Below are 136,096 nucleotides of genomic sequence, written 5' to 3'. Positions count from 1 at the left end.
ACACACACACCACACACACACACCACACACACACACACACACACACACACACACACACACACACACACACACACACACACACACACACACACTATTTAGATCGATCTTATGAGGAACATTGTGAGCACCAACACAGTTTCTGGGTATTTAAGCAGAACTTGGCCCAGAATGAACCTGGCCAGTGACTGAAGGAAGACAAATCCAAACCCATTGTTGCTGGAGCAGTGATTTGCATACGCTGTCCCGGTTGAGTCACACCAGGGGAGGTTCTCTCCAGTAAAGGCCACATACCTAGCAGCCTTAACATGCGGTTTTTGAAACCTCCTAACTAACTAGCGGAGTAATTATTAGCCTTCCTCAAAACCAGAGCTGTGCTGGAACATCCAAGGTGAAGTCAGGCTTGTCCGAGAGACAACTCGGTGGTGTTAAGAGCTGCGTCTGGCCTTCTCCTCCTCCACAAATAGACCGGACATACCGACTGATAAGCACCCCCAAAACGGGCCAAATGTCCCGGGAAAACACCGCACTGACTCCGAGCCGTCACCTGTTTCAGACGCTGAGGTCAGGGAGGAACGCGACCCAGATATCTGCTGAGGGATCGAGGGACACGGTGACACTCCAAACACAGCTGCTCTGATCCAACGGTGGGAAATGGAAAAAGGTACGAAAATGTTTCCACATCAGGGCCAAACACACGCAGGAAACACTAGAGTATCTGTACCGGCGAGTACGCAAGTCTATGCGCCGATCCCATGCCATCGGATCAACAGTAGGTGAACCGACTGTACATTGCTGTCATCTTAAGAGAACCCTTCAATAAGAACAAGTGGTATTAGTAGTTACAATGCTAGATTCTCTAACGGTATATACACTCGGTATCGGCCGATACTCAAGTTCAGGAATCGGGAAGGGAGAGATTGCATCGGAACATCTCCACCCCACACCCCCCTTAGGAACGACCAGAGATCCAAAGGGTTGTACAAAGGCCAATACTGTCTGGGTGTGCGTTTAGGAGAGTGGATGCCTGGGTATAGTGTTGTTTGGTTATTTTGGAGGGGGGGGGGGGGCGCCGTTGGTAGTGGAAGGAAGCTGTTTGTATTCACTGCTATGTTTAGACCAGAGTCCAACCTGCGACTGAGCAGCTGCTGCGAGCTGAGAAGTGACAAATTAACCTTCAGCCAACTGTCCCCTCACTGGCGGTCAGGTCATCATTACCCCCGTACTCCTTGCCCCCAGTACGCACCACATGAAACAACAATATTCAAACCTATTCACAAAATGGCGCCGCCCCCCAAAGCATCAAACACAACAACATCTACAGTTTAGGGGGTCTGACACAAACCCAACCCCCTGCTCTACAAGTTGGTGTGGCTCGCTGCGTATCAACTCTTAGCAGACCAAAACAGATCCATTTACAGACACACACACACACCAACGTACAAGCTTGGAGTGCATACCCAGAACCACCACACACGGAGAAGAACCACAGACACACACAGACATGCCAACGTACAAGCTTGAGCACACACCCAGAAGAACCGTGGACCGAACACACACACACACACACTATCCGATCTGATGCTGCTCTCTTTGCCAGAGCTGTGCAGCTACAGCTGCTTCAACGGGGAGGGGGGTCAGGTTACTGAACCCACCCACCCAGACCCTCACCAAGGGAACCAGTCCACGACCCACATACAACCCCACCTGCGGTCAAACAGGAAACCTGCCGGGCATAGCACAGGCATCAGGTGTGGGGGACTCCAGGTAGGGGTCTCTCTCTCTGTGAAGGGTCAACCGGTAGTTCTCACGTTCACAGGAGAAAGGGCCTTCACACTATACCCATACTAGAGTGCACGCCGCACAGGAAGCGAGGAGGAGGTGCTTCCTGCGCACTGTGTGGCGTAAACAGAGACGAATTGCGTTACAGCATAAGGGGCGTCTCATAAACCAGGAACACGGCATGAATGGTTTCATCCGACGTGAATGGTTGAATGAATCCTGCATGAATGGTTGCATACTGCGTGTGCGCGTCACTGCGTACTCCACCCATTACTCACACACCTGGGTGAGACACGCAGAAAACGCACTACTCACATATGGTTCAGACAGGTTGAGTTACAAAACTATGAACCGAAAAGGCTTTTAACGGAGAAACCAGACGTTTGTGTTGAGACTGTGGGGTTTAAAGAGTTCGGATATTCGGGGGAAAAGGAAGTCCTAATGGTACGGAACCAGTATTTTAGTACGTAGTCGCTAGTTATGGTCTGTATTGCATATTTCGTCCCTGGACATGAGAATCGCCACGACACATACAACGACAGACGTTGTATTTTGAACGTCAGAAACATCGCAGTAAGTCCTGTGCCAGCTCGTTGGTTATAAGCTCCCCGGTTCTAATCTGGAAGCATTGTGCTCTGAATGGGACGACCAGCCCCAGTAGCACACAGTATCACGTTACCAGCGCTACCACTGCGCTGGGAAGTCAACATTGCCACATTGTAAATCGTAAACGGACTGCGTTTATACAGCGCTTTTCTAACCAGTGCCACTCAAAGCGCTTTACAACACTGCCTCACATTCACCCATTCATGCACATATTCACACACCGACGGCGGAGTCAACCATGCAAGGCGGCAGACAGCCCGATAGGAGCAGGGATCGAACTAGCAACCTTCCGGATACCAGCCAACTCATTCTACCTCCTGAGCCGCATGCCTCCCGGAGCTCCACGGTTCTAATCTGAGATCGTTGGGCTCTGAATGGGACAACGGCACATTGCAAAATCCCAGTATCACGTTACCAGCCATCCGCTGCATTGGGAAGTCAACATCACCACATTGTTACCCAATTGTGTGGCAACACGGACACGCAACACGGCGGCTCTGGAGCCCAGCGCTGGTCCCTGGCTCCCCCCTCCCACCGTCGACCCTGTACCCGGGGAAGGAGCTCTTAGAGCGGGGCTCGTACCAGAAGCGGTGCGCCGCGGTGCTCCGGCCGGAGTCCCCGACCTCCGAGCCTCTCTTCACGCCGGACGCCGTCTTTCCAACGACCGTGAAACAAACTAGGAATGCTTTGTTGTGTCGGAGGAGGTTCGCAGTAGTCCGCGGCTCGGTTACATCCGCGGGGATGTGGCGCCCAGCTCCATGGCGGTCGGGCCGTCCACGTTATCCGGGTAAAAAACCAACAAGCTGCTACACGACCGGAAGGCGCGTCAGTAGGGAGACCGGTTTGGAGACGGGGGGTCGGGTCCGGAGACCGGGGGTTCGGCCCGGTGCAGCGGGTCAGGATACAGGGGTTCGGGTCCAGCGGGTCTGGAGACGGGGTCCGGGTCCAACGGGTCTGGAAACGGTGGTTCGTGTCCGGGCACCGTGTGCGTCTGTCGCTCGCCACCACAGTTGTGTCACCGGAGAATGTTGAGAGTTTTGCAAACAGAAGCGAACGACGGGTATTTGCGCCACCCAACGCGTCGTCGACGGCGAGGGTCGGCGGCGCCCCACAGCGACACCTGCTGGCGGCTATGCTTCGGTTCAACCTGTACGCTACTGAATGGATAAACCCAAATGCAAGTTTAGCGCCCGAATAAATATAATAAATACACAATGATATGATAACAAAACAATTTCACCTCTCATTTTAAAAGTAACAATATTTTCATATTTTTCAAATATTCAATCATAAATATATTTATATATATTTTATATTACGTGTATGTAAATACCCAAATACCACAGAGTTAGTGCTATTTTAACCTCCATTTTTTTATTTATTAAATTGCATAATGATCCAAGAAGGCTCTGTCAACAGATTACACATGCAGTCCTATAGGGGCAAGGATTCAGGTGGGAAAACTGAAGCAAACATAAGGCTGCATGGTAGAGAGAGAGAGAGAGAGAGAGAGAGAGAGAGAGAGAGAGAGAGAGAGAGAAGAGAGAGAGAGAGAGAAGAGAGGAAGAGAGAGAGAAGAGAGAGAGCGTTAGGGAGAGAGAGAGAGAGAGAGAGAGAGAGAGAGAGAGAGAGAGAGAGAGAGAGAGAGAGAGAGTTAAGAGGCCCAGTAGTATTGTATCTGAAAGGTAACATCTGGCGGGGGTTTGTGTGTGTCGGCTGAGTTGTGATTGGCGTCACCGTCGGTTACCAGGAGCTGCGGTGTCATCAGAACGGTGTGATTCACGACCCATCCAGAAGTTTTGAAGGCTAAAGGTCACGACCCCAGTCCTACCTACCTGATGAGGAGGCTAGGGAAGGGTTTAACCTTTCAGAGAAACAATGTTAGTGCTTGGCCCTTGGTACTATGAACATACTTACTGTACCTTGTTTAGACCCATCAGGGCTTAGACCCTCGCTGGAACTCATGGTACCTCTTTCCTACCAGTAACACCTTAGGCCAACCCCCCCCCCCCCCCCCCCTCTCTCTCTCTCTCTCTCTCTCTCTCTCTCTCTCTCTCTCTCTCTCTCTCTCTCTCCCTCTCTCCCTCCGCCCTCTCTCCTCTCTCTCCCTCCGCCCTCTTTCCTCTCTCTCCCTCTCCCTCTCTCTTAATTCTTGTCCCCTCTCAGCAGCTCAGCGACCCTTTCTATGTCCTGGACACATGCGTCCCTTTGCGTCCTGGCCTGTGATCCTCGCCCTGACCTGTGAGTCTGATCCGGCCGGGGACGGTACGCGGGGACGTACGTGGACACGGGATGGTGACGGTACTGGTACCGGATGGGACGGGGACGGGTAATTTTCCTGTTTACCTCAGCATCATGTGGGGAGGGGAATTAGCTTCCTATTGTTGCTTTGTTTGGAAGACCGAGCAGGATTGCGCGGATTGATTTGCTCACGAGCGTTTAATTTCTGCGTGCTTTGTATTTATTGCGTTATATATATGTGTCAGTTTAAGATGATAATGATTGCCTGTTTGCTCCGTGTGGCAATAAACGAGGCTGCAGCCGTGTCCGGAACCTCGAGACAGCGCAGCCCCCGGAGACCGGCCGGTGAGACAGCCTTCTCGCCTCCTCCTGCCTCGTTGCTGCCAACATCTACTTATACTGATGTTGATCCTTCTCCTGTGGTGTGTGTGTGTGTGTGTGGTGTGTGTGTGGTGTGTTGTGTGTGTGTGTGTGTGTGTGGTGCGAGTGTGGTGTGGTTGTGTGTGGGTGTTTGTGTGTGTGTGTGTGTTGGTGTGGGTGTGTGTAGTGTGTGGGTGTGTGGTGTCTGGTGCGTGTCGGGTCTGTGTGTGTGTGTGTGTGTGTGTGTGTGTGTGTGTGTGTGTGTGTGTTGTTGCCTGCGTGCATGTCGATGTGTGTGTGTGTGTGTGTGTGTGTGTCTGTGTGTGTCTGTGTTGTGTGTGTGTGTGTGTGTGTGTGCACGTTTCTTCGTATGTGTGTTTGCGTGGTGTGTCGTGTCCTGCATGTTTGTGTGGTTGCTGTGTGCACGGGCATGCGCCTGTGCATGAGTGCATGTGTGTGTAGTGGTCTGCATGTCGTGTGTCTCTGCATGTGTGCGTGTGCGTGTGCATATTGTGTAGTGTGTTGTGTGTGTGTGCATATGTGTGTGTCTGCATGTTTGTGTTGTGTGTGTATGTGCCTGCATGTTTGTGTTTGTCCTGCATGCATGCGTGTGCTTTGTGTGTGCATATGTCTGGCGTGGTGTGGTGTATGTGTGTGTGTGTGGTTGAGCTGTGTCGGCATGTTTTTGTGTCGTGCTTGTATGTGTGTGTGCGTGTGTTGTGTGTGTGTGTGTGTGTGTGTGTGCTGCTGTGGGGTTTGTGTGTGTGGTGTGTGTTGCCTGCAATCTGTGTGTGCGTGTGTGTGTGTGTCTGTGTTGTGTCTGTGTGTGTGTGTGTGTGCACGTTTCTTTGTATGTGTGTTTAGCGTGTGGTGTGTGTCTGCATGTTTTGTGTGGTGTGCAATGTGTGTCCGGTGACTATGCGCCTGTGCATGAGTGCATGTGTGTGTATGTGTCTGCAATGTTCGTGTGGTGGTCTGCATGGTGCGTGTGCGTGGGTGCATATGTGTGTGTGTGATGTGTGTGTGCATATGTGTGTAGGTCTGCACTGTTTGTGTTGTGTGGTATGTGCCGGGCATGTTTGTTTTGTCTGCATGCATGCGTGGTGCTTTTTTTGTGTGCATATGTCCTGATGCGTGTGTGTGTGTGATGGTGTGTGTGTGTGTGTGTGTGTCTGCTATAGCACTTTGTGTGTGGCTAGTAATATAGATGTGTGTGTGTGTGTGTGTGTGTGTGTGTGTAGGTGTGTGTTGTGGTGTGTGTGCGCGGCGTGTGTGTATGTGTGTGTGTCGTCTGCGTCTGTCCTATGTGTGTGTGTGTGTGTGGTGTTGCCCTGCATCTGTGTGTGTATGTGTGTCTGTTGTAGTGTGTGTGTGTGTGTGTGGGTGCACTTTCTTCGTATGTGTTTTGCATGTTGTGTGTGTCTGTATGTTTGTGTGTCCCTAGGGTGTGCATGTCGGTGCACGGGCATGCGCCTGTGCATGAGTGCATGTGTGTGCATGTGTCTGCATGTTCGTGTGTGTCTGCATGTGTGCGTTTGATGTGTGTGCCATATGTGTGTGTCTGCATGTTTTGTGTTGTGTGTGTATATGTCTGCATGTGTGTGCTGTGCTGCATGCATGCATGTGCGTTTGTGTGTGCATATGTCTATGTCTATGTGTGTGTGTGTGTGTCTGCATGTTTTTGTGTGTTTGTGTGTATGTATGTGTTTGTGTGTGTGTGTGTTCGTGTGGGGTGTGTGTGTGTGGTTGTGATGTGTGTGTTGTGTGTGTGTGTGTGTGTGTATGTGGTGTGTGTTGTCGTGTGTGTGGTGGTGTGTGTGTGTGTGTGTGTTGTGTGTGTCTGTGTGTGTGGTGTGTGTGGTGTGTGTGGTGTTTGTGTGTGTGTCCACCACCCACATGCAGCTGCTCTGAGGAGGGTTCTTCATGCAGGGCGCAGACGCCTCTCATTTCTTCCGCCGGCGGCAGCAGGCGGGCGGTGAAACTGGTCCCAGGTGAGACAGATACGTGGAGGGACTCTGGACCGAGGGGGGACTGTGGTGGTTTGGACCGTTCCACTGGGCCGACCTGGGCACAGAGGTCCTGTTAGAGGGCCAGTGGGATGAAGACCGTTAGGGGTGGGAACCCAAGGTACCATGGGGGTACCTCACGATAACATATGCGATACATGGCCTGCGATAATGATAATATCACCATACAGCGAATCCGCGTTAATCCATAATATTTTACAATCCTACAACGATACATTACAATATACTGTATGTCTAACGAATACGAAATGGCTTGATTTCGGTCTTAATTACTAGGTCCAAACAGACTTGGGCTGGTTAACTTCCTTTCAGGAGTCCTTCATTCATGTTTTGAGTGCCACCTCGAAGAGCAGGGAAGTCTGTTTAGAGCGCCCTTATAGATTAATATGTATGATATTATATTGATATTTTGCGGCCAGTAATAGTCGATTCTCGTATCGCACGAAGAGGGCGACGATGATTCGCCCTCTCACTGTTTTGTCCCACCCCTCCGTGCAGTGGTTCTCTCAGTCCACCAGAGGACGAGACAAGAGAAACCACCCAACATTGTGTTTATGCAACGTTTGGGGGATGTAGGGTTGGGAAGCCTAACAGCTACAAACACGATCTACAAACATATTAAATTACACACATATTCACATGCAAAATACATACAAACACATCGTGTGCAAAGATATACAAACGATCACATGCAAAGACGGACAGACAGAAGGTTTTTCCCGTGGATAGCTTGTGTGTGTTTGTCTACCAACTGCCTGTTTTGTTTCCTGTGTCTGAGGGGGGCAATACAGGCATCAGTGGAAGCACAGTGTGGACCTTTTCCCAGTCCAACCCAACCCCGAGGAGGAGTCAGTCTGGACATCAGAACAACATATATAGATAGTGATTACCAGATTACCAGGATCCAAGTCAAACCAAGCCTCACTGAAAGAACACACGATTTGTGTCAGATTAAAAAATTAGGCATGTGGACATTGGGATTGAACCCATAACCTTGAGTCAGTGGGAGTGGATTACCCCTAGGCCGCCACATATATATGTGGCTTCTAAAGGCCTCTGTGTACAGAGCCCCTAAGATATCGTCTCAGTCTGTGAGTTTCCTCTCAACCTTTATTAAGGAGCTAATGGTCACAAATGCATTTCTTGGCACAACAATTCATTTTTCCTATTCGACTTAGGAAGATGTTGCCTGGTCTGCTGGTGTCCTGTGTCTACATCTCTGGTCCTGTTATGGTTCTTCATGCTGCGTATGGAACTACAGCACAGGACCTGAATTAATCCTCCTGAATTCCAAATTGCAGTTTTGGTTGGGCCGTGACCCCTCGGAGACATGACAGCAGTGACAGACCTCACTGGCTTGGGGGGAGGTGGTGATCTGACCAGGGAGGACAGCCGATGTCAGGGGCCCACCTCGGGGCCTCAGGTGGTCGGGTCTAGTCAGAACCCCAACCCCCACTACCCCCCCTTACCCCAAGGACAAGACCAGCACTAGTCGGAAGGATGTGAGGCTATAGCAACAGGCCCGACAGGCGCAGGCTAGCAGGAGGCATGATAGCACACAGGCCTACACACTGCAGCCCTGTGTGTACAGAAGTAGTCGTATATATGTATGAGTCCCGCCGTACTGAATGTGGAATGTCAAATACCCTCCGAAAACTAGTACTCCATTAAAAGTATCTATAGAGGTTGATTAGTCTTCGTATCATAGTATAATTTAGTGGTATTACGCAATGATTTTAACTGTAGAATTAAAGTGCAGTTCAAGGCCTTCTTAGAAAATATAACAATCAAACTATGAATCTTATAGACTATACAACTGATGAGTGATGGGGTTCGAACCACTCTATTTGAATGTACTTACAGAGTAAAACAATGCGAGTTAGATGATAGAACTGCTGAAGAACAACACCTTTAAAACCCTTCCCATCCCTGTTCCTACACAGTCTCCCTATATTCTGCCACTAAATCACCCCAAGAGAATGAGAGAATGTTTGCCCACTGGGAGACGGGTGAATTCCCAGACAGGTGTCATGTAGCGGTAGCGGAGAGGAGACGGTTCTGCTGGCAGGGAGGTGAGAGCGGGCCATGAGGAGGTCATGTGACTGGAGTTAATGCGTCAATAGTGTGGATAGAACACCACGAGAAGACTAACGCAAAGCTAGTGGAGACCAAGAGTCAAAAGGTGAAGAAACCACCGAGAGAGACCAGTGGAGACCAGAGCAGAAAGGAGAGGACACCACCGAGGAGAGCCCCGTGGAGACCAGAGTCACAAGGTGGAAGGAACCACCGAGGAGAGACCACGTGGAGGACCAGGAGCAGAAGGAGAGGAACCGACCGGAGAGAGCACCAGTGGGAGATCCAGAGTACAAAAGGTGAAGAACCACACGAGCACGACAGACCAGTGGAGACCCAGAGCAGAAGGATGAGGACACCACATGGTATGAGACGCAGTGGAAACCAGCAGCAGGAAAGGAGATGCAACCCACCGGAGAGCCGAGAGCCAGTGGAGACCACAGCAGAAAGGAGAGGAAACCCCACCTAGAGCGAATGGGAGAAGATCTACAGTGGAGGAAACCATAGAGCAGGATTTAGAAGGGAGCAGGCACACCACCCGAGAGGGACCAGTGGGAGACCACAGCAGAAAGGTGAGAACCACAGAGAGAGACCAGTGGAAACCACTGAGCAGAAAGGAGAGGACCCCTGGAATGATGAGACCAGTGGATGAGCCAGAGTGCGGAGGTTGAAGCTATACTGGGAAATGTGCTCATTCCCAGTATACTGAGAATGTGCTCATTCCCAGTATAGGCTGGGAATGAGCCTAAGAAAGAATAAAGATGAGGTTGGAAAACGAAAAGTGGAGACTTTAATTTGACGAAGGAAACCAACATGATTCTGATGTCCACAAAACTGAATCTAAGCACGCCGTTGTTTCAGTTTGATGGCATGTCATTTGAAGGATGAAGAATGAAGATATTTGTAGTTGGGACTGAATTTCAGGACCATAAGCAGAGAGACTAAATCCCAAAGAATGTTTCAGACGTTGCAGGCTAAGACCTGAGTGAAAGGATTCTACAAAAGGTCAAATTCATGACCTGACCTGCAAACATTTCAAACCCAGTCTAATTGGTTTGCGATCATTCATGTGTAGATTGGCATGTGTTTAACGAGCACCCAACATTAAGACGTATGAATTCAGCTATCTAGATCAGGGGTGCCCAACCAGTCGATTCGCGGTCTACCAGTAGACCGCCGGACAGATCCAAGTCGACCGCGAGGGTGTGAAGAAGAAAAAACAAACAAAAACAATTTGAAGGTTGGTTTGCAATGTTGACACTAGGCTGGTAGATCTCGGCGAGGTTGGCTTACTTGAAAGTAGATCTTTGGCTCAAAAAAGGTTGGGCAGCCCCTGATCTAGATTAATGTTTATCACTTACACACAGTGATGCTCAAATGGGGCAAACGCCTACCCCCTAGGGTACTTTGGAGCCTGCAGGGGTCTTCCTGAAATTTTCTAAATAAATAAAGAATGTTTTAAATTCTGAAAGCTAGACAAAAGAAAATCGCAAAAATGGTACAAGTGGTAGAATCCGTGAAAAAAGAAAGCTCATTCAGAAACACCAAAACGTCGTAGGTGTCGGCCTGTTGCCAGATGATCCTGAACCTTCCCTGGGCGTGGCGCTTCGTCTTTTGTGGGGAGAAATTAGCCAACAGTTTGCATGAATGCAGCGGCCCATGTTTCTCACATAAATTGTGAGCCTGTGCAGCCTTTTGCTGTTCATGTTTTACACAGATTTGTTTTCTCCCCAAAAGTTTTTGCGTCAGTGAAGAAGAGGTACTCAGCTGAGAAATATCTAGAGGGGGCTACACGTTATAGAAAAGTTTAGAACCACTGACTTAATACAGGCTATGTGGTTACGACCCACACCTGTATCACAAATATCCCCTGTAACAAACTCGGTCCCTCCCGGATCAATGAAGTTGAGTTCCCCCTCTCCCCGGGTCTCCTCTCGTCCATCCAGCCGAGCAGAGGCAGGTCCTGGCCCGCGGACGGAGAGAGGAGAGGCAGTTCCACGAGGCCAAGCGGGCCGAGGCTGGAGAGCTCACGGCCCGAGGAGGAGGAGAACGGTGAGTTGCTGAAATACTGACTTTCAGAATCTTACAACTTAACAGTACTGCGTTATCATAAACAAACAGCTAAACAACACAAAGCTCCTTCTGGTTGTGGGTTTATGTTTATTGTATATATTAATTCAGAACCAGATGGCAAAATCAACAATAATAATATATTAATATTATATTGGGGGGGGGGGGGGGAAATTATTTATTTAAAAATAAACAATTCTACATGCACGGAAACAGAATTGTCCACAAAAATGGAAAATTTTATTTATAGTAATTGCAAGACATGCAATAATACAAGATTAATATCATATTACGCCTAGTAGGCTATATGCTACACGTGAAACCTCCTAAATGAGCGCATGTTTGATTGGTTCGCTATCATCGGGATATTGGGCAATATCCCATGAATTGAGGTCTCAAATTTGGATATTGTTTCAATCCGGGGCAAACGGTCGTTCTCGTCACGCTAAAAATAACATAACCAAACCTCTAATAAAACAAATAAAGCCCGTGCAAAAAGTGTTCAATTGTTTATTGATGGAGTGTTCACGTGTATAACCTAAAAAACAATTATTCAACTATCAGGCTCTCCTGAACAGTAGGGAATATGCCCCCTCAGACCAATGTCCCCACTATCACTTTCACCTTCCGGCAAATAATTTGTTAAATATAAAATCTTATGATAAAATAGACGATTCTCCATGTGCGGGAAACTGCATTGTCCACAACAACAACCAAAACACCATGTTACCTGATTATCTGTTACTTGTAAGTCCTTAGCGAGGTGTGTGAGGGCCCTCCCTAAGTCCTCCAGTGAACGCGGTTCGGGTCCCTGATCCCTAATGGATGTTCATCTGCTCTCTAATCCTACAGAGCAGGACGAGAAGAGCCGGGGAGTCCACGGAGCAGTGGAGGGAGTTCCCACTACGATGGCATGTACCCCTCCCACCAGTACAACCCACAGGCACCCTAGCCGGCCCTGGGACCAGGGGGTCAGGCCTACTTGGGACCAGGGGGAGTTCTCCTGAGACCAGCGTCTCTAGCCCATAAGAGCCCAGGGGGCCAGTCCACCTGGGACCAGCCCTGACCTCAGCAGTGTGGATTCTGAACAACAGTCCGCAACACTGGATATGTAAAGGTCTCTGCCTGTGCAATGACACCCTTTGGCCGGTTACACACCTCGTGATTTCCCAAGCAAAGGGGAAGGATTGTGTAGAGAATAAAAAGTAACAAAAATAATGTTTGTATTTTTTTTGGTGTAGAACAGCCTCATATGTATCCCTATTGAATCACAATTTTTTAATTTGCGTTCACATTGTCAGTAATACATGACAACACACTACACACCACACACGCACCACCACACACACACACTTGAGTAAGAACAGCTTTGTAGCGTTGCGGTCTAATCTATGACATCATTTAGAACGTTTCTTAACCATTAAAGACGCAATAAAGTGAACTAAAGACAACAAGAGTGTCAGCGACGTCCAAGTAAAACAAGATGAAGAAAACCCATCCAAGTTGAATACATATTTATTTATTTTTTTTGCCTCACTTGGGCATTCTTTCAGAGAAAGTGCAAGGAACACTATAACACCCAAAACCAAATAAACCAAGCAAAACATGGGGAAGGTTCTATTTACAGGGGTCATAGTGGTTCCTCTCTGGCCAGTGTCCACAGGGCCGACAGGAAGTGAGGTCATCAGGGAGGTGGAGCCCCTGCCTGTTCCAGGAGAACCGGTCATGCACACACACTTCCTGTTCACCCAACAGCAAGTCCTCCCCTTCTCTGGTGACCAGCTAGAGGGACAGAGATTAGAGATGGAGGAAGAGAGAGGAAGAGAGAGAAAGAGGGATAGGAGGAAGAGAGAGAGAAGGAGGGAGGAAGAGAGAGAAAGAGGGATAGGAGGGAGAAAGAGAGAGAAGGAGGGAGGAAGAGAGAGAAAGTGGGATATGAGGGAGAAAGAGGGAGAAAGAAAGCTGGAGCAAAAGGGAGAAGGAGGGAGAAAAAAGGCAGCATGGGGCTGCTAAATTCAGAGCGTCTGTATCGAAAGCACAGTGTCTAAAGACGTTTATGAGGAGGTCACTAATCACTGGTACCTCCCCCCCCTCACTCCCCAACCCATAGTCTCAGCAATACTGCAGCAACTGGACACGACTTCTAATGCAGACTATATATATTGTATATGTATATCTAAAGCGAGCCGGCAGAATTTTCCTTTTCCTTCTGCAACATGTCAAATATTGCAGCTGGACTTGTGGGAAATATTCAGACGAGTGTAAAATTACTCTCAACTGCTAATAATAATAATGATCTTTTTGAAAAAGATAATTCAGCAAAAATATTCCAGTGGCACGTTAGAACTAATAGAAGACTAGAAAGAGGGTTTCACCCACACCAACCACGACCCAGATCAGGCCGTTAGGATGTGGTCTGATTAGTTTGAAACGCTGTTTAAACAGTTCCCTGAAGAGTCACGAAGCTAGTGTGCACGGTCGCCCTCTTGTGGTCAACAGAAGGAACCACACGGCAACTCTTACCAGTCAAACAAAATCCTCCAATAAAACACATAATAGTTAAGTAACGTCGATTACATACATTATCATTGCCATTTCTTGAAACATCTTTAAGTCGGAGTAATTCTACAACACATATCTGTTTGTTATATATTCTTACAAAAGTCCTAATACATTGTAAGAAAATAATAAGGAAATGTCATCTTTTGCTAAATCAACATTGCAAGTAATACCATCAACACACACACACACACACACACACACACACACACACACACACACACACACACACACCACACACCACACACACACACACACACACACAACACACACACACACACACACACACACACACACACACACATTTAGCGAAGAGGGAATAAACAACACACCATACTGTCGGTAATCACAAGCCCAGAAACCAAGCAGCTCTGACCACGGCGAATAAATACAAACGCTTGAGACTCAGGAGAAACACACAACAACAGAGTCACGTTCCATCAGAGCGCCCGGCTCCTTCTAGCGTCACATGACGTCACTCCACAAGTGCAGGCATGATGAGAATCACAACAGGCGGAGTCACACAAGGGCGGGGCTCTGCGCTGCCACTCAGAGCAGTCTGGTTAAACCCCGCCCCCACCCTGCGGCCTGGACCACGCCCAGTCCACGGGGATGGGGGGGGGTCTTCAACACTGCCACCCCTCCCTCTGGTTGAGTGGACCGTCCCTCCTCTGTAATATCCTCGCCCCTCGCCTTCACTAACGCTTTCTCAAACCTCCAGTGTTCCAGCGGTGGATGCGCCGGGTGGGAGGAAATGCTGTTGCCGTGACAACAGTAGCCGAGCCAACGCCGTCTCTCGACCTCTTCCTTCCCCCCCCCCCCCCCCCCGACGTCGTGCAGCAGCGTCAGGTGGCGGCGGCGGCGGTATGGGTGGTGTTGTAGGTGGTGTTGTAGGTGGTGTGCGGCGACAGCGACAAGTGGTGGAGGATGGGAGGCTGCGGGAGATCAGGGTAACCACGGCGACGGCTGGGGACCCTCTCCGTCCCCCTCTCCTCCTCTCCGTCTCAGAGCTCGGTGGTCTCCCAGCTAACCTCCCGCGGCACCTGGCGTCATTTAGTCCCGGTGCTGATGACGGTGACGGAGGAGGGGCCGCGCCCGCACCCCCCCCGCCGCCTCCGTCACCTCGCCCTCCTCCGCCACACCGCCGGGCTCCTCCCGCACCGTGGGGGGCACCTTGGGCTCCGGCCGCCGGCCGGGGGGCCAGGGGGGCCGTGGGGGGGCCTGGACAGGAAGCAGGAAGTCAGACACACCGTGGGAATATAGAGCATCGCGTTTAAAACCCTGCTCTGGTTTTAAGACCGTAGCGATTTAAAACCCTGCTCTAGTTTTAAGGCTGTAGCGATTTAAAACCATGCTCTGGTTTAAGGTCGCTGATTTATAAACCGATTTAAAACCCTAATCTGGTTTTAAGGCCGTAGCGATTTAAAACCCTGCTCTGGTTTTAATATCACAGCAATTTAAAACCCTGCTTTGGTTTTGAGACTGCAGCGATTTAAAACCCTGCTTTGGGTTAGACCACAGAATTGGAAAAACTGGTTTTGTTTTCCAACAAAAAGGGAATTATAGTATATAATAATACTATTTTTTTGTGGACAGATTACAATAACCCGACAATAAAAGGCATTCGCCAATATAATGTTGACTAACCGCCAAGTCTTAACATTTGGCAACCTCTACTCCATCTCCGTAATTTTTGTAATATTATATGATAAACAGATACGTGTAAATGTGTTGGAGAATTACTCCGACTTAAAGATGTTTCAAGAAATGACAATGATACTGTATGTATTCGACGTTACTTAACTATTACGTGTTTTATTGGAGGATTTTGATTGACTGGTAAGAGTTGCCGTGTGGTTTCTTCTGTTGACCACAAGAGGGCAACCGTGCACACTAGCTTCGTGTCTCTCAGGGAACTGTTTAAACCGCGTTTCAAACTAATCAGACCACATCCTAACGGCCTGATCTGCGTCTGGCGTGGGTGAAACACTCTTTCTAGTCTTCTATTATTCTATCGTGCCACTGGAATATTTTTGCTGAATTATCTTTTTAAAAACCTCATTATTATTATTATTATTAGCAGTTGAGTTATTTTACTCTATGGAATATTTCCCAAAAGGTCCAGCTGAACATTTTCGAGATGCAGGAGAGGAGATGGATAATTCTGCCGGCTCGCTTTATATATCCATCTATTTATATATATAGTCTGCATTAGAAGGGGGGGGGGGGGGGGGATTAGTGACCTCCTGGGGTCTTTAGACACTGTGGTTTATTACAGATACATACGTCTGGGAGAACCTGACCCAGACCCCTCTCTAAGGGGGGGGCTGGGTGGGAGGCTTAGAGAGTGGGGGTGGGGGGGGGGGGACTCACATGGGTCGCAGTCCACGGACTGGCTCTTGGTGGGGGGGCGGTTGTGCCCGCCGGGGGCGTGGCCGGCGTCCATGCTGCTGTTGAAGCTGCTGCCGAGCTGGAGGCGGCGCATGTGACGGATCACCAGCCGTGGCGTTGAAGGCTTGCTGGGGGGGGGAGAAAGAGGAAGAGAGAAAGGGAAAGAGAGGATACAGAATGGCAACATGAGTATGAGGGGAAGTGAGGGGTAGTCTAGTGGGTGTTTGCCAGAAAGGTCGTGTAAATACCCAAGTTCCACAATCTAGCACAATCTAACCCATCCAAGTCCCTTTGGATCATTGAAGTACTATATATAATTAGAATACTGACTCTCCCTCATATCCCTGTAGCTCAGAGCTGAAGCATGGCTCATCTTTAAGCTGAGGGACAAATGCCTTTCTTCATACTGTAAGTCATGACGTTGATGGCTGCCAAATTTGGGGGACATTTAGTCGCCACCCTATGTATAAAATGATCTCAGACTATCCTTGTGTGCAGGTTAAGTCTGCCTGTCCCTTATCCCCAACCCTGTGTGTGTTTTGGTAAAAAGCACTTCCACTCACCCTCCATTTGCTTTTGGCAAAGTTCTTGCGCATCTGTCGGCTGACAGACTCGTGGATGTTCTTGCAGAGCGCAGTGTCTCCGGCGATCCTGGAATAAGAAGGCAAGGCAAATTTATTTATGTAGCACTTTTCATACACGTGGCAGACTCAAAGCGCCTCACATAGAAACATTGTCATACAATAAAATGAAATAAAATAGATAAGTACGAGAAAACAGCAAAGTTCAAAAGAATGCAATGTATTTAAGATTTTGCTGAAAATTAAATAGATACTTAAAAGAAAACAGAGGGAATAATGCATGAACAAGTCTTTAAAGGGGACATATTATGCCACCAAGTGTGAGTGTGATTAGCCTTATAAACGTTACGAAAATCGGCCCCATATGACATCACTAGTGGGCGTGTCCACCTAGATCTGTGCTGGATAGATGAGCAACGTTTATCTCAGTCCACTGGGTAGGCTTGTAGGCTGGTAAACTGATCTATCAAGCACAGATCTAGGTGGACACGCCCACTAGTGATGTCATATGGAGCAGATTTTAGAAACGCTTGTAAGGCTAATCACAGTCACACCTGGTGGCAAAATACGTCCCCTTTAAGATGTTGCGCCCCTTTAAGATGTTGCGCCGTCACCCATCACACAAGGCTTCATCTGCGTCATCAAAGATATGTACGCGCCGCAGTATGAACAATAGGGGTGGGACTAAATATCGATACAGCGATACGTCGTCGCCCTTCTTTGTGCGATGTGAGAATCGATACGCTGGCGGCAAATATCGCTACATTCATTAATAAATAAAAAGGCGCTTCAAAGCGATCTCCCTGCTCCCAGCGTCGCTACTTCATTGGTCCTCCAGGTGGCGCTCAACACATGAACCAGGGAAACTAGAACGGAAGTCAACTTGCCAAAGACGAGTAACTGATGAACTCAACCCTTTCATGGCCCTTTTGTATTCATTGTTAGACATATATCGGGATGGATCATCTTGGACTGTCTAACAATATATTGATCATTGCAAATCACTGAATGGCGATATCATCGGCATCATGGGCCGTTTGTGGTGAATCGCGTCGTGACGTGAGGCACCCTGTGATTCCCACCCCTAATAGAAGATGTAGAGGCCCTGGTTTGAACACGGTACAGCGCTACAACCAGGTGAAAGCTAGCACTTAATGTAAGCACTTATAGCATGTTAGCACCTCCCGGCATTTATAACAGTGAAATAGTAGCATCGTACAGCATCTTATCCTAGCTATCTTTGCTGTGTACGGGGAATGGGTTAACCTAACAATTGTTAGTGCTTGGCTCTTGGGCCTTGGTTCTCTGAACATCCTTACTGTACCGACGGCGATATAGTGTTGTTTCTGCAAATGTAAATGAATCAGAGCCATGATTATGTGTTTGGTTTATCTGGAATGAAGAGTCAACAGCACTGGGACACCGGTGTGTTCCTCGCCAGGGAGATAAGACCTTATCTTACCTGCTTCCTTCCAGCTCAGCCAACATCCATTTACATTCAGGGCGGTTAGCCGACGCTTTTATCCAAAGCGTCTTACAATAAGTACATGTGTCAGAAGAAAGACAAACAACAGTATGTCGCTGTCGGTACAGTATGTATGTTCATAGAACCAAGTGCCAAGCACTAACAATCACTATGGTAACCTATTGCCCATCTACAAAAAAGCCGAGCTAAGTACTATTTTTAAGTGCATGACCCCCCTGCAGCCGGACCCCCCTGCTGGGCCCGTGGTCAGGGCTGGTGGCCGGCCGTTCCTTAACGTTCGTCAGGCATTCTTCAAGGGCCCTTCATGACACCAGCCCCTAATTGGCGGCCAGTTAATCAGAGATCCCTCTTCTCCTCTCAGGGTTGGCGGCTCAGGGTTTTGGCTTGGCGCCATGGTGACAGAGGGAGGAGACGGGCTCCTTGAAAAGTGCGTCAGCCCCGTGTTGAACTGCGTCACACACGTGTGTGTGTGTGTGTGTGTGTGTGTGTGTGTGTGTGTGTGTGTGTGTGTGTGTGTGTGTGTGTGTGTGTGTGTGTGTGTGTGTGTGTGTGTGTGTGTGTGTGTGTGTGTGTGTGTGTGTGTGTGTGTGTGTGTGTGTGTGTGTGTGTGTACCAGGGGTGCTCGAGCGACTGGTCACACGTAAAGCGTTTCTCTGGGTCCTTCTCCATCAGGTTGCTGATGAAGTCTTTAGCTGGAGAGGGAGAGGGGAGGGGGGAGGGGCCAAATGTCAAAGAGATCAATGCAGGGATTTGGTCTGGTCATGTAAATACACCCAGCAGACACGTGGCCTCAGCGCCCAGAGACAGACACACAGGCAAGGACAGACAGACACAGACAGATAGCACAGAAACCTGGCCTCACAGCAGTCAGAGAAAGACCGACAGAGAGAGAGACACACAGACAGAAAGCTAAAGAGAAAGACAGAGACAAGGACAGACACAGAAACAAAGAGACAGACACAGAAACAGAGAGACAAACACACACACACACACACACACACTCACCCGAGTCTGATATGTCGTCCCAATACGGGGCATCAAACTCGTAGTCTGCTTTGAGGATCTGCTCAAAGAGCTTAGAGTCATTTTCATCGTAGAAGGGGGGGTAGCCACACAGCCTGCAGACGGAGGATTACACGACCACACTGTGAGCACGGACGTCCCACTGGGGCATGGCCCAATCTCATCCCCCCCCCCCCCCAACATCGCCCATATTGCACGTAGAAGCGGTCAGGTCAGAGGGATTAGGACGGCAAGGACAGAATCAGAGGAACGCGGCCGACAGGGGGAATAAAGGGAAAAAACGGGTCTGATTCTTCATATTGCGATCAAGCTCTGAATGAGGATATCTGTCATTTAAATTATATAACAATTACTTGCCTCCATTCTCTTATTAAAATACCAAAATTTCAGTTTATTACCACACAATTCACAACAGATGATAATAATAATAATTATTATAATAATAATAATAATAATCTTAGTATTAATAATAATGTTGATAACCATAACAATATTAACATTAATATTCATAATCATTAATAATACTGTGGCTGGTAGAGAACTGAGCAGCTGTCTGTAGATGATCTACAGCAGAGACCCCAGCGCTAGAGGCACTGAAACCTGTTTACTGAGGACTCACAGGATGTAGGCGATGACTCCGATGGACCAGCAGTCCACCGCCTTGCTGTAGGGCTTCTGAGCCAACACCTCAGGGGCTGTTGAGGGAATCAAACAGTCACCCACTGGGAGAATCGGCTAATGCAGTGAGACCCCCTCTGATCTGAGACCCGCCACACCTAAAGCATCCAGGCTCAGAGACGAGGGCCTTTTGATCTGTGAGAATACGGCGCTGACTGTTTAGGCTAAACCCCCTCGAGAACCGGGTTCCATTCCCAACGTTGTCTAAGCTACAAGTCTCTCTTCTCCAACCAACTGTCTTGTCTCTCTTCTCCAAGCCACTGTCTTGTCTCTCTTCTCCAAGCCACTGTCTTGTCTCTCTTCTCCAAGCCACTGTCTTGTCACTCTTCTCCAAGCCACTGTCTTGCCTCTCTTCTCCAACCAACTGTCTTGTCCCTCTTCTCCAAGCCACTGTCTTGCCTCTCTCCAACCCACTGGCCTGTCTCTTCCCTGTCCCGTTCCTCTTCTCCAACAAACTGTCCTGCCTCCCTTCACTGTCCTGTCCCTCTACTCCAACCCACTGGCCTCTTCCTCTTTCCTGTCCTGTCCATAAAGATACAAAACTACATGTAAAACTAGTAACTAAAGTGCTTCTGAAACGCTTTCTTTAGTGGCGGCTGATCACTAGCCCATCTGGATGTCATCAGCTGAGCGCCGGGGGGGGGGGGGGGGGGGGGGGCTCACCGACGTATCCAGGGGTCCCGCAGGCCGTGGCCATCACGTCCCCTGTGCCCTCCATCTTGGACAGGCCGAAGTCGCTGATCATGATCTTGGAGTCGTCCAGAGGGTTGAAGTACAGCAGGTTCTCCGGCTGAGAGGGAGACAGAGGGTCACGGCCGGGAGAGTCCGGGTGAGTCAGGGTCTGGGATGACTCACCCACACCAGGTGCATTCTGGGGCCGTTTACACAGTAACGCATGCACGCACACACACGCACAAAAACATACACATATATTAAAAAAAAAACGACAACGATTTCTCTAAACGCAGCGATGGAAGGCGCACACACACACACACACACACACACACACACACACACACACACACACACACACACACACACACACACACACACACACACACACACACACACACACACACACACACACACACACACACACACACACACACACACACCCTCCCTTGTAAGTCGTGATCATAACTTTTTCAGATGTGAAAGAGATGTTAGTTTTATCCTTATTCTGTACTTTAAGGTTAGGGAACCAGGCTTCCAATGTTCAGGAAGCCTGGTTCCAGATCAGGTCCTCCCCAGTGCGTCAGGGAGAGGCTGGCTGCTAGGGGGTCTTGGCTGCTAGGGGGGCTGACACCTTGAGGACTGGGTGCTAGGGGGGCTGGTACCTTGAGGACTGGGTGCTAGGGGGCTGGTACCTTGAGGACTGGGTGCTAGGGGGGCTGACACCTTGAGGTCGCGGTGCTACGGGGGCTGACACCTTGAGGACTGGGTGCTAGGGGGGCTGACACCTTGAGGTCGCGGTGCTACGGGGGCTGACACCTTGAGGACTGGGTGCTAGGGGGGCTGACACCTTGAGGTCGCGGTGCTATGGGGGCTGACACCTTGAGGACTGGGTGCTAGGGGGGCTGGTACCTTGAGGACTGGGTGCTAGGGGGGCTGGTACCTTGAGGACTGGGTGCTAGGGGGGCTGGTACCTTGAGGACTGGGTGCTAGGGGGGCTGGTACCTTGAGGACTGGGTGCTAGGGGGGCTGGTACCTTGAGGACTGGGTGCTAGGTGGGGCTGACACCTTGAGGAGTGGCTGCTAGGGGGGCTGGTACCTTGAGGTCGCGGTGCTACGGGGGCTGGTACCTTGAGGTCGCGGTGCTACGGGGGCTGGTACCTTGAGGTCGCGGTGCACGATGCCCATGGAGTGGAGGTAGTTGACGGCGTCGAGGACCTGGCGGATCAGCCGGCTAGCGTCCATCTCCGTGTAGAAGCCCTTCTCCACGATGCGGTCGAACAGCTCGCCGCCAGACACCCTGGAGGTCAGCACACAGGGGCGAGGAGGAGAGTTAGCTAACACAGAGGGGAGAGGAGGCTAGTGACGCTAGCAGGATGCTAGTGAAGCTAGCTGACCACCCGACACCCTGGGGGTCAGCACACAGGGGCGAGGAGGAGAGTTAGCTCACATAGAGGGGAGAGGATGCTAGTGACGCTAACAGGATGCTAGTGAAGCTAGCTGACCACCAGACCCCCTGGTGGTCAGCACACAGGGGCGAGGAGGATAGTGAAGCTAGCTAACTCATGTGTGAAAGCTGTCTGTGTCTTGTCAGTGGCCTGTCAGTGTGACTCCCTGACGCGGAGAGCAGGGAGGCGTTTCATCAGCAGGCAACTGAACCCAGCCTGACGTGGGGAGGGGGACGGGGGACTCACAGCTGCATGATGAGGTACAGGTGGTTGTGGCTCTCGTAGATGTCCTCCAGGGCAACGATGTTCTCATGCTTGATCCTGGAAGAGGCGGGAAACGGAAAGGTCAGTGAGGCCCCCCCCCGTGTGTGTGTGTGTGTGTGTGTGTGTGTGTGTGTGTGTGTGTGTGTGTGTGTGTGTGTGTGTGTGTGTGTGTGTGTGTGTGTGTGTGTGTGTGTGTGTGTGTGTGTGTGTGTGTGTGTGTGTGTGTGTGTGTGTGTGTGTGTCGGTAAAACTAGTCACGTCGCTTCAAACACATTTTGACAAGGTGAAGAAACCTTGGTGTGTGTAGGAGGAGGAAGAGGAGGAAGAGGAGGAGGTGGAGGGGGAGGCAGAGTGTGTGGAGGAGTGTGTGGATGAGTAGGAGGCTTCACACCAGGATAATCAGAGTGTGAGGGAGCAGCGACCGGTGTCACGATGCAACAAAGGGACTCGAACAGAATAGAAACTCAGTCAAAAGGTGATGGGGAGCCGGTGGGAGTGAACACAGCAAGGGACACACACACACACACACACACAAACAGAAAGACACACACACAAACACTCTTACAAACAGAAAGATACATAAACTTGCAAACAGAAAGACAACCACACTTGCAAACAAAAAGACACACACACTTGCAAACAGAAAGAAAGAAAGAAAGAAAGAAAGAAAGAAAGAAAGAAAGAAAGAAAGAAAGAAAGAAAGAAAGAAAGAAAGAAAGAAACACACACACACGCACGCGCACGCACACGCACACGCGTGAAGATTAGAGAGAAATAAACCCAGTAACAGCAGTCAACGGGTAGCAACTGTAACCAGGCAACTATACCCAACAACCAGCCTCCGCCGGTGTCAGGGGCGACTGATAACCGGAGGAATTACCCATCAGGCCCTGGGAGTGAACCGCCTCACCTGGAGTCACGCAGCATGCGTGTGTGTGCGTGTGCTTGTGTGTAACAAGGGAGACGCTTCTGTTGCCAATGATGCTAGATAAAGTGTGGAGGCATTCCGAACCCAGATCCATTCTTTACAGGACACAGTACAGTACTCAGTATAGTTCAGTGATGTAATTAATACAGTACTCAGTACAGTATACATTACTCAGTACAGTACTCAATTTTCAATACAGTATTCAATATTCATTACAGTACCCATTACTCAATACGGTACTCCATACAGTACTCATAAAGGACGCAATACTCAGTACAGTACACATTACTCAATACAATACAGTAATTAATACAGTACTCAGTACAGTAATGAATACAATACTCTATACTCAGATCCCAATCATGCCTTACTTCCTGAGCACGGCGATCTCGTTCTCGATGCTGGTCTCCTTCCCCTTCAGCGCCTTCTTGGGGATGCACTTGATGGCCACCATCTTGGACGTGGCCCTCTCCCTCGCCATCACCACCTCGGAGAAGGCCCCCCTGGGAGGGAAGGGAGAGGGGATCAGCGGGACCCCATCGGGGGGGGGGGGGGGGGTTTGACAGAGAGGAGCCGTGCCAAGTGGCCAGGCAGGGCACACAACCAGCATAATGGGAGCATACTGGGAGCATACTAGGATTGTTTATTGAGATCCGACTAGGTCCCGCTGGTAGGAGCTACCGTCCCCCCCCCCCCCCCCCCTGTCGGGTTGGCTGAAAGCCGGAGCGTGTGTGCACTTGCGTGTGTGTGCACTTGCGTGTGTGTGCACTTGCGTGTGTGTGCACTTGCGTGCGGCCGGCAAACACTCTTAAAGCTCCAGGAACACCCTTCAGGAGGGATGGCGTGCGGCCCACTGCCCTCCGCCTCTCCTCTCCCATGAAGCCCCAAAGGCAAATATGGAATTAAGGGAGTAGTGGCGAGAGGCAATTTGCATCTGTTTTCATCCGCTACACATACCACTTCCTCTCATTCACCTTCCATCGCTACATCTGGAGAAAGAGTGAGTGTGAGTGTGAGTGTGAGTGTGTGTGTGTGTGTCTCTGTTAGTGATTGTGTGTGTTCGTGTCTGTGTGTCTGTCTGTAAGTGTGTGTCTCTGTCTCCGTGTGTGTGTGTGTGTGCGACCAATCTTTGTTGTTGGGTTTTAGATATACGATTCCCCTTCTGGGGTATTCTTCCTAGGATCCGTTTTGTTTCATTCTTTTGGGTTTTAGTTCTGCTGTAATCATACACCTGATGTTTTTCACAGAGAGAACGACAGAGATGGTAAGAAGGATGATAAGAGAAGAAAAGACTGAATCCATTCATCTCTTAAGCCGTTCCCCCGTCGCAGCCGAGCGTTCATTGATTTGTGGATCGCAGGTAATCAACACCTTTTGATCAGAAACAATGATACCGGGTTAATCCAGATCACTAACAATGATACCGGTTTAATCCAGATCACCAACAATCTGACGCCAGTTCCACGATTGTTGACCGTTTCCATGGTTTCCATGGTCCTTTTGTTCAGTGAAATATTTATCCCCTCTCTCTCTAGCAGTCACTTGAATCAGGGGATTGTTGAATACAACATATCTCACCCCGTTGTGATGCGACGACTCCTAGTTTGCTCTCACCTCCGATTAATCATGATAAAAGGAAAACGAAACCATGACCGGTTGGTTGTCACCCCTATAGTTCCCCTGCTCCGACTGCTGTAAATGGTAAATGTCCTGCATTTTTACAGCGCTTTTCTAACCAATGGCCACTCAAAGTGCTTTACAATACTACCCAACATCCAGCCATTCATACACACGTTCATACACTGACGGGGGAGTCGACCACGCAAGGCGACAGCCAGCTTGTCAGGAGCAGTCAGGGTGAGGTGTCTCGCTCAGGGACACGGCGACACGGCGACACTCCGATACGGCGACACTCCGATAGGAGGAGCGGGGGATCGAACCAGCAACCTTCCGGTTACCAGCCGACCCTCTCTACCTCGTGAGCCACATGCTGCCCTGCCGCCAGCCTCACCTGGTCACCAGGGACACCAGCCTCTGCTCTATGTGAACGGAGGGTGAGTCATCCTCCTCCGCGCTGCAAACTTCTGTAAGGTTCCAAGGCTCACCTGGCGGCGGGCAGCCTTGGTGTTTCTATAAACACCTCCCTGGTTATCACACGCTCCCAGCATGCATTGCGCTCCGCATCCCCCCCGCCCCTTAAATCCATCAAGGTCATCAGACCTACGATAAGCTCTCGTCTCTCTTTATGAGAAGGCGGAGGGGAGGGGGGCTCATTGTAAACAACACCACAAAACAATAGGCCAAGGGCGCAATAACAACATCGAGGGGTAAAACCCCCGGCCCGGGTGTGGGAGTAAAACCAAACCAAACACCAACGATCCGCTGAAGAGAAGAGGTCGGGGCTCGGAGCATCGATCAGTGACCTCTCTCTGAGCGCTGCAGCGAGGAGCCGAGCGGCTCGGCGAGGAGAAGCTCGCTCTCTTCTGCTCTCGCTGCACGCGGAGGGAAAGAGGAGCAGGATTTCCATTCAGTGCACGTCGCGCTTCGACAGCTGTGCGCAGACTTCCTCTGCCTCGGCGTCTCCAGCATGTGCAACGCGAGCAGCGCCGAGGGTAGGCACGGTGGTGAGAATAGGAGGAGAGACAAAAGCAACGCGATAATCAGAACCACAGGAAGGCTGAAGCCTTCTCTGAAAGAGGAGCCCCCTCTCAGAGCCCTCTTGACGGGGTGAAACCTAGCAACATCATTTCCTGTGTGTGTGCGTGTGACTCATAACTGAATCCACAATGACTTTCCTCCCTGCCCTCCGTGCCGGTGTGAAGCCATGACGAACTCTGAGGCCGTTTTGCAGCATCTGCCGTATGAATGGGAAATTACAAGGGCGTAGGAGGAGGCTGTGTGTGTGTGTGCGTGCGTGCGTGCGTGTGTGAGAGATGCAGTCACTAATACCCAAGCAACCTTTTATGTATTTCTGTGGGTATGCGTTTCTGGAAGGGGCCAACAAACGCTTACTGACAATCACAGCGTCTTGGTGTGTTGTGTTGTATTGGTGTGTTGTTGTGTTGGTGTGTTGTTGTATTGGTGTATCGCGGAGTCGATGTATTGATGTGTAGTTGGGTCGGTTGGGTTGATTTCTTAGTGTATTGATGTGTTGGTGTCTTGTGTGGGTGTATTGGTGTGTTGATGTGTTGTTCTGTTGTTCTGTTGTGTTGTCGTGTTGATTTCTTGGTGTGTTGTTGTGTTGATGTCTTGTGTTGATTTGGTGCTGTGTCGTTGTGCAGTCATGTTGATTTCTCGGCGTTGTCTTGATTTGTTGCCGTGTCGTTGTGCAGGGAGCCATCCTGCTGTATCATCCGGTGTCAGAGCACGCGGCTCAGCCCATTACATAACAGACGACAGAAACATCAGTTCTGGATTACCCAGGTGGGAGGCGTCTCTCCTTTAATCCGGCCCGGTTAAAACCGACCAATGGACACGCATTTACTGCAACTGACCCAGGAGGCTTCGGTGACGTCCAAACGACCACAAGACGACCGTCTCCAACTCCGTCAGCCGGTCGGTCCTCTGACTGATGTCCAGACCAGCTCCCCTGGTTGTGCCGACGAATGAAACGTGACAACTCCCTTTCGCTTCTGCCACGCATACTCGGGTGCATTCCTACACGACGAAATGCGGAATAAATTCAGCGCAGCAAACCGGTGCCTTAGCAACAAGGCCAACATTCACCTCAAAGCAACTCCCATGTTTTCCCCGAGTTCCAGCCAGCTGAATGCACATCAGAAGCACAGATGCACGTCTGATACAGGAGGAGGCAGACCTGAACGAGGGCGGACTGCCCGACGCAGGGCTAAATAAGGCGAGGCCGGGATCGAACGGGATAGGACGAGGTTTAACACCGCTTCACCCTACTGCATCACACGCAACCCAGTCATATATAGACATGAGGTGCAGCCTTCCCATGGGGAGTAGGGCTCTCCATCATCGCAGTCCTCTGCTGTACATGCCAAAGAATATCCTTAAAGACATTAACCCTTGCGGTGTGTGTGTGTGTGTGTGTGTGTGTGTGTGTGTGTGTGTGTGTGTGTGTGTGTGTGTGTGTGTGTGTGTGTGTGTGTGTGTGTGTGTGTGTGTGTGTGTGTGTGTGTGTGTAGCAGCCTCACCTGGCCCGAGTCAGATGATTAGACACTGGGGCTGGGTGGGGGCTGCACACCTGTTGTGCATTGAATACTCAATGTCGCCAGGTTCAACCAGTCATCACCACACACGCTCAGGGAGATCTCCTACATGGCAGCATGGAAAACAAACTGGCTTCAACGCCAAACACCCTGCGTCCATTAAATGGACTGCATTGCATTTATGCAGCGCTTTTGTAACCAGCGGCCACTCAAAGCGCTTCACAATATCGCCTAGCAATCACCCCTTCGTGCACACATTCACACAGCGACGGCGGTGTCAACCACGCACGGCGACAGCCATCGCGTCGTGAGCAGGTTAGGGTGAGGCGCCTTGCTCAGGGACACCTCGACACTCGGGGGAGCCGGGGTTCGAACCAGCAACCTTCTGGTTACCAGCGAAACCACTCTACCTCCTCAGCCCCTGTAGCGTGAGCCTTGCTGCAGCCCCGGGTGTGCAGGAGCGGAGGTGGACGGTCGTTCACCGCCAGCAGCCTGCGTCCGGCCACCCCCCCCCCCCCCCCCCCCCCCCCCCCAGGCCTGTTGCCTAGCTGCCACCTCTCGCACACGCTGCTGGCTGACGAGGACGCAAGGAGCCTCTCCACCAAAGGGGAGGGGGGGGGGGGGATCGATGCAGCTGCAGAGCAGACACACTCTGAGGGATCTCCCCCGCCACACAGGGCAGGGTGGGGGGTGAGGGGGCTCTCCCCCCCCCCACCACTCAGGCCTGGGGGGAGGGGGCTTCAAGGAGGCGTGGCCTGGGTGAGCTTCCCGCCAGATGGAAGCCGCTGCCTGCTCATCGACAAAATATGAAGTCAGATTAACTCCCTCTACCGCTCTCTCCCTCTTCCCCCCCCCCCCAGGGGGAAGGGAAGTCCCCCTACTTAGCTCACACCCACCCTCAACCCACAGGAAACCCCTCCTCACACCTCCCCCTCCCCCACGGATAACAGGAGCTGATCACAGCCACTGGTCCGTGAGCGCTGGAGGCTGTGGTCCCAGTGGAGCCCCACTGGGTTTCTGTGTCGGCGTGTGGCAGTGAGCCGCCCTGGTTCTGCTCGATGGAAGCGACTGTCAGTGACTCCTCATCCACGGACCGCCACTGAGGGAGGTGGGAGGGAGTCGATAGGGTTCAGAGCAGAGCTCTTCAAACACTTCAAAACACCCAGCGCCCGCTCTACGACTCCATACGAGATGCGGTGTGTCGTGTTAGAATCCTCCTCACTGGGTTTAACAGAGTTAACGTCCAGTGGCTCACTGGGAAGCCGTTTCATACGCAGCACGGATTCATAACACGGCTTCTCCCTCTCCTCATGTGTTCTACATGCTGGGCCCTGTGCGCTCCGTCACAGCGTGTTTATCTCCTCGTGTTGCCGAGTGTTCCCGACGCAGGGCCGGGGTGGGCGGCGCCGTGTCGACATGTGTTCCAAACATATTCACAATGTTCCCTCACATAAACATGGGCTGTGCGTGTTCCCGCCCCCTCAGTCGTTAGAGCCGAGACATCACCACGCCGAGTCCTGGTGTTCTAACCACTACACGGCCCACGGCAGCGCTCAGGGAAACACGACGCAGCACTAATGCCTCCAGCCGCAGCGCGCAGCACGGACGGGGGCTTTCTGAACTCTTTCACCGCTGCATGACGGGGGAACACACGCACGCATGCACGCACGTTTTCTATCCCTCCTGTTCCATGAGATGGTATTTCATGGAAGTTTGAGTTATTTTTGGTATTAAAGTTGAAACATCCCAGCATGCTTTGGTCGTCTTTGTTGGAACATCTCTGTTGGTGTTGGGGGCTCAGGATCGCCGCTGTAGACGAATCACCACCCAAGGGTCATCTTAGTTCTGAACACGAACTAGGTGGGGCATACTACATTTAGTCCCCCCCCGCCCCCAACCCCAAGCTATGGTTTAAAACTAAGATGGAAAGAAGAGGGCCACCAGGTGAATAAGGTCCATTACGGTAGACTAGCTTAGCTAGCACAAATCTCATAAGCTTCCAAACATCTTCCACATCAAGGTGACTGTACCTTACTGTACCGACAGCGATATATTGTTGCACTTCTTATGACAAATGTAGATGTAAATGTAAAGATGATCGGACTGAGGCCAGCTGGGTGAGCTCCGCCAGGGAGACCATTAACCCGAGGGTGCCACCAGGTGAGTGTAACAGCAGGCGAGCTACAGCCAGGTGAGCTTAACACCAGGTGAGCTTAACACCAGATGAGCTACAGCCAGGTGAGCTCAACACCAGGTGAGCTACACGCCAGGTGAGCTAAACGCCAAGTGATCTAAACGCCACTTGAGCTTAAATACCAGGTGGACTTTAGACCAGGTGAGCTAAACACCCAAGAACAGAGGTACTCTAGCACGACCAGCCTCCCTCCAACATGAAGAACACCCACAGCTGACCCTAGAACAGTGGAACCTAGCACGTGGGGTAGCTGCTTTCAGGCGTGTCTCTCGCCAACATAAAGACCAAGTGTGCCGAGACCATTACAGTGCTGCAGGGCTTCTGCTCCAAAAGTATTGATCTGTGAAAGACAATCAGACTTTTCACAGCAGACCATTACCACCGACAAGCCAAAAACTACAAGAAATCGATTGAGTTCTAATGTGTGAAACCTTTTTGTGCCCTCAATGCAAGGCCGGCCCTGTGCGTACATTGCACGGGTATCACTGTGTTTTGCATGCAGTGAGTATGCAGAGGATCCGAGCGGGAAATATAACCGCATACATTTAGTGTTTCCAGCCGTTAAAAACCACTCCGGGGTAAATGCCTGGTAAAACGATGCTAGCTGTCAGCAGCCCGCTGTGGAGGGGAGGGCGGCTGCCTCAGGAGGTTCTGCTCAAGGCTCCTTTGGCACGGTGGGGCTAGGCCTCTGGCAAAGGTGTCAGCGAATTCCACAGGCAGTTACATTACAGCTCTACCTCATGAAACAAGCAGGAACCAATCCTACTGAATACTGTTCTGCCTCTGACAACACAGACTCCAACAACGTGTACTCCCACTGCAGGGAACTGGGGGAAAACCAGTGTTCACTGGAGTGAAGAAAAAGACCAGTAGGGAGACCAGTGTTCATTGGAATGAAGAGTAAGACCAGTAGATAAGACCAGTGATCTCTGGATTGAAGGGGAATACCAGTAGGAAGGGGCCGACCAGCAGCCCCCGTGTGTGGCCCAGGGGGCTTTGGGATCCATAGGGGATGGGGCTTCTGTACCGGTGAGGACCGGGCTGGGGTACAGAGGGTCTGTGCCCCCGCGCAGGCGGAGCACAAAGGGGGTGTACCCCCCGTAATCAGATGAGCGATGGGCGAGCGGTGAGCGGAGCGTTTCTGTTGCCATAACGACCACCCGGGGCACGGGGTGGGGGAGGATGTCCCCGGTGTGTTCATCTTCAACGTCCGTTTCATAAACACGCAGGCCTGATTAAATCTCCCCAAACTCTTAAGACTGAAGAGAACGGGGCGGGCCGAAGCCAAAGTCCTGACACCGCTCCAGACGAGTCCCTCCCCCCCACCGGACGCCAAGAGACACATGGTGACGGGACCCGGGGCCAAGGACAACCAGGCTGTGAGCGGATGATCCTGTTGGCGACCAGGAGGGAATCCTGGGGAGGAGGGGGAGGGAAGAGGAGCAGGAGGAGGAGGAGGAGGAGCAGGCCACTCCAGAGGGGGCAGGAAGACTAAGATAATCTACGGTCTCCTCTAGTGCACTCTAATCCCCCGGGCAAAGCTTCGAAGGGGAGGTGTCCTGTAGTGTTTTGGCCAGGTCTCCCCCACCTTGACCTGGTCCAACCAACAGGCCACGCCTTGATCCAGGCAGGGGGAGGGGCCTACAGCAAGGTCAGGTTAACCAGGACAGTGGAATACACAGAATACAGTGGGAGATATACACAACACAGGCTGGTGAGCAATATAGGCCAGGAAGGGGGGGGGGGTGTGTGTGTGTGTGTGTGTGTGTGTGTGTGTGTGTGTGTGTGTGTTGTTTAGACAGCAAGGCCGGTGATTCACAGGTCATCCAGAGGTCCTTCCTAGACAGTCAGGCATGCAGTCTGCGTTTGAATACCTGCTGGCTGTCTGCTGCAGAGGAACCGCTATGAATCCAAATCAGGAGAACATTGTGAGGCAGCACCAGGGGGAACCGACGGCTCTGAAGACGAACGGTGTGGGGGCGGGAAACCGCAGACAACACCAGACCACCGTAGTTATCAGAAAATGTAGCTGTTGTGAAGATGACTGCATCCACAGACACTAAAACAATCGCTCTATGAATCGTATAAATATGAATGTGTATATATTACTGACCTAGTAAAATATACATATGCATGGATACGAGTTCCAACTTATGAGGTGACAGCAAGCGGACTCATCATGGAAGAATGAATGACTGGGTTTTGTGAATGAGGCTTCAGGTTATCAAACACACAGCTTGCCTTTTAGCCCTGTTCAATAGACTCCTATCGGATGTTTTCATTGGACAGACATTATCTATTACTGTCATCGTTAGATCACAGCCAGGCCGATGACCACAGCTCTCTTCAATTGCATCACTCAGACATTTTTATAGTGGTTGAGAGTTATCCTCCGCTGAATACAAATGTAATCAAGCGACCACGGAAAGTCCTGCTGTTTGGACTATAGGAGACCACCCGCAAAGAAACCAGGTCTGCGTGGTTAATCAGATAATTCATGATGATATGATATGAAGCACGATTAAATTAAATAACTCCCGTTCGCAATACGTCTGATTATTAATTATAAAGGGGAGGGGGGGGGGGTATGGTATAAAAGTGTCTCTGGTTGCCCACACAAATGTTTGAGGCTATTCTCCTACTTGAAGATCTCTTTACAACCAGGACCCTGATCCCGGCTGGATCTCACAAGAGTCCTTTTCCCACGACAGTTTGCACGGTCCTCCAGTGGAAATCTGTTAATGTTTACGGCGACACACATTCCCTTATTTAGTGAGATATTCAACAGCTGTCATCAGGCCCTCGTCCCCCCCACGACTCCCCCGACGAGCCACGGCCACGTCTCCGGACCCACTAACTTTGAGGATGAGGTAGTGGTGCGGGGGGATGAACGTTACTCACGTCCCGAGGACTTCCTTGAAGTCGAAGATATTCTTGATGTCGTCAACGTGCTTCTTCCACGACCCGTCGCCCCCTGGCTCTCCGTTCTCCCTCGCCATGTCCATGCGCCGGGTGGGAAGACGCGGAGGGAAGGCGCTGCTGGTTCACTACCTCGGCCCCCCGGGGTGTCGCTAGGGTCCTTATGAGACCGCGTCGCAGGGATCCCTGCCTCACAGGTCGCTGTCGTGCTTTCCTCAGCCCCCTTCGTAGGACAGTCGAGCAGATCAGCGACACTAATCTCCTGGGCGGTTGGATCCTGATGATGCTGCTGCTGCTGCTCCTCGACCGTACACTTCTCTTCTTTGCCGCTTTAGCGGTGAAACAACGAACAACCGAATCGTGAGGACTCGCGTTCTGTTCCGACCTGAGAAGCACCGAGCAGCGACTACTTGTTGAAGGAGCGTGACGCGTCAGGCGCCGCCCCCCCGTGGTTGTTATAGTGATGGAGTGGGAGGCTCACCGCACAGCACTGGAGACATCACCACGCCGTGCAGCCTCCAGCCTGCAGCCTGTGTGTCTGACGGCGGCGTCATGTCTCCAGTGTGAGTGAACCGCTTCCAAGTGTTCGCATTGCACCAAAACAAACGGCCCGGTGGAGTGGATGTAGTGGACCGGAGAATGTGGCCGTGAGATACCTGGTTCAACTCGTCCATCAGGACCGGCTGAGTGTAGTGGGAGGGTGATGGGAGCAAACCAATAAAAACCATGGTGAGCGTTTTGGTTGACACCTTGTAATGTCGTCATTGAGCCCCTTTATATACAGAGATAAGAGTATGTAAGGCTGGTCATACAAATATGTTTTATGTTCTATTGTTGACCCTATAGTGTATGACCACCAATGAGATTATAAAGTTATTCTACTGTCAGCAAGAGTTCATTTAGGCCCGTTTTTTTAACACAAATCCATGCAACATAAAATCAAAATAGATTTATTTGAAAATATTACAATTTGATCAACTTGTACAGTATAAGCCCTTGTTTTTCTGATGATTGACATTCTTCCATGAACAATTAAAAATACAGTCTGATTACAGGCATGGGGTCCATTCTGATGTTCGGTTTGCAGTTCAAGAGCAGTTTGCCATCCGTCTGAACCCATGTGGGAGTACGGGAGAACGCCGTCACAGAGACATCGGCCTCAGACCGAGTTCTAAAGAGAGACACTTGTGGGACAAGCAAAGGAGTACTTTGGAGATGACGATCAGAGCACTGATGGATGAGTTGAGCGTGTTCAACTAAACACTGGGGGATTCAAACACCAGACCCCCCCCACCGGCTGAGAGATGAACACAGACACTTTAAATGTCTTCCATGGCAGTAAACAACAAACTGATATAGCCTTTGATGACCTTTGACCTCATGGTGATGCAACATATTAGAAAAACAAAACGGTCAAAAACCACACATGACACAATACTCAACTTCTCCCTCTCACCTCCACCCTAACTCTCCCCCCCCCACCCTATCTCCCTCCTCCCCCCCTTCCTTCCAGTAGTATTTCACAGTCAAGCGGTTGGGTGGTTCCTAGTGCCCTGATTGGCCGTCCTAGGAGAAGGTGGCGGTCAGGATGGCTTCCTGCTGCTGCTGGTGAATCGCCCCGATGCCCACCGCGGGGGCGGGGAGAGCCGGCCGGCTGACCAATCGGAGCTGAGATGAGGGAGTGACGGACAGAAAGGAAGGGAGAGTAAAGATTAGCAGGGATGAGATTACATAAACGACAGAAGTTGAATTTATTCAGTGCGTTTAGAAAGATGAGCGCAACTATTGTAGCATACCGCCCCCTAATGGCAGGCATCTCATGCTACATGCTTCTCTAACTTTAAGTATTCATGCATCATGGTAAATGGTGAACGGACTGCATTTATCTTACGCTTTTCTAACCGGTGGCCACTCAAAGTGCTTTACAATGCTGCCTAACATTCACCCATTCATGCACACATTCACACACCGACGGCGGAGTCAGCCATGCAAGGCGACAGCCAGCTCGTCGGGAGCAGTCAAGGGTGAGGCGTCCTGCTCAGGGACACCTCGACACTCGAACTAGCAACCTTCCGGTCAGCAGCCAACCCGCTCTACCTCCTGAGCCACATGCCGACCTTGTTATGTATTTACGTATACACAGTTTCTAATATTTTTGATACCCTAACGTCTCTCTACACCCTGACACTACTGAATAATGGTGGGTATGTGATACTGAACAGCAGCTCCAGAAAAACTAAGCATTGCGTAGCATCTTATCCTAGCTATCTCTGTTGTATACGGGGAATGGGTTAACCTAGTGATTGTTAGTGATTGCCACTTGTTTCTATGAACATCCTTACTGTACCGACAGCGATATATTGTTGTTTCTCTGTCTTCTGACACATGTACTTATCGTAAGTCTCTCTGGATAAAAGTGTCTGTTGAACGCCCTGAATGTAAGTGTGGATGTAATCTCCTCAGACGTCAGAGATGAGCTCACCTTGCAGGCCAGCTGCCTCTCGAAGCGCGGGGCCACGAAGGGCCAGGGGCCCATGTTCTGAGGCTCCTCCTGGCTCCACACGAACTCTGGGGGAGCATCACAGTTCACGTTAACACCACCCCCTCTGCTGCACCACCCCCGACTCCCACCACCCGTCTGCTGCTACATCCGTCAGGTGTTTCCTGTCGCCGTCTCTCTGAGTGAGGGTGAACATGGCGCTCTGAACATCTGTTCTGCACGTCTGTTTTTTCCCACGGTGCAACAGTGCCGCCGTTAGACTGAACAGGAACAGGAAACCGTAGTGAGAGGGCCTCCTCTTCTGAGACAGCAACTCACTGAACATGGCTACCTAACCCAGGCTAGACTTCTGATTGGTCGGTCCTAACCCAGGCGAGACATCTGATGGGCCTGTCCTACTCACCGTGGAATCTATATTTATCAAATATATCAACTGTCAAATACAATGAAGTATTAAAATATCCGATTTTATTCTCTCTCTCTCTCTCTCTCTCTCTCTCTCTCTCTCTCTCTCTCTCTCTCTGTCCCTCTCTCTCTGTCCCTCTCTCTCTCTCTCTCTCTCTCTCTCTCTCTCTCTCTCTCTCTCTCCCTCTCTCTCTCTCCATTTCACTCCATGTCTCTCTCTGTCTCTTTCTCCCGCTCTCTCTCTCTCTCTGTCTCTCTCTCTCCCCCTCTCCCCCTCTCCCTCTCGCTCTCTCTCTCTCTCTCTTTCTCCCGCTCTCTGTCTCTTTCTCCCGCTCTCTCTCTCTCTCCCCCTCTCTCTCTCTCTCTCTCTCCCCCTCTCCCTCTCTCTCCCTCTCTCACCTGTGGCGTTGGTGTATCTCTGGAGCTCCGTCTGCAGGGCCTCCAGCGGGAAGGGGCACAGCTCCTCCACCCGGACCAGCGCCGTGCTCTGATTGGCTCCGAGCGCCTCCCTCTGCTTCAGCAGGGCGTAGTAGTGCTTCCCTGAGCACAGCACCACCTTGTGGACGCTGACGGGAACACACGCAGCGGGACACGTTACTAAACATGAGTTACCATGACGACGGGACATCGACGACCATGAGACCATCGATATCAGACACAGAGATGTCATGCATCAGACAGATAATAGGGGGTTTGATTTGGACCAGAATTCAATTTTGTTAAGTGGATAAAACGGAGATCAGCACAGAGGACGCATTCCAGTGTGACACTGCTGTAGTTGACTTCAAGCCTTTAAAGCCACACAAGTCGTTCTGGAAATCAGAGGGACACGGTTAGGAAGGTCTGGGGCCCACAGTACGTAGCTGAGCAGGCTGGAGGCCAGGCTCTAAACGCTCTAGTGGCCAAGCTCTAGGGGCCAAGATCTAGGGGCCAGGCTCTAGGGGCCAGGCTCTAGGGGCCAAGCTCTAGGGGCCAAGCTCTAGTGGCAAAGCTCTAGGGGCTGTTGAAGCCAGACTCCTAGGGGCCAGGCTCTAGGGGCCAAGCTCTAGGGGCCAAGCTCTAGGGGCCAGGCTCTAGGGGCCAGGCTCTAGGAGCCTGGCTCTAGGGGCCATGCTGAGGTCTCAGTACCTTTCAGGGGAGGCCGAGTCGTCGCCCAGCACGGGTCTGAAGGACGTCCCGGGACCCAGCTCCGCCAGGCTGGAGGTCGCCCCCTGGGGGAGGGAGGTCAAGGACACACACACACACACACACACACACACACACACACACACACACACACACACACACACACACACACACACACACACACACACACACACACACACACACACACACACACACACACACACACACATTAGCCGTTTTAAATCCTCTTAGCCTTAGCTCCTGTTTCCGAGCCTCTTAGCGGCGGCGCCGTACCGAGAAGCGGAGCAGCATCTTGGGGCCCGCCACGATCAGCGGCTTGCGGAAGTTGCGGACCATCTGGCGGCGCAGCAGGTGGAAGTACTGGGCGGGCGTGGTGGGGTGCACCACCGCCATGTTGACGTCGTCCCCGTCCACACCCTCCTCCGAGCTGTTGCACATCTGACGGAGGAGAAGGCGGGGCCGGTAAGAGAGGCTGGGGCTGGAGGTTGGAGTGGACCACGTTGGGCCTCTCTAACTGAGGGGTGGGTGGAGGGTGGAGGTGGCGCTGTATTTAAAGGTTGTGTTGGGGCTGGAGGTGCTGTATCTCAGGGTGTGTGTGGGGGGGAGGTGCTGCTGTGTCTCAGGGTGTGTTCGGGTGGAGGTGCTGCTGTGTCACAGGGCGTGTTCGGGTGGAGCAGACCTGCAGGAAGCGCTCCATGCGACAGGAGGAGTGCTCGGGGCCGGCCCCGTCGTAGCCGTGGGGCAGCAGGATCACCATCCCGCTCTGCAGCAGCCACTTGGCCTCGCCTGGGGGGGGGGGAAGGGTGGAGCACAGCGGGTCAGCAGGGTGGAGCACAGCAGAGCATCCTCCAGAGCTACGTCCAGAGCTACTTCCAGGGTTACGTCCAGAGCTACGTCCAGAGCTACGTCCAGAGCTACGTCCAGAGCTACTTTCAGAGCTATGTCCAGAGCTACGTCCAGAGCTACGTCCAGAGCTACGTCCAGAGCTACGTCCCACCCTACCCTCACCCTAACGGCTCCTGACGAGCTGGCTGTGGCCCTGCATGGATGACTCTGCCGCTGTGTGTGAATGTGCTTTGGGTGGCCACTGGTTAGAAAAGCGCCTGCTTACCGTTCACCATTTACTTGTGTGGTTTTATTTGTCCCATGCAGACGGTCTGGTTTACCTCCGGAGAGGAACGTGTCGAAGATGATCTGGGCCCCGTTGAAGAAGTCTCCGAACTGGGCCTCCCAGATGGGCAGCAGGCGCGGCTGGGCGATGCTCATACCGTACTCGAAGCCCAGCACCGCCTCCTCCGACAGGGGGCTGTTACACACCTACACACACACACACAAAGGGGGCTGTTACACACCTACACACACACAAAGGGGGCTGTTACACACCTACACACACACAGACAGGGGGCTGTTACACACCTACACTTATACACAACCTGATCTATGTCCTTAATAACAGTCTGTATATACTGGACTTCCAGGAGGAAGAAGTGTCCGTCTCCGTATGCATGTGCGTGCATGCGTGCATTTGTCTGTCTGTCTGTCTCTGTGTACACGTGCCCGTGCGTGTACTGGACCTCCAGGAAGAAGCAGTGTGCGTGCGTGCGTGCGTGTACTCGACCTCCAGGAGGAGGCAGTGTGTGTCTGTCTCTGTGTGCGTGCGTGTGTGACTTTCTCTGTGTGGGTGCGTCTGTCTCTGTCTGTGTGCGTGCATGCGTGTCTTTCCGTGTGTGTGTGTGTCTGTCTCTGTGTGTGTCTGCGTATGTGTGTGGGTACTGGACCTCCAGGAAGCCGGTCTGCTGGGGGCTGATGTGGTTGAGGGGGATGTGCATGTCGCTGGTGTCCTGACACACCATCATGGCGTGCCTCTGGCTGAAGGTCCCTCTGCCCACGTCCTGCCCGCTGATACGGATGTGGAAGCCTGGGGAGGAACGGCAGTACAACCAACCGAACAACAACAACTCATAGGACTCTACCAACAAAACAATCAATCCACTCATTCGTTGATTGACTCCTGAACTAATAAATCAATGTGTGCTGACGTGTGTATGTGGTGTCTGTGTGTGTGCGTGCGCGTGTGTGCTGTCTGTGTGTGTGTGTGTCTGTCTGGTAACGTACCCTGGCAGAGGAGAGAGCCAAAGGCCATGGCCTCCGCGGTGGACCAGTCCAGCTTGGTGCCGTCCTGGATCTTCTGCAGCCGAGCCTAAAACACCACAAAGTGAAAGACGTGCAAGGGGAGGTGGTTTAGATACAGTAACACAATAACCCCCCTGGACCCATGTGACCGACACACACACACACACACACACACACACACACACACACACACACACACACACACACACACACACACACACACACACACACACACACACACACACACACACACACACACACACAGGGGTGAAGGGTGACTGGGGGTACCTGAACGTGGGTCTTCCCCAGGTGCGTGTGCAGTGCGATGTGCTCCGGGACCTCCACCGACTTGGCCCCCACGTACTGCAGCAGGGGGGCGGGGACCCCGGTGTCCCAGGAGGAGACGCGGGCCCCGGGCTCCTCCAGGCCCCCCCAGCGGCCCTGCAGGTTGGAGGGGGCGGGGCTGTACTGCGGCGTGGCGGCCAGCTTGTCGTTGAGCAGGGCGTAGTGCGCCGACTTGATCTCCGCCCGCTCCGCCTCCGTCATCAGGCCCTCAGAGATCAGCTGGTCCGAGTAGGAGTCCGGGACGCTCTGCCTGGAGCTGGGGGGCCGGGATGGGGGGGGGGGGCATCAGCTTTGGGTAGTTTAACTCACTCTCTAAAACACTGTTAACTTACTTACTGCCCCCCAGAGGCCGGCTGTCTACAGGCAGTTCTAAGTCAGTGGTCCGCAGTCTACATTCAGTTCTACATCACCCCCCTGCCCCCCAGCGGACTGACCGGATGATGCGGTACATGGAGGGGTTGGTGAAGGAGGGCTCGTCCAGCTCGTTGTGGCCCCACTGCCGGTAGCAGAGCAGGTCCAGGATCACGTCCCTCCTGAAGTGCCGCTGGTACTCCACGGCGAGCCGCGTAGCGCGCAGCACCTCCTCCGCACAGTCGCCGTTCACGTGGATCACCGCGCAGTCCACCATCTTACCTACCGGGAGATAAACACAGACGTCAGTTACATTAACATTTAGGGCGTTTAGAAGACACTGTCATCCAAAGCGACTTACAATAAGTACATTTGCCAGAAGTTTAGCTGTAGGGGCAGGACGGTTGGGTTATAAAGGTGTTTGACTCCCTTCCAAAAGGTTCTGGGTTCGAGACCCGAATCCAGAGTCTACCAAGACCTTCTCGAGATGCTTAACCATGATCTAAAGAGAAAAATACTTCTTTTAACTACTGTCGCTTTGAAGAAAAGCGTAGACTAAAAGACTACTCATACTACTCATACTACTAAGTAGTAGTAGTTGAAGAATCATTCAAATCTGATCCACCTTGACATGGATGTGTGTATCAAACTAATGTACATCTATCAAATGCATATGGAGGAGACAACAAGCAAAAGAAAGTGGGTTTAGATCCAGTAACATAATAATATAATAATCCCATACCAACATCAGAGCAGTACAGGGAGGACCTCCCCCGCTCAGACGGAGTGGTATAGCCCACTTGGTTGTTCACAATGAGGTGGATGCTCCCACCGACTCTGTAATGGGGGAGGCATGAGATGGTGAAGGTCTCTGGGACGATCCCCTGGCCGGGGAAGGACCCATCGCCATGGACCTGAGGGAAGGAAACGAGGACTTTATGAATTAAAGGGGTTGAGAGGTGGTCTGAAGACACTGACTTGGGTTAATTTGTTGATTTGAGACCAAACTCAAAAATACGCTGCTGGTAAAATGGCTAAAGCCATTTCGTAACTTGCCAAATGATAAACCAATTAAAATAGACTTTATCTCCAGTATCCTGTGGGTGATTTTAATTATAATTTCTTAACTAACGAGGCAAACACCAGACGCTGGGGTATAGATGGGCAACATGTAGTGATTCTTTCCAGTCCGATTGCTGCCGGTGCAATTACTCGGTGCAATCTGTAGGCGTCTAATGGTTCTACAACGCGTTGCCACTAGGCTATCCAATCACACAGCAGCTCAGGGCCTTTTAAACCACGCACATCACTTCTATCTTTCTCCACAAACAGCCGTCTTTCAAATCTTTCTTAAATAGAGACATATTTTTTTCGGCAAACAAACACAAAGAAAAACAGTCTCGAAGGCAATCAGCAGATCATCGTGATAAAATATTTCCCAGCGTGCTATCACGTAGCCGCGGCTAGCCGGGGGGAGGGGGGGGGGCTAGCGGTAGGCCGTACCTGCAGGCAGATGACACGGTCCCCCGGGCGGGCCCCGTCCTCCAGGGAGTAGTCGCCCTCCCCGCGGAGCTGCTGCCGCGCCCGGGCCTTGCCCTGCGTCACGGGGTTGACGGCCTCCAGGTGGGAGGGGTTGGGCAGCATGGTGACGTGCAGCGGCCGGGCCGCACCCAGCTCCAGGTGCACCGACGAGGTCAGGTGGGACAGCACGTCGCCGATGGAGGGCGAGCCCTCGGGGAACTCGCTCAGGCCCCGCATCTTTCGGAACATCAGCTGCCGAGAGAGAGGTTCGATGTTAGCTTTGCCGCGGAAATGTGAGGAAACGTTGGTTTTGGTTAAAGGGGGGGGGAGTGATGCCTGCACCTCTCTTTGTGTTTACATGAATCAGTAACAAATGACTGTGTTACCTAGTATATATTTTATCTATTGTGCTTAGCCGCGCTGTGTTCTTTTTGGAAAAAGTCTGCCGAGTCAGGATCGCTTTAACTCACTTTATCTGGTGAAGGTTTGGACTAGTCTCTATGAAGCAAAAGGAGGGGAATTGTATAGACACGTGTGGAGATACACTTAGTAGGGCATTCTGAAGGATGCGTTACCTGGAGCGTACTGGCCCCCTGGGCTATGTGTTGTGACTTATCTACTGGGCAGGCGTGGACTCAGTTATATGCTCTGATTGGCTAAGCATGGTGCTGAACTCCCGCCTCCTGGATACCCGCGTGTGTCTCTATGCTGCTCTTTTGTGGCCATGTGTTGGCCTTGCAACTTGGTTTGTGGCTATGTGCGGGAATTACACTTGTTTTTGTGGCCTTGAGCGTCTGGGTCTCTCGAACATCTTGACCGCTCGCATCTCTAGAATTGACACATGATGAATGGCCTCCTGTGTGAGCTGGACGCCTCCCTAGGCTCAGGATCCCTCCTTAGAGTGAGAAAGAAGCCTCTTTAATGGGCAAGGGCATATATGTGGCCTGTTGGTATGAATGTGTGATTTATGATACAGCCTATTGTAGCCCTGATGGCTGTTCTTGCACACCTTTACCCCCACTGTGTTGTGCACATTCTGCTGAACTGAAGCTATGTTTTTTGAGATTGTCTTTGTTGTGGATGATGCAGTGAAGTTTGTATTGTCTACTTCTGTGTATATTTTATGTGGTATGATGCAAGTTTGTAATGCAGTGACTGCAGCGCAGGATTAATTTTTTGACATTAAAGTATTCTTTATCTTTATCTTTAATCATACGATCGACACTCCCAAACCCCTCCCACTCACCCTAAACCCCTCCCACTCACCCTAAACCCCTCCCACTCACCCTAAACTCCTCCCACTCACCCTGAACTCCTCCCACTCACCCTGAACTCCTCCCACTTACCCTGAACTGCCTCACTCACCCTGAACTCCTCCCACTCACCCTGAACCCCTCTCACTCACTGCGAGGGAGTGAGTGAGAGAGTGAGTGTATGAACGAGTGGTTGAGAGAGTGAGAGAGCGTGAGTGCCTAAGGAAGAGTGCGAGTGAGAGAGTGAGGGGTCTGACCTCGGGGGGGCACTTCAGCAGTCCGGTGAGCAGGTTCAGACGCCCCCTGTGGGGCATCCCGATGATGACGTCGGTCACCCCGCTGTGGGCGGACTGGTGGAAGAGCTCGTCGAAGAATCCCATCATGCTCTCTGCCCCCTCGCCGCCGTACCGCTTCACCGTGGCGAACTTGGTGGCCAGGAAATGGTCGAACTCCTGCGATTTGGAGACGACGTAATGTTTGTGATATTGCTTTGTAACGTGGAGAAGATATTAGCGCATTGAGATAGTTTTCACAGTCCTGTTCCGTTACATTATCTTCATATCTGTCTTCGTCAGTCACACAGCAGTTCAGGGCCTTTTTAAATCACTTTTATCTTTCTTCACAATCTTTCAAATCATATATATGTTATTTTGTACATAAAGACAGAAATATTTTCGTTAAACGAACACAACACGGTAAACTATCGGAAATCTACCCATCTTGGAAATCTGTGATCACGATGATCTGCTGTCTCAATTGTGAGAGCGCTATGCGGTAAGCTATCCCGTAGCCCGGGCTAGAAGTGTTCAATTCAAACGCTTAACCTGTCACTCAAACCTGAGTGACAGGCCTCACCTGAGACTGTAGCATGATGGTGGCCAGCCGTCTCCTCTCCTCGGGGGAGAAGGTGTGCTGCCGGAGCTCCTCAAAGCGCTCGGCCATCCACTCTCTCTCCTCCAGCGTGCTGAGCTGGCTGGTCTCCACGGAGATGGGGCCGCAGTAGACCCCCTCCAGGTAGGAGACCACCTCCTCCGCCGAGGCCTGCTCCCGCCCAAAGTGACGCAGTCCTGAGGGAAGGTCGACATAGATTATACATACACAGTATATATATATATATATTATAATAATACAAATATGCATAACAATTCATCTTGTCAATGGTAAATGGACTACATTTATACAGCGCTTTTCTGACCAGTGGCCACTCAAAGGGCTTTACATTATTGCCTCCCTTTCACCCATTCATGCCCACATTCACACACCGACGGCGGTGTCGACCACACAAGGAGACAGCCAGCTCGTTGGGAGCAGTCAGGGTGAGGAGTCTTGCTTGAACTAGCAACATTCCGGTTACCAGCCAAACCGCTTGTAACCGGAATATATGATGTAATTTAAAGGGGGAGATACAGTATGATGTAGGAAGGCCTTGATAGAGATACATATGCTTATTATAAATTATAAATCATAATTTAGAACAAAATTCAAGGATGATATGCAATAATAATAATATATAAAAGTAAGATAGAACTGGAAAGTACTTTAAAATGGGTGAAGGAACAACAGAAGGAGGTGTAATGACTTTGTTTACCTGAGGTGTTGACCTGTCCTTGTAGCGTCCTGGTCAACAGCTCTATCTCTGGGACATTGTCTAACACGGGCTGCTGGGGTAGCAAGGGGTTAATTTTAGCTGCTTTGTGCCCATGTGCTCGATATGCTTCAACCAGTCGGGCCACACCATGATCTGAGGGGGTAGAATATAGAACAATAAATAAGTCAAACAGACAGAGTTTTATTAAGATGTCAGACATCTAAACACACACTCAAAGCATTGATTGGTGGGATGATGGTGGCCCGGTTACCTTGATGGGTCAACAAACTGCACACACTACACTGCTATAGTGTGGGATGTAATGTAGTGTAATTAGCCTACTGCTGATGGCCTCATTCCACAATAGTTACCACGACAACACCCCAATTTAGTTTTTAAATGACTGGTTCTGATTAGGAAACATTTGGTATAAGATGAATAACAACACATACTGTCACTGGAGAGCCCATAGCCATCCGAGAAAGAGAGGATGTCATGTCTTTAATGAACTTTATCCCGAGTTGAGGGGCCCCTATCATAAAGCGATGCCTCACTGACCTTGGTTCAGAGCAGACCCCGGACCCCTCTCAAGCTCCGCGTCCTGGGCCAGTCGTCTGGGCCGGTAGCCGTAGACCCCCTTATCAGTGTGGTAATAAAGTCCGACCGACTGCCGGCCGACGCTCAGGTAGGACCTCCTCATGCATGGCAGGTTCTTCAGTAAAAGTAGCGCAGACATGGTTCACAATCGGAGCTACGGTTCCCGGTGTCTGTGATCCCCGGCGCACACTACAGGACGGCGGCCATACTGGAGAGGTGTGGCGTGCGGTCCTGTGAAACCGGAGCCTGCAGCTACAGGACCGCAGTTCTAGGACCCTCGTGACACGAGTTTGTTTTGCCAAGGCAGGCGAATCATCAGATAATAACGCAATAATTCTTGAAAACGTGATCAAACCGTTTTTAATAGGTCCATGGATTAAACTCAACTGACATATGTATTAAAGTTAACCATACCTCCAAACATACCTCAGCCTAAACTTAACCATCTGTAACCCAATACCTAAACTTAACCATCTCTTATATCTGAACGTGACCATATATAACCTATGAATTAAAATTAACCGTAGGAGATTATACATTTATTGATGTAGACCTTGACCTTAAAAAAAAGGTAAAGGTTAATATTTTCCTTAGGAAACATTAACTCTCTGTCGTGAGGGTCCTAGAAATGCGGTCCTAGGGCGGCGGCCCTGAAGCTGCAGCCTTCGGTCTTGCAGGAACATTATAAAAACACACACACACACACTAGATGGGAGGCGCCGGAGAAACCCAAGCTCATTGGCTGAGAGGAGGAAGCTCTCGTCACGTTGGGAATCTTCAAGTCTTACTTTCTGTCCTCAACTAATGATTGATTATTGATCCTTCTGATCTGGACCCACACGACCTGGAGACAATGGTCGCAGAATAAAGTCTGGATCGACGCGAGTTCATATTGTAGACCAAATTGGAGCCGTGACGCAACAAGTGCGCTCAGCCAAGGCTGTGACCCCTGACCCCCCCCCCATTATGCAGAAAGCCAAAAACCTTTACAAAATGCGGTCAGTTCGACTTGGCAGGAGGAACTCCGCAGCCGTTGGCTCCCCTGGCCTTGCCCTTTTTGTGATGATCGTCATTAAGTTAAGTTATTTTCCCTAGACTGGTTGTATGACTGGATGCTTCCATACCTACGATGTGTTTTTAAATCCTTTGCCGATGAAGTTCGGACTTGTTTCCTCGACCCGGAGGGCACAATTTGAATGAAGACGTACCGTCCAAATCTGTACGTGCACAACACTGATACAAAGTAATGTTTAGTCTTCTACGATTGTCTACATATTAAAAGGAAGTCGTCCATCACTAGATGGTTCATTGCAGCTTATGTCCAGGGCTGAAAAGAAGAGGCTGTCCACATTGGTCCATTAATGCTTTAACTTTAGGCTAGTATACTGATCGTTTTTTTTTTTTTTTTTTTAAATCGGCATTCACCTATCTTTCTCTTCAGGCCATAATGCACAGGAGAAGGCATAAGGCTCTGACAAATAAATCTTTGTGAAGGTGGTTGAATAATTAAACCCAATTCAATGCCAATCTGTAAACCAGTTCCTCATAAAATATGGAAACTAATTAAACTTGTGGCAATGCAATACCGTGTGAAGTGTTAGTGTGCGGTCTTGATTATATTTTGTTACCCTCTGCGGTGATCTTGGTGGACCCAACAGATCCTTTAGAGAACATGGACCAGACCCCCCCTCCCTCCCTCATCTCGTCCCTGGAGGACCTCTTAATGATGCCTACCCATTATTACCCAAGCCTGCCGTCACTCAAACAAATCAAATCAAAGAAGCACGATGGATAGAAACAGGTTAGGGAGACAGGACACACTGGGGAGGATTGTAAATGTCTTTACAACACTGGACAACGGGACCACACAACACACAAAGACACATCCAATATTAGGGGAAATGGTTTAATTTGAGACAGAGGCAGAAAGAAACACACCACACATGAACTAACACTGACCAAAAAAACATTGAGTCTTTCTACACACTCCGATATGGGAAGGAACAGAAACGACAGGTTCAAAAGCAAAAGCCCAAACTTAAACAGATAGTTTACCTGCTAATCAAACTAAGACAATTAGTTTACTAAACACAAGTTTACTAAATCCTGCTGCTGAATGCTAAATCATGTGGGACAGCACGATACTAACATGAAACTTACCACGATTAAGAGCATCCTACCCCCCACCCCCAACATGAGAAATGAATAGTGTATTAATATCTTGATCACCATGGCGACCCCCAGGCCAGGTCTCAGGGCCACAGTCAGAGGCCAGACACATTTTTTTCCAAGATAGTTTTTTTTCCTTTAATTTCCAATATAAAAAGCTTCACTGGTACAAAATACATATGAACAACCAGTATTAGAAATTGGAAATCCTATTTGTCATTTTGTCGTGTTTTTTTCTTTTTTGTGTTTGTTTTTTTCTTTTTTCTTTAATCGAGCCATTTGAAAAAAAGTTGATAAAACAAAGTTTATGTGTACAGATCACATCAAGATGCACCCACTTTTTGGCTTTTATCAAGACAACACCTATGAAACTTGTTGGTGAACCATGAGAATCCTAACGACTATATCGGAACAAAAGAAATTAAACAGGGCAAGCTAGTTTTTTTTGTTTTGTTTTTTTACTTCCTTGGACCAGACAATATCGATAGATGCAAACCTACTGTACTACTATAGAAAGAAAAGCACTTTGAATGAAGACAGGAACACAACGTGGGTGGAAGGGTCCAGAGATGACAGTTTGCAATGGAAGCCCCTGAAGAGTCTCGACCTTTGACCTTTACGATGTGGTAAATACACTGTGTTCATGTATCAGTACTGGCAGCACTTCACCAGCGCAGACCACCCAACCAAACCCTCTTTACGTCTCAACGAGGGCGGCTTTGGTTCAGTGGCCGCTTGGTGAAGTGTTAACAGCACAATGTTTTTTTGTCTTTTCTTTACACCCACAACAAGGTTTGACAGTTAGACGTTTAGGGTAGTTTATTGTGAATGTACATACGTTTTGACCAAAAATCATTCAAAAAAAAAGGGTAGTACATCACAATACACATTTATCAATAACTCAAAAACACAAGCTTGGGACCAAGTCTTCATAACACTGGCATAAACAGACTTCAGAAGTCAAACTGCGAACTCTCCAACCAAGGCCTAATAGAATGTGTAGGCAGTTTTTAGACACATATGGCACTTTGAGTATTGTATTGCATTTGGATAGAAAACCACGCTGCAAAAAGCACAAACCCATATTCAAAAGTGAAATCCGTGGTACCGTTGTATTTTTTTTAACTGGGACACACCGCCCATACGACAGTGAAATGGAAGATTCTCCCATGTTTGTGCTTAACTCTGGCGATGCTCCGAACGAAAAAACATTAAAAATGTTGGTACCATCTTGGATCATTTTTAAATAACTAAGAAAAGAAAAAACGATAGAACAGAAGAACGTGTCAGATGATTACAATTGTGCATTTAGTATTTTAATCCCATCGGTGTGACATCGGTACACACAGAAAAACCCTGAGTCGACAATTGTTTTCTCCTAGTGCCGCGGCGGCCGGGGTGCTCGCGGTATTTGGAAACCCTTCGTGGGCGATTGTGGTGCAGCTGTAATTACCAGGGTCAGCCCGACACGTCTACCCTAATAAAGACTTTTACTTTGTAAACCTTGTGTTAAAATGGAATGCATTCGTGAACCAAAGTGTTCCGGTGACCGTGGTGCGATTCTTTGACTCTGGGTGCTGCTGCTGCCGGGAAAACCAAACTGAATTAACGTAAAGAGCGTGCCACTTTAGAACGGACAACGTCGGGCGTGTTTATATAAAAATGTGCAGAGGGCCGCGGGGGGGGCCTCGTGTCTGAGGCGTGGTTCAGGGGCTCCCATGGGTGGTGGTGCGTTATAAAGCGTACTGCGTCTATCCAGCAATGTGTGTGTGAACGTGTCGTGTTACGGTGAGAGTTAAATTTGGGTACCATCACGAGAAATTACGAAGAAAGAATAAACAATGATACATGGGCACTTGTAAAATATGTCTGGCATCTGTTATTACATATTAAATCATCTTTAAATGTGAAACATCCACACCAAATCAAAAAAGGTAACATCAATTAAAAATGAAATGAACAAGGATATTCACCGAAACTTGTCAAGACGTACCACAGAAATTTTACACAAAATGTGACCTTTTTTTAATGAATGGGGAAAAAAAAACGACATGTTTGAGTTGGGACCCTTCCATACCAAGTATAAGTTATTTCCCCCCCCCTAAGAGGGCGAAATAGAAAATGAATGCAGAGGATTCTTTTGTCACCCAAACTCGAGCGTTGCTCTACTAAGAAACGACACTCAGAAGGCTGTTTGGATTCGAGCAAACTAATTTCGTCCTCTTTAAAAACTTCATGAACTGAAGAACGCGGTCACGGATGACAGAAACCCGCGTTGGTCTGGGTTCCTGTTAGTTAAACTTCTCTAGATTCAATGGTATAAAATATAGGTAATCTAAGTGTGCATTTAAACCACAGATTGTCTATTTGTGAATCAGTTCTAAAAAAGTTGACTCATGTGTAGGTCGCCATTTCTCCCGCCAGAGCAAATGGACCTTTTTATTGTGCCATCGATAGCTCTGAAAGAGGAGAAAGCAAATGCACTGGATTTTCTTTTAATAAATGTAAAGCAAAAAAAAAAAAAAATTACATTTTATCTTAACAGCCTTAGTGGAAATCTTTACACTGCCCGCAAAATTTAGAAACCATCAAAGAGCACTGAGGGCCCCTGTCTGACCTTCCAAAGGGTTGGAAAGTGGTCATTCGTTTTAGAAGCCAACATATTGCTAATGGCACCAAATGGCACAGCTTCGTGCCAGTCCCTGTATTCAACTTTCAAGTTAACTTTACTGAGAGGTAAACTGAAAGCAACATCAAAACCAAGCTAATTTCTTAAAACAAAAAAGAAAAAGAAAAAAATAACGAAATCCCACAGGCTTTTAAACATTTACAAAAAAGAAATCTCTTAAATGAATTGAGAGTAGGTACGTTTTCACATTGATTTTCTTCATCACCCTACCACCCGTCACATTTTTAAGAAAAAACAAAAAGAAATGCAATATACATGCAGAAATCAGACTGAGCTATAGGGTCAGGGGGTCAGTGGGTGGCCAGGTACTGGTCGGCGGGCTTTAAGAGAGAGACACCACAGACAATGGTGGGATGATGAGGCCAGGGTTTGGCTGTTCAACACCATGGAGGCATGCTAGGCTAATGATGGGCAAACAGGCATGGAGAGTTGTTCTAAAAGGGAGGAAAAACATAAAAGATAGAGACGACAGAAGGAACAGAGAGAGAGAGAGAGAGAGAGAGCGAGAGAGAGAGCGAGAGGAAGGAGACAGAGAGGGAGAGAAGTTAGGGCCACAGCACAGGAACCATAGAGCAATGACTCACAGCTTACAAACAGACGACAGGGAGGAGTCGGGTGTCCCACCGTGACCTCAGCCCTTTGACGAACAGACAACACGGATATTCAAAAGAAGCGAAAACACCAACGCATATGATAGAAGCCCCCCCCTCTCCCCTCCCCATGCAAATAATATCGTTGGCACCCAAGAGATCAGCCTGGACCCGCCCTCCGTGTGTGTGTGTGTGTCTGTGTCTGTGTCTGTGTCTGTGTGTGTGTGTGTGTGTGTGGAATGATTGGAAGAAATTGTAAGGAAGAGGAGGCGGCCTAACTGAACAGGGCGTGGCTACAGAGACATTAGCGAGACAGACAAGAGCAGAGCTGGGCTAACGAGCTAAGGTGGTAGCAATGACGGGGTTTCCACACACAGGGAGGCTAAACACTGGGGCCACGCCTTCCCTCTAGCGCCCCCTGCAGGCGATGAAATGTGATGGCAATAAAATGTCAAAACTGTAAATCTTTTAAAACTACAAAAAAAAAAGACACAAACGCGTGCCTTTTGAAAAACCAGCGACCGTCATAAATATCCACTTAAATTAAAACACTTTGAGAAACAATCCAAAAAATAAAGAAACACATGGAGGAACTCAATGTTGTACAAGGTACCGTTTCAAAAATGGCACATGGGAATTGGCAACCATAAAAAAAAGAAAGTAGAATAGACTTAGAAAGACGAGCCCGCCCCCCTCCCCCCCCGTCCGCCTCGCTGCCTCTGCCGCTGGGGGCCCGGGTGGTCGGTGCACTTACCCTAGCAGTGCTAACGGGGAAGCAGGGGCGGGGGGGTTGGTAAAGGGGGAGGGGGGGGATCAGTAGGGCTTGCTGTCGTTCTTGGAGCGCTTCAGTTGAACCTTCAGCCTCTTCATGCCGATCTGGAAGCCGTTCATGGCCTGGATGGCGGCCTGCGCGGACACAGGGTTGTCGTAGCTGACGAAGCCTGTAGGAGGAAGAGGAGGGAGGCGTGTTACGCTCTTTATAAAGTCGTTGTGCTCTACCGGGTTCAACGCTAGGGTTGGGAAAAATAATCGATTCTTCGATGCATCACGATTCTCTCTAGAAAGATTCCGTCCGAGATAAATTAATAATCGGAATAAAAAAAAATAATAATAATTTATTCGCCTGCTGCAACTTTCTGTTCGCCAGAGAGGGATAATTTTAGTAATTTTAAAATGATTTAACTTATCTTCAGTGTGTATTGGCCAATCTGATTTGTCAAGATTAGAAAGAAAAGAAAACTGAAACCTATTTTTTTTTACTTGCATTGATTATTGCATTGTTCATAGAAAGTCATATTTGTGACAAAAGCTTTTTCTCTAATAAAATATTAGATAAGTTAATTCATCTGTTGAAGTCTTTAATGATAAAAAAATTGTACATTTCAATGCGTGATTTTCATATATATATATATATATATATATATATATATATATATATATATATATATATATATATATATATATATATATATATATATATATATATATATAAAAATCACGCATTGAAATCTAAATTTTTTTTTCCATCGAGAGGCATCGATAATCGTTATGGAATCCAATCGTTGACCTCATAATCGTAATCGAATCGCGAGTTGCCAAGAGATTCCCACCCCTATTTAACGGTGGTTCCAACTCGAATGTCGTACGTCCTGAAACTTAAAACAGTCCTTAGCATGGTGAAGCATCTTATCCTAGCCATCTCTGTTGTATACGGGGAATGGGTTAACCTAGTGATTGTTATTGCTTGGCATTTGGTCCTATGTACCAACAGTTACTGTACCAACAGTGATGTATTATGGTTCGTCTTTCTTCTGACCAATGTACTTATTGTAAGTCGCTTTGGATAAAAGCTTCTGCTGAAATCCCTGAATGTAAATGATTTAAAGTAGAAGGTGAACTTGTTCACCAGGTCTGGACGTTACGTAAGAGTCCACTGGGTCCGTTTCAAGGAAGGACGAGAGAGCTCAGAGGAGGGGGGGGGGGGACCTACCGAAGCACTTGCTCAGGTTGGTCTGTTTGTCGATGAAGACTTTGGCAGAGACCACGTTCCCGAAAGGCATGAACATCTGCAGGATGTCCTGGTCCCCGAACTCCTGGGGCAGGTGGTAGATGAACAGGTTGGCCCCCTCCGGTCCTACAGAGCGGGGAGGGAAGCACAGGGCCCCGAGACACGAATGAGAGACGAGATGCTTCCCGGCAGGCCCACACACTGGGCCAGAGAGCTCAGCTAAATACTTGAGCATTCATTTATATTATTTGTTCTGCCACTTTCATGTGAAAACATGGTAGACACAACTGGCCTATAAAACCCGAGCATACATTTCATACCTATAGAATTATAAATTAAACTTAGTATAAATTAAAGTATAAATAAAATAAGAACACAAAATAAACCTACTAAAGGTAGCAACAAAAGGTAGCAATTTTTAAAGAATATACTATTCACAGATACGCGATACAGATTGTATCGGTGCTAGAATCATAATATCTCATGGTACTATTAAAGCATGTTTTATCAAACTGTACAGTAGTGGACTACCAATCTAGCATCTCACTGGAAAGTTAAACAAATGTAAAAAAAACACATTCAACAATCAAAACACATTCAACAATCAAAACACATTCAACAATCAACAACTATTCTACATGTAATATCTATATCAATTATAATATGTAAATACACAATTAGATTGTTATGTTTCGGCTGAACATGTACGAATGTTCAGCCGCTCCCTAGGCTGGCTGTGTCCGCTCCAACACCAGTAGGATCTGAGCAGCCAAGAGAGCCTCTCCTGTAGGGAGCTTTATCTAACAACCCTCAGGTCTGGGTACGTGTTCCACTGTCTGCTCAGGGACCAGAGAGGAGAGCAGTCGGACCTTTAACGAAGCCCTCCTGCCTCAGTCACACAGGGGGTCAGTTGTAACTGACAAGATGGCTGACTCACATCTCGAACACAGACAACGTCGCCGATTAACCCCTTGGGTCAACCCACCGGCCAAATCCTTTAAGTACCATCGTATTAACTATCAAATCAACCCCCAAAAAAACAACACATTTTCAATTAGCAATATCTTTTTATCATTTACATATCTAAACATCTTTATCACTAACACATCTAAACATGCATTCATTCGTGGCGGTGATTATAAAGGGATGTATTAAATGCATTATCCTACCACACACACCTTCCTTCTGGCTGCCGGCCGCGCTCTGCTGCAGCAGGCTCTGGCTGTAGAGCGAGGGCAGGGCGGAGGCCGTGTACTGCTGCATGCCCGAGTACGCCTGCGTCAGCGCGTCCATGGAGGCCGAGCCGTTGGCCATGGAGGCCGCCAGCCCCCCGTTCAGGGCGCCCATACCTGGGGAGACACACACATTAAGATAAAGACCCCCGTTCTTGAGACCCGCATACCTGGAGAGATGAAGAAACACTTAAATCAAGACCCCCCCCCCCTAACCGGACACACACACTTGCATTAAGACCCCCCATAGCTGGACACACACACACCTGCATTAAGACCTCTGTTCATGGCACCCATACCTGAGGACACACACACACACACACATTAAGATTAAGACACCCGTTCAGAGCCCCCAAACATTGACACACACATTAATACCCCCATACCTGGACACAGACCAGCATTGATACCCCCATACCTGAACAGACCAGCATTAATACCCCCTTACCTGGACACAGACCAGCATTAATACCCCCATACCTGAACAGACCCGCATTAATACCCCCATACCTGGACACACCCGTATTAATGCCCCCATACCTGGACACAGACCAGCATTAATGCCCCCATACCTGGACACACCCGCATTAATGTCCCCATACCTGGACAGACCCGCATTAATACCCCCATACCTGGACACACCCACATTAATACCCCCATACCTGAACAGACCAGCATTAATACCCCCATACCTGGACACACCCGCATTAATGTCCCCATACCTGGACACAGACCCGCATAAAGACTCCAACCCACACACTCAATTAATAACAAAGGGATGCGTGTTGTGCAAATACTCAGGCCCTGTTTGTATAAGATAAATTAAAATGGCGACGGTATGGTTCCCTTAGGGAGGAGTCAAGGTTCAGGTTCTGCATCAGGGAGGAGTTAAGGTTAAGGTGCTGCATCAGGGAGGAGTTAAGTGTTGCATCAGGGAGGAAGTAGTGGAAATCCTGAGAGGAAGTGGGCTCGTCAACAAGCTTCTGGTTTTAAAGGGGGGGGGGGGGGGAGGAGACCAACTGCCTGGCTATTTACAGGAAGGGAGGGAGGGGCCAACAGTTGTTGAGAGAGCGGTATCAGTTTCTGTTCCTCTACTCAGCGGGGAAGGGGGGGAGGAGACTTCAGAAGCCAAAAGCTGATTGGGAACTAGCTTGTCTAACTGGGAAGCCTGAGGCGGGAGGGCTTTCAGAGCGTCGCAAGTACGATTCTTGTACACAGACTGAGGTACTGGCTGGCAATGCATTTATATTGGTAGAATATATAGACTTCACTTTGAGAATTTAGAGACATCAACATCACTATTGAACAGTAGTGAAAGACTGATCGGCCCGGCTCGTGTTAAGCCACCAGCTGGTTGAAATGTCCCTCTGACTCCTCACGTTCTCCTCAGACGGGGGTCAGAACTAAGGGGGCGGGGCCTCTGGACCTCAGGGGGCGGGGCTTACCAGTGACACTGTTGGTGAGGGCGTTCAGGCTGTTGAGGCCCATGGAGGTGCCGGTCAGGCCCTGCAGGGTGCCCAGGGAGGCCAGGGTGTTCATGGCCGCGCCCGCTCCGGTCCCGGCCAACCCACCAGCTGCTAGGGGGGAACGCACAAGAACACCGACGTTAGAGAGACACACACACACACACACACGCACACAGCCCCGACTCCCCAATACCCGAACAGGATGGGGGAGAGGGGGAGAAACTGGTACGACAATCTGCCACTTAACGAGGGGAGCAGGCCGTTACCACAGTGACCATACGCTTAGCGCAGACACACGGAGCCCGTGTATATTTACACCCAGTGGAGGGGGTTCTCGTAAAGTCTTTATTAGGGCGATTATAAAACTCATAAAGTAAATGAAGGATGGTTGGGCGGTAGGCAGCAAGATGGGGGTGGGGGGGGGGTCGACATGGCGGGGGGCAGAGTCTGACGCAGCGCCGCAATTAGAGGACGTTTAAGAATTAACGAGCTTTTGGTTTTTACTGGGATCAGAAGCGAGATCAGAGATTGTTTGCTTTAAGTAGCTTATTCTCAGTTAAACCCGCCACGGCGAACGCACTCGGCGAGATACAGAGATCAGTTCTGCACGTCCTCCGTCTGTACCGTGCCTCAACGCGTTCGAGACGTTATCCCGTCCTGTTGCCACGGCAGTAGACCACGTCCACAACCAGAACATTGATCAACTGTCAGTCGTCTAATAAACAGGCATTCCTAAAATGCCTTGCTTGTTTGCAGTATTGATTGGGGATAATCCACGTCTGAGTCGATACCGGACAACAACAGTTATAGCTGTAAGGGCCGGCGTTGTGCCATTCTGTTCCGTGGCTCGTAACCGATGACAACGGACATGACTCGACACTAACCACCGTGCTCCGTGGACGAGCATGTACCAACTAGACCTGGTGCTGGACCAGCTAAGCAGCGTCGTGGATGGACCATGGACCAGCCAGACAGCTTCATGGACCAGCCGGGCCACGTCGTGGATCATGGACCAGCTATCGTCATGGTGATTGTGGTTACACTTCACCGCAGCCCCGTATCAACTGAAGGCGAATTAGGGTTGTGTTGTGGGGGGGGGGGGATAATTGCTATATTTCAATTATCTCTGAGCCGGGCATGTTGCCCACACGCTGCCAAAAGCAGCAATAACAGTCCCTTTCCATCTCAGGAGAGTAGCGGCCTCAGGCTGCTGCTGTTGTCGTAACGACGGAGTACAGGACCACGTCTGACCCCAGACCGCCTCCTATGTCACACGCTGCTGATTAATCACCTGGACTAACGAGGGCTGCTTCCGCACGCTAACACGCTTCGATCTGGGTACAAACCGTGCCCGTTCAGATGTGCGTACGGGATATTTCTATTCAACACAAAGAAGGAGGAGTCTAGAAACGTGGAGAAGAGCTTAAACAATAGGTTTAAGCTCGTTGCGACGACACCGTGAAGGCATCGCGGTAAAGCAGCAGAAGCAGGGCGTCTCCCTCCCTCGCTCCTCTTCCTCCACGTTAGAACACTCTCCCACTCCATGAGCGGACTAATCTAATAAAGCCTCGTCGGAGCAGCCGGCGTTCCCCCCGGAGTTGGGCGCAAAGCCCCGGGAAAGTCACACCGCCGCCTAGTGTTGACGGGCTTGTTACCGGTGGCGCCGCGAGCTGGCAACAGCCGAGCCTGCTGGGCGCGCAATTCTGTTCTTCATAACGCCGAAGCTCGGAAACCGGAGACTGTTGCCTTGACAACTGAGAGAGAGAGAGAGAGAGGCGAGACAACCTACCTCCTAGTCGCTGGAGGCCGCTGAAGCTGTTCTGGGCGGTCCCGGCAGACGTGGCCTGCTGGAGCAACTGTGGAGGAGAGAAGGAGAGCAGACATGAGGACGGAGCTCTGCTACACCCCCTCTGACGCACTTTTTGTATATTGTACATCCTGCCACTTAAAAACAGTGCTTAGCATCACATCCATCATCTTATCCAAGCTATCTTTGTTGCATACGAGGAATGGGTTAACCTGGTGATTGTTAGTGCTTGCCACTTGGTTCTATGAACATCCTTACTGTACCAACAGAGATATACTGTCGTTTCCCTTTCTATTATTGCAAGTCGCTTTGGATGCGAGTCGCCCTAAATGTAGACGTAAACAGAGCTCTGCCTAAGGACGAACACGACCTAAAGAGAAGAGGTGCATTGGGGCGACCGATGCGCTGAATCAAGGGAACTAGGAGGTGAGGAGGGGGGGTAAGGAAACAGTCTCCACTTACAGCCAGGTACTGTGGCGTGAGCCCGCCCAGGCCGGCTAGGTTCCCCCAGGTGGAGGCGCTGTTGAGCTGCTGGATCTGCTGCGCCAGCTGCTGCTGCAGACGCCGCTGCTCCTTATCCCGCTGAGTGTCGGCGAACTTCACCACCATGGGAGAGGTGCAGCCCTACAGGCGGCAAGCACAGGCCTGTTAGAGACTACAGACGCACACGCACACAAACGACCGACCGTAATACAACCACGCTCTATTATAGCATGGACACATGTCCCTATGGGAGAGGGGAGGAGGGCGGTCTTGCTCTTAACAAATGAGATTCATAAAAAAGGGGAGCGATCTGCTCTGACTGGAGACGAGCAGGGTTTACTCTGCGCCGTTATCGTTAACGTGTCGGCTGCGTTTGTAATCAAGCTGGAGGAACGATGACACAAGGGACGACTGTCATGCAGAGCCGGAGCCAGGCCGCATTCCAACAGCACACGGAAGCGTACGGCTCAGCGAGAGAGAGAGAGAGGTAGAGAGAGAGGTAGAGGTAGATAGGTAGAGAGAGAGAACCACAATCAAACACAAGCGGATGAGGTGAAAGTCGGGATGGAGTATACACGAGAAGAACACGCCAGCAGACACGAAAACATGGAACCGACATTAACGGGACAACACTAAGAACACAACTCAATAGTACGGGAACGTGACAGACACACGCAGACATGCGGTGGTGGGGGGGGGGGGGGGGGGGTCTAGTGAGTGGAGAGTCACACTGGGACCAGGCTGGACAGAGGGTGGGGGGGGGGGGGGGGGATGGCCTCTGCACCACCAGCATGAGCACCAGCCACTGCATCGCCGGGGACACGGCAGGGCAAACGAAGGGGGGCGGGCAGGGGGGGCGAGGCTGGATAAGTAAAATAAAATGGGTGCCGCCTCCGCCAGAGGCCTGCTTTTTAAATCTGTGGAGATGAGTGTTATATTTGGCCGGGGCTCCTAATTAGAGTCAGGCCGGTGGTTCTCTGGGAACGCTCTTGACCCGCTTGCTGTCAGATTACTCCTGCTCCATTTGCTGAGAGCAGGAGAGAGCGAGGGACACGGCGCTGGATGGGCAGGGACAGGCACTGGGCCCCGGTGACTGCGGCACTAAAGTAGGGCGAGCTAGGCTAATGTTTTCCATAACCCAAATACAACGAGGTTGTCCCTTTTCACTTTGAGGAGAGGCGGTGGGTTAGTAGCGGGCCAGGGGCGGGGCGGGGGTTTGTGTTCCTCCGGTGGCTACGCGAAAGACACTGCTATCTCCGTGTTTCCTCTAAATTCGCCGCTAGACGGGGTATTTAAGACGAGCATTTCACACACGAGAAAGCTAACGTTCTAACGCCCAACGGGGGGACTGAGTGACCCATGCTCTTCTCGGGGAATGGATAGCCTGGTGCTATCGCGGCGCAGTTCATGTTTCCAACACAAGGGGGCAGCGTGATGCACGAGGGAGGAGGGGGTATATGAGAAGTAGGTGCTCAGGGGTACAGTACCTCCATGGTCTGAGAGTGATGCATGGTTTTGATTGCATTCTGTGCCATTGACCTGGTAGCAAATGTGACAAACGCACAGCCTGTAGGGGAGGGGGAGACAATAGGAGAGGGGAGAGGAGGGAGGGAGGGAGGGTTGGAGGGGGGAGAGACAAGAAGAAAACAAAACAAGACAAAAAGGTTTGGACAACTCGTTATGAACCCCAAATAACAACATTGTACAGAGAATGGCGACTCCCAAGCACACAGAGAGCCCAGGGTCCTGGTTAGCACATGGAGAAGAAGAACACAACGAGAAGAACACACATCACATGAGAAGAGCACAGTGAGACACATTTAATCACCGCCCCCGTTAAGAAAAGGCTCGTGGGCGCTCACACAATGTGATTATGTACACGTAAAAACACACACACGCGCACACACACACAGATAACACACACACGCACACACAGATAACACACTGAGAGGCTGTTTGAATGGGCTGGGAGAGTGATTTCCTCGTCATATTAACAATGGGTGCTCTTGTATGCTTCATATTTTGCGGTTACATCATATGCAGTAGAAGAGGAGGAGGGAAAGGAGGCTCATTGTGGAGCCGGCGCTCGCCCCGCAGACGTGCGTTAGTCTGGTGTGTTTCAGTCTGGTGTGTTTCTGTCTGCCTCTACGCAGAGATGCTCGCTGCGGCCGGCTGTCCGATGGCGGAGGCAGAGAAGAGATGGAGAGTGTGCGATAGTGTGTCGGTGGCGTCGGCGAGGAGCTAATTCTAGCCGAGTGTGTGATGGAGGGAGGGGGGCGGGAGGCGGAGGAGGCTGAGCCGAGCGGAGCGGAGCTCAGAGCTCCACTCGCTCGCTGCCTGCCAGCCAGCTGAGCCCACGGAACACGGCAGCCAGCGGTTGCCACGGCAACGGCCCATTGTTCCGGGCGGCGAGAGCAGCTCCGCCGCCGCCCCCTCCTCCTCCTCCTCCTCCTCCTCCCTCCCCCCGCCCACCCTCCATTTCCCACCCACCTCCCACTAGTGAGACGTGGAGGCAAGTGAGACAGTGAGATGGTGGAGGAGGATGGGGATGGGGGGGGGGGCATGGGGGTGGATGATGAGGAGATGAACAGAGGTGTGGAGCACTTGAGTGTGAGGTGGAACATGGGGTGGCGGGGGGGAGGAGGGAGGAGGGGGAGGAGGGAGGCTACAGAGAAAGGCGGAATGGAAGAGTAATACGGGGTGGATGAATGCGCCGAGCGAGAGGGTGAGAGTGTGCGCGGAGCGGGGGGAGGGTGGGAGAGGAGAGACCCGGGAGAGAACACCCACCTCTGCTCAGACCGTCCGGACCCCTGAGGATCCGACACTCTTCGATCTGCCCGAAGGACGAGAACATCATGCGGACCTCGTTCTCCCCGTACTTCTTGGAAACCATGCCGATGAAGAGCTTCCTATCCTCCACCGCTGTGGGGCAGAGAGGGAGACAGAGTGGGAGAAGGAGAGGGAAAGACAGACAGAAAGAGAGGGAGAATGAGTGCGAGTGAGAGAAAGAGGGAGACAGAGAAAGAGAAGGAGTGAGAGAAAGTGAGACAGAGAGGGAGACAGAATGAGAAATAGATGGAGTGAGAGAGAGAGTGAGAAAAGGGGGGATGGAAAAACAGGAAGGAATTGAGCGACAGCTGATGTGGCTCCGCCACATCAGGTGGCGGAGCCGGTTGCACGTTCAACCGCTCCCCGTCAGGGCGGCTCGTACCCGGGTCGTGCTGCAGGGTGTCAGGCTGCTCTTCAAAGCTCGGCCTAATGCCGTCATCTGCTGCTCAGGCTACCTCCGTACGGACGGACGGATAACTGGGTTATCAACCACTCGCTCGCTCCCCCCCCCCCCAGAGCCCGCGCCCTTGCCTTCCTCGTGCCTTTAAAAGCCCATTATGATCCCTCTTCTCTTCTCCCTCCCCCCCCCCCACCCCCCACCCACCCACCGAAGACTCAGTCAAGCCTTTTTCCAAATGTGTATTATTAGCCGGGCCAGATCTTAACCGTGCTCCGGTCTTGGCGTCGATTCATAAACACCAACGCCCTGTGTCTTCACTCACACCCCCCCCCCCCCCCCTTCCTTCCCTCATTCCCCTACTATTCGACGACCTCATCCTTGCGCAGTTAATATCGCCATGCCGATTGCAAGTTGCATATCTTTCCCTGTTCCGCAGCCTGTTGACAAACACTTTGGCCGCTGTCGCGGGCCATCTGCGGCGCTGTCACTCACCGTTTGTTTTCTCGCTGTCGGCGGGCTTCATCTGGATCGGATGATGCATCTGACGGAGAGGGGCAGAAGGGAGGGTTACCACGGCGCCCGTCAATAACAGAGAGTCCAGGCCGTGACCGCCATCAGCACCGTGAGGCTGACAGAGGGATGAAACCCCCCCCACACCCGTCCACCTTCTGTTTCACGAGGACGGGTTCCGTTTGTTCAGCCTGAATCAGCTCTGAGTTAATGCTGTCAATGATGGGGGGGGGGGGGGGCTGCATGTAGCTCAGGAGGTGGAGCGGCGGGTTGGTTTGTTTACAGGAAGGTTGCTAGTTCGATCCCTGGCTTCTCCTGGCCGAGTGTCGAGGTGTCCCCGAGCAAGGCATCTCAACCTAAACGTTCCGGACGAGCTGGCTGTCGCCTTGCTTGGCTGACTCCGCCGTCGGTGTGTGAATGTGTGCATGAATGGGTGAATGTTTGGCAATATTGTAAAGCGCTTTGAGTGCCCACTGGTTAGTAAAGCGCTGTATAAAATGCAGTCCATTTATTTTAGATGCATGTCATTATGGGATGTCAGGTATGTTATCTTTGGGATGGGCCGCCTGCAGGGGGACTGGAGACCTCGGGCTCGAACCCAGAGCCCTTGGGCTGGGAGTCCAAAACCCTGACATCTATCCTGCTTCTAGTCCCCGTGTGTCCGCCTCACGGCCGCAGGAGAATATTCACCAAGGCAGTGGTGATGCTTCCAGCAACTCACTGCACACCGCGGCCATCTGTATTCAGTTATGCCATTGATCTTTTTGTAATAATAATATATACATGTCCAGGGCGCTTCTCTTCTTAGGCAGGAAGTGAATCCAATATAAAGCACAGCGGACAGGAAACAAGAAGGGGCGAAGGAAACGAGGCTAAAACAATCAGTGGAAGGCGACTGATGGAGGAAGGAGGCAGTCAGTCCAGGACCGCTCCGTAATAAGAACCACGGGTCGTAAAAACAGCAAACCAATTAAGCGAGCACTCTTTCCAAAGGCCAGTCGTCGTCTTCGTCGTCCTGGAACCCGGAACGCTCACGGCTATCCTCTTTAAGCTGTTCCAATTTCTACCCAAAGTGGCCCTCGGCTGCTTCTGAAACATCATCAACTTCAATGATTGACAATGAGAAACTGAATTATAATAACTACGACTAACAGGAATGCGGTGTAACAAGTCTTGGGGCCACATCGTTTAAAGAACGCTCACTCAAGAGTCTCATTCGCACTCTTTTGGTCACAGGTCGTTCCTGAAGATCATCCATCCTAAAACACACAAGGCCATTGGGTGAACTCCTTAATCCTCCGCTAAACATACCCAGCGCATCCCTCTGATATTGAGTTCACCTAGACTCTGCATTAGCCACCCACCCAATTCCTCCGACGCAAATTTTTATTTTGTACGTCCTGCTACTTAAAAATAGTACTTAGCATGTTGTTGCGTCTTATCCTAGCTATCTATGTCGAGTACGGGGAGTGGGTTAACAAAGTGATTGTTAGTGCTTAGCACTTGTTGTATGAACATCCTTAATGTATCGACAGCGATATATTGTCGTTTCTCTTTCTTCTGACAAAACATACTTATTGTAAATCGCTTTGGTTAAAAGCATCCGATTAACGCCCTAAATGTAGAGCATAAAGCAGATCCAAAGAGACGTTTTCATTTCTACTTCTCCTCTTCCCCTCCTGGAGGAGCAGCAGACAGAGAGGTAGGGGGGGGGGGGGGGGGGCAACAGATGGCCGCGCTGCGTGGCGGCTCGCTGGCACGGGCGATCAGGCAGGAGGAGGTGGCACAGACGGAGGGACGCAGCCACACCGGCCTCCCCGCTGCCGCCGCACCACCGGCCCGCCAACCGCCACCGCCGCCCGCCAACAGCCTTGAGGAGCCGGGAGGAGGGGAGGAGCAGAGAGGAGCTGAGCCGCCGCCGCCGCCGGCCAACAGCCCGGAGGAGCCGGGAGGCACCGGCGTCGGCTCAGCTCCTCTCTGCTCCTCCCACACTACACTTTGTTTTGAAAGGGGCAGATCTGATTGATGGCGTGACAGGGAAAGTAGTTATTTAAGTACAGTCCACTAGATTCGAGCCGTCAGCCCCAGTTCGACTCTACCAGCCACCTCTCTCTCTCTCCCCCCCCCCCCCACTGTCTCTCTCTCTACGGAGGCGCTCTCCGATAGTGTTGATTTAATGACGGGCTGAGGGGTGTCGCTATGGATTTAATTGATTGGAAGGTGTGATTTTGAACGAGCAATCAGTGGGGAACATGTTGACGGTTTAACAAGCTATCGCTTCTCTTGGTTGACCGGGCTTTAGCCCGTCGATAAATCAGGTGACCAAGGAGCAGGACCGGCAGACCCCCACTCACGTCTCCACACAAGGAGAGCAACATGTGAAGGGGGCAAGGAGAGCAACATGTGAAGGTAAAGGATCCAAGGGAAGGGGTATTTTTAGGAGACTGCGTGTTGATTAAACGAGTTAGACGAGTGTGAGTGAGAGTGTGAGGGTGAGAGAGAGCGTGTGCAGCATCTCAGGCAGCGTGATCAACCCATTTTAAGTCTTTAGGTTGTTCAGTGCATTCTGGGGAATTTTTAGGAGGCTGCATGTTTATTAAGCATGTGAGCCGGAGTGTGAGAGAGTTAGTGTGATAGAGAATGTGTGTGCGTGTGCAGCATCTCAGGCAGCCTGATTCACCCCACTTTAAGTCTTTGTGTTGTTCACTGGATTCTGGTGTATTTTTAGGAAGCTGCATGTTTATTAACTGTGTGTGTGTGTGTGTGTGTGTGTGTGTGTGTGTGTGTGTGTGTGTGTGTGTGTGTGTGTGTGTGTGTGTGTGTGTGTGTGTGTGTTTGCATCAACTCAGGCAGCCAACTCACCCCACTTAAAGTCTTTATGTTGTTCAGTGCATTCTGAGCCTCCAGTGCCGCTTTCCTCTGGTAGAAGGTTACAAAACAGCAGCCTGCAGAGAGAGAGAGACAACACGTGAACGGGGGTCATGTTCCCATCGGCGGAAACACTGCGGAGGGCCAGCATCGAGGAGCAGGAACACTGACGGACTAACGGACGGCCGCCTGCATGCCAGCTGTCACATGGCGCCGACCATGTGACCAGATATTCTTAGCACCGTCGGTTAGCCGGCTAACTGCCCGGGCCGAGCGGAGCAGATGACAAGATGTGTGCGCAGGACCGCGGCGGCAGGGGCTCGCGCCGAACACCGAGCCCCACGGAGGCGGGGGGGGGGGGGGGGGGGAACGGGTCAGCGCCGAACCAGACACCCAGGGCTGGCAGGCCTCATGGAGCACGAGTCACACGTTTTAAACAACACACAAATGACACACACCACTTTCCCCAAACCCCCGTTCACAAGCCCACGCATGGGAATCATGGAAATTGCACAAAGAGAGAGTGGCAGGAAGGGAGAGAGAGAGGGAGGGAGGGAGAGAAGCAGAGATAGGGAGGGAGAGAGGAGGAGAGTGAGGCAGAGAGAGAGCAGGATAGGGAGGGAGTGAGGCAGAGAGGGAGGGCATGAGGCAGAGAGAGAGGGGGGGGGAGTGAGGCAGAGAGAAAGGGGGGAGGGAGTGAGGCAGAGAGAGAGAGAGTGAAAGAGGGGGGAGGGAGTGAGGCAGAGAGAGGGGGGAGGGAGGAGGGAGAGGCCTAGAGAGCGTGAGAGGGAGGGAGGCAAAGAGAGTGAGAGGCACAGAGGGAGGGGGAAGGAAGGGGAGAGGGGCCGGGTTAGGCAATGGGGGAGGGGTGATGGAGAAAAGAAGAGCAGGAAGGGAAAGGGGGGGGCTGGGTGGGGGAGAGCGAGAGAGAGAGCGCGAGAGGGAGAGAGAAAAAAAAAAGCAGCCTCTCATCCCTGCGTCCCAGCAGAGCGCCAGTGGCATTCCAGCCTGTCAGTTTCAGCGGGCTGGGGAAGTGAGGGCTGCTGCAGCGTCTCTGACCTACATAGTGTGTATTATGCCGTTACTGGCGCTCCCAGGCTGGGGGTTGTGCGCGCGTGTGTGTGGGGGGCTGTTGAACTCTAATATGCATCGAGTTCCTCTCCCCCTCACTCCCTCCCTCCCTCCCTCCCCTCAGAGTGGCTCTCTCCTACCCTCCCTCCCTCTGCCCTCCCCTCTCAGAGTGGCTCTCTCTCCCTCTCTGCCCTCCCCTCTCAGAGTGGCTCTCTCTCCCTCTCCCTCCGCCCTCCCCTCTCAGAGTGGCTCTCTCTCCCCCTCCCTCCCAGAGTGTCTCTCTCCCTCCCCTCCCCTCTCCCTCCCTCCCTCCCTCCCCTCTCAGAGTGGCTCTCTCTCCTCTCGCCCCCGCCTCCGAGCCACACTGCTTATCAGATGGTTTCCAACCAGACCTGTGGTGGAAATGACCTAAAAAATATTGATTTCTTTCAAAAGATAGAATAGGGATCGCTCAGCCAGCTCCGGCTGGCAGAAGATTTGAGAAATATACAACCGATCAAAATGGAAGTGTGGATTACAGTGCTCTTGACGCCATTAGTCAAAACAAAATACAAGATGGAGGGCATGGGAGAGGGGGGGGGGTAGAGGGGGTTTATTATTTGATGTGCAGACAAAGTGCAGACCGGAGGGGGGATCTTCTTCGGGGAGGGGGTGGGGGCAGGCTTCTCCAGGTTCAGTTTAACACAGTTTTAACACCACTCAGAGCACAATACTTCCCTAAACGAGGGCTCAGCCTGGGTCGTTAGCGCAGGTTTCGGTCTCTGCTACGATGCTGGGCTTAAGACCAGATCGTCGGCAAGAATCACCAATTAGTTTGGAATCTAATGAATATTCTTAATATAGGGATTAATTAAATTACACTTTTAGCACTGACAGTTTTTTTACCAGGATCCTAATTTGGTAGGACAGTCGGCAACGTGCAGTTATGCCGTGCTCAGAGCTAGCAAGCTAACAAGCCAACAAGCTAGCGAGCCAAGCTAGTTGATCTCAGCCATGCTGCTCGCCTGACAACAAAAGTATGGTGCAGAGCGAACCGCCAGGGCAGTGGTCCGCAGCTCGTCCATAACATCGAACATCATCCAAACGTGAATAACCACCATTTACTAGTTTGTTTCTTTTAACATTCTTCCTCTCCCGATAGTCATAAAATAATATCGAAGACCTAGGCAGATAATTTGCAAGACTTTGCGAATGCCTTTTCAGGGATTTAAATTGATATTCTTTAATCAAACACTTTAATACTTTTAATAGACCCCCTGCTGGGTGTCGTTACTCCTCAGCATCGCACGGGGGGCAGAGTAGGAGGCTCACCTCCTGGGGCCGGGGCGAGCCGAAAGGGCTCCAGTGATCAGTCTGGATTATCAGTTGGAATACATTAACATTGCATTAACATGTCAATAGGCCATCACAGCTGACACCGCGGCCGGGGGGGGGGGCGGCTATAAGGGAGGCTTTGAACCATTCATGGCCTCACAGGGGGACTCACAATGTCTCCTGTATGCACGCCGCCACACAGCGACCTGGGAGACGCACCACCGCCTCACACAAACGCACAACAGTCTCACACAAACGCACAACAGTCTCCAGGGGGACGCTTGAGATTCGTTTAAGTCCTGAGCATGTGAACCACGTGAACCCGGAACGGAGGAAGTCTAGAGGCAGCCCGCTACAGAGCGGAGGTCTATAGGTAGACCACTGCCCGGAACGGAGCAGGGGGCTGGTCTGCTCCAGTACATGGCCACGCTTGGCCTACCTGACTAAATCCCGGTGACAAGCCTCAAGACTGCACTGCACAGATTACAGCCATACCCCCAGCCCAGCCCCCACCCCAGCCCGTTTTTCCGGTTTGCTGCGAGACGGCCGGGCCAGATAGACCCTGCGACATCAAAGCGGAGGCCCAACATCAAACCCACAGGGCGGATTAAGGCTTCAGACCATAGCAGGGTCAACTGAGCATAGGAGGAATGGAAATGTGCAGGACGTGCTCGGGCTGACAGTTCTAGAGGAGCTGCCCATCACCCTGCATTGTGTTATCAGAGGCTCTCTCTCCCCCTCTCTCTCTCTCAGGGTGGGCTCCCCACTCCACTGTCTACCCCTAATTGCAGCCTAAACTGAATCTCTCGACTCGAGCACTCTTTCTAAAAAGGTGAGTGCATCGATGGATGTCTTAATAGGAAATTGCAGTCGAGCAACACTCTTAGCCCACACTCGCTTTACACGAGGCTACACTCTGAGCCGTGCGTTGCAGAGCAAAAGCCTTCATTTCCATAATGCGAGGTTACACAAATGCAGCTTCCATTTTAGCGCCACCACACCAGAAAGGCAAGAGGCGATTGGATCATCTGTGCCCGTTAAGCATAATAATAAAACCCAGCGGTATTGCATGTTGCATACACAGGCCGGGGGACATTGTGTGGCAGTCTAACGATTCAACGCTCTGCAAAACACAAGAGTACCGGACAAACAGTGCAGCAGACGGCCGACATTTTCTGGCCGGCGATGGAGCTCTGTTGGAATATATTGTAGCGGACCGCTGGTGCGTGGCCATCTGAGGTGTACCGGGGGGGGGGGGAAGAGAGGGAGTCAGGGGGGAGGCAGAGGGCCAGCTGGCGCCGGCCGGGCCCTGGCACATACCTTTGCTCTGCGGGGGGTTCTGGGTGCGGTCGCGGAGGATGTTGATCTGGTGCACGGCGCCGAAGGGTTCGAACAGCTCCTTGAGCTCCGTCTCGGACCAGGAGCGCGGGATCTGCCCCACGAACATCTTGATGGAGTCGGGGTCCGGCTGGTCAAGGTGCTCCACGGAGCCGTTCAATTTGCTCCCATTGCCGTTGCTGAGGGGGGCACAAGAACGAGAGAGGCGTGGTTAGTAGGAGTGGGGAGATATATCGTTGCTCTTCTTCGTATGATAAGAGAAACGATACACTGGCACTTCTCATGCCCAGGAAATATCGCTCGGAATGACTATACATTTTATTTATAAGGTGCTCTAAACAAATTTCCCTGTTCTTCGAGGTGGAGCTCAACACAAGAATGAGGAAAATGTAGCTAAGTTAACAAGTTAAAGTCGAGTAACTGAAAAACTGAGTTTGGTCCACGACCAAAGACAGAAATCTTTACCTTTTCACGGTCAGTTTGTATTCATCGTTAGTCATATCATGCAGCTTTATAGGATTGTCAAAAAATATATTGATTATCGCAGAATGGCGGCAAACCGATATTATTGGTATCGTGGGCCTGTATCGCGTATCGTATCATGAGGTACCCTGTGATTCCCACCCCTAGTGTTTAGTATTCCCAGACGGGGACAATCTCATGTCAATCCGTCTTCCTGTTGGGGTGGAATTCATCCATCGCGGAGACCCGCAGAAAGACATCCATCAAAGACCAGATTGATTTCTGAAATGAAGTGACAGGGGATGACTAATGACCTGCACCAAAGATTTTGTATATAAAAAAAGAACTACAAAAAACGTGCCAAACCTTTTTATATACATCCATTTATAAATAAATACTCATGCCCAACCAGTCTATCGTTTATTTAAAACAACCCTTCATTGTAACGTCCGTATGATCCAGAGACCGGCAGCAGAAAGAGCGCAGTTGAATTAACGGAGGAAGAGCGATTGTTCTTGGGGTTCATCTCTCTGTTCTACGGCCCTGCTCCACATTATAGACCCGTATGTGATGTGAAGCACAACCACGGTTGAATGGAATGAGTTCAATGACGTACGTTGTCCTTTATAAATCTAAGAGATAAGACTAAGGGCCATTGGTGACAGTTAAGGGATGATACTAATGTGTGAACCCGTTTCAGATATTGGAATGAAATCACAGCAGTACTTTAATCCCTGGACCCATCCCGGCCTATTATACTGTTAGGGGCCATTAAAGCTGCCCTACTGAAATATGTGCAGTCCAGACAACATTAAAAAATATCGAGCACGCCTTGTCCTGGTTTGCGTAGTCGCTGATGCCTGGGAGTTTGATTTACGGTCATGTACGCTGCCAAGAACCAATGGGGAGGTTTCCCTGGCTAAATGATTGGCGGTCTGTCCTAGTTCACAGTGACGCCGATAGAAAACGACATCAATTTACCTCCATGGCTCGCCCAGACAACAGATAAATAGTGCTGCATGACCCGAGGAGTAAGGTAAACACTCAAGCTTGTTGTAAGGACCAAGGAGGAAACGCAGTGAAATTATTGAGGATATATGGAAATTATACATTTGCACAAATATAATTTTGCCAGGAAGGAAAGTTAAATCGGGGAGATTCATTTCACAGAATTGACAGCAACTGTCAGACCTAAATGTATGCATTTTCAGTAAGTAGATAACTTTGGTAAAGGGATTAGAGTCAGAAACAGGACGATTCTAACCCGCTCTAATTTAAGAATCAGCATTTCGGATTAGCTCGCGAGCGCACATCACGCTAAAACAAAAGCATCACATTATGACAATAGTTCATCTGGCTATTGTTGGAAACGGGAAGCCATCAGGCCACCGCTGGAAGGCGTTTTGCTGCAGAAGGCGAGAAGACGTTGAATGTGATACAAAACGCATACTCAAAACCACATATTGACAAACAGTCAACGTGGGACGGGGCTAGCAAAAAGAAGTGTAGCGATATAGATAAGTGTCCCACTCAATAACACCATCTTCCATCAGGCAATGTCCCTGGGCCAGCTGAGAATAGGAGCAAGACTGCAGTTAATCCTTCCCTCCGCACACAGATACGATGCGAGGCAGGACGGGCAAGTTAGCACTACTGGCAGACATGTTTTCAGGAGAAGGGTCATATAAATCAAAAGGCCATCGCTGTCACCGTGAAGGCAAGGCAGAGATCACAAGACCTGGTGTCGATTCAGATCATGGGACTCCATTAGCTCCAGAGACATGCAACACCACTCACATTTTATGCTACTTTTTACTTTCCTACCACAAGGCAACAAAGGAAGGCGGGGGGGGGTACACTAAAGAAAAGCTACCGAGTAGAGATTAAATAAATAAAGGAAGTGATTAACAGCATGCCGACCTTTGGACACGAGCCATCCACCTCTTACACATCGATCCCAAGCGTTCGGCAGAAACGCCAAACTCCTTTAAGGATTTAAAGGACATGCTGAAGACTCCCACTCGGGACACCGCGCCTCGGTTATCCAACGCTCGTTACGTCTTCAGAGATTTTCCTTTCTCACTAACACAACGAGTCCAGAGAAGGTCGTAAGTCAGCAAAAGCGGAACAAAAAAAAAGAAAAAAAAAGACACCTCAATGGGGGCTGTAGCCCCCCTCCCCAACAGCTATGGAGAACCGCAGGGGTGTAGCTTGGAACCTGGCAGAAACCTGGCTTTAGTAGACCCCGTGTCGTCCGCGGTGCGTCTCCTCCGCAGGCATTTTGGCGATGGTACAGGGAGTAACCTACAGCGTCTTCGCCCCGGCGGGGGGAACAATTACATATTGTTCCCCCCTGCTGGAGAACGCTGTCCACCGGTCCCTGGGCAGAACAATGGGCCGAGTCAGAGGGATGCTGGGGAGCTTGCTGGGGGCTGAGTCTAGCAGGGCCACGACACTGTGGTACGTGACACCATTTATCCACACTCACGCCCCGGGCTCTCGACGCCATTTTGCAGAGGATGCCACCTCTCTGCGGGCATAGGCACAAGACTCTTAAGATGTGTAAGGAATTGTTTACACGCTTCATTAGAGGAGAGAGAGCATCAACGTTTAGCCTGCCAACCTACGAAGCTAGGAAGGACAATAACGACAAGATAAGGCCCTCCTAAAGCTACCGTTTTTGATGTGCCCTCCCACCTAGTGAAACACTTTAAAGTGCATGCTTTACCGCCGCCTGGCAGTGTACTCATAAGGACACAGCGTTTGATGAACACACTCGTGATGTGAAGCACAGGAACACACACTCTCCAGCGGCCCACGCAGCCGGAGGCGGGGAACACGGTGTACGACGATTTCGAACATTCCTAATGCAGCTATTGGATACGACAGCCGTCTCCTTCCAAGACGCCCCAGAGCAGCTGAGAAGTAATTCGGTGCCTCGGCGACGGTGGCATACCTGCTGTCGCGCTAGCACATAAACCACATGATGTATCAGGGCCATGTGGCCGCCCAGTCACTCCCCTGACCTTAGAGACGAGCAACCGGACTGCGGCCGCCCAGAACCCTGGTGAGTGACATCTTCATGCAAAAATTAGGACGCATCTCTCAACCTCAACCTGCCCGTCACTATGTAAATAACATTTGTCATATCGAGGGGGTTATCGCCACGCCGAAGATAAGGGGGGCTGTCGACCCGCCAGCTGGTGATGTTTACCTCTTGATGCTCCCCTTCCTTACTTTGATCAAATGCATAATAAATAAAGGACATGAATGCACAATTGGGAACCCATTGGGGCCCATTCTGCAGCCATCGGGTTGCCGTTCTTAAAGCATGTATTTTGAACGTGCAAGGGAGGATCTATGGGAGAACACGTACCGCCAGGAGACGCCTCCTCGTCTTGCTTAATGGACCAGTTTCGACCCCACTCCCTAAAGGTTAACGTGCACATGGTGGGACATCTCCGTCATGCTTTTTTGGGGGGGGGATGAGGAATGGTTTATTACTGTAGATTAGTAGTGTAGCTTGAATAACACTGACATTTAAATCAATGGCTCTCCAAAGCACTTAAATGCTAAAATTGGTATTACAAATGAGCCATGAAGAAGACATGAAATCCGACACATTAAGGTGCCATCGTACAGGACCTCCCTCCACATGGGTCCACTGTGACCCAGTTTCCATTGTTATTGCTTTTGATTGAGACAGACATGTTCAATCAGCCAGTGAATGGCCCCCGTGTTAAAAGATAGCCAGCATCCGATGACAAGGCCCGCCCCATTTACCGCCATAACCAAGCCAAACGCTCCCTGCCAGATATGGACGAGCCTGCCTCGAGTAGGGCCCAGAGTCGATGAATAGTTAAATCTCCTTGCAACCAAATCAACTCTTGCTCACAGTGCTCAGTGACAGAGCATGAATGCAAATCTTTAGGCGGCCCTCCTTGGCAGGAGAAGTATTCACAACCGGCCCCTTCAGATGTAGAGACAAACGGCATACTAAAAGGCAGCAATTAGCACATGCTTTCTTTAGAAAGGAAGCTAATTGCATTGACTTACCATTATCCCACCATACCAAAACCAGCCTATATTCTTGTGCATGATTTAAGAATTATTGAATACTGAATGGTCACACACAAATTGCATTTAGTGCAGTTTCCCCCATCTGCCTCATTCCCAGAGAGAGAAATGCTACACTTTTCTCTGCGGGGCGCTTAATTAAGCATGGAGCTTATCTACCGCTGCAGCTGACCCCAGCGCCACAGGAAACGACTTTGTATGGGCGGCAGATACGGTTTACATGTGGTACACCAGCCCCATGCTGACCATCATGTGAGGCATCGCTATCCCTTTAGCTTTGAGCCCAGCCATCTTAAGAGCAACGGCCACCTTTACAATGTGTGGCGGTCTGGTAGTATTGCTAGGAAAAGCTGATTTGACAATTGGGACACATTTTATGGGTAGATCAGTGTATTGTCATATGTCAGATTATGGTCATGGCCACACCCCTCTCTGGCAAACACACAATGGCACTTAGTAGCAGTATCTTTACAAGAGATTGGCGACTGGGGATGGCTCAATAGGGTGGGCAGCACAATGGGTTTCACGTGTTGCTTGTGAAACCAATCCAACAGGAAATAGGCTCGCCTGAAACAATGCATGGAGACCTTCAATCTTTTTACATGAAACTAAAGGGTCGTGCTTAACGGCTGCCCCGATAACAAATAAATAAGAGATCACTAGCGCAGTGTACATTGGAATCCTAGGATATTTATTTTTCTATTTGCAAAGTCATTGACCTCAACAACAAGCCATTACCAATTGTGTTCATCCAAATCCAATTTGCTTAATGTCCTTGAGAACAGGAGTTTGTGGTTGTGGAGCAGCGAGTGTAAGCAGCCAGACAACATTTCAATTAATATTCACAATTGGGCCTGCTCTACTTTGAGATCAGTAATATCAAATTCTAAAAGGACCAGATATAGATTCTGCCCTTCCCTTATGTCCTGTTCTACATGTAAATATACCGTTGCATAGCTAGGCCCAATGCACCGTTTACACATTGCCATGAGCTTGTAAACATAAGATATGGCTATACATCTTTCTGATGTTCCACAAGGAAGATAATCTATTGATTTCATACTTGGTGAATGTTTAGTAATGATATTCTGCCATTTGTAATGCTATAAACAAAAAGGAGTAATAGCACAATAAAACTATTTAAAACAAACGCAGCCGCCTCCTTGGTTTGGCAACATCAATGTTTGATGCCATGTGCGTGACTAACGGCATATCAAACCTACTCCGTGCATAATAATAAATATTAATGAACATAAATAACACTAATAAATTCTTTATATTAAGCTACACACCAAGCTAGTTATTATTGGGTCTATAAACTGTCAACATGCAAGAAATGGCGGAAACGAAGCCAGCTTTATGTGAGAATTGATGAGGGTTGCAAAAGACCTTGGACACAGCTGAGTTGCGCAACACAGCCCCATTCTTGTGAAATACCGAACCAAAGAACTCATTTGAGAAACATCCTGTGTGAACTGCCAGCCAAACCACAGCAGCAGCATCGAACCAGCACAGTACGCTGAACTGCTTACAGCCTCTGTTGTCGTCAAACTGGGACCTTCTCAACCTACCAAAGGCCCGGCCCTGCTCCCCTGCTCACGGCGAGAGAGGAACAGGTGACATGCCAAAGACCAGAGCCCCTTGCCTTCAACATCTGTCCATGCTGGCACTTTCCCACAGCCGTGTCACAGGAGTGAACAGCTGGTGTGGTGTGCACAGCGTCAGACCTGGTGGCAAAAGGCCGAAGCTGCCCACAGATCAACAGCTCCCGGGCCACGACAAAGGGATCACCTCTGCGCTTATCTTGTCCGATGCAATGTCCCCGCTTGTTGCTACAGGATATCGCTTAAGCCCTGATAGTGGCTCTCACCGGCCACGAGGGGATAAATCAATCAAACACAGCTCGCTAAGGGTGGATCTAATTTCTCACGTCGTCTCGGGGCCCAGCGTTTCCCTAATGCACGCTGCAAAGTTATGGCTTTGGTAAACCCCCATCACCCATGCATATGGACAGCAGATGACTTGATATTTTGGACCAATTTTATGTGTCGTTGTTGGATGATTTGTCGTTAATAAATCCAATGTGGACGTTTGTAAGGGAAGCCAATAATGTGCTCCAGTTATTAAACTGGTTGTTGTTTTAGGTTATACTCCTACATTTGGATCTTACCACCATGGACAATTGGTCCAGCCCTCACGACCAGTGAGTCAACAAACAACATGTGACGATCAGCATCGACTGAACGAGGATTGATCAACGTTTTTAGGTTATATGGGAAAGTAAGGGCTGATGGAGTAATAAACGTCCTCCTATTAGTATTTAACATGGTGTATTTCAGTTGGTAACTATGCAATAGCAGTTACCAACTGAAACATACCATGGTTAAGCACTATTTAACGTTCACGAAAGCAACATGAATGTCTATTAAATATTAACATCAGGATTAGCTGAAAACACGGAGGCATCGCCGTGACCTCGATACATGTAAACATTAATAATGTATGTAGGGTACTTTGTTAAGAGAGCCCAAACGGGCCGGGTCCCGGGTCACGGGGACCGCGGTCCGCCGCCATGAGGACGGCGTCACGGCCGCGGTCACATGACCCCAACCCCGACCACCATCGACGGCTCGACCACGTGCTGCTGTTGCGAGCCCCCCGCGCGCAACATGGAGCCCGGGAGAACACCCATCAACTCCGGGCGAGCTAGCTAGAGCATGAAGCTACAACGCTAGCATTGAGCTACAGCGCTAGCGTTGAGCTACGACGTTAGCATTGAGCTACGACGTTTGCATTGAGCTACGACGTTTGCATTGAGCTACGACGTTTGCATTGAGCTACGACGTTAGCATTGAGCTACAACCTTTAACACAGAGCTACCACCGCTAACACTAAGCTACAACCACTAACACTAAGCTACAACCGCTAACACTAAGCTACAACTGCCAAGACGAAGCTACAACTGCTAAGACGAAGCTACAACCGCTAAGACGAGCAGGGAGGGTCCGGGGAGCGCCAGGCAGACCCAAGCGGGGGTTCTTAATACCAGAGCGGGGTAATTAAAATAAGCGAACCGCGGTTAAACCCGACCACTGCGAGGGATGATTGGCACGTCGACGTGTTTGAAGTGAACGCTGGCCGACGCAGGTCACCGACGCCATGTATCGTCAACGGCGGGCTACGCGTTGCCCTGTGCAGCGCAGCACGACGCCCGTCGCCCTGCGACACCGCGTCGGTAGAAACTCTTTCTGCTCAAACTTTGAGCCGGAAGGAAGTCAGCGGGTTGATGTCTTAAAACATCGGAGAAACGCCCCAGATAAACACCGAATTCGTGTGGTTAATGAGTTAGGTTGTTGGCGGAACTTCTTAGCGCGGGGCGGGCGCTCCGGACGCACATGTTACGACCGTTGGGTCCGAGCGCTGCCCACACTCGGCCTTGTGAGCCGCGGGTCCCGTGACTCGGAGCCGCGGAGAACCGGCGATAGATACGTACACGGACGGGGTCCGTGCGGCGGGCTTAATGGTGTACGATAAGAGGGGTTCGGTGGTGGTGTTGGAGTGGATTAAAGTTGTTGCAGTGGCCGTGGGCGTAGCGCCGTGTGGTGAACGGTGGAGCGGCGTCGAGGCCAGCGGCTCCGGCTCCGCTTTGAGCCGCAGCCGGAGTCGCGGGCCTCGCCGCTCCTCCTCCGTGCATTGCTTTGCGATTAAAATGGCTACCCTTTTCCCTTGTTGTAAAAGTTGAGTTACTTACATCGTTTCGCCCGAACTCATCAGCCGGCTTTCGGCCAGATGGAAATCCAAATCGTACGACGAAGTCATGATCAAAACAACGCCGCGGTGCAGGCAGACAATGAGAAGTGAGCCCCGGTCGAGAGAGACCCGACCCCTGCGAGACGGAACGGAACAGGTGCGAGGGGCGTCTTCAGAGTTGCTGCATGCGATGTGAACACGGAGTCGGCCTTGTTTCGCTCTCCTTGTGGCGTCTCCTATCGTCCGTTGAAGTGAGAGTGTGTCTGGATGCCGTCTAACTGGATCCCGTCTCACTGCACACCGAGCTGCAGAACGGCAGAGGCGTGGTCTTTACGCACAGCTTTACGCACGGTCTGAAAACCACGCTGACAGCCTGCTCGTTGATTTGGAGTCGGTCGATCGTTATTTTCGTTAAATATCCGTCACTGGCCAACTTATTTGGACCCGGTCGCGCATTGACAGGTAAAACGGAATCTTTATTACGTTTAAAGGACGTCGCAAACCTCTTAAGTGAGAACAAATGTCCCGCACTGTGTTTAATCGGCGCTGCAGCTTTTACTACAGCCTACCGTTTTTTATATTAATTTTTAATATTGAACCAATAACAAGGAAAAGCTGTTTTAATAGGTTTTATCAATTGCTATATCCATTGCAGTTTTGCACTTAGTTAAGTTATTTAGTTCACCGCGCATACGACATCATTAAACCGCAGTTGTTTATCTGGCAACTTGGATTCCGCCTTTCAGCGGGGTCAAGGGCCATGTTACCTTTTGTATAATGGCTGTTGTGAACATGGGGGAGGGGGAGTCGGCCTTCTTTTGTTGAGCCGGGACTTGTAGGGCGAGGCCTCTCCCACATTGTGGTAGGAGGGGGTGATAGGGGTGCAGTCTTGTCATAGTCTAGTGTTATTAAGAAACCAGTCCTTTCTGGTTCGGCTGTTGCCTAATTAAAAATATTATTCATAACCCGGGTTAAGATGGAGCTCGTTTATGAAATCTGACTTCATCCTTGTCTCCATAGCGATCTCTCTAGGCAGCTCTACCCCAGTGCTATACATAACCGACTTCTAAAGAGGTTTGTATAATGTGACGTGTGACCTATTTTGCTGTACGTTCAAACAGAGCACAGTATATAACAGCCATTGCCTTGAAGATGGAGAGAGGGAGAGCTATAAAAAGAAAGTGTAAACCTCCCTGGGGCTTCAGGTTTCATTAAAAAGGACAAAAAAACCAGAGCAACATCCCTTTTCAAACATCCCCATATTGCCTCCCGCCTTGATCTCGAGGGAGCTCATTGAATACATTTGATGTGAAAGGATCTGGACTGTGGTAAATAGACTGTGTTTGGTCTCTGGCTTTAGAGGGAACACACAGACACCGTATGCCTTCGGTGGAATTTGCTGCTGTGTCCACCCCATTGATTGAGTGTGTGGAGGGTTTGGGATATCTGTGGGAGATGTTTGTTTGTTTGTTGGGATGGATAACGTGGGTCTACAGCCCTGTTGACAGGACCTTCCCGCTCAAATCTGGTTCTTAATCTCATATTAAAACTATTGTAATCCAATCATAATCCGCCACACGTAGGCTGCTTTTGTGTGTTTGACATCAAAGGTTTTTTCTCTGCAGTCTTACAAATCAATTCATCCACTACTCTAACACTCACTCCCACACACACGCGGGACCTAAACAGGTCATGTAAAAATAGGGCAGCCGCAACCTAATTGGGCTACATCATTTATTTCGTGTCTCTGTCTCCTAGAATCTGGTGGAATAGCTTCTAGTCTTGTGCTCTCAGGACTAACACAACAGAGCTCACCGAATGGCGACCACATCTCTCAAAATGGGGAGCAGGAACTTTTCTGAAGAAACAGTTCCAGATAAGTGTTGATGAGACACACATTAACCCCATCTTGTTGTGTACCGTTGTCTTACAAAAAATAGATTTTAATAAAAGGATCCTCATCGTATTTTGATTTATCTAAGGTGTATGATATGTGGGTCGTTTCAATGAGCATTTCTTCCCAGTTTTTTTTTGTTTTTTCCTATTCACAAGAGCCCCTGCATTATTGACTCGGCTCCTCTTTTTTATAGCCCATGTAAGGACTTGTTTGTTCCCCACTTTGAAAAAGATGAGCAGACATTCACAGGAGGTAAATAAAGAGCAAACAAGATGTTACTTTAAAACGTAAACACCATTGTCCACCCAACACTAAACAAACAGCCTTCAGGAACACACAACTAACCCATTCTCTTTATTCAGGAGATAACATGTATTCAGAACATTCTCATATTCCTAGATATGATCATCTTTCCAAACACATACACACATGACAAAAGATGACAATAACACACGGCATGGCCCAATTCTTCAAATGAGAAACAGCCACACATCCTGTTCCATCCTGCACACAAAGAGGCAGCAGTGATTCGGCTCAGCTCCCAGCTCAGCCAGCCCTAGACGGTTGAACGGGGGGGCCTAGCCCACCACGTACCTTACTGCCAGGTCCTCGTCGCCGACAGAGACGCCGGCCGCGGACGGGGGACAGCGCATGCTGTTGACGTACAAACTCTGCACCAGCGCCAGCTCGGAGGAGTGTTCCAACATTGGTGCTCCGGACAAAACAGAAATCCACCTTGTGCAATGACCACTTTTCCTTTCCTCCTCTCTCTATCCACACTGTGTTTCTCTCCCTCTTTGCTCCGCGCGTCTCACTCCCGCCCCCTTCTCTTTCTCCTCGCTTTAGTGCAGCAGAGCGCGCCACCCCCTCCACTGACTGGCGTGGCTGAAATAATCCTGCCTGACAGCTCATCGTGTGCTAATGCATTGTTGAGCCTGTGTCCAACGCCGCGGCCCAGTTCGCTTGCTGGAGAGCTGGCCGCCCCAGCAGAAGCACTCTCCTTTCCACTAATTGACAATCCTATCAGAGTGCGGGAGGGGGGGGGGGGAGATGGGACTTGGACTTGAACAAGTTTGCGATTGGGATGAGGGTAAATGAGAGCAAATACTGGCACCAGATATAAATATCAGCCCTGTATATGAGCACTCATCCACTTGCACCCGGTCGCTCGCCTTGCCTGGTGTTAGCCCGGTAAGGCCCGTGTAAACACAGAGAGAGGAGAGAGCCAGCAAGACAATGGTTTGTTTTTCTACTTGTATTGTCAGCTGTGTCCATGGGGTCCATTATAGATACAGCGTTATACTATTAAGTGGGTTGAGGACACCTGTTTCCAAGGTGTCTATGAGGAGCCCTGTCCCCCCTAGAGCGGTCTGCTGTCATCGTTGGACCACAGACTGCTTTACTGCCGAGCCTCATGACAGACAGGACGACCACATGTGTGACATTCCCACCATGCCAGGAGTTTGGCAATAATCCACTGAAATGCAGAGAGAACAGGCTGTATGCGCTCTGATGTCACCATTATAGCCAGACAGAAGAGGTAAAGATAGCCTTCTGCTAAATCTGTGAGCAGCCATCTTTGATGGCATTCATTTATGTTCCCAAGCAGGGTGATTACATAATCGCTCTCTGGACTTGTGCTTGTTATCCTATGGTCAATGAGAACGGCTGTGGAATACCCTGCCACGGCAGGGTATTCCACCGTTGGCGGGCCCGTTACGCCCCAGGGCCCTCCCCATACTGCCTTGGTTTGGAATAGCGTGCGCTGCAAAAATGTGACATGTGTCTGTGCATGCGTCGCATGTGCAAAACGTTAAAACTGGTTCTACCAAAACAGGAGAAAGTGTTCCCCAGTCCTTCCCCTGAAAGCAGAGCTTCAGACACACACACGCACGCACACACGCACACACGCACACACACACACACACACACACACACACACACACACACACACACACACACACACACACAAACAGATTGCGAGATCCAGAGCACATCTCTGAAGCACACAGCCTTCCGTTCCATCAAAGGCTTTGTGGAGCAGCAATTTGCATGTGAGTAAAAAAAACAACAATAAAAAAAAATAAAACCTGATTTGCCTTTCAGGCAGAACTACTGAGGAAGGAGCAGGACACAAAGGCGGTGTGTGTGGAGTGTTTAGGGCCCGTGTGTGGCTCCATAAACACATGCTCTCCATACAACTCGGAACATTTGCATGTTCACCATCATTTCTGCTAAGCTGCAACAATAACATTAGCCCAGCAGTTTAGATGGGAGGTGTCACTTCAACCTCTGCCTTCCCCCCGGGGGGGCCGCCGTCTCGGTTCCCTAATAGGGGTTCAGCTCCATTAGAGGAACGCAACATTAGCGATAAGATGAGGCCTTAATCATTTCCCTTCTTTCTTCCCTGTCTTGTGCTGCGTCGTCTACTGGTGTGCGATGCCTGAATTGGCCCTGGTACAACCAGACTAGTTACACAAAGAAATTAAAATTGCGATGAGGGAGGGGGCTAATTCAAACGGGAGGCAGAATGCACGTGCGCGGCCTCAACAGTAATATAAATATAGCGGCTGGCTAATGGGGGCAGGTGCTGCTGTCACATGTGGTGATCCCTCAGTCTATGAGTGTGATGGATGATGTTCACTGCATTGGATGATAGTTCATTTGATGATGGTGAGCTTTTCAGAAGATGGTGAGTTAATTCGATGATGGTGAGTTCCTCGGAGACGGTGGCCTCATTGGATGATGATGTGTTCGTCTGATGATGGCAGGTTAATTTGATCAGGGTGCGTACATCGGATGAAGGTGAGTTTATTGGATGAAGGGGAGGTCACCGATCTTGGAACAAAGTTGTCATGGAGATCCTGCGTAACCTGTCAGTGGAGAAGTCTGACATAACTCACAGCAGCTATGGTTAACATCCGGAGAACAGACATCCTGTTTGGTCCGTCCACGGACTGCCTGTACCCCCACCGCCTCTGAGAGAATGTTCTCACGTGGACTGCTGTACTAACGTCCTGTAAACCGACTCCGTCTCGCCGGGTCAGGAACGTGACACAGAACCAGCTCATCTCCCGCTCTGCTCCATCTGTGGCCGCAGGCTGGTCCTTCAAGCTGGCTGTTCAGAGTTCACGTAGACTCTTCATAGCCACCCTCTCCCACACCCTCCTACTTATATTATGTTGTACCTCCTGGCACTTAATGTATGCACTAATTGTATGTTGTACGTCCTTGCACTTAGAAATAGTACTTAGCATCGTGTAGCGCCTTATCCTAGCTATCTCTTGTGTATGCAGGGAATTGGTTAACCTAACGATTGTTAGTGCTTGGCACTTTGTTCAATGAACATCCTTACTGTACCGACAGTGATATATTGTTGTTCGTCCTTCTTCTGACAAATGTACTTATTGTAAGTCGCTTTGGATAAAAGCGTCGGCTGAATGCTCCGAATGTAAATGTGAATGTAAGTCCCTGTCCAAAGAAACCCTGGAAGTCAGATCGACAATACCTGGCTGTGGCACGGCCGAGGACCGAGGCGTTCCCCGTGAAGGGGAGGTGTGGACGGGGAGGAGGAAGGTGAGAGCACAGCTCATCAAGGATGTAATAGTAAGGTGGCGATGATGAACCCGCTCAGCTCCCTGGCTGCTCGGTAACATCCCAGCGTATCTGCGGTACGTTCTGTCTGAAGGGGGGGGGGAGGGGGGGGGGGGTGGTAAGGATTACATAACTCTGCAACTCCTTGTTCTTTAGTCGCCATTAAAACATGCGGTTTATTGTGTTTATGCATGCATATGTGTACATTATTCATTGAACCTATCTATAGATCGTGTGTATATGGCGCTAAGTGTATGCATTGTTTGGAATAGGCTACCACACTTAAATCTGTCCTGTGCTCTTCTCCCGTGTTGTAAACACATGCTCTGGGCCAGAGAGATAGTGGTCTCTCTGTGCCGGCATGCATCTGGTATGTAAATGACACACGGTGCCGAGCAGCAGCTAAACGCTGACACAAGGTACGATTGTCTATAACGCACAATAAAAACCAAAACGTCGACGCATTCCTTCCTAGCCTCCTTGAGCACACGCCTCCACATTCCCTCCATTACTAACAGGGCCTGACTCTGAGACTCTTTCCACTGACATGAATATTTTAAAGGCTGATGATTAAATCCCGCCCTTTGCAGAAGTACTGGAGCTTAGCGTTCCTGGTGCCACAGGCCCAAGTAGAGACTGGAGCTCTGATCCCCCGTGAGAGACACACCGCTGGCTGGACGTCACGCGGACCAAAGGTCATGAGTCCCACATGCAATTAAGAGCCTGACCGTGAGATGCGGTAATGGAGCTGTGAAGGGACTTGAGCATTAGATCTCAGACCTGTGGTTGGTCCCAGTGCATTGGACACTGTACTTTACTATGTATACTGTATTCAATACTTTGTCCCTGTTATAAATGAGCGACTTTGTCTCTATTAAAAAACGATGTTGCACTGATGCTATAATTGTTTGAGGTTTCTCGTAAAGGGGAAGGAAATGAGTGAACTATGTTATCTTGGCACCGCTGCTGTGAGGCCAAACGAGCAGCCATGCTTGTCAAGTGATCGGCTCTAATGACACCACATGTTGACATCAGGCCTCGGAGACCCTCTGAGAACGGCCCACAGCTCTCCCTCCACACCTGTGCTCTCATGGGACCCATCACCCGCCTGTCATGTGGTTTGTGTTGCTGTGCGAAACGGGAAAAAAAAACGTATGATAAACGTACAAAATGAGTATTGACTGTTGACATATTTAACATCTGCTTGATGTTATTCAAATCTTCTGTTCAGAAGGCAGAAAAAGACGGAGCTTGACATAGCTGTTTAGAATCAGACGATAAGAGCAAAGACACATTTTTAACGGCATGCATTTGCAGGCCCTGTCGTTGCAGGAGTTGTTCAACGTACCCTGGTGTGGAGAATTTATGATCAGACGGATGCCGGTAATAAGCTGTGACTCCTGCCACCGTGCAGGTGATTGATAGACGAGAGGAGGGACGGCAGTGAGACGGAGGGGGTGAGTGCTCCTGTATCTGCGACCTTTGAGAAATCTCACACTGGTGTAACGTGGAAGGATCTCACCTAAGAACAAGAATTCGGTTTTTCTGCGTAATGTGGTAGATTTGGATTTGGAAGAACACGCTCCCCTGTGTAGGTGAGCGGCGCTGGGGTGCAAACCAAACCCGATTAAAGCCAGCGGAGGTGTGTGTGTGTGTGTGTGTGTGTGTGTGTGTGTGTGTGTGTGTGTGTGTGTGTGTGTGTGTGTGTGTGTGTGTGTGTGTGTGTGTGTGTGTGTGTGTGTGTGTGTGTGTGTGTGTGTGTGCGTGCGTGCGTGCGTGCGTGCGTGCGCGCGCGCGTGTGTGTGTGTGTACAGCTCTTTGGTTCGTCATCTGGAGACTCTGCAACTCTTAAAGAAGCCTTTCTCTTCCGCTTCTCTGCTCTGCAGTGAAATGTGACTTCCTCTTCGTCTGGTGATATTATCGGAAGAGATCATGCTTTCCTTTGGTCTCCGGTCGCAAACCCACACAAGGCCACAGCTTCTTTTTGATACATGATTATTTCACAGAAAGCTTTTACTTAGAATTCATGTCTGATTCTTGCTGTTGGGAGGAAATGTTACTGCTTGCAATATGTGTTCTACAATGAAGAGTGTCTGGCTGTACATGCAATATGTTGGATATAATTGAGAGTATTCATCTTGTAATTAAAGCTCTAATTCTGAATTTCCATCTAGGTTTACTATCTATTTAAGTTCACAATGACGAATGACAGGTGTGTGGGGGTGAAAACCAACATAAACGTTCAGACGTTCACCACAGCCCACACTGCTCCAAAGGTTGGCCTGGAAATAAACGTTTGACTGAATGGTGACAGGTGCAAGGCTGAGGCTGAAACACTGCTGTCTGCGGACTGGAGAAACGTTGAAGAGGCTTTTAGGCCCGCTCCCTCTCCGTGCTGGAACACTGACACCATATGGACGTTAGGGGTACTGCATGTCCAAGTTTAGACTGCAACTGACGAGGATCAATTCTGTGATATATAGCAGACATAATGGTTCTCTTAAGTTATGTTTAAGTTATTTCTTAAATTGGCTCGGTTTGTCTGACAATTAGCCCAGAACTCTTGACTGCTTGTCAAGTAACTGAAATAGAAAATAAAATACCTTCTTGAAACTATGAAAAGACCATTCATGAAAATTTTATTTGATCAGTATCTAAAACCATAAAAGGATTATAAAAATTGGATGAATAAACAAATCAAGAAATCGGGTTGACATTTAAGCAATAGTACAAAAAATAATTCAAGGATGGAGTAAGCTATATGATTATATTGCAATAATTTGAATTTATGAATCTTCCCTGACAGAGCAATTTTCCATTTACAATCCACTTGCCCAGATTTTTCCCTCGGGTTTAGAAAAATACAGTTAACAAATAACCTGCGTGTTATTATGCGTTTTAAAGGGGTTGTGTAGTGGAAACAAAACTTCAGGTCTGACACTGGCTTTGTTGGAATATTTCTGATGTATTTTCATGAAGCAAAGAAATCAGTCATTACAAACTCGCGATCAAATCAGAAACAGTGCTTTGTATGATCTAAAGATAAATTAAAAAAAAAAGATACAGAAAATGTGTTTATAGAAAAATCTACCGGATGCTGTTATGATAATGAGATTCACGTGTTGACGGTTGAACTTTAATATTGAAACATCAGCAAAATTAATTACGTTACAAGCACAGCTGGAACACAGCTGGAGTCAACGTCTGCAACAAACCCTCGGAAGAACAAATAAAAATACACTTTCAATTTAAAAAATGTACAGGAATTACAGAAAATCATTCGGGTTAAAACCAATATCTGAAAATGGATTTAACAAGTGAGGATCTGAAGATCAAATCCCACCCTGCATGGAAGTTAGTATTTACACCTTTATACACACGCACACACACGCACACAAACGCACAGACACACATTCTCACTCATAACCAATGCCATCATTTTCTCTAAATATACACATGACATGTCATGATACTGCAGGTAACTGTTGAGTTGAAATTTTGCTGCAATTCGTTTTTTGCAGTAACGTTAAACACATCAAAATCATACATAACAATGCACTTCATGGAGATCATTCTTGGGTTATTTTCCAGTAAACCGTGGCTAAGTTTAGACTCCTATCATCAACAAGCAGCCCAGCACCGACTCCAAACTGAATCCTAGTATCCTGACGAGGTGAGGGCAGTGTGTAAAAACATAAGAGAACCAAAGAATGGGAGACGAGGGGAGGGGGGCGATGGCTGGCCTCAGCTCACTCTTCTTCTTCTTCTTCTTCTTCTTCTTCTTCTTCTCTTATACAAGCGGTCCATTAACAGCGGCTGGTTTATTTTACCAGGGTGCACAGGAAGTGAGCTGCAGGTTGATCAGCCATGCTGCAAGCCCCCCCCCCCGCATATCAGTGTCAAGCGTACGCGTGCGCGAAAAAATCGGCAGTCTCAATGGAGTTTGTGTTTTCTTTTCTTGTGTTTTTTGTCCTTTTTCTTGCTGGTACATTTGACACAGAACCACTGCTGGTCCTCTGGGGGGGCGGTGAGGATGCCAACACAGGGCCTGGAAAATAGAGGACAGACGGTGGGGGTCACAGGGGGGCCCACACACACATCCCACTACAGGTCACTGACACCAAATCTACATCCAAGTATATTGAGTGAGTGACTCGAGTTAAAATGCTGCAACAAACTAATAAACATACTGAGAGGTGCCATCTGTACCGTAGCATTAGGGATACATTGTATATTGTTGTATATTAATAGAGCTAAACATAAATAAGTCTTGACCGTTGTGACAAACGGCAGCAGTTCATCGTCTGATCCTCTTTGATCAGTCCTATTCATTATGAATGAGCCATGGTTTATTTATTGATACACAACATGGAGGTCTTACCAGTGGTACCAGTCGTTGCATCCATCGCACCCGATCATGGGGCTGCCGTCGTCGGGCTTGTTGCACCCGGGACAGATCCAGATCTGGTTCCCGCTCTCGTCTCGGATCTGGAGGGAGAACGTTATCGAAGGAGAACGTGTGAGCAGCCATTTAACGAGGAGACGATCATTAGAACACAGAACTGCTCTTGGTTTGACAGCACGTTACTTTAAATTCACATCTACATTCATGGCCTTTTAGCAGACGCTATTATCAAAAACGACTCAAAGTAAGTACATTTATCAGAAGAAAAAGAAAGAAAAGAAAAAGAAATCGCTGTCGGTACAGTAAGGATGTTCATAGAACCAAGTGGCAAGCACTAACCATCGTTAGGTTATGGATAGCTAGGATAAAATGCTACACAATGCTAAATGTTGGATTATTTAGGTTTATTACACAGCTCTTCCTTAATGCTGTAGAATGCTCCATTCACTTGAATGGGCATTCCCAACGTTCGGCTGTCACTACTAACAAATAAATTGTAAAAAGACACACTGTGTGAATTGTCAAGGCTTATTTCCCAAATAATGACCGGCACTATATACACTATCCCTTACGTAGAGTAAGGGAAACCACAGACTATAATAAGGGGACATGTTTCCCATCTATTCCAAAGAGGAGGGGCTTGCTGCGTCGGGATCGGCTCCGTCTCCCTCATTTCAGAATAAAAGCGCGGCCTCTCACCACGTAGGTGCTGACGGTCTCCGTCACCACGCTGCGCACCGGCGTCTTCAGGGAGCTGGCGGCGGCCAGTAGGGAGATGGGGGGCAGCATGAGGGGCGGGATCACAATGGGGGGCAGCGGCGGCGGCGGGGGTGACCGCGGGCGGGGGGGCGGGACCACCTTGGGCGGCGGGGCCTTCGGCGTGGGGGCCTTGGGGGCTGGCGTCTTGGGCTCCGCGCTCGGGACCACCTTGCTGATGACGCTGGGGGGACAGAGAGCAACAGGACGTCACGTGAACAGAAGTAAACCGGGGACGTTCTAGATGTTACACAGGTTGCCAGGGCTGCGTCACGGCCCTGGTGCATCAGAGACAAATACGACTGAAGAGAAATATGTAGAGTTCCTAGGGGCAAGGGCGGCATGGGGCTCAGGAGGTAGAGCGGGATGGCGGGTAACCGGAATGCTAGTTCGATCGCCGATTGTCGAGGTGTCCCTGAGGCACCTCACCCTGACTGCTCCCGACGAGCTGGCTGTCGCCTTGCATGGTCGACTCCGCCGTCGGTGTGTGAATGTGTGCATGGATGGGTGAATGTGAGCCAGTATTGTAAAGCGCTTTGAGTGGCCACTGGTCAGAAAAGCGCTATATAAATGGAGTCCGTTTACCATGTGTGCTGTAGCAAAGCGTATCGGTTGATATAGATACGTACATTTTGTCCTGACCGGCCCCCACTCTGAGCGTCAGCCGGGGGATGACCGGGGAAGGCAGGGAGGCCGGAACGTCCACCTTCACCTGGAGAGCAGAACACAACGCATCATCACATGAACGACGTATCATCACATGAATGCATCATCATCACATGAACGTAATCATCACATGAACGTATCAACACGTGAATGTATCATCACATGAACGTATCAACACGTGAACGTATCATCACATGAACGTAATCATCACATGAACGTATCAACACGTGAACGTATCATCACATGAACGTATCATCACATGAACGTATCATCACATGAACGTATCAACACGTGAACGTATCATCACATGAACGTATCAACACGTGAACGTATCATCACATGAACGTAATCATCACATGAACGTATCAACACATGAACGTATCATCACATGAACGTATCATCACAGGACCGTCATCATCCCCGGTCGTCTGACACTGTCCCACTACCCAGAGGAGTCGCTCACCTTCTCCAGTCGGATCCTCTCCTTGGCCTTCTCCTTCTCCTTCTCCCGCTTCTCCTTCTCGCGCTCCTTCTCCCTCTTCTTCTCCTCCTTCTCCCGCTCTTTCTCCCTGGCCTTCTCCCGCTCCTTTTCCTTGTCCTTCTTCTTCTTCTTCTCCTTCTTGTCCTTCTTCTTCTCCTTCTCCTTGCCGCCCTTGGCCTCCTTCTCCTGCAGCACGGGGGGCAGCGGGGGCAGCATGGAGGGCAGGCGCAGGCAGCCGGCCGGGCTGAACAGGGGCTGCAGGTCGGCCAGGGCGAAGGGCGCCAGGGCCGACAGTTTCTGCTTCTCCTCCTTGCCCTTGTCCTTGTTCTTGGCCTTGTCCTTCTTGCTGCTGCGCTCCTTGTCCTTCTTCTTGTCCTTGTGCTTCTCCTTGTCCTTGCGGCCCGAGCCGTCCGCCTCCTTGGACTTCATCTTGGCGGGCGGGGCCTCCGGCATCAGGACGAAGTCCCGCGGGTGGCCGAACAGCGGCTCCACGTCCCCCTTCCAGGGGGCCAGCTTGGCCTCCTTGGCGAGCTCCTTGCCCTTGTCCCGGCTCTTGTCCTTGCTCTTGTCCTTCAGCTTGGCCCGCTCTTTGTCCTTTGGCTTGTCCTTCTCCTTCTTGCTCTTCAGCTTGGTCTTCAGCTCCTTCTTCAGCTTCTTCTTGACGTCGGCCGGCGGTGGGAGTGACAGTGGCGGCGGAGGCGTCTTGATCCTCTCCTCCAGCGCCTTGAGCAGGGCGGGCTCGGGCGTGGGCGGCGAGGGCGAGCCCGACGACAGGTAGTCCGGGTTCAGCTGGGGCATAGGAGCCGCCGTCGCCGCCCCCGGCCCACCCTGGTTCACCTTCCGCAGCACCTCGTTGATGGAGTCGTCCATGGTCCAGTTCCCGGGGCCCAGGTGCGGCGGCGTGGAGTGGTCCTTGCCGGAGGGGGGGGGTCCGAGGATGAGCTTGGGCGTGACGCAGGGCTCCATGATGGTGAGCCGCCGAGGGCTGGAGAAGCCGTTGCTCTCCGACTCGGAGCCCGAGGAGAAGGCGAAGGGGTCGGGCTCGTGCTCGGCGCAGGCCTGGGCGATGACGGCGTCGATGGACTCCTCGATGGCCTGGTCGTCGGGCTCCGCGTCCTCCGAGCCGCCGTCGCCCGCCCCGCCCTCCTCCTCCTCCTCCTCCTCCTCGCCGCTCTGGTGCGTGTGGATGTTCTCCTTGCCCATCCTCTCGCTCAGTACCAGCGGGGGCAGCTTGGGCGGCGTGTCCGTCTTGCCGGGCGGCGGCAGCGGCGGCGGCGGCGGCGGCGGCGGCGGTCCTTTGGAGGAGCTGATCTTCGGGCTCTTGGGGCTCTTGGTCCGACCCGGGGACTTCTTCCGGTCCTTGGAGGACCTGGGGGAGCAGAGCGCTCCTCCCCCCGGGGCCCCCGAGCTGCCCCCCTTCGGGGACTTAGTCCTTTGTCGGCCCGGGGACGACCCTTTGCTCTTCCTCGAGGGCGTGGAGTGGGACTTGTGGTCGCCGTGGCGGGGCGCGGGGGGCAGCGGCCTGAAGGAGGGCGGGGCGCCGGTGGGCGTCTCCGGGGACAGGGAGCCCAGGCTGTCGTGGGAGGCCAGCACGCCGGGGGGCAGGCGCTGGGGGTTGAGGGAGGTGAGGGGCTCGCGGGGCTCAACCCCCCACTCGGGGCTGAGGCCCGGGTGCAGGCGCGGCCGCTTGGAGGTGGGCATCATGCCCATGGCGGCGTCGGGGCTGTCCAGGTGGCGCTTCAGCGGGTGGTTCTCGTCGTTGACCGCCTCCTCGTCCTCCAGGTCGTCTTCGTCGTCCTCCAGGGGAACCTGCATGGCCTCTGCGGAGGTGCCCATGTCCGGGAGGACCTCCTCCTCCTCTTCTTCTGCAGAGGATAAACGGTGAGCAGAGGAACATGAGCCAATCAGCTGATGGAGAAACATCATACACATGCTCCAGTCATGCAGGCTTTTAAACCCCATCACTACTGTTCTTATCCGATTATGGGATGTCCGTTATAGTCCGATTTTGTTCCGATGTCGGTCGGAATAAGATGTTTAGATGCATTTTAAAGGTCCAAACACTTTCTGATACGATCAGAAATTCGAATATCTAGCGCCATGTCACCCTGCAGTCACACGGGTATCATGGAGGTGTGTTTTGGATTAGACTTGATCTTGATCTGTTTACAACAGCCTTGGTTGATAATCAACTCAACACTCACTATTAGGAGAAAGAGCGGGTTGAAAGTAATCAAAAAAAGAAATGTAGGATGTTCTAATTGAACCAGTAGACCTGTTGCAGCAGACGAATCGCGTAAAGAATATTGAGTGAAGCGCGGTCATGGACACATCGGGTTGGTCTTCGTACGTAGTGACAGGACTTATGTAGACCCCGCTGATTGCCATCGCAGAACACTTCTTAAATGCCCTGACATCGTTATGAGAACATCATGGTGCCAGCTCATTTAGAAGACTGATTCCTCACGGTCATATTGTCGAGATTTAAAGAATAGAAACAGATGAAATGATCAGTTGTTTCACACGTGCATCTCAAACGTCAACAAAAGCCTGGTTTCTGGCCAGAGACACGTGAAGATAACGTATTGGGCGTCCACAACAACACTGGTCTTTGCTTTTCTTTCGACAGTTGCATAAAATAACTATTAAACGAATAGAATAGATAAGAGTAGATTGAGAGCCCTATCCCAATGAATGAGTTTGTGATTGGCAGACAATGAAGAACTAGTCATGACTCTGAAGAACCTATGAAGATCTTTGAAAGACCTACCCTCGTGCAGGGAGACCAGGGGAGGCAGATAGTCTGGGATGTGCTCCTTCCTCTCCTCAGCCTCACGGGCTCCGGGCTGAGGGAACTGCAGCACGTTGTTCTTGGTGATGGGGAACAGAGGCGTCTGGTGGGCGAAGCTCACAGGCTCCAGGTTGTTCACATAGTCCTCCAGCTCACTCAGGCTGACCCCCAGCAGCCTGAAGGCCTGGCCCACGTCGTCCAGGGCTGGGTCCGTCCGGCCATCTGAAAGGGAGCACAAGGACTGACTACGTCAGCAACAGCTCTGTGTTTATAGTGACTAGAATGGATGCTTAACTTGTTGGTTCACTCCCTAACAGAAATGAGGATATGTTTATTGCATTTGCGATTAACCTACAGCTGATCAAATGTGTTTAAACATCGGTTCAGGGGGAGTTCATAAAAGTTTCATAACAAGAGATTTCTTTAACACAGACTCAGGGAAGAGAGGTTTTTATGGTTACAGCGTTTAACTCATCACCCAATAAGGTTAGTGTTTAATCCATATACCCTCAGCTTGTGTATTCACAACCAACACTGCATTAATAAAAACGCGGGGAAGAGCCAGCTACTGTACTTTCTGACATCCCATCCCTGCCTCCACCACCAGGCCTCCCCACAAGGGGCGCTGGTCCGAGAGCGGGACGGCGGGACCGCGGATAAAAACAAACAAGCTCGTTTATTTTATCAGTCACCTGAACGTCAACACACACACACACGCACGCATACGCACACACACGCACGCATACGCACACACACGCACGCACGCATACGCACACGCACACACACACACACACACACACACACACACACACACACACACACACACACACTCTCTCTTTTCCTCTCCCTCTCTTTCACACTCACACCCACACAAGCACACACTTACAGAGCTCTGAGTAGCGGTGGCAGCCCCTGGACAGCTGCTGCAGATATCTGTGCAACACGTCGGCCAGCAGGTCGCAGGCGGTGAGCTGCACGGCGTCCCAGCCCAGCGCCGCGCAGATCTGCGCCACCGACACGCGCAGCAGCGAGCGGGCGTAGCTCTCGCACATCGCGCCGCGGGCTCCTTTTACGGTATTATTCCTGTCACTCTGTGTCCCCGAACATGCTTCCGGTATTCACGGGACGGGAGAACCCGCATCGGGGTTCGTTAAATGTCGATGTAGAGGTGCGGTTTGACTTCTATTTTAGGGAATGTATTGGCGCTTTTGCCAGGGCCGCCATCTTGACTTCATCGACACAGACCCGTCCCCGAAAACGACGGGTACGCATGCGTAGAATGTGCGCGCTGGACTCCGGGGTGCTCGAGAGATTCGTCGTCCGCTGGCTTTGCGCAGTAACAATCTTTAAGTTTGTTTTCTTTGTTATTTTTCACGGAATAAAGTATTGTTATCGGAAGCTCCTAATCAGACATTTTAAATATCATATTCATAACAATTGGGATTCAGCGAAAGTCAGTAAAGTGGTTTTCAAATGGCCATTTGCCGGCTGCTACCACTGAGAGGAAAGCGGATGTCCTGCTGTATGTTACTGTGTCTTACTTCTCCATTTCTTTCGGTTCGGAGGAACCCAGAGCATTCTAGAAAGGACATGTCCCTAAATGGTTATGGTCGCACCGTGCCTGACAGCTGGCTCAGATGACTCCTCTGAACGGGGACGGCCTTTCGAAGCAAAGGAGACTCCTACTAAATATCAAATGGTGAACATCCACATTAATGCTTTTTGTTATGATCAACATTTAGTCCAAATGAATTGTGTTTTGCGTAAAAAACAAGGCTACTTAATTGCATGCCTATCTTAAATGATTGGATAACTTAAAATGCTAAATAACAAATAACACAGAATTAACTTTAATTAAACATGTAAGTGAGGCCTACTTCCTGAATGCTGTCCCATTAACCCATCCGGACCCTCCCCGGTCCATGAACCCATCTGGACCTTCCTCGGTCCATGAGGACCCGGTGCGGGACTTCATCCTGCGCTGACGGCGTATGACCGCCAGGTAGTGCAGCTGTCTCCAAACCGGGGACTTCCGCAATCAACCTTCCATTTTTCAAAACATGCCTGTGGTTTTCCCCCCAACTTCAGGAAGTTAGCTCAGATTTCCAACACACCCAAGCGGAATATGGAAAACATTAGTGCTTTAGGCGTTATAGTACATTCGTATGAGATATGGTTCTGAAGAATATGAGGCAGACAGAACAGGCAAAGAACAAAGGTTTATTAACTGGATTAGACAGATGAATAGGTAAAAAAAAAATTGTAAGCATTGTAAGTCACAGCCAGCTGTGGTTCTCCCATTTAACACAAGCTGTTTAAATAAAGATTTGGTCCATGTGTAAGTAAACCATTCTGAACAAAATCACACCCGAAACGAGAAACTAGCTGCTAACACGGGCCGGTGGAAGCTCTTCACATGTTGCCCTTTTCATCTGCCGGCCCTATGGTGAGGGACACGGGAGGTCACCACTGGCCCAACCCTGATCCCCGTCCTACCCCCAGGCTGATCATCGCCCTGACCCCGTCCTACCCCCAGGCTGATCATCGCCCTGACCCCCGTCCTAATCCCCGTCCTACCAGGACCTAATCCCCGTCCTGGTCCTCATCCTACCCCCAGCCTGATCCCCGTCCTACCTTGCCCTGATCCCTGACCTACCCCAGGACTGATCCCCGTCCTGGTCCTACCCCCAGTTTGACCCCCGTCCTACCTGCTGATACCAGACACAAACCCAGGCTGGAGCTAGTGGTAGGCAGCGCTGTGTGACGTGACCCAATATAACTGGCGTCTTTGGCTTAGTAGCGTTTGGTTACAATTCTGGAACAGAATAAAGCAGCATGTCCCTCGTACACCAGGCCGCTGTGGTCTTCTTTCTTGCTAGAAGAATGAGCTTCTTTAATACATAACTCAACCTAGTGGCCTATGCTATGGCCAGGTTTATTCTTTGTACCTCAAACCCACCTGAAGCAGCTAACAGCTCTGAGAACCTGAACCAATGACATCACTAAAGTAGCTTCGTTGAGGATTCAGTTGAAGATATAAAATCGAAACGCAGCCATTTTATTTTATACATTTGATTTGTTCGTCGTAAAACTTTAATCATACAAAAATGAAAAAATATACCTCCTCCTAGAAGCTGTAGTTCTAGCAGTAGGGTGCTAGTTGATGTATTAACTGGAACCCTAACCCTACATATAACCCTATATCTAGGATGATAGTAGGTAGAATTAGTAACAGTGAGGTATTGAAGTTTATGTACATAATTTAAACACGTCAGTCTACGAAAATTCCTTTACATGTACCTTGTTGACATAGCCACCACTCTGAGTCTTAAATACTGGTACTTGGAGAAAAGTTTTCACGTTCAATTACATTCAGCAGAGTGTTAATATTCATGGTTAAAATTCCATGTCTTTCAAAGGATCTGTCCTCCGTTGGATTAGTTATATCTGTGAACGGAGAGAAAATGTTCATGTTATGATAGAACATTGGCAGGATAGCGATTGACTCTGAGAAGGTTCTGAGTTAAAACCACCAACTCTACTTTCCACCTGTAGACAACTTTTAGCAGGAGGCCTGTTCCTTAATAAAATGCATCAAATTGTATTTTTAAACTGTCTTTGAATTTAAAAATGTCCCTAAATGACGAAAGTAGTGGAAGCTACGGAAGAGGATTAGGGGCACATCTGATTCTTATTTGGGAGTTCTGAATCTGATCCTGAGTTTATAATCAGAATTCTGATTTTAATCTCAGAATTCTGACTAAACTCAGAACTCAAAACAATACTTGTGTGATTATCTTTTTGGAGTTCAGATTATCATCTCAGAATACTGACTTTAAACCCAGTACTCAAGTTCAAATTGACATGTGGCCCTAACCCTCTGAGAGGGGAATGGAACCGGATCTCTGTGGTCATGTGAGTGAAGGACACCACCTCAACGGTGGTGTCCTTCACTCACATCCTCAAATCTTTTCAACGTTTAAAGTGGCTGCAGAAGGATGTGCACGCCTTTAGGTTTAATTTAAAGACAACATTTACGAAGGTTCATAAAACCAAATGGCACTGACAATCGCTAGGTTAAACCATTCCCCAAACAAAGATAGCTAGGATAAGGTGCTACATAATGCCAAGTATTATTTTTAAATACAAGGATGTACAACATACAATAAGTGTGTATCTTAAGTGCCAGGAAGACGATGATTCAATCATTCATCATTCTGAAAGGGCAGAAAGGGTAAAAGAATGACCACATGACAACCTTCCCACTTACCGGTTACAAACACGGGGTACCGGGCGGTGATGTTCTGGACCTGAAGCTGCATCAGACACTTGAGATAGCGGGGGTGGGGTCTGCAGGTCTGGTCACACTCGTGGTATGGCAGCACCTCCACTATTCCAGTTTCCTGGCTGCTCTTCATCAGGTTCTTCTTATCCATCATCTCTGCATTGAACCTGGGGAAGGGTGGAGGATATACAACTCATGTCCAATGTTCTCTGCATCTCTTATTGGAATTTTTAAAATTTAAAAAAAAAATTCTAAAACACTTCATATCAGACTCTTAAAACTAAAAAAGAGATGATCGTAAACATTTTTTCCCTCCCAATACCGATTCCTAAACTTGAGTAGCGGCCGATACCAAGTATATACCGATACAGCATCTAGCATTGTAACTACTAATAGCAGTTGTTCTTGTTGAAGGGTTCTCTATCGATGACGGCCATGTTTAGAAGGTTCACGTTCTGTTGAGGGTTAGCTTAACCGATAAAATCCCCTTATGCGTTCGCTTAGCTCAGGAGATAGAGCAGTTGTCTTGTAACTGAATGCTAGTTCGATCCCCAGCTCCTCCTGAGCTGGGGAGTGTTCATGTGTCCCTGAGCACGACACATAACCCTAACTGCTCCTGACGAGCTGGCTGTCGCCTTGCATGGTTGACTCTGCCATCGGTGTGTCAATGTGTGTATTAACCGATGTAAGTCACTTTGGATAAAAGCGTCTGCTAAATGCCCCAATTGTAATTTAAATTGTTGACAGAACAGATAATTTACCTTTACAATCTATAATTACAATAAAAAATTGGTTTTCTTGTAGATTAGCATGAGCATCAATGTTTTTCTGACTTGGTAGCTAGAACGCACGTCGGTCGGAGACGACGCGTTTCCCATTCCGACTTTTTCCACCTCAGTCCGTTAACGAACGCAGCTTAAAGGAGACATATTATAGTGTTTTCCCAACAAGTAAACAGTATTTGTGCTCCAGAAAACATGTTTTTGAAGCGGTTTGCTGGAAATAGCTTTTAGGAAAAGAAATCTCGCCTACCGCTATTCCCCTCTGTTTAAGTCCCTTCAGAATGCGCTGTTACAGTTGTCTGTAGCTTTAATGCAAATGAGCTGCTGCCCATTGACCAATGAGCTGTCAGACTGAACAACGGCATGGAGGAGAAGGGATTGTTGACGTTTGCGGACTCCTGGAGCTCTAAATCTATATCATATACTATAATAATAATAATATTATGTATGGGTATTTATATAATATGTCTAATACCACGGCCAAAAGCTATGTGCGCCTCGGATTATATTATGAACAGTGCTGGGAACGTTACTTTAAAAAAGTAATTGGTTATAGTTACTCACTACTTGTTCCAAAAAGTAACAGTTAGTAACTGAATTAGTCTATAATAAAAGTAACTAGTTACCAGGGAAAGTAACTATTTGCGTTACTGTAAAAAAATAAAGTTGCTATATGTCAAAGAATTTAGATTTTTCTGAGCAGTTTTTACTTGGCCTTAATGTGTTAAATGGTTGAACTGCCCATTCAAGGCCATGATATACTTCCAACTGAATTTTTTATTTGCTTGGTTGCAAAGGCTGTGGAACATCTGCCGAATACTACAGAAAATGTCAACTTTTCATCGGATTGCTCCGGACTCGCCATTTCTGCTGCTTCATTGAATCTGGTTGGTGTGTGCGTGTGCATGTGTGTGGCGCACGTGTCCTGGCTTGTGTGTAAAAACACTGGCTCCGACTGGCTAGCATGAAACATGACTCTGCCTTAGCCAATCATAATAGCTTATCTCGTTGTTAACCCATCCGGTCTCCTCACTAGCAGTTTGTGTTTGGAGCCAGAGGTGCGTTCGGATTACGCAGTTTATTCAATCAATTCATGGTAACATACCGCATTTAACGTACAGTAACGGTAACAGTGTTGTAACGACGGAAACAGTAATTAGTTCGGTTACCCCGTTACTGAAAAAATAACGCCGTTACCGTTATTACAAACGCTGATTATGAATCATAAAGACTGTCTGACGTCTCTGGTACTTCCACAACAAGTAAGGAGTAAGGAGGAGAAAGGGATTGTTCTCCGGGAGCTGAGCTACCGGACTTGCCGCCGTGCTCCCCGCGCCGGAGCTGCCGCCGAGACCTACCCCCACCGGACCTGCCAGCTTCGGCGGCCGCCGATGTGTCGGCGGCAGTCCGGCAGCTCCGGCGGGGGGAGCTCGGTGGCAGTCCGGCAGAGAAAGGGATTGTATTCCCGGAGCTGAGCTGCCGCCGAGTTCCCCCCGCCGGAGCTGCTCGTCCGCTGATCCACAAAATCTTAGCAATGCTCTGATTGGAGGGGAGTGGGGAAGTGGGAGGTAATATTCAAGTGTGCCCCCTTCCTACGTAGGAGGGTCGCCGAAACTGACCAACATGTACAGACTTTTTTCAAAGTTTGACACCATAGTGTTTGTGATGTTCTTGACTTGTGTAGTTAATTGGCAAGTCATGTGATTGTATCGGATCGGCGCATTGACTTGTGTACTCGCAATACCATTTTGAGCAGTACTTGAGGATTTTCCGATAGTGGTAACGTATCGGAAAAATTCTACTACAATCTGACATGTTCTGTAAACTTGATTTCTTACAACAGAATTGACACACTGAGTAGAATCACTACTTGCTCAACAGTACCAACCTTTGATTAACAATAAATGATGAGGAATTTACCATATCGAAGAAAATAAACAAAAACTGTGTGCCAAATAGGGCAACAGAATAAATGAAGAAAGAAGAATGTTTTAAAGTGTACTTTCACAGCCTACCTTGAATTCTCTTTTAGCCTGCGAATGTCTCTGTAATGCAGTATCCATTTCCACTTCCCGTTTCTGCTCAGCTCTTGCAAAAAGTCCAACAATGCCTTCATTTGGCCTTCAGACAGAAAGTCAGGATTGTAATTGATATTCATAACAGGACCAATGGTAGAAGGCAGTATTTAGAGAAGCGGTCTTACCAAAGCTGAGGCAATCCAGTGAGGCTCCTTCCAACATGATGAACCCTCCCTTCTTGAAGATGTCTTGATGGGTCAGGTTTCCAATGTCCTTTGGATGGTCGATCCCAGCAAACAGCACATTTGCGGATTTCTTCAGTTGCAGCAGATGGGGGACCTATGAAAACAATGTATACACATGATACTTGAATAGACATTAGGTTAATAAAATATTGACCATTAATGTAGCGATGCCCTCTTGTTTTACAAGCAGATTGCTTACCTTAATTATGTGCTCTGCGATGTCTTCGTTCTTTAGAATGATGAGGAGCAACGATGAGGAGGAACTTTGCTTACTCAGGAGGAAGTGGTATGGTTGTTCCTCAGTATGGCCAGCACCTTCCAATTGTGCCTTTAAAAAACACAATTGTCATGTATATCTAGACATTTACTTCGTAAGGTAATACATCGCACTAAAACACCTTTACAGGGAACTGGCTTGAGTGTTGGTATTTACACTGTGGAAACACAAGTAAAAAGTACAGAAGAGTATCATGGGCCACTATTTTTATTGAGCCCTATATATTATATATTTTCACCATAAACAGTTGCTTGTTTTTGGGTGGTTTACCAAAGTTTCAAATAAATCATTGTTAACCATTGGGCATCTACTGTCAGATCTTTTACTGCATTGATAATTACATGTTAACAGGCAAATTTGAAGATGTTCCCCTTTTTTCATTTCAGAAATCGTAACATCAGATTTTGTTGATATATATGCAGGGGTTAATCTAAACCAGGAAAGAGGGGCGCTGCGCCTCCTTGTTTCAACCCAGCGCCTCCTTGTCGAAAATTTTAAATTACTTAAAATCTCCCGGAATGGAGAGCGAGCGAGCAAGACCGCGCACAGGAGACAGACGTGCTCCTAACCGCGTTCGCATCTGTGTAGCGAGCGCGCAGCACAACAGAGAGGGATCTAGAAACTGTGCATGAGGCAGTGTGCACGTGAGCCTCAGGCTCCTCCTGATTGGCCTGGATCGGTAAGTCAACCAATCAGTTTACAGTGTAGGCGGGCTTTTATCTCTTCTCCCGAACCAAATGTATCAGTTCAGTGAATCTGAGAGTGTCTGAGAAGAAAGAAAATATAGCGTTTGGTGACTTAGTTTAGTGTTTTTAAAATGTCGTGCCGCGGGGTGAAGAAAAGCAAGGATTGTCTTGCAAATTTTCAAAAGCTCCGCACCGCGGAAGGGGGGGGGAACCCAGTGGTGTAGTCTACGTGATACGCAGGTATACGCCGTATACCCACTAGGAACGCACCAGGATTTGCGTATACCCACTTAAAAATGTGCACGGATACGTATATCAATCGTCTTGTGACAGATCTTTCACTTCTGTGTTTATTTTTCGCAAATACCGATTGGGTATAACTGCAATAAAATACTTTAAGCAGGGGAAATTATCTCCTACATTCACCATTCATAAAATTCCCCCTGCGCGCTCTGCCCTGTCTCTGTTGCGAAGCTGCCCATGCGTCTCTTCACGTTAGTTGGCGGGCCGAGCCCCTCCTTCTCGCGTGTGTGTGCGTGCGCATGCGCGCATGTGTGTCTGTCTGTGTGTGTGTGTGTGTGTGTGTGTCCAGTCCTCCCATATTAATGTGTAAACCACATAATAAGTAGTCAACAGAAGACAATGTTTTAATCCCACTTTATATCTCCTTGTTACTTTTAGATGAGAACCCCTGGCCAGCCTTTCAGACTGGGTGTCAGGCTAGGGAATTTAAAAACAGGCATCCTTGGTTAGAGTGGAGGGGAAAAGAGTTAGGTAAATGTCAGCCAACATACAGTTGGTATACACAATTGAAATTCATAATGTTAATCACTATGCAAATGAGAGTATAGCTAATTCATGGTCATTTTTAAGGTGCAGTAATTTCACACTTTTACACAATTCAATTACTGTATGGTATGTTAGATAACAACAGTAAGAGCTCAAATTAGAGCAATTGAAAGAGTGAAACATTAGAGCAATTGAAAGAGTGAAACATTAGTCTCCTGTCATCTCCTTCTCATGCACTGGTTAGCCATGGTTGTAAAGAGTTCATTAAATTATTTTGAGTAGATTTTGTCCTTGTTTAGCATGTGCCACCTATTGCTACTATAGATATACAAAGGACAACTCGTCATTTTTGTGTTGTATTTGTTCATACTGTTATTAAAACGGATAAACCTACTCAGCTTTCCATGATTGCTCATAATCGTTATACTCTTAAATCAGTGGGTTGTAGACCCCTGCGTTAGTGATTGTGGTGCGACACCCCATAAGCGCCACACGCGTACACGTACCGGTGGGGCGGGATTGTACGAGGCTGGGAGGGAATCATCACAGTATACCCACTACAATAAAATAGACTACACCACTGGGAACCCCCCCTTCCACACCTTCCCCCCCGCTCGGTCGCTTTGCTCCCTCGCCATTGATGTTTTCCCCCTTGTGAATTTTTTCTAGAAAAACCCCTGTATATGGGTCAATCATAGTATTTTTAGTAAAGGACTCACCTTGGTGTCCTTAAAGAAGGCATCCTCTGACGTCGTCAATATGAAGAACTTGAACTTCATATTAGAAGACTTCCTCACAACCATATTCAGACCTTGGTTCATGCCGCCAAACATCTCGCTTCTCATTTTCTTGATCGGGCCGGAACACTCTCTCAATGCTCCGTCCGTTTCTGTCAGGTAACTCTTCCCTGCACAGACATTGTCCATCATGGTGCGGTACGACCTGGCGCTGACTGCCTCAATGTCGCACAGCGCACCGTTAGCCTCTGTGCTGCCTCTTCTAGAAGAGGGATTTTTTCTCTTTTTTCCCATGGGTTCCTCCAGACCACTCTCTGGCATGTCCTCGTCCATGGACCGGTCAATGATGGATGGCGATCGGTCAGAACTAGGGTGAGAATTCATGGACCTGTGGTTTGGATTCTTGCCCGGTCCTCTCTTATTGCCATAAAGAAGCTTTTTCATTTCCTCTGAGAAGATCAGAAAGTCCTGTTCTATTGAAAATTGCGTGAGGTCAGAATTCATGCATTTTTCAGTGATATTCCCAAAAGAGTTTGACACAGTCTTTGTAAACCTATAATTAGTATATTTGAAGGAGCTTGATGAGGGATCTGTGTAATTGAAGGATGATGGACCAAGTCCTTTCTCAACTGGACAGTCTTGGAATGGATCTTGGCAGCTGGAGGAACTGAGATTTTCACCTTCACCGGACTGCATGGAAACACTGGATGGGACAGTTCTGCTTGGTTTCAAATGGCCCCGTTCTTCCACATGATGAAAGGCATCAATATCATTAGTCTGTTTCGGGACACATTCACCAACACCAAGTACTGAAACCCTATCAGCCCTTGAGCAAATCTCTTGCTCGTTCTCATGTTGGTCGCCCTTAGATGTGTGATTTGAAATGTCTTTTCGGTTGTCCGATAGTTTGTCAATCAGTGGGGTGGGTAGGACAGGGATTAGAGACTGATTATCATCAGAAGTTTTGGAAAGAGATTGGTTATCCATGTATTTTACTCTGTAGATGTGTGCAGGTCGAACCTCAGTCCTTTCAAGTCCAGTCAGGACTCGTACTGGAGCTTCACAAATCTCCTGAATGATGTTCATTTTCTTCGGGGGACAAGGAACAATATCAGAAAACCTGCTCCTTTTCCTTTTTACAAGCGATTTTTTGGCAGGTGTTATACCTACATTAACAAGTCTTGTTCCATCATTTAGATTGTCCATATTCATTGATTCGCTACAGAGAGCTGGGCCTTGATGTAGAGAGGGAGGGAGTTCAATGGTTTCAAGCAGTCTGTAACTCGGAGTCTGGTTGTCTTCAAGGAGATCTCTTCCAGGGTTTTGATCTCGACCCGCTTTCAATACAGGCCCAGCATCCACTTCTTTTCCCGACAAATGTGAAAGTGCAGAGCTTTTTCCGCATTCTTCCTCGGGTACGATTTTGCAGACTTTGTTAGAAATCCGAGAAGGAAACTCCTCGTATGGGTCTTCATCTACGGTTGGTGTAGGGCATCTCTCGTCAAATTCACTCGTCTCTGAGCCCAATTTGTTCTCATAATTACATTCCTTAAAAGCGGATGGTACATTTTCATCTTTCTGGACCTTTTCACTGTTATCTAGCAACATATGAAACACATTTGTGTTCATTCCCATTTCATTAGGTTCAATCGCCGTTTCCAAATGTAGGACCTGTGGGCCAGCTTCCACTTCTTGTTTTGAATCTACCCCATACTGGGGGTAATGGGATGGCTGAGGAGAAGCAGCTTTTTGAGCTGAAATGAAAGCAGTTTCTGCATCTTTTGTTCCAATCCCCTCATATGGTTCTCCAACAATGGATAGTGTGAAATAACCCACTGGACCATCCCCCATATTTGGTGGGAGGCATCGCTCGTCCTCTTCACTATCCTCTGAGCCCGATTTATGTGTAGAATCTCTGTCCTCAAAAACTGAAATTAGATTGTTCGCTATTTGGACTTTGTCCCCGTTTTCTAGCGGCGTACGGTACACATCTATGTTCAATGCCATTTCTTTGGGTTCATGAGCTAATTCCACAGGACTGTCTTGCAAAGGTAGGACCTGTGGGCCAGTGTCCACTTCTCGTTTTGAAACGTGTTTACCAATTAACGGCATTTCACTTGAATCCTGGAGCAATTTTGAAACTCCATCTTGAGGGGAATTGGATGGTTGTCGAGAAGCTGCTTTTTGAGCTAAAATGGAAGCAGCTTCAACTTCCTTTCCTACCAATTCATCATCCGGTTCTTGATGATTACAAATAACTACACTCACATCTGGCTCCACTTTAGCTTGGCGCTCAACTCCAAAACCATTCTTTATAGGTGTAGAATCGTTAATAGACATGTCCTGTGGAATCACAATTTTAACGTTTGTTTCATCCTTGGAGTCATTGTTATCATGCTTGTCAGGTAATGTTTTATCCAATTCAAGGCTCAGATTTTCTTCTGAAATGGTATCATATCCACTGGCATCATCTTGATCGTCGTCTTTAACATCACCACTTCCACCACCAGCCATTAAGATTTTCGAATTTTCACATTGCATCTGTAGCATGTCATCGCTGGCTGCATCCTTTTTACCATCACTTTCACAGGATTGTTGAACAAGTGTTGCTTGGCAGTAAACCACTGGACCATCCCACTTGGTGGGTGTCAGGCATCTCTCTTCCAGTTTACCGTCCTCTGTGCTTAATTCATGTTTAGAATCCCTGTCCTGAAAAACTGAAAGTATATTTTGCGCTGGTTGGACTTTTTCCCCGTTTTCAAGCAGCATATGGAACACATCTATGCTCATTGGCATTTCTTTGGGTTTATGAACTAATTCCACAGGACTATCTTGTAAAGGTAGGACCCTTGGGCCAGCTTCAACTGCTTGTTTTGAATCGTCTTTACCATCTAAGGGCCTTTCATTTGAATCCTGGAGCAATTTTGAAACTCCATCTTGGAGGGAATGAGATGGGTGATGAGAAGCTGCTTTTTTAGCTAAAATATAGGCAGATTCTACTTCATTTTCAACCAAGTCATCATATGAATGAGTGCAACTAACTGCACTCATATCTGTCTCTACTTTAGCTTGGCTCTTGCCTTCAATACCCTCCTGTAACGGAGTAGAATGGTTATCAGAGTTGCTCTGTTGACTCTCAATTTCACTGTCCACGTCATCCATGGAGTCATCATCATGCTCCTCAGGTATCGACTCATCCAAAGTAAGGTTAAAGTTTCCTTCTGAAATGGCATCATCCCCATCATCATAATCACCACTGCCGCCATCAGCCATGAAGGAGTCTGTATTTGCATATTGCATCCATAACATCTCATCACTGGATATCTCTTTTGTTCCATCCCCCTCATAGGGTTCTCCAACAAGGGATAGTGTGAAATAACCTGGACCATCTACCTTAGTTGGTGGGGGGCATCTCTTGTCCAATTCACGGTCCTCTGAGCCCAATTTATGTGTAGAATCAAGGAGACATTCAGAAACTGAATGTACATTTTCCTCTATTGGGACTTTCTCCCCATTTTCTAGCAGTTTACGGTACATATATATGCTCAACGGCATTTCTTTGGGTTCATCAGCTAATTCCACAGGACTGTCTTCTGAAGGTAGGACCTGTGGGCCAGCTTCCACTTCTTGTTTTGAATCGTCTTTACCAACTAAGGGCATTTCACTTGGATCTAGGACCAATTTTGAAACCCCATTTAGTGGGGAATGGGCACGCTGATGAGAAGCTGCATTTTGAGCTAAAATGGAAGCAGTTTCAACTTCCTTTCCTACTAATTTATCATCCTGTTTTTGTGGATCACAACTAACTACGCTCACATCGGAACCCCCTGGATCATCCTTGCGATCACTGACTGATATTGGTTCCAAATGATTGTCTTCCTTTGCAAAGTGAACTTGATCCCTTGCTGATTGACCGTCTTCGTTCTCGTTCCAGTTTTCATTAGAGCCAAGTGGGAGTGGGATGGATCTAACTGCGGACTGTGTCTCATCGTCTGGTAAACTTACATAAGGCACTGGTGATTTATGCCCATTTGTAGGATCTTCATAATCCATCAATGGTAAACTGTAGTCTGCATTGTTTAGATGATCTTCACCTTTTGAAACAGCCCGGTCATTTTCTTTAATACCATCCTCAGCTATGCCCTTCATGAAGTCACATGCAGAGTCCATTTCTATTGGTGGATCACCAGCCACTTCTGCATTTTCTAGATTTTCCTTTCTTTCTTCCATTTCAGAAGTTACTGGATCTATGCTTGCCTGAGCCTCTACAATAAGCTGTGGCTGAATAATTATGTTTGCTATAACTTTGCCTGAGGAGTCACACGTTTTATCCTCACTGAGAGAGTTTACAGCAGAATGTTCCAAGTTTGTGGCACTTTGCTTACTTGTGTCCGACCTCTTACTGGTGCTTTTGATAATGTTAACATCGTTGATATCATTGTTTTCAAGCTCATTTCCCAGACACTTGTAAACCTTTGGAAAAAATAAAAGTTACATTTTAGATACACCTTTAAAGCATTTGAAGCATTTTGAATTGTTCAAAATGTCTACATAATATATTCATAAATAAAGTTGCTTACCTGATCAACACGCGCAACATCAACATTTTTAGCAGCCATTGGTTGCACTTTGTCATTAGATAGGTTTGGTGCCCATGGTAATTTGGATGGCCTATAAAAAGGTTGAACCTCCAAGGCCCTATGTATGGCTTGACATTGAGCTGGGCCTTCATCTGGTCTTCCAGCATCTCTGGTAATCGCTTCAGAGGCCTCCTTGCCCTTCATCTCGTGATGAGAGACAGAGACGTCACTGCCGTCATTGACATCTTGCTTTTTAATTGACAGGTCTAAGATCTCTTCTCCTTGGTTAAGGAAGTGTTGATCTTCTTGAATGGGCTCCAAATCTTGTACGTCTAAATGTCCAATTACAACAGGGGCCGTCTCGGGTACGGTTGGCGCAGACACAATTCCATCAGACTTCTCCGGGCAATCCACCAAGTCTAGAGGACTTGAATGGATGAACCTTGGCGTCGAGCGGCTGTAGAAGAGGCCTATCCACATGTGGATAAGGAGTTGAGCTTCTTCACCACCGTCCTTTCCAGCAGAATTCCAGGCTCTGTTTAAAGTGTAGAAATGAATGAGGAAAAAACATTTGTGTTGCATAAATTTCAACAAGTATATACAAACACATACAAGTTGCTCAAATATACAACATACTTGCTTATAAAAGGTGATACACATACCCATGCAAGCCCCTGCAAACCGTTTTCTCCACAGGGTGATTCGTAAACTTGCTGTCCAGATCAAAGTCATAACTTCCTTTCCACTTCCTAGTGACTTGGAGAACTCCCTTCCTTTCAACAAAGGTGCGGGAACGCCTGAAACGTCTACTTCCAATTGCATCCCTGGTCATGTGTCCCACAGCAGCTCTGTGTTCACTTGAGCCTTCTAGAGGCCCTTTCTGGGAATGCTCTGGTATTCCAGCTGGAGAACTTGTATTAGGCATCTGCGAGGCAGAGGACCACGAGTAATCATGTTCTTGAGCTATCAAACCAATAACATCCTTGCTCCCCAAAATACCCTCTGGTGAGGGACAATTCGGAGGAAGTAAAGGACTATCAGCAGGATGCTGTAGCGTTGAAGGAAGAACCGACCGGTTATCTGGTTTGGTGCCATCATTAAGACAATTATCTACATCTGACCTTGGGTCTGGCTTTTTCATGGACAAAGGGTCGAGTTGTGGCTGTGCCTGGTTATTGCCATCGCCCAGTGCCAAATCAGCAAGTAAACTTAGAGCGTTGGATTGGCCATTGGCACTCAACAGTTCCTTGAGATTCGTCTCAACCGAGTTGCTCTTTGTAGACTCTTCGTTTTCGGGCGTTTCAGCGTCGGAAGAAGAGGGTGTAGTTAAATCCTTCCCCCCTGCAAGGTCAATGCAAAGTAATACAGTCAGCAATATCAAAGATGAATGGTCAGTGTGCAGAATTTAGTAGCCACTAGCGGCGAAGTAGATTGCAACCAAATACCCTCCTTAACCCCTCTCCCTCCAACTACTACGTTGGCCTGTAATGGACCAGTGTCAGACGGTCTTTCCGTATTGAGAAATATCAACCCTTAATTTTAATCGCACAAGCTATGCTACAGCAGTAGCATGGATATAATTCAGTTTAGCAAATTGCAATCGGTTATCTTCGTCATATCACCATGGTCACTGAACATGATGCACAGTATTCTCATTTTCATGGGATCATACACAATTAAACAAACACTTCTGAATACTACATTCCATTTCCGCCAAGTCCGTTCCACTGGATGCCACCAAATTTTACACATTAGACCTCCTTGTATTGAATTAGTGCTTTGAACTATACTTTGATATTTGAAACAGATGCTTAATCTATTAAAATTAAAAACAAACTCACATTTTCTTCTCCTTTTTTTCAGCGGTCGTTCCACCTTAGGCTTTTCTTGGATTGGTAATGGGCCCCCGTGTAGGACCTGAGCCGATTCAACCTCTAGAGGTACGAGTTGGGCCTCGGGGCTGAAGGGGACCCCCGGCTGCAAGGAAACCATGGGTCGGATTTCCTCCATCCTACCTGGCACTAACCCTGGCACTATAGGCGTTAGGCCTAATGCCTGTGCAAAAGCTATCAAAACGTCCTTGTTTCTTCCTCTGGAATCCTGGCACTCTGTATTTGACTCAGTGCTCAACGGCTCTCCGTCCATATCAGATTTGCTTTTCTTGAGTGACGGTTCAGTGCTTAGCGTTGCGTCGACTGGCAATACTGAATCGTCCAAAACCAGTTGTGTGTTTTTTTTCCTCGAAAATAATTTCTTCAACTTGAAGAGCAAGCGTTCACTGTTGTTCCTGTACTGCAGAGGTAAGGAATCATCAGCTGCACTGGATTGCACGCCGCCAGTGCTATCAGCTTCTGCAATGAGTACCATGGGCTGGACTCTCGATTCCGCTTGAGAACTGGAGGTCTCACACCGAGGAGAGCCCAACTCTGTATTGGGACACGTGTCTACTGAGTTTACAATGTTCGCGGCCAATCCTCCAGCGACAGGGTCCGTTTTTTCCAGTTGACTAGCTTCCTCAGAGGTTTCGCTCCCCGTCTCCTTAAAGTGCTGTTCGAGATCTGTGGACTCACACTCATTCTTCTGAAGCAAGCTATTCAGGGAGCCATGTGGGACAAGAGTTCTTCCACATGCAGTGAGGATCGGCCTCAAGTCCCAACGATCCGTTTTCCTTAAAAGAGAACAGGGATCATATCTTGTTGATCTTGTCGATCTCCTCGGTTTTGTTTGCTGTTTTTCATCCTCTTGCAGCTGCAAAGACCTTGGGACCTTCTTGTATTTGTAGGTCAGTTTTCCAGCCTTGCACTGAGACGTTGATAATATAGTCCACTCTGTTTCTGGAGAATCATTGTCCAATCTGCTTTGTGCCAGGTTTGTCTTCTCATCCGGACTCTCAGCTGTAGAGTTCAGAGGTTCATCTGCTGGTGGACTAGACCCTTGGAAACGTTTTCTTTTACCTTTAGGGCGACCCCTGGGTCTTCCCAAAGGTTTCCGCTGGGTCACCCCTGGAGTTGTATTCTCCAATGGGTTCTTATCAACTGAATTTGTTGTGGCCATTGGTGTATTGGAAAGTTGCTTGGATGCCACCACTGCGTCGCTCCCACGAAGACCTTCGTCCACGACTTTTGAGGTCCCCTCTGCAGAGGTAATGCTGACAACCAACTCCGCTGTGGGGTTACGTAATAACGGATCATTCAAAACGCTATTAGTCTCAGAGTCTTTCTTGTCAAGAACCCTCTGCCAGCTGCTTGAAACATCAAATGCTGTGGATCTTGTCAACAGCTCCTCTGGAACAACACTACAAATGGTCCCTGGAGCTTGTTCTACAGATGGAAGATCTTCATTGAAGACCTGTTTTTGAAGTTTGTTTCCAGCGGCCATAAGTTCGGTCACACTGTACACAGGAAGCTGAAAAGAGTGTGGGTGGCTGAGATAGGACCTTAGCCATTGCCATAACCGGTTAGTCCATTTTGGGTTGGAGAAAAGGGAAGTGACAGACTCATCATAATCCTGTGAAAGCGGGCTGATGTCCTTCGACGAGTTTTCTGCAAGGCCAGTTTGTACTAGTGCTGCATAGTTTTTAATTTGTTGCTCAAATTGTCCACGTATGTCCCCACTTGGGCCTATGGGGATTTTCTGCATTTCAGTTTCTGCGTAGTCCAATGCCGGTAGAATCTGAAGAATGTCAGAGGAAATCTGGAAATGTTCCAATTCTCCTCTGGTGTCTGTCATAAAACAGGTAATAAAGCTTTGTCAGTTAGCAATTATACATCCAGAAAATGCAGTTTGTTTATGATCTGTAGCTCTTGCTAATGTTGCTGATGGGGTGGTACAAAGCATGCATGAATCAGTTAATTGACCGGTGACTTCGGCAGCCCTTGTTTCTGTATTCATATACCAATGTTCTGCCTACCCCTCTGTATGGTTCTTGATCCTGGAAACAGAAACATGGCTTGCAGGGCCTCAGTTACGCGGGACTGGTTACCTGGAAGAAAAGGTATTTAAGTGGGACTTTGAAATGGCAAAAGAGAAGTAATGACAAGTATTAAAAGCTGTAAGACAGTCTGAACTTACCTGTACATGTAGCAAAGTTGGACGAATGTAGCAGTATCAGAAACCCACTTTCATTAAGGTGAACCGTAAGGCCCTGTCAAAAGTATTAAGGGTTAGGTTGGGGTAGGGGTAAGTTAGGTTGTTTCGGGGGTGGGGGTATGGACTCCTAAAAGCTGTCCAAAAAAAAGCTTGTATATGTTGCACACGGACACTGAGACTCACAAGATCTTTGTCCTTGAGTTCTCGGATAAGCAGGGAAAGGGAGGGGTCTTCCAGTTCTTCAGGAATAAACTCATGAACACTGCAGCAGATGCCATCCAGGCACACTAAAAGTTAGAGGAAAACAAAGTTCTCTCATTGGAATTGAAAAAAAAGAATTGAGGCTAAAAAAACATAACAGCAAAATACGAAAAATAGAAGGAACACTTTTAAAAAAAACACACCTTCCCCAGAGAAACGAGTTTCAAAGACAGCCTTTGGGGCAAACTGTCTCAAGGTAACCATGGAAACTGCTTGGTCTACTTTGACTACTGGAGGCCTTGAATTATGACACGGGGGGAAAAGATAAACAGAGAAAAATCCTTGTTACAACATTGTGAGGATTGCCCGTTTGGATGAAAAATGTCTTATGTTTTAGTTACCCTTACAGTTTTACAGGGACCACGGTCCCCGACCTGGACTTCAGCCGCACATGGAAGATCTGGGAGCTGATATGAAGCTGGCCGCTCCACATAAAGTCGTTCAATACTGCAATGACAAAAGGTCACGAGTACTGACCAACTGAGTCCCTTGTGTAGAAGGCCCCAGGTATGGCTGGATGTAGAATACATTTCTAATGACTTTCTTTGGAAACTAGCCAATTTCAACTTACCCTTTCCTTCTGTCTCCCTGAAAGGGTAAATTGGAAAGACATAACCAATGTTACAAACTTGAAATAACAAAACGTTCATGCGTACAGGATGACTATGTATGCATAGTGCTACAATACCTCTGTTCCTGAGAACTTGATATCGTTGCCTTGGTATTTGCATCGTCATATGAGAATGGCACAATGGCAAATGGACAGACGTGGCTTGGAGCTGGGTTTGTATTGCTACATTCACTGGGCAGCGCTTCGTAGAGGTAGTACTGCAAGATGAACAAAACACTCTGAACATCTACTTGACACGGCTATATACCTACACTTGGATATATAGATTGTATGTTTTTTGGTTTGATTGCGTTGTTCTGTCAACACCATCATTTCCCTCCTGGATTAATCGTGTTATTTTACCTGTAAAACATAGTTTTCCCTTCTAGATCTCAACCCTTTCTTGTATTATTTGACATCATGGGGGTGAGACACAGACTACACGTAAACCTAAGAGTGTCAGACCGTACCTGTGTTCTCTCATATGCGAGGAACGAGCTGGTGTTGGCCGATACCATAGGCAGCTCTATGGACTCATGACAGTCAAACCCAACAGACGGTGAAATACAGTTCTGAGTGTAGTTCTCTTTAACCTTGTTGCTTCTTCCCTGTGGACAAATGAAACGGAGATAAGCATTCACCTTTTCAATTGGCTTCACACTCAAATCTACACTACAACTCATCAGACTTTTAGCTTAAATGGGATGTTTAGAGGGCGCCTGCCATTGTATACGGTATGCATATTTAAATTTTAGGCCTTTTCTGACCAATCATGCAATCTCTCCCCCGATTGGAGAATCCATATTGCCTATCAATCAGAGGTGCGTGAAGTGCAACAATTATTTTATTTCAAAATCTTGTTCCCTTTTTGGGCTCTGGATTCAAGTCTTTTGAATCTTACCATAGGAATTTACTTGTTACTGCTACTATATTAATATAGCAAACAGCAATAGGGGATTCTTGCAATGTTGATCTCATGACAATAAATGAACCACATTTCCACATGACCTTACCTTTGTCAGCTTTATGATAACGATAAAACCAGATTTCCCACTATACCAGTGATCAGGAGCCAGGCAGTCGGAGTACCTTGCTATATAAACTCCTAAAAGAGAACCAAGACAATATAATTAAAAAAATATCTTGAGCTATAGTGAGGCAATAATGAAGTTTATTACTTCCCATTTGATTGAATAGAACATTACACCAAAAAATTAAGGGATTTTTCATATTACGCAATTATTGCGTAACATGATGAGTCACTTCTTATGTTGCTTCGCTTAACGTGTCTTTCAAGTTGTCCTTTTGAACAGTAGTGTAAACTCTAACTGTCATCCCAATTCTTTGTTGCACACAGAGAAGACACACCTTGCAGTGTGTCATAAAATGTGATTGGGCCACTCCTTTGAGAATAACTATGGATAACCTTGTGGAAACTAACAAACTAATTCAAAGTGGCCTACAACAAGAAAACCTGCAGTAGGAATCTGTTGGATGCTAGTTCGAGGGTGTACAGGGTTCTGAGAGCATTGCGTTCAAATTGAATAGATACATTTTGTTATCCCTGTATAATAATTCAACCTCATCATAAAAAATGATGATTACCCTTCGAAGGATCTCCAAGTGTTTTGCATGTGCTGTTCCCAGTGAGCACACCAGTTTCCCCCAGTTTGGCCGCCTTTAGAAATAAACAGACACACACAGCATAAAAAATGATTAATAATTGTACCCAGGGGTATTTTCTGCTTTAATGATCGACCAACTCGACTAGTTCCTCATACCTTGTCTATGTCATCAAATAACAAGAATCCGTATCCTTCTCTCAACTCCTCCTCAGAGTAGCCAGCCTCTCGTCGGTTGGCCCGAAACGCTTTGTACTGTCAGGGAGGAAACAATGGTGGATTAGTTCAATTATTCCATCGTTTTTTAGGTCAACAAGCACCAAGGTGGACCAGGGTGTTTTTGTTCCTTTCTCAAATGTGTTGGTATGAGTTTTTTTGAGCCTAAAGATAATAATCTGTGCCATTCATTTGTTGGGTAGAAAACAGGAAAACCAGGAAAAGCCGTTGGTAGTGGACTTTCCACCCTATCTTGCGACATGAACCGCTCTTGTCTGACTTCCTGCTTGGTTTAACTGACTAGAACGCTACGCAGATACATTTATTAAAAGACAATAAATGGTTTAGCTTGAGTAACAATAAAATTATAATTTTAATCCACCATCACATGAAATCCATGGCCATTTTCGAAGTGTAAAAAAACAAACAACCATAACAGCCACTGACCTTTTCCTGCAGTATGGAGTTATTGAACAGAAAGGCAGAGGGGTATCTGAAGGCCTCCTTGGACGCTCCATAAAGAAACGACTCCTGAAGAGGAGCCAGAACTTTCTCAAACACGACGGAACTCTTGGACACGGGGATCAACACAGCTTAAGAGAGACAGGAAATAAATCTGAGTCAATACATGAAGTCATCAAAAAGGAAGGACATATTAAGAACACACAATTTCGCCTATAAATTCAAAACTCAACTCTAGAGCCTAAAAATTTAATACAAAAAAGAACTGTCGGCTACATAGCATACATGTTGTTGTGCCGTTTCCTATGGCGTCTGAGGCTCCCCCGTACATGAGGTACACTGATAATGTCATAAGCACAAGATGTACAGTAATAATGTCGGAGAATAAAGACGATCCGACGCGTTCAGTTGGTCGCTGAAAGTGAAACGTTTTTCAACGAACCGCTTAAAGCGAAACTGGTTCTAACATTGACTACCACGTCACCAAAAGTGAAACTTATTCTGACACACGGAGAACCAGCTCACCACATTTGCTCGATAATCCACCATATGTACGGTCCATGGCTAGAAGGAGCTTTGGAAATCCACCATCAGACCTGTGATGCCGGCCTGAACCATTTCAGCTGGACCCACCCTGGATCCCAGACCGTATATGTGGAGGCCGGACCCGTTTGCGCTGTGTGACTCTACTGGACTCTACTGTTAACAAGATCGGGAAAACCAGGAAGTTAGAGCCTCGCTGTACAACATTATCCGGTCAGGTCTGAAACGTGACCCTAACCGCTCGGTGTGTCACCTCGTATCGATTAAACTGATCGGAACTGAACGCTGTTTAGTGTTTAGGCGAAGCGGCCCGGGACAGGGGGTCCATCGAGATCGAAAAAGAAACAGAAACCTATCTAGGCGAGCGCATCCATCTTGAAAGTGTAACACGGAGGTTGACGAGGAGAGAAACGAAAGCGGTTCACATCCTGGTTCTCAAGAGCGGAACCCTTGAGTCGGTGGAAAGTAAAGACACGTAGTCGCACTTTATTAAGTGTGATAGAATAAAACCATCACGTTAAAACACGTCACTGAAACATGTGCTGGACTAGGTGTGTTTGTCACGTATGTAGATTGTGAAAAGGTTTCCCCGAGGATTGGATGCGGGTAGAATGACTTGACGTTTCGTAACCGCCGCTTTAAACGTGATATTCGGACGAACTGCGACCATCTGACCGCAGTTTGGCAACGCGTATGTGCAGCGGAAAAGGGATCGTGTGTCATTGGGGTTTTTATGGTTTGATCCATATTATGCCTCGGGACACCAGCCTTCCGAGTTTCACGTCATTTCCGGTCTCGGAGCACTTATAGCGTTCCCTTTCGACTTTGTGACTAGCTGTGTTCGAAATCGTTCCCTATTCATACGGTTCATCTACGTCACGTTTTCTGGAACGCCGCCATTTGCAAGACCGATCTCGCCAAGTATGGCCGCCCACACCGCTCATCTGAATGTAAGAGAGAGACAGAGATATTATCGATTTTAGGCTCCGATCCAATCCGTGTATGGTTCCTTCTTTGAATATTCCGATTTAAAACAAAATCAGAAAAACCAAATAACAGTCGTTCTTCGGTTTTTCTGATTTGGTTTTGAAACGGAAAAAGGGCAAAAAGAATAAACAAATAAACGGCATTTCATTTGTGTTTGTGTTTGTTTGTTGGTTTTTTAAACCCGAAACAGAAAAACAAAAATAGATACATTTGTAGGCTACACCAGAAGGCAGAACGCAGCGAGCGAAGAAAAAAGAGCCTACCACCTAAACAAGCGATAGACTGTCCAATTATATTTAGCCTTAGTTATGGCCGCACTTGAACCATATGGGGATTTTATTCGTGAACTATTTGACAATGGAAAGACACGACGAGATCAGTACCGCTCTAAAGCAATCTGGTGCACCGAAGTGCTCCGTTATGAGGAGGTTCTGTGTGGAGAACAACCTTCGAAGAAGGAATCTAGTTTCTTTCTTCTTCTATGTAGCCTATTGTACAATATGTAGGCTACTTGTCATTTAGATGTATTTTAATGTTTTATGACCAGCTAGGTTTCTTAGTAAACAGCCACCTGGAATATCATGGCGATCTTCTCCACGGTCATATCGTCCACTCGCAGACTAAGTCGCCGGCTCCCACGGAAATAATAAAGCTGGCCATTGTAAAATGCGAGACTCAATGGAAAGTTTGAAACGTCATTATATGTATTTTTTTAAAACCACGTGCCCTTTTCCCGGCATTCATTGTGGTTTTATCTAAATATCACACAAACAAAACAAGCAACTGGATTATTCAGTATTCCCGTTTTGATTTAAAAAACAGAAAAATGCAGTTTATTTGTTTATTCCTTTTGCCCTTTTTCCGTTTCAAAACCAATTCAGAAAAACCAAAAAACTACTCTGTTATTTGGTTTTTCTGATTTGGTTTTAAATCGGAATATTCAAAGAACGAACCATACACAGATTTTTTTTTTTAGTCCATTAGTATGCTTGCCTCAAATCAATCTTCATGACATATATATTTATTTAGTCCACAACCCCTCCCCATGCAGTGGAGATATCTTGAAAGCGTTCAAGAGCACTGATGCCTACCCAGTGGCGCAAAAAGTGGGTATGCACTATATGCGGCGCATAGGGGCGCCGCACCAGAGGGGGCGCCAAAGCGATGGAAGTAAAACAATTTGAGAGGGACGTCACTGATAAGGCGCCCCCCCGCTCCTTCGCCTCCCTCCCCCCTCCTCCCCACACGGCGCTCCAGTGGGCGCCCCCTCAACCACGCCCTGGAGTTGAGCGCCAGAATGTCTTCATTTGAACCGTATTGTCATCTGATGACACGTACCTCTTGCCGCTTTCACACCAAAAAGAACCGAGAGCCAGTTCCGGGCTGGTGCTAGGGCCAGTTCCAAACTGGTTCCAGCCTTACCCCAGTTAAGAACCGGTTGGTTTCACACCGGCCAGAGCCAGCCATGGAGCCGAGTAACCCCTGACTGCAGCCTGCAGATCGAAGAGGAGCTAAATGTGGGCGGGGTTAAACGTTTAACCCCGCCCACATTTAGCTCCTCCTCGATCTGCGGGCTGCAGTCAGGGGCACTTGGAGTAGCCGGCGTGAGCAACGTCATGACGTCACTACGAACGTCTCCGCTAGTGAGCTTGGACAGAAGCATACGGCCGACATCTTTCCTTATTCTGGGTGGAAATAGTAACATAGTTACGCCATTAAATGCGTTTATGGAAACATTTTTAGCGAGAAATGTGCATTTTACTTTCATAATGTTCGCTCGGTGAATGTGAAGGATGTTTGGTTTGATAGTTATGACGAAGAGGGAACGCTCCGTTCACTTGCATGGACATGGACTCATCTAGCTGCGTTGGCGCGTTGAACCACCACAATGATCAAGCGTCAGGTTAGGCGCGCAGAAGAACCCTCGCGCCAGTTTCAAACACAAGTTCACAACAACAACAATTTCGTCTTCGATTCAATCCGTGTATGGTTCGTTCTTTGAATATTCCGATTTAAAACAAAATCAGAAAAAACTAAAAAGAACCATACACGGATTCACGTCCATTGTTTATGCCGGTCTTCGTTGGTCTTCCTGTTTATGAAGGTACGGATAACTCCGCCCCCTGCCCCCGGCGTAAAAGCGGTTCTAGTTCTAGCCCAGCTCCAAAGTGGGGCCAGAGTTGAACCGGTTTTTAGGGGCCGGAGCCGGTTCTTTGGCGGTGTGAAACCAAAGCCCTGGCCCTAGCTCCGAACTGGCCCGGAACCGGCCCCGATTTTGCGGCGGTGTGAAAGGGGCAAATGTGGAGAGGCAGAGAAGAAAGCCCTCAGGGTCACAACATAGAAAAATAAAGATTGGGATGGAGAAAGGGTGCGCAGGGATGAAAGAAAGCTTTTCAAAGTGGTTGAAAGACAGTCGTTTTTATGTCAGTGTATCAAGAGGAGGCTTGTAAATATTCAGGTTAGCTAAATCTACTACTAGTAAAACAACAGGTTACTGTTGTCTTGCAACTGTGTGCTGATCAGAATGGAGCCTACAATATAACGGATCATAACAAGAAAAATAAAGGAACTTGTTTGTGGTTATTTTGTTTTACTTCAATCTCTATGCAAGTCTTTGTTTTATGTCAATAGACCCAGTAAAAACGGAGTTATAAAGTTGATACTTTATAACTGTTAATAATCCAAAAGTTAATAAATTAATAATCCCAAAGAAAAAGAAGATTATTATCGTATCTGAATCGAGACTGAATCGTTCTACACAGTGTTGCGATGCATCGAAGAATCGATTATTTTCCCACCCTTATTGGTTATTGTAGTTGAGTTTATTGTTTTGCATGTAAGCTTTTTGGTGAAGCTAGAGTTGCTGACACGCGCCTTGTGGTGGGGTATAATAACTGGCAGTGTCATTCAAAGATACTGAAGTATGGCGACACATTAGTGCCATAATTCACTAATGTGATAAAAGATGCATTCGGGCGTATTATATTATTCCACACGCGTAGATATTAACTGCGAGCGCGCAAATTAAGGCCCAATCCCGTTTCTTTGCTCACTGTCTCAACCCTACATCTCAACCCTAACCCTAACCCTTACCCTCATAGCTCATGCTCATTGCTACCCCTAACCGATCCCCTACCAAATGGGACAACCCTACCCTGTGACGTCATCATGGCCTCCCCGTGCCCCCTAGCAGATAACCAGACCCCTGGTAACGTTACAAGAGACAGACTGGCTGCCATTTTCTCGGGCAACGAGCAAGACCCATTGTAAAGATGTTTAACCTGAAATGGTATTTATATTTTGTAATTGGCATGTTTAAATAAAGGATTTTTTTAATACTATTTGTCCCTCGTAATATACCTTTATTTTGAATGTCACTTCAGCTACATGTTAAAGGTGGTATTAGGGTGCACTCACACTAGGCCATCTGGCCGTTGGTCGCAATGGAACCATTGGCAGAATTGGTAGGTAGGTACTAAATGATGACGAGAAGCTAATTCTTAAGACAGCTTCGGCTGAAGGTTGGTGTGCCTTTAGTCTGACACCGATGTCTGAGACGCATCTCGAAAAAGTACAGAGACTGTGGTTTTGTCTAGGGGGGAAATACGACATCCATCGGCATAGCAATGGAGAAGCTGGGGGACCCAATTATAGATCAAAATGAGGATGTGGACAGCGATAAGAGGAACAAGGAATGAAACAAGAGGCACGGTGGTTCCCCTCTGATGTGAGTTGGACCACTCCCCCCCGCCATGACACCTCCAATAGAGTCATATTAATATTCACGTAATATTAATTAGGGCTGCAACTAATTAATATGTTTTTAACTGAAACATGGCTGGAACAAAATAATAGTGCAGCCGTTCTGATAGAGACAGCTCCTCCCAACTATAACTTTTTTGATGCATGCATTTTTTTTTTTTTTAATAAAATAAAATTTGCGCGGGACATATACGCGCAGTAGCGCATGCGTCGAAATTTCCTTCAACTAAATGAGGACAAAACAGAGATAATTGTATTTGGTTCTAAAACGGAAAGGCTTAAAGTAACCCAACACCTTCACTCTCTGTCCCTGAAAACCTCAATCAAAGCCAGAAATCTAGGGGTTCTCATGGATTCAGATTTACATTTCGACAGTCACATCAAATCAGTTACAAAATCTGCATATTATCACCTTAAACTTGTAGCAAGACTTAGAGGGCTCATGTCCACCGAAGACTTACAAAAACTTGTACATGCCTTTATCACTAGTAAGCTTGATTACTGCAATGGTCTCCTTACAGGTCTCCCAAAACAAACTCTGAGGAAGCTTCAGCTTGTTCAGAATGCTGTTGCTAGAGTTCTAACAAAGACCAAAAAATTTGAACATATTACACCAATTCTGAAATCGTTACATTGGCTTCCTGTAGGTCAGAGAATTGATTTTAAAATCCTGTTGCTAACCTATAAATCCCTACATCAGGGGTTTTTAAAGTGTGAGAGAGTGAGCCCCCCCTCAGAGTAAAAAATGCAGCTGAGCCCCCCCCCCCCAATTTTTTTTTTCTAAATACCTGTGTTTTGAAAGCTATTTTAATTATTTTACACATTTTAAACATCACTGATCATAATTTTAAAACATTTGAAACATATTTTTGAAACATTTGAAACATATTTTTTAAACATATTTTTTAAACCCTTTAAACATTTTTCTGAAACATTACAACATCTTTGTGCGTTTTTAAACACATTTCTTAAAGATCCCATGCCATGCTATTTTATGGAAGCTTTAATATAGGTATTAGTGGGCCACAAACACAGTATTCAAAGACGTCCCCGAAATTCAGCCGTGGTGCAGAGTTACAGCCACTCCGAACTAGTCGCACATTGAGCTTCCCCCAAACGCGCTGTTTCGGTGGGCGTGTCAAGGCAGGTCAAGGAGGGGGGTGGGGGTGTGGCCCTGAGCAGCTTGTAGCCACAGTACCATTCGCTCTGGTTACGGTGGGCGTGTCAAGGCAGGTCAAGGAGGGGGGTGGGGGTGTGGCCCTGAGCAGCTTGTAGCCACAGTACCATGCGCTGTTTACGGTGGATGTATCGCAATGGCTCTTAGAAACCCATATTATACATAGATATCTATATCATATAATATATAATATATATTATCACCTGGCCCTGAGCAGCTTGTAGCCATGGTACCATGCGCTCTGTTTACGGTGGATGTATCGCAATGGCTGTTAGAAACCAATATTATACATAGATATCTATATCATATAATATATAATATATATTATCACGGCCAAAAGCTGTGTGAGCCTCCAGACGATGAATCTCAAACGACCGCGTCTTCTTCAGATTGATGTGGAAGTGGAAGAACCAGAGACCACCTTTAAAACAAGACTGAAGACTTTTATGTTTGCTTTAGCTTTCTGCTAAATCTTAAATACATTGCACTTTCTAAAGCTTTTTTAACTTTGCCTTTATTTTCTATTTTAATACTAAAATGCCTTCTTAACTTTCTATTTTACCCATTTCTTTGCATATGTTTTCTTTTACTTATCTATTTTTTTATTGTATGACAATGTTTATATGTGAAGCACTTTGAGTCTGCCTTGTGTATGAAAAGTGCGATATACATAAAGTTGCCTTGCCTTGCCTTGCAACTAACGATTATTTAAATAATCGATTAATCGGTAGATTATTTTTTCGATTAATCGATGAATCGGACAAAAGAAACAACATTTGGAATTGCCGAATCTTTATTCAAAGACTGAACATTACTTCAAATTCACAGTAGAGTCTGAAGTGTAAAAACACCAGGCTATTGCTCCAATGTCCCGGAACTATTAAAAGTAATATTAAATGATAAAAAAAATAAAAATAACATAACTGGGATAACACAAATAAAACATACACACGATATACATTTATTATTTAGCGAAACTGTATTATGGTAGCGAAATACAGTTTCAATCGTGTTTTTTTGGCATTTTGTAAATGAACCGGAGACCGGAACCGGAAACGGAAAGGGTGGTTGTAGTCTTTTCACTCGGTTCTCCGTATCAACAGTAGGGCTAGAACCGAGCGAAAAGACTACAACAACCAGGGGCGATTAAAAATTTGCCAAATACTCGAGACAGGACCAATATTTAAAATTTCGGTGTTAACTCTATTTCATCCTAGACAAACCAGAATGTTCAAAATACCAGAATTGTCCTTTAAATGATTCAACCTTTACCTGCTGCTATAGTGACGTCAAGTGGCGCTGTCACACCAAAATTGTACCGTGGGCGAAAATTGTACCGTCTATGTACGTTCGACGCAATTGTCCGTTGCCAGGCAGGTTTCAAAAAACATTCGCCCTCATGTTGCCAAAGACGAAATAACATAATACAGATAACAGGACAGACAGGAAGAGACTGCAGAGGGTGGCAAACGTTGCGCAAAAAATCATTGGCTGCCCTCTGCCTTCCTTAAGCACCATCTACGGCTCCCGCTGTCTCAGCAGGGCCAGAGGCATCCTGAAGGACATTTATATATTTATATTATATATTGCTTTTGTAATTATTATATATTTATATTCGATAACATGTGTGCATGTATGGAGCTGCTCATTGCATTTTGTTGTACTTGTACAATGACAATAAAGCTTTCTATTCTATTCTATAAGACTTGTTTTTACTTTATATTTGTATTGTATTGAGTTTAGCTAGTAAACTGAGTTTTTAAAGTGTATCATAGGCTGTTTCCCAATGTGAAGGCTGCAGCCTTGCTGGGACGCGTCCTTGCTAGTCGTGTCTTATGAAGATGAGACCAGAGTGCTAGCTCGAGTGCTTCCTAGCGTTCGGACTTTGGAACGACTTGCTAGTGTGGAAGCGCTTCCGCTTTTTAATACTGCGTTTGCGCTTGTAAACACATGTGCGCTTAGGAATAAAACATGGCAGCAATCAAGCTGATTGATATTCATTTGACTTTTGTCTGTTATGAATGCGGTCATGTCTCCTTCGCATGGAGCCTCTTTGAGGAAGTCACAAAAGCTTTGTTGCGGTTGATTGAATCCTCTTTATTAAAAAAAAAATCCATTCAATTTTTATAAAACTAAGTGAAATTGCCTGAGAACTTAATTCATGCATCACATTTACAGTATGGTTGATTACTATTATGCAGGGGAAAAAAGACAAAGAAAGTGATGAGAAACATGTATTTATTTGGATATATTATTTAACTGATCTGATTCATTCATTCTACCAGTGCTTTGAACACATAAGTATATTATATAAAATACAATTATATACGTTCATTACAAATTACAAACATTGCAAATGATCGGTGGTGCATTTATTTGACAACATGTTTGTGGGTCACCCTTAGGTGCACAAAATCCTCCGTTTGCTGGGCTGACCCTAAAAAAAAAAAGATTAAACACAAACATAAATAGGTATACATAAATAATGTAATCTTGTGAGCGAGTAAATTTACATTGTTGACAGTGGTGTATAACACAATAGCTACGTCCATGCAAAATATAGCAACGTATCATTAAGTTGCAAAAACGTTTGAAAAGTGGCACAAGTCTTTAAGCTTGATAATTAGCATTAACAAGTATGAATCTATAAAAACCAATACGGCACAAATATTTCTGAAAACTTTAATATAACTTCACTTACATTTGAACGTGTACTGCTTTCCCTCTGCCATTTTTTATATCCCGTGCAGCGTGTGAACGCAGTGGATTGTGGGTAGTTTTGGCTCGTCTAGGATGCAGCGATGCATCCTTGAAAAATCTCGGAATTCTCAAAAACAAAGGACGCGAAAATGGCGCGGCTTTCGAGTGTCCTCAACATTGGAACAGTGCTTGTCGGCGTTCTATGACGTAGCGTCCTTAAAAGGGCGGCCGTTGAGCATGACATTGAGCATTGACATTGGGAAACACCCATAGTCTAGCTAGCTTGTGTTAATACTCAGTTTACTAGCTAAATGCGATTAAACAATTAAATACAATATATAAAGTTAGCAACGCTAATAAATGTCATTTGTAAAACAGGTGTTATCTGTTTAATGTTATTTCTTCTTGTGACGCTCAATGAATGAGCGCGAACGTTCGCGAATGTTCATGAACCTTCCTCCGTCAGCCCCGGTATTGGAACACGTATTGGAATGATTGGAACACGGGCTGTTTCCCAAAGTGAAGGCTGCAGCCTTGCTAGGACGCGTCCTTGCTAGTCGCGTCCTATGGAGATGAGACTAGAGTGCTAGCTCGAGTGCTTCCTAGCGTTTGTAACGTCTGACTTTGGGAACGACTTGGTAGTGTGGAAGCGCTTCCGCTTCCGCTTTTTAATACTGCGTGTCCGCTTGTAAACACATGTGCACTTATGAATAAAACATGGCAGCAATCAAGCTGATCGATATTTATTTGACTTTTGTCTGTTATGAATGCGGTCATGTCTCCTTCGCATGGAGCCTCTTTGGGGAAGTCACAAAAGCTTTGTTGTGGTTGATCGAATTGTCTTTATTAAAAGGAAAATCCATTAAATTTTTATAAAACTAAGTGAAATTGTCTGAGAACTTAATTCATGCATCACATTTACAGTACGGTTGATTACTATTATGCAGGGGGAAAAAGACAAAGAAAGAGATGATAAACGTGTATTTATTTGGATATATGATCTGATTCATTCATTCATATATGCCTACAATCTATCAGTGCTTTGAACACATAAGTATATCATATAAAATACAATTATATACGTTCATTAAAAATTACAAACATTGCAAATGATCGGTTGTGCATTAATTTTACAACATTGGATAGTGGCACTATCCCTTCCACCGGCAAACAAATGTTTGTGCGCCACCCTAAGGCGCACAAAAGCCTCCGTTTGCTGGGCTGACCCTAAAAAAAACGTAAAACATAAATAGGTATACATGAATAATGTAATCTTGTGAGCGAGTAAATTGACATTGGTGACAGTGGTGTTTAACACCAGCTACGTCCATGCAAAATATAGCAACGTATCATTAAGTTGCAAAAACGTTTGAAAAGTGGCACAGGCCTTTAGGCTTGATTATTTGCATTAACATGATGAATCTATAAAAAGCAATACGGCACAAAATATTTCTGAAAACTAATATAACTTCACTTCGTTTGAACGTGTACTTCTCTGCCATTTTCAAGAACCCGCCCAGTGAACGCAGAGGATTGTGGGTAGTTTTGGCTCGTCTAGGATGCAGCGATGCATCCTTGAAAAATCTCGGAATTCTCAAAAACGAAGGACCCGAAAAGGGGGCGTATTTCGAGTGTCCTCAACATTGGAACAGTGCTTGTCGGCGTTCGATGACGATGACGTAGCGTCCTTAAAAGGGCGGCCGTTGAGCATGCTTCCTTGACATTGGGAAACAGCCACGGCATTGGGACAGCACTTGGCGCGTCGCTGTGACGCAATCGGCGTTGACGCATCCTTCGAATGCAGCCTTCGAAGGATGCGTCCTAGGAATTGGGACACAGCCTATATGCGTATAAGTGAAAAGATTCTGCATATTGTCTATAAAATAACTATGCCAAATGCAGAATTGTTCGCCATTAATCCAAATAGAATGATGATGATTTAAAAATGCATAAGCAACGTCCATCCTGCCTTATTCTATAATTTAGGGAATTCACTTTAAAACACCCTATGTAAGAAATGTATCGCATGTTTTCAACCGCTAAGAGGTAGCGGCTGTAGCGTAGTGGATTAGTATAAGACCCGAACTCCAGCGACCGGGGTTCAAATTCGCCGGTCTATCATCATGCATTTTACCCCCATAGATGTGGTGCCAGCACCGCCTTGAAAATATGGGTTCAAGTTCGAAATAAGCACAAAAAAATAATTCCATAAGCTTTTGTGAATTTGTATTCCATATGCATAAGAATTGGGACTTTTTAAGCTTCACGTAAATTCGCGTCCCTTGGGAGTCGAACCCCCCGCGCAGATATTCAAGACTGACGCGCTACCTCCACTCTATCACTCTGTCACGAAGCAATGCGCAACAGTAAACATTGTCTACATAAGGTCCAAAAGGACGATCAAATAACGATCATCCTCTGATGAGAATCTGTATCTCTTATGAAGAACCCCAATTTCGTTGTTTGCACAATGACAATAAAGTCTGAAATCTGAATATCGTCAGACAATGCCAAGGGATCGGTTCTGTCCCGTAAAACCCTCTGTCTCCGGAGAGACGCCTGTCCGAGAAGTGCGCCGAGGTCCACGGGAACACCCACAAATGGTGACGCCATTGTCAGAGGAGGGGCTAGGAAGCTGCGCACGCTGATTTAAGTAGCCGATCTCCGGCTAGACTGCCGAAAAACTGCTCCCGACCAGGTTTGGTTGCGAGCATAAGTCACCATGGTGATACAGCGACGCTAAAAGAGATCGACTTTCGTGGTACAACTAACCCAGGCTTTGAGCTCAACATACCTCGCTAACCCTCTAAGTGAGCTTCGTGGTACAGGCCCCTGGCCTCAGTTCACTCCAGACTATTTGCGTAGCCCTCCGTTTTTTGCAAATGGTAGTTTTATCTATAATGTTGGAGATGCTGAGCACATCTCAGTCTTTTCAGATGACCCATCCACGTCCGGACCAGGATTTTCATCGGCCTCAATCATACAAAGAGCAATAGGCCTATTGGCTGAGTAGGCCTACTGTGCCGAGAGGCGCTTACAACAGAAAGTATAAAATAATCCGAATGGATTTACAACTGGAGAATGTTCGATCGTAGCCGGCGGCTCCATTACAAGCACTAATCCATCTTGATCTGTGAAGTTGATGAATTGTGACTTTTAGGTTTTCTACCCAGTTACCAAAAAAACAACATTTGGAACATTTGCGCTGTGGCACTCGCACGGTTTGCATGCGTTACTTCGAAGACAAACAAAATCTAAAAAACAAGAAAAACAGAAAGACCTACATTCAACCAGTGGGGTACCCTCACATGACCCCTGACTCTCTGAGGAGATACCTCCAGGTCCAGGTACCCCCTCCATGCCAGGGCGCCCTGAATTTATGTGTATTGCCCAGAGGTGGGGGTAAGTCATTCATGTGCAAGTCACAAGCAAGTCTCAAGTCATAACCTTCAAGTCTCAAGCAAGTCCCAAGTCACTGTGGTGAGAATCAAGCAAGTCACAAGTCAAGTCATTGCTCAGGTCAAGCAAGTCACAAGTCAAGTCATACAAAAATCTGATGATCTAACCCAGTTTCCACATTTAAAAATCGGTAAAGAGAGTGGTTCATAAGTTGAGTTTTATTTCAACATTAACAATAACAATGTCTTAACAATAACAATAACTCAAACTATTCAAAACATTCCAAAACCATTATGTGCATAGTTTGAAAATGTTTTTTATGATCATTACCTCCAACCTATGAACAGAATCAAATATAACCTCTAGGTAGCTGTATACGACAACAGTTCAAGTCAATCACTCAATCTCCCTACATGTTGTAGAATATTATTTGCAACACATGGCATCAGACATGAAAAAAATGAATATTTCAAAAGTAATATCACATACACATACTGTAGGAAGGGGAAATAGTAATTGCTACCAGCCTGAAAGCTGGTAGCAATCTTGCTGCCTCGCAACATACATCGACTTACAATGCATTGCATTTGCAAAAAAATCATTTGACAGTACTTTGTCACTGAGTTCTGAATGATGCGGTCACATTATCACCCCACCATGGCTGAACACACGTTCAACAGGTGCACTTGATGCAGGGACTGCTATAACTCGTACCTCCACCTTGAACAAAACGACACTTAAAACCACTGAGTTAGAAGTAGCCTACTGACATGAAAATTAAACAAGTTAATCATTTGTGGAACGGGCAGGGCTCGAAAAACTCCAGCCAATGATTTTCAGAAACACAGAGTGGCATTGGACAGTAAGTACGTCAATCAAACGGTCGTACTGCACTCCCCCTCCCCCCGCGCGTGACCTCTTCGTGCACGTGCACGTACTCAAAGCTCGTGACCCAGAGCAAGCTTCTGTTTGTTATTATCCTGCGGTAGCTACTGGAGCTAGTTTACTAGCTAATCCACATTTGGACCTAGCGCTAGAATACAACCCTAAACTTCAACCTAGCTAGCCTGCCCTGGGCCCCGTTTCCCGATAACGATGGATCTTCGCTCGTACAATCATTCTCCCGATGGATCTTGCGATCCATCGATCATTTCTTTGGAGCGTTTCCCGAAACTCCTCTTAACGTGAACGCGCATTCGCTGCACTCACGACGTCGTAGGATTGTAACTGTCTACTGATACGGTTCTGAAATGGGCTCCGTAGGAGGGGGAGATGCAGGAATGTCGCAGGAAAATTGTTTTAAAAAGGGTTAAAATATATCCCCATCAAGGACAACCTCAGAGTAGCCTACGAAAAAAATAGACTGCAATTATATGAATGCTAAAGACATTAAAACACAATTGATTAGGCTTAAACCGACATATATCAGTCCTAATCCTGAATGCATTGTGCGTTTCACGGCATTTTCCCCCCTGAAATAATTCCATATGACAAAAAATTAAAAATAGCTTGTGTGACAACTACATTTATCTTAATGGGCTGATTTCTGAAACATGCTTTGCGCAGCAAAGAGAGCCGACTTAATCTGATTCCGCATAAGGGTTTCCTTGATTGATAATTTGATTGGCTATAAAAGCCCCTCCGGAAATAGGGTAAGGTATGTATTGATGAGGAATACAACGAGGCCCACCGTCTGGCCCGGTGCATCGTTGAGCGCACGATCGGGAGGTGGAAGTTGCGCTTTAGATGCCTTCACAAGTCAGGCGGAGGGCTCCAGTTTTCGCCGGCCAAGTCATGCACCGTGATATGTGTGACGGCTATGTTGCACAACATTGCAGCTAAGGCTGGGGTGGCATTGCTTGAACCGGAGGACGCTGAGGACGATGACGATGAGGAAGATCGGTGTGAGGATGGCCTCCCTCATAACTACGCGGCTGGTTTTCTTGCGCGTCGAAGAGTGATTGAGACTTTTTTTTAACCCCCTCCACCCTCCCTCATGTCACTAAACATTCATCCCAGCCTTCATCCCAGCCTTTTGCCTGCTCCTTTGCTTGTTTTCTATAATTCTTTTTTCTATAATTTTTTTTATTTTTAATTTTTTTTAATTGTTTTAATTTATTTTATTTTTTACATTATTTTATGCTACGTTTTATGAGTAGCCTATGTCAGTCTGCACAAATCTCCCCTCTTTCTCTCACACATTTTGAGTGCCCTGCCTGCGCAAACATTTTCTGGAATGTCCCGTTTTATTTTGGCCATTTTAACATCTTTATTAATAAATTAATTAATAATCTTTATTAATTACCAAACTGAGAACATAAAGGCGCAATGCGTTTTAATAAAACGCATCCAATAGACGGAATGTCCGATGGTGTCGCCACTGAGGCTATAGCTGACGATGCTCTTAGCGTCCTACGAGTACCTACGAGCACCCCTGGAGTACTCGTTAGCTACGAGCGTTTTCAAGACGTTCGTTCCCCACGATGCTTTCGGGAAACGCGGTGAAAACTCTACGATGCCCTTTCGACGCACTTCACGATCCACTTAGGCTAACGACGCTTTCGGGAAACGGGGCCCTGGCCCACTCTCGCGCATCTGTGTTCGCGCTCTTGTGTGATTGCGCGTCCATGTACTTGGAATGGGTGGAGTCAGAGTCAGCGTTGAAGGAGAGGGGGTAGGACCATTTGAGTTGCGTATTTTCAAAATCTGCTGGCGTATCGCAAATCACAAATCCAACCTATAATCTAACTTTAGAAAAGTCATTTCGAGTCATCTGTCTCACGTCTAAGTCAAGTCTCAAGTCATGAAGACCAAGTCAAAGTCAAGTCGAGTCTTTTGTCAAGCAAGTCTCAAGTCCTCAAATTTGCGACTCGAGTCTGACTCGAGTCAAGTCATGTGACTCGATTACCCCAATTGCCACACAGGAAATGGACCACCTAAGGCAAAAGATGCAAAAGGATGCTTTGGAGATCCAAATTTTGGAGCATAAGTTAAAGGTGGGTGAGGTGCAAACTGGGATACTGTTCCCTGCTCTAAAAACATACCCAATATGAATGACTTTCTTTTTTGTGCTTTCAGGAAATAAAGAAATCCTCATAAAAAGTAGATTGTCTTTATTAGAACACGGGCGGTGGTGGGACAAGTTATTTTGTTTAACAGTTTACTCAAAGGGTTTTACTTCAGTGAACAATGCAGACGATTATGCTGAGCATGTGCATGTAGAGAAGAACAGCATCTGGTTAAAAGCAGTACCAGGGTCTTTTCTGCCTTGCATTCTTAAAATGAGTTTCTTGACTTGCAGCAGTTATAGGTCCGTGGTTAGTCAGCTACTCTGATCATGGGAAAGCCACAACGTTAAAGTGACTGTAGTACAGAGCGGGTGGGATGCACGGGGCGGATCATTCTGCACATGCGTTAATTGCGTTAAAAATAAAAAACTTAAACTTAAAGCATGACTTGACTCGAGTCAGACTCGAGTCGCAAACTACACAGTGCGTTTGACATGGGGGCTGAGAAGGTGGTCTAAATAAATGATAGATTAAGCTGAAAAACGATAGCGCTCGTGAAGAAAATTATCAGGAAAAGAAAGTATATCCAACCGGGGTTTTAATAATCGTGCCTCACGGAGATTCCTTCGGAGGATCGCAGCCTCTACGTCCACAGGCTCTCGTAGAAAAGGACATGCCATTTCTAACACTTCCTTCTGTGGGAGAGCTGCCTTCAGTCTTATAATGCCGCGTTTCCACTGCAGGGTGCGGAACGGATCGCAAAGGTGCGGTAGGGAGGGGGCGGTATAGCCCAGCTCAGTTCCGAGGTCGCGTTTCCACTGCCGACAGTACCCTTAGGGGTAGGCCGGATGTCGATCGCCGCGGCAGCTACGTAAACAACGTCTTCCTCCCCAAGAATGCAGACGAACGTCTCCACCTCCTTGTTCGCCCAAGCAAGCTTTTTACGCGACATGTTAATTGTAAAGAATAATACCTCGAGGCTACTGTTTGTTTGTTTTTATCCCCGCGTCACCCGGAAGTGACGATTCTGTCGACCAATCAACGGAGGGGGGGTGTAGCTAGAATTTCACGGGACCCTTTCAGGCGTCTGGTCTCGTTTTGGGTACCGCAACGGAGGAGTCCCGAGAATGGGGCCGGAACGGGTACGGCAAAGTCCGGGTCACGCCCACTTTTGGCGGTGGAAACGCGACCCGACCCGCACCTTTGCGATCCGATCCGTTCCGCACCCTGCAGTGGAAACGCGCCATTATAGGCAACAAACTCAGAGTAGGTCTAGGTTCTCTTGGAGAGCTATGACGAGGAGAAGGACATTATCACAAGGAAAGGGAACGCTAAAGCCTCTGTAACCCAGAGAACCAAAGCCTGGCAGCGGATCGCTGACCGCGTAAATGCGTTAGTTGCATTTCAAAAGCATGATCGTTAATATTTGAACGATGAATCTGTTAATATCCCAGTAAAGCATTCTTAACGTTCCTACAACATAACCATTTTCTTCTAAAAAATATGTAGCCTAGGCCTACTCCGATGGCTCCCAAGCAGTCAGCTGATCCAAGTCAAAATTAAGTATAAAAACATACAAACTGGTATGTTCCCAGCATCGTATTGGTATATTTTGTCAGTCCAGCATTTAAATTGTCATACCACATTTGTCACTCCTGCATTTAAATTATGAAATTATTTATAATATGTCCATGGTTTTCATAGGAATGAATGGGCGCCATTTTGGTCCATGCATTTATCAGACGCATTTATCTAAGGCGACTTACAAAAATAATATTTGAGGAAAGGTTGTTCATAGAAACAAGTGCCAAGCACTATAATTTGCTAGTTTAACCCAGTCCCAAATATATATACGGTAACAATAAAGATAGTAAGAATAAGAAACTACACAATGCTAATTTCTATTCTTAAGTGCCAGGACGTACAAACGTACAAACACAATAACTGCGTACATTGGGTGTCAGGACGTACACACATACAACATCAACGACAACAACAACAAAAACAACGACGACAACAAGTGCGCAATAATCGCCATGTTGATGTAATTCTCACCGTCACCATGCCGCGGTTCGGAACCATGTGATCCTTCTGGTGACGTAGTTAAACGACTGCCCCGGCAGCCAATGGGCGGCCCAGATACTCTGACGCCCTCTACTCGGTCACAGGTGAAACCTGCTGCCCGTTCACGGGCCACGGCTGGGACAGGGTCTACAGTGGTCCTCCGGGGTCCACTCAGCGCACCGCGGGGGTCCTGCCTCGGGGTTGGGGTTCTGTCTCCTGCGAAAGACTAGAGTTATCATGAAATGGATATTAATACGCGTTCCAGACCCTCCTTGTTTGGAGACATAGGTAATCTTATTATGTTTCTATCTCTTAATATGAAATATAACCTGTGTCTCACCATGGTATAGCGGTATAGTAATAGAGTGTGCAGCGGGATGGTGGGGTAGCCTCGAACAGAAGGCGCTGCAGGAGAACCCGGCGGCATTTTAAGTGCATGTTGGATAAGCTCGTTAGTGTGGCTGACATATTAGGAGTTGAACCTGTTCTGTCAAGTGCGTCTCTTGACTCGGTTCTGGCCAGTGCCTTTAAAACCCGAGTTACCTGAATGGTTATAATATAACGTTCTGTATTTCTATGAATTAGCGTCTCTGGCGTTATTACCATCTCTTCCCTGCGTGATTGCCACGGGTCTAGATGTGTGGGCCCTCCTGCTCTCTTGAGGTCATTACGGGGTTAAGAGATGATGTTTGATAGGAGGGTCGGAGGACAGATTAATAGGCTACACACCTACTTTTTGTTAGATCAACACGTAATACATATTTATACTATGTATTATATTCATATACATATTTATATATATAATACATTAAAATTAAAGCATAAGTGACTTCTCGAACACACCTACTATGCACCTACTTATGTTAGATAAACAATGATAATACATGTTTATACTATGTATTGGATGAATATGTATCTAATACATTGAAATTAAAGCCCCGTCTTTCTTGAACTTCAACTTGTTACATCATGTTGATTGATTTCAATGATTCAAACCTGGCTGCCATGTTGGTTGATCCCCCGTTCCTTAGCTCACGGTCTGGGATTCTGGACGGACCGCTCGGCCGTGCACGAGGCCGCGGCCCAGGGTAGGAGCCTCGACCTGCAGCGGCTCATCCAGGGAGGGGCGCCGGTCAACATCGTGGCGGTGGACTCCATTACGCCGCTGCATGAGGCTTGTATCCAGGGACAGACGCAGTGCGTCAGGCTGCTTCTGATCGCCGGCGCACAGGTGAGGCGTCCCACATCCGTCCCCTCATCCCAGTGAAAGGGTCAGAAGCCTCACAGCCCCACGTTGTTTACCTCCTCCCCTCGCTCTAAGCCTTCTCGAGGCTAAGGATTGGAACCCGAATCCAAAAGGAAGACACCTTGAGAAGGAGCACAGACGAGGGATCCCTCCTTCTAGGGATGGTTGGGAGGGAAATCCCTGAAGAAGACTCCTGACATGACACTGTTGAGACACACACACGATGCTGGGATGACTCCCAGAAGATAGGTACTGGCTACTGATCTCATCACTGAATGCATCCTTTAGCAAGAGGCCTCATCCCAACTGCTCCTTCAAAAATCTTAATCTGAATTGGATGTAGGTTGCTTTTATAAAGGCATTGGCTAAATAACAAAACAAAAAGTATATCGGCAATGGTAAACAGACTGCATTCATGCAGCGCTTTTCTATCCAGTGGCCACTCAAAGTGCACACTCCGACGGCGGTGGCAGCCACGGAAGGCCACAGCCAGCTCATCAGGAGAAGTCAGGGTGGGGTGTCTTGCTCAGGGACACCTCGAGAGTCCGCTAGGAGGAGCCGGGGATTGAACTAGCAACCTTCCGGTTACCAGCCAACCGCTCTACCTCCTGAGCCACATGCCGCTCCTATATTAAAGCACTAAAGTATGAAGGTCCCGTAGAAGGCTCTGTGACGCCGGTGACGGTGAACCTGTTTCTCCCCTGTCTGCACTCCCAGGTGGACGCGAGGAACATCGACAGCAGCACCCCGCTGTGTGACGCGTGTGCTGCCGGGAGCCTGGAGTGTGTGAGGCTGCTGCTGCAGTACGGAGCCACGGTCAACCCGCCGCTGTTCAGCTTCTCCCCGCTCCACGAGGCCTGCATGGGAGGTGGGGTCACCTGACTGGGAGCCCACCTGATGGACATGACCTTGTTTTAAACACACACCAACGCATTAGTATGTGTTTGTAGCGCACTTACTGTATGTTGCAGATCCTGGCACTTAATGTACAGACTTATTGTATGTTTTACGTCCTTGCACCTAACAATAGCATCGTGTAGCATCTTATCGTAGCTATCTTTGTTGTGTACGGGGAATGGGTTAACCTTACAGCTGTTAGTGCTTGGTACTTGCTTCAATTAAAATCCTCACTGTACCGACAGCGATATATAGCTTTTCTTCCTTCTGACGGATGTACGTCGCTTTGGTTAAAAGCATCTTCTAAATACCTTAAATATAAATGTTGTGGCTGTCGAGTGTTTCCAGGATGCTGACAGGCAGACTGCTACCTGTAAGGCAGACATACCATCAGGTAGACTGCTACCTGTAAGACAGACATACTATCAGGTAGACTGCTACCTGTAAGGCAGACATACTATCAGGTAGACTGCTACCTGTAAGACAGACATACTATCAGGTAGACTCCTACCTGTAAGACAGACATACTATCAGGTAGACTGCTACCTGTAAGGCAGACATACTATCAGGTAGACTGCTACATGTAAGGCTGACATACTATCAGGTAGACTGCTACCTGTAAGGCATACTATCCTGCCCCCATTGTGTCCAGAAATCCCAAGACAAACATTGCTGCAGGACATTTTCACCCAGGAGCTCATTGAAGTCCTGTTTGACAGGGAACGCCGACTGCGTTCAGCTCATGATCGATGAAGGGGCCCTCATGGAAGCCCACGACTGCCACTTCGGGACTCCACTGCATGTGGCCTGCGCCAGGCAGCATTATGACTGCGCAGAGGTGCTCCTCAAAGCAGGTGAGTCCGTGCCTTACAGAAAGAAACGATGGTTCAAAGACCGCATTCTAACCATTTTTGGGGACCATTAGAAATCATGTTTCGTTGTAATAAGCAGTGATGCAATATTTCACGTTCAGAAGCATTTGTTTTTTGAATGACGCCACTTCCACAGAGAAAAACCTTTTCTGTTACTTAAAAGGGGTTATATTATGCCACCAGCTGTGAGTGTGATCATACACTACAAGCCGTTTGAAAATCTGCCGTTTCCTGTGTTTTAGTGGGAGAGTCCACCTCGATGTATGATGGATAGATATGCAACATTTGCTACAGTCCACTGGGTAGGCTGGTATCTAGGTGGACTACAGTGGACTACAGTCCACTGGGGAGGCACCCACAAGGGATGTCCCTAATGCACATGGAAAGCCTGATTTCAATAGGCTTGTAATGGCTGATCACAATCACACCTGGTGGCATGATATCAACCCTTTAAGAGTGCTCTGTTGTCGTCCCTCCAGGGGCGAACGTGAACGCGGCCAAGCTGCACGAGACAGCGCTGCACCACGCAGCCAAGGTCAAGCACCTGGGCCTCATCGACCTCCTGGTGGAGTTCGGGGGCAACGTTTACGCCACGGACAACCTGGGCAAGAAGCCCATTTATTACGCCGGCACAGGCTCTCCTGCTTACCTCTGCCTCGAGTTCTTTGAAAGTAAGCTGAGTATACACCTAGATAGATATCACACACAGAGATGTCATTTACATCTACATTTAGAGCTTTTAGCAGAGGCTTTTATCCAAAGCGACTTCCAACGGTTCATATACACACATTCACACAGCGACGGCGGTGTCAGCCATGCAAGGTGACAGCTAGCTCGTAGGGAGCAGTGAGGGAGAGATGCACCTCGACGCTCCCGCTAACCCGCTCTACCTCCTGAGCTCCAGAACTGTGTCCCAATCTTAAAGCATACTTTATTTGAAATGTTTTCTCGTAATTTAGTTGAATTCCCTCCTCCCCCCCCCCCCCCCCTGCTCAGGTACGCCCCTCAGCCTCCAGCAGATAAGTAGGCTGGCGTTCAGGAGAAAGTACGGCTCCAACACTCTGAAGGTGGTCTCCCAGCTGAACCTCCCCGACCGCATCCGGGGGTTCCTCTGTTACGAAGCCCCACCCGAGTCCCAGGTTCCTGCGCTCTAGATTAGAGCGCAGGAACCATACGGGGGCACAGGGGATTGTTGACTTGTAAGCTATATGAGCAGCTATTTGATGATCCGTTTTTTTATAAAAATGTATTTTCGAGAAAGGGCCCTTTTATATCAAGTGATTTACACCAACTCATGATTCAAAGCCATAAGCAGACTGCTACTTACTGCACCACTGGGTATGGTCGTATGACGGGGAGATGTTGATAGAGTTAAGAGGCTGGTGGGAAAGCAGGTGCAAAACATGTAAGGAGATTGGGTTGCAAGAATCTTCAGACTGCAAAATGTGTCATGGGTGCAAAACGTCGTGAACCACAGATCTAGATACAGATTCTGCACAAAGTTTCTGAAATAATATTAGTGGATACATGGCTAACTTCAACAGACTTGAATCTTCTTCTGTTCCAGGTCAATCTGGAAATTGGCTTATTTTATGAAGTTAAAGTGAATGTTGTATATTTTAGACATTATCTTGGAAATGGTTTGTTTCATCAAACATGAAAGCTCAGAAATTATGGACAGTAATAACGTTATAATTTGTACATATTTAATACCACTTAATGTGAATGTGAATATGTAAATACAATCATCTAAGTTAATGTCATTTGGGTAAACAGACAAATACAGGATATTTTAAGCACTTTTTTTTCCCTGTTCTCATTCTCAGTATGTAACAAGATTCACATTACACAACAACAGATTCCAACAATGTTATGCACAAATTACAACACGGCATCATTACACAAATATCTATGAAATGTTTCGTTAATGATAAAAAATGAATCCAAGTTCTCAAAAGAACTCAAATCTCTTGGACCACAACATTCGTCTTCACCGAAACACATCGATACATATCAATATTTCAATAGTGGACGTTTTTTATCTTGCCTTCACAAAGACACTTTTAAAAAAAATAACAAAGAAATCAGTTAGAATTTAGAATAATCAAATTCTTAAGAGCTACAACAGTGGTATGAATGTCAAACGATGTGAAACAAATTCCACAACTATTTAACTGCTGCACGTAAACAAACATCAGAAACATATTTTGTAAACTAAATACACACTTATTTTTTCACCCCTCTAAATCGGAAAAAAGAAAAGTTAAACATAATTTTTGGACGGAAGTGATTGGAGGGGATTTCCCCCCCCCCGTTACCTATATAAAGTCAGCAAGGCCGAGGTAAACAGCCACTGGACTCACACTTACAACACAATGGTTTATCACCTGAAATCATTGTTACGTTCAAAACGCACGGCCGCATTCCAACAGCAACACACACACACACACACACACACACACACACACACACACACACACACACACACACACACACACACACACACACACACACACACACACACACACACACACACACACACACACACACACACACACACAGGAGCGTCTCCAACACTCCCCGGGCCTCCTAGACCCCCGTCTCCTTTCTCCTCAGTGACCCGCGGAACCTCTTCTCCAGCCTCGTTTTGGACTGCGACGGGGCGACGGCGTCGGGGCAGTGGTTCTCGTCCGCCTCCTCGTTGTCCAGGGAGACGGTGGAGGAGCGGCGCCGGGAGGAGACCGGGCCGGCGGTGGTCTCCGTCCGGACCCTGGGGGGCCCGGCGGGCTGCAGGGCCATGACCCCACGCAGGCAGTTGAGCCACTGCTGCTTGTGGTAGACGTCGTTGACCTGCAGCGTGTGGGACTGGCCGTGGGACGGGTCCAGGGAGCTGACGCGGAACACGTTCTTGGCTGGAGGGACGAGAGAGAGAGAGAGTGGCGACAAGCGTGAACACGTTGTCATAGGAGGTGGACAATAGGCCACGCATTTTTTTTTCCACTTATGTTTGATCTTTATAAGCCCGCACTAGTGGGTTTCATGGTGACATGGAAGACCGGCAAAAGTGTGATCATCTCCCCGGTACCCATTATGTTTTAACTGACTACCAGCTGCGACTAGTTACTGAGTATAAACTGAACCCCACACCAGTGAGTTACAAGATAGTGAAAGTCCCCTACTAGTGTGATAATCTGCCCCGGCATCCATTACGTTTTAACTGACTACCACCAACTGAGAGTAGTTACTATATTACCCAATGTTAACTGAACCCCACACCAATGAGTTACCGATAGTGAAAGACTGCTCCCAGTGCGATCATCCGCATGCATTAGGTTGGGACACACCGCTCACAAGCATCTTCCTATCACACCCAAATAAACACCAAGACTCTGCCCACCTTTCTCCCCATTGGTGAAGGCCCCCCTGAAGGACCCTCCCATGCGGGCATCGCCGTCCTGCAGGTCCTCCAGGGCCAGGTCCCGGACGGGGATGGGCTGCCGGTACACCTGGAAGCAGCTCCTCTCGTTGCGGGTCACGGGCCGCGTCAGCACCAGCAGCTCGGAGAACAGGAACACGTGCAGCTTCTGCAGGGAGACAGCGTCACCATGGTTACTACCACTACCGGGGTCAAGGGTCGCATTGAGACTACATAATGGAGGATGAGGATGATGATGATGATAATGAGGGTTTCCGATACCCTTTCCTAATCCTAATACCGATTCCTGAACTTGAATATCAGCCGATACCGATTATATACCGATAGAACATCTAGTATTGTAGCACTTGTTCTTATTGAAGGGTTCTCTTACGATGACA

The 136,096-nt window shown here is 48.2% G+C and overlaps 6 protein-coding genes and 1 pseudogene across 15 annotated transcripts in view; 1 reads left to right on the top strand and 6 right to left on the bottom strand.

Moving 5' to 3' along the window:
* Positions 1-14,560: 14,560 nt before the first annotated feature.
* Positions 14,561-33,101, bottom strand: LOC130389110 (calcium/calmodulin-dependent protein kinase type 1D-like; annotated as a pseudogene).
* A 313-nt stretch (positions 33,102-33,414) lies between these two features.
* On the bottom strand, positions 33,415-44,901 carry dhtkd1 (dehydrogenase E1 and transketolase domain containing 1). Its single transcript, XM_056598757.1, has 17 exons — positions 44,275-44,901; positions 43,717-43,869; positions 42,984-43,195; positions 42,386-42,580; positions 40,858-41,127; positions 40,097-40,268; positions 39,438-39,636; positions 38,947-39,259; positions 38,641-38,725; positions 38,304-38,443; positions 37,692-37,842; positions 37,205-37,311; positions 36,799-36,963; positions 36,508-36,590; positions 35,779-35,945; positions 34,957-35,042; positions 33,415-34,142 (listed from the first exon to the last, which is right to left on the bottom strand). Exons 1-17 carry the CDS (start codon positions 44,450-44,452, stop codon positions 34,041-34,043), a joined length of 2,778 nt encoding a protein of 925 aa, XP_056454732.1. The 5' UTR covers positions 44,453-44,901; the 3' UTR covers positions 33,415-34,040.
* Positions 44,902-46,728: 1,827 nt separating this feature from the next.
* LOC130388592 (CUGBP Elav-like family member 2) lies at positions 46,729-78,066 on the bottom strand. Of its 8 annotated transcripts, none has more exons than XM_056597967.1 (14): positions 75,378-75,895; positions 67,070-67,266; positions 63,359-63,441; positions 60,479-60,527; positions 59,545-59,679; positions 58,245-58,324; positions 56,737-56,898; positions 56,257-56,323; positions 54,447-54,578; positions 53,268-53,300; positions 52,948-53,118; positions 51,752-51,895; positions 50,516-50,702; positions 46,729-49,605 (listed from the first exon to the last, which is right to left on the bottom strand). In XM_056597967.1, the coding sequence occupies exons 1-13, from the start codon at positions 75,443-75,445 to the stop codon at positions 50,575-50,577; spliced, it is 1,449 nt and encodes a 482-aa protein (XP_056453942.1). In that variant the 5' UTR covers positions 75,446-75,895; the 3' UTR covers positions 46,729-49,605; positions 50,516-50,574. The 8 variants fall into 8 exon arrangements, with proteins under 8 accessions (XP_056453942.1, XP_056453939.1, XP_056453941.1 ...); XM_056597964.1 differs by having other exon boundaries at positions 52,939-53,118; positions 75,378-75,891; XM_056597966.1 differs by having other exon boundaries at positions 52,939-53,118; positions 54,447-54,575; positions 75,378-75,890.
* Positions 78,067-83,025: 4,959 nt separating this feature from the next.
* taf3 (TAF3 RNA polymerase II, TATA box binding protein (TBP)-associated facto) lies at positions 83,026-92,478 on the bottom strand. The gene is made up of 7 exons (XM_056599515.1): positions 90,853-92,478; positions 89,946-90,188; positions 87,158-89,040; positions 86,658-86,740; positions 85,972-86,212; positions 85,249-85,355; positions 83,026-84,915 (listed from the first exon to the last, which is right to left on the bottom strand). The coding sequence occupies exons 1-7, from the start codon at positions 91,016-91,018 to the stop codon at positions 84,801-84,803; spliced, it is 2,838 nt and encodes a 945-aa protein (XP_056455490.1). The 5' UTR covers positions 91,019-92,478; the 3' UTR covers positions 83,026-84,800.
* A 190-nt stretch (positions 92,479-92,668) lies between these two features.
* On the bottom strand, positions 92,669-112,943 carry tasor2 (transcription activation suppressor family member 2). 3 transcript variants are annotated; one of them, XM_056599514.1, is made up of 23 exons: positions 112,422-112,943; positions 112,151-112,324; positions 111,611-111,756; positions 111,107-111,202; positions 110,931-111,003; positions 110,339-110,430; positions 109,796-109,933; positions 109,404-109,543; positions 109,287-109,303; positions 109,063-109,162; positions 108,859-108,953; positions 108,638-108,741; positions 108,437-108,509; positions 108,276-108,347; positions 106,207-108,087; positions 105,028-105,706; positions 104,366-104,900; positions 99,768-104,258; positions 97,496-97,624; positions 97,237-97,390; positions 97,049-97,154; positions 94,237-94,418; positions 92,669-93,413 (listed from the first exon to the last, which is right to left on the bottom strand). In XM_056599514.1, the coding sequence occupies exons 2-23, from the start codon at positions 112,185-112,187 to the stop codon at positions 93,295-93,297; spliced, it is 9,459 nt and encodes a 3,152-aa protein (XP_056455489.1). In that variant the 5' UTR covers positions 112,188-112,324; positions 112,422-112,943; the 3' UTR covers positions 92,669-93,294. The 3 variants fall into 3 exon arrangements, with proteins under 3 accessions (XP_056455489.1, XP_056455488.1, XP_056455487.1); XM_056599513.1 differs by having other exon boundaries at positions 112,151-112,943; XM_056599512.1 differs by lacking the exons at positions 112,151-112,324; positions 112,422-112,943 and adding an exon at positions 111,911-112,142.
* Positions 112,944-129,343: 16,400 nt separating this feature from the next.
* On the top strand, positions 129,344-133,517 carry asb13b (ankyrin repeat and SOCS box containing 13b). Its single transcript, XM_056598520.1, has 6 exons — positions 129,344-129,553; positions 130,297-130,496; positions 131,229-131,379; positions 132,128-132,262; positions 132,760-132,951; positions 133,277-133,517. Exons 1-6 carry the CDS (start codon positions 129,508-129,510, stop codon positions 133,432-133,434), a joined length of 882 nt encoding a protein of 293 aa, XP_056454495.1. The 5' UTR covers positions 129,344-129,507; the 3' UTR covers positions 133,435-133,517.
* Positions 133,518-133,959: 442 nt separating this feature from the next.
* LOC130388918 (neuroepithelial cell-transforming gene 1 protein-like) overlaps positions 133,960-136,096 on the bottom strand; it is a 7,246-nt gene continuing 5,109 nt past the window's right edge. The window contains exons 11-12 of the mRNA XM_056598519.1: positions 135,678-135,864; positions 133,960-135,192 (exon numbers count right to left, since the gene is read on the bottom strand). Of these exons, the coding sequence (XP_056454494.1) occupies positions 134,870-135,192; positions 135,678-135,864 (510 nt within the window). The 3' untranslated portion in view covers positions 133,960-134,869. The remainder of the gene's footprint in view (positions 135,193-135,677; positions 135,865-136,096) is intronic.

This window comes from Gadus chalcogrammus, chromosome 9, assembly GCF_026213295.1.
Source record: "Gadus chalcogrammus isolate NIFS_2021 chromosome 9, NIFS_Gcha_1.0, whole genome shotgun sequence".
Taxonomy (NCBI): Eukaryota; Metazoa; Chordata; class Actinopteri; order Gadiformes; family Gadidae; genus Gadus; species Gadus chalcogrammus.
This window is presented reverse-complemented; position numbering and strand designations above follow the sequence as displayed.

What these genes read in the sequence shown, in the direction of transcription:
- taf3 (XM_056599515.1), bottom strand. Translation starts at nt 91,018, where the DNA reads ATGTGCGAGAGCTACGCCCGCTCGCTGCTGCGCGTGTCGGTGGCGCAG. An exon ending in CCACCGCTACTCAGAGCTCT is followed by an intron (nt 90,189 to 90,852) that starts GTAAGTGTGTGC and finishes GCTCCCTTTCAG; the next exon opens with ATGGCCGGACGGACCCAGCC. An exon ending in AGAGGATCCGACTGGAGAAG is followed by an intron (nt 86,741 to 87,157) that starts GTGAGCGACTCC and finishes TCTGCTCTCCAG; the next exon opens with GTGAAGGTGGACGTTCCGGC.
- dhtkd1 (XM_056598757.1), bottom strand. Translation starts at nt 44,452, where the DNA reads ATGTCTGCGCTACTTTTACTGAAGAACCTGCCATGCATGAGGAGGTCC. An exon ending in AGGACAGGTCAACACCTCAG is followed by an intron (nt 43,196 to 43,716) that starts GTAAACAAAGTC and finishes ACCTTCCCTCAG; the next exon opens with GACTGCGTCACTTTGGGCGG. An exon ending in ACCGTGTCATCTGCCTGCAG is followed by an intron (nt 40,269 to 40,857) that starts GTACGGCCTACC and finishes TCCTTCCCTCAG; the next exon opens with GTCCATGGCGATGGGTCCTT.
- asb13b (XM_056598520.1), top strand. Translation starts at nt 129,508, where the DNA reads ATGGATATTAATACGCGTTCCAGACCCTCCTTGTTTGGAGACATAG. An exon ending in TTCTGATCGCCGGCGCACAG is followed by an intron (nt 130,497 to 131,228) that starts GTGAGGCGTCCC and finishes CTGCACTCCCAG; the next exon opens with GTGGACGCGAGGAACATCGA. An exon ending in AGAGGTGCTCCTCAAAGCAG is followed by an intron (nt 132,263 to 132,759) that starts GTGAGTCCGTGC and finishes TCGTCCCTCCAG; the next exon opens with GGGCGAACGTGAACGCGGCC.
- LOC130388592 (XM_056597972.1), bottom strand. Translation starts at nt 77,980, where the DNA reads ATGTTGGAACACTCCTCCGAGCTGGCGCTGGTGCAGAGTTTGTACGTC. An exon ending in TCACGCCACAGTACCTGGCT is followed by an intron (nt 56,324 to 56,736) that starts GTAAGTGGAGAC and finishes TCTCCTCCACAG; the next exon opens with TTGCTCCAGCAGGCCACGTC. An exon ending in GGCCGGCAGCCAGAAGGAAG is followed by an intron (nt 51,896 to 52,947) that starts GTGTGTGTGGTA and finishes CCCGCTCTGTAG; the next exon opens with GACCGGAGGGGGCCAACCTG.
- tasor2 (XM_056599512.1), bottom strand. Translation starts at nt 111,977, where the DNA reads ATGACATTATCAGTGTACCTCATGTACGGGGGAGCCTCAGACGCCATA. An exon ending in CAACTTTGCTACATGTACAG is followed by an intron (nt 108,348 to 108,436) that starts GTAAGTTCAGAC and finishes CTTTTCTTCCAG; the next exon opens with GTAACCAGTCCCGCGTAACT. An exon ending in AGGCTAAAAGAGAATTCAAG is followed by an intron (nt 94,419 to 97,048) that starts GTAGGCTGTGAA and finishes ACCCTTCCCCAG; the next exon opens with GTTCAATGCAGAGATGATGG.